At 42.8% G+C, this 121896-nt stretch overlaps 5 protein-coding genes across 5 annotated transcripts; 3 read left to right on the top strand and 2 right to left on the bottom strand.

Moving 5' to 3' along the window:
* Positions 1-2531: 2531 nt before the first annotated feature.
* Positions 2532-38531, top strand: LOC139471777 (putative oxidoreductase YteT). The gene is made up of 13 exons (XM_071254267.1): positions 2532-2637; positions 5404-5543; positions 22013-22097; positions 22883-22956; positions 23612-23671; positions 24412-24576; positions 26377-26562; positions 28644-28742; positions 30940-31068; positions 31603-31704; positions 32594-32654; positions 33298-33392; positions 36984-38531. The coding sequence occupies exons 2-13, from the start codon at positions 5406-5408 to the stop codon at positions 37110-37112; spliced, it is 1323 nt and encodes a 440-aa protein (XP_071110368.1). The 5' UTR covers positions 2532-2637; positions 5404-5405; the 3' UTR covers positions 37113-38531.
* Positions 38532-46156: 7625 nt separating this feature from the next.
* On the bottom strand, positions 46157-55911 carry LOC139471854 (glycoprotein 3-alpha-L-fucosyltransferase A-like). The gene is made up of 2 exons (XM_071254353.1): positions 55891-55911; positions 46157-47443 (listed from the first exon to the last, which is right to left on the bottom strand). The coding sequence occupies exons 1-2, from the start codon at positions 55909-55911 to the stop codon at positions 46157-46159; spliced, it is 1308 nt and encodes a 435-aa protein (XP_071110454.1).
* Positions 55912-79791: 23880 nt separating this feature from the next.
* Positions 79792-81756, bottom strand: LOC139471965 (myogenesis-regulating glycosidase-like). Its single transcript, XM_071254472.1, has one exon. It carries the CDS (start codon positions 81754-81756, stop codon positions 79792-79794), a length of 1965 nt encoding a protein of 654 aa, XP_071110573.1.
* Positions 81757-84112: 2356 nt separating this feature from the next.
* On the top strand, positions 84113-87904 carry LOC139471754 (myogenesis-regulating glycosidase-like). The gene is made up of 2 exons (XM_071254235.1): positions 84113-84154; positions 85890-87904. The coding sequence occupies exon 2, from the start codon at positions 85898-85900 to the stop codon at positions 87854-87856; it is 1959 nt and encodes a 652-aa protein (XP_071110336.1). The 5' UTR covers positions 84113-84154; positions 85890-85897; the 3' UTR covers positions 87857-87904.
* Positions 87905-89741: 1837 nt separating this feature from the next.
* LOC139471852 (uncharacterized) lies at positions 89742-120094 on the top strand. The gene is made up of 6 exons (XM_071254349.1): positions 89742-89910; positions 91066-92394; positions 97455-97592; positions 98494-98592; positions 115269-115360; positions 119942-120094. Exons 1-6 carry the CDS (start codon positions 89742-89744, stop codon positions 120092-120094), a joined length of 1980 nt encoding a protein of 659 aa, XP_071110450.1.
* Positions 120095-121896: the final 1802 nt, after the last annotated feature.

Raw genomic sequence — 121896 nt, 5'->3', positions numbered from 1 at the left:
TTCTCGACCCAGAACAGTAGCGTTCTGCATACATATTTAGAACGCTTCAACGTGTTCTGACGATGTAACACTTTTATAACGCATGTAAAGTGTTCTAGACCGAGATTGAGAACACTATACGTTCTCAGACACTTGCTTCTTCTACTGAAAATACAAATCATCGCACGTGTATGTTACATTTTACCTGGTGGTTTTTCAAGGCGTAAGAATTCAAAACATAGCTACACACCCATGCATATTCTCGGGTATAAATGACACAAACGAAATTCTGAACTGTTACAATTAATTATTTATTATCTATATTTTTCATGATTATGCGGATATTCAAGTCACATAAATATGTGAGTCAGACTAGATGTGAGTTAAGCAAACAAACAAACATGTCCAAAACATCACCAAAGTTCATCTTTTTGTTGAATTTTGACACTTTTCTGGCTCACCTGTGGATTGGGGGCAGACATCTCCACCAACCTATGCTTGTTCTAAGAGACGTCACTGTGTGTGGAATGGTTGATCTTATGATTCTTATGTCAGATTGTTTTGTACCAGAGTACGGATTTACGCCGCTTTTAGCAATAGTCCAGCAATATCACGGCGGAGTCTTCGAACCAAGGTCTTCGGCGTGACGAGCGAACACTTTAACCACTAGGCTACCCCACCTCCCCTTCAATTAATGGGAAATCGAACAGATTGGCAATTTGAATGACATAAGTATGACCGCTACGTCCTGTAGTGCCTTAACCTTTTATGGCTATATATATCTTCACTTATACTATCCGGGCGGTCGGGTAGCCAAGTGGTTAAAGCGTTCGCTCGTCACACCGAAGACCCGGGTTCGATTCCCGACATGGGTACAATGTGTGAAGCCCATTTCTGGTGTCCCCCGCCGTGATATTGCTGGAATATTGCTAAAAGCGGCGTAAAACCATATTCACTCACAAACTCACTCACTTATACTATCCAACATCTAATTGTCGCTTATACACAGGACTGCCTTTGTGGTCTAGTGGATGGAGCGTCTGCTCGGAGAGCGCAAGGACGGTGGTTCGATCCTCGGCTGCATCATAGAAAAAATGTTTAAAGATGGTACTTGTTGTTACCCTGCCTGGCACTCGGCATTAAGGGGTAAAACAAGAACGGCACTGTGTCTGAGTGGGGTATCTGTGATAAACAGACTCGTTGTATCTCACTCCCACACAGGTATTGATGTTTAGTGCAATAATATTAAACGAGCTTTAATGGTCTTATGATACGCCCGTGGTGAATCCGGATAAGAATAGAGATCTCCACCATCCAATGAACGTTGTAAGAGGCGACTAAGTGGATCGGACGGTCAGACTCGGTGACTTGGTTGATGGCATGTCTCCATATCCCATTTGCAGGGATCAATGTTCACAATATCAATAACTGGTTCGTCTGGTCCAGACACATTTATCTACAGTGAGTGGGTGAGTGAGTTGGGCTCAACCCCGTTGGGTTTAACAGTATTCCAGTTATATCACGGCGTGGCAGCTTAATGTGGGAGGAAAGCCCGAGTTGATGTAGGTCTCAGACGTTTACCACTTCGGTGAAACCCACGAGTACGGGTATGGTGCTGACAAACCTAGAAACATAATCGGGGCGAACCGGGATTCGAACCCACAATCATAGGTTTCTGGCATGCCCAAGGACGCAACTCTGTACAGCGATTCGCGGCGCCTTAGACGACTGGGCCACCTGAATGTTTGAACAGAACTGGTTATGATATGTCCATTACACATCCTATTATTTATTTTGAAAATCATATTTGACTTGATTATGATTTAAATGATCTATGCTCAAGGTGGTAATAAATATATTATGTTAGTATGTTTGTGTTTGTTGGTAGTTTAGAGTAACTTCGAGTGAGTGAGCTGCGTTCAATAACACTTTTAACAGTATTTCAGTTTATTTAAGAATTGACTTTCACTTTGTGTGAGTTCATTGGAGTATGAACCTTCATAGGATGAGGGCCAAGCTGTATAACGCCAGTGGCTTTTAGTCGTGTCTTTTCAGTATCAAGTTGGTCAGTCTTCAAACAGTCCATCACGACAAACCACATAACGTGGGGGTAAGGATAGGAGACTAGGATATGATTGATTAGCTTCTAAATATATGCGCTTCAAACCATGGACCGAGGGTTTAAATGAGTGTTGTGTAGTTAGTGCGAAATATCTGTGTGTGCAATTAATGTGATCTGATCTGAGAGGTATCTACAAGGTATATAATACAATTAGATGTGCAATTAGTGCTAAAGATGTGTGTGTATGCATACACAATATATATAACACAATTAAGGCATAATACAATTAATGTAACACAATACTTGAGTTTGTCTTCTTTATTTTTTGTTGTGGCCCTTATGACGTTTTTTTGTGGCCGTTTTGACTTTACATTTTGAAGCCGGTCTGACATGGGGCCGTTTTGACCCGCTCCACCACGTGAGTTGGCGTCGTTGACTGATTGGCTGCAGGAGAAACAGGAAGCGTGACACGTACAACAACAACAACAACAACAACACAGCACCGGCATGTGATGAGTGAGTGTATGGCTAAATATACGTCAGTTGTCAACAGGAATCGACAGGCGCTGGACGTATACAGTGTTGGCAGTGTAAAAGTAAGAGTAGGAACGATATTTGAGAATATTTTGCTCACTTACTGTAAGCAGAGACCATATAATAGATTCTATTATATGGTCTCTGCTGTAAGAAAGAGAATTTTTTTATGTCAACTTCTTTATTTTAGGATCACAACGTTTCGGAGTATTCACCTGATGAGGGAGTTAGCAATAGCATATACTCCGAAACGTTGTGTTCCTCATAACAATGAAGTTGCCATCCATGAACTCTCTTCCTCGTGTATCACTTCTAAATGCCATTCAAAGACTTCATTTGTTGTATTTTCGCGATTTTTTTTCTCTGGGCCAACAAAATATCGTAAGGGAATTTTTTGTTTTGTTTTTGTTTTAAATATCGCTTGGGGACCACGTCTAATGTAGCCTTGTATCCCCATGTTTAAATTTAAAACAACAGTGTCACGGAGAATTTCAGGCTTCCGTTACGTGTGTGCGATATCCGGGTTGAATATGTCTTCAGCAACCCATGCTTACCGTAAAAGGCGACTATGCTTGTCGTAAGAGGCGACTAACCGGATCGGGTTGTCAGGCTCGCTGACTGGGTTGGTGCATGTCATCGATCCCAATTGCGTGGATGCTCATGATATTAACCACTGGACTGTGTGGTCCAGGCTCGATTATTTACTGACCGCTGTCAAATAGCTGGAATATTGCTTAGTGCGGCGTTAAACAACAAACAAACAAACAAACGTGCAGGCGAGTGTGCTTAGATTTTAAGCTACAGAGCCTCCCATCAGTAAGCTTTAATCCACATCCTATAATCTGATTTGGCACACAATATCATAAATATTTAGAAAAAGGGGAGTAGTGCACTTTACCGGGCGCACTTTTTTAGATCCAATAAGCTCTGTGGGGGCTCGAACGCGCTTTGCTGGCTCACTGGCTCGTTAATTAGCCGACGCTCTACCACTGGACCACAGACGCTATTACATGTAATCAGTGCTCGTTTAATGGGTCATTAGAATCCCCATTAACATGCATGCGTAATTCAGTAAACAACGAATTGCGCATGCGTGTGACGTCACATCCGCTCTCCCATTCATCTTTTCTTGAAACCACACCCGCCATTGTTTATGTCAACATGACCGACCAATGGGATTAACTGGATTAACGCTTGAAAAGGTAAGAATTTATGGTTAAGCCTTGCCCAAAGCAAGCTTACCCTAAGGACCGAAAAGGGGTGTTGGATCGTAAAGACGTGTAAGTTTCCCTAAGATCGAAAAGTGGTGTTAGGCCGTAAAGACTTGTAAATTTCCCTAAGATCGAAAAAAAGGGTGTTGGATCGTAAAGACGTGTAAGTTTCCCTGAGATTGAAAACGGGTGTTTGATCGTAAAGACGTGTAAGTTTCCCTAAGACCGAGAACGGTTGTTAGATCGTAAAGACGTGTAAGTTTCCCTAAGATTGAAAACGGGTGTTGGATCATGAAGCGAGAGTCACCAGAGCGTGAGGCACGGTAACGGTATAACGAGACAGCGGTGGCACTATAGCGCAGTAATTGAGCGGATGGTAGAGCTCGGCTGCGCCCGGTAAACTGCATTGTTGCCAGAAAATGTACTCTTAATATGTCAAAAATACATTCCAGAAATGTATTTAGTATGTCAGTATTGGTGTCTTTGGATCAGAAAGGACACTTATTATTCCGTACTACACATGACTAATTAACATATAATAAAAAGCTTAAATAATATCAACCGTTCTGAAGCGTTGTTTGTAAACAATAGAAGATAACCCCAAACTTACGTGGCTCTGCTCGCCTTACTATGTTTCGGCTCCAGTCACTGCAACCCCGGGTAGGCTTATCACATGACCAGATTTTCCTCTTTTGTAAACAGACTCACTTATTCAGAAATGAGAACCGACAGACCCTATGCAAGCCTTTTGGTGTGCTTTACATATTTTTTGGCACAGACATTGACAAAGCATAGACATACTACTACTGTGACAGTGAGATGCATGACAATATAGCTTTACTTATCAAAGCGACTATATCGCCAGCTCTCTGTACGGTGCCATGCTTGTAAGAGGCGACTAATGGGATTCCGTGGTCAGGCTCACTGACTTGGTTGATGCATGTCATGGTATCCCAATTGCTTTGATCGATGCTGGTGATGTCAATACCTCGTTTGTCTGGTCCAGACTCGATTATTTACAGACCGCCGTCATATAGCTGGAATATTGCTGAGTGCGGCATTAAACAACAAACAAACAACATATGTATACATTTGAAACAACAAATGAACCAACCAACCAACTGTAGGGTGCCAGTGATCGGATGTAGAGGATAAATACACAGATGGGAATAGGAATGGGAACATGCCATGACATATATGTTTATCTAAATGTGTGGACTAGTAAAAAATGAAAGCATATGTATATTGTATTCTAGGATTTGATAAACACTGTCTTGTAATCTAATCAAGTTGGCGATTAGTATTTTGTAACTCAGCCATAAGAAAAAAATGTGAGTGTTTTCTTCAGTTTGCCCCTGTGAAAAAACTAGACTGAAGCCAGTTTACTCTGCACAGCGTTTACATTGTCGGCTTCACTGTGCGGAGCTCTGATGTTTTGGTTTGAGAACTGACTTGGGCATCTGACGTCACACTTTTTCACAAATTAATTCATGCATGATTTCACATAATCGTCAATGTACTGTCCCTTTAAGGATTGATATATAGAATAAGTAATATATCAATTCCAAAGTGTTTTTTGCTGATTTTTAAAAACCTTTTTTTTTTTAAAAATTGCAGCAATGTCTAAAATCATCAACATGCTGAAGAGAAAGGGCCCCAATCAACAGGCCGCCGCTGTCACCTGTGTGGTGGTTGGGGCGGGCATGCGTGGATGCACATATGCAGCTTATGCACAGTTCTGCCCAGACAAAATGAGGGTGAGGAGGAAGGTGGTGGCAGACACAGCCATTCATTGTCAGGAGTTTAACTAGTGATACCCATCTTCAGTGTCAGACATAGATACAAAACAACCCTTTAATGACTGGTGGTTAACCTGTGCTGCAGAGCTATGCATCTACTACCCTGGCAGACAGTGGGAGAGTATAGTGAGGGAGGGGTGCATCTACTACCCTGACAGACAGAGGGAGAGTATAGTGAGGGAGGGAGGGAGGGGTGCATCTACTACCCTGACAGACAGAGGGAGAGTATAGTGAGGGAGGGAGGGGTGCATCTACTACCCTGGCAGACAGAGGGAGAGTATAGTGAGGGAGGGAGGGAGGGGTGCATCTACTACCCTGGCAGACAGAGGGAGAGTATAGTGAGGGAGGGAGGGGTGCATCTACTACCCTGGCAGACAGAGGGAGAGTATAGTGAGGGAGGGAGGGGTGCATCTACTACCCTGACAGACAGAGGGAGAGTATAGTGAGGGAGGGAGGTAGGGGTGCATCTACTACCCTGACAGACAGAGGAAGAGTATAGAGAGGGAGGGAGGGAGGGGTGCATCTACTACCCTGACAGACAGAGGGAGAGTATAGTAAGGGAGGGAGGGAGGGGTGCATCTACTACCCTGGCAGACAGAGGGAGAGTATAGTGAGGCAGGGAGGGAGGGGGTGCATCTACTACCCTGACAGACAGAGGGAGAGTATAGTGAGGGAGGGGGGATGCATCTACTACCCTGGCAGACAGAGGGAGAGTATAGTGAGGGAGGGGGGATGCATCTACTACCCTGGCAGACAGAGGGAGAGTATAGTGAGGGAGGGAGGAGTGCATCTACTACCCTGACAGACAGAGGGAGAGTATAGTGAGGGAGGGAGGGGTGCATCTACTACCCTGACAGACAGAGGGAGAGTATAGTGAGGGAGGGAGGGGTGCATCTACTACCCTGGCAGACAGAGGGAGTGTGTAGTGAGGGAGGGAGGGAGGGATGCATTTACTACCCTGACAGACAGAGGGAGAGTATAGTGAGGGAGGGAGGGGTGCATCTACTACCCTGGCAGACAGAGGGAGTGTGTAGTGAGGGAGGGAGGGAGGGATGCATCTACTACCCTGGCAGACAGAGGGTGAGTATAGTGAGGGAGGGAGGAGTGCATCTACTACCCTGACAGACAGAGGGAGAGTATAGTGAGGGAGGGAGGGGTGCATCTACTACCCTGACAGACAGAGGGAGAGTATAGTGAGGGAGGGAGGGGCGCATCTACTACCCTGGCAGACAGAGGGAGTGTGTAGTGAGGGAGGGAGGGAGGGATGCATTTACTACCCTGACAGACAGAGGGAGAGTATAGTGAGGGAGGGAGGGATGCATCTACTACCCTGACAGACAGAGGGAGAGTATAGTGAGGGAGGGAGGGGTGCATCTACTACCCTGGCAGACAGAGGGAGAGTATAGTAAGGTAGGGGGGGGGGGGGGGGATGCATCTACTACCCTGGCAGACAGAGGGAGAGTATAGTGAGGGAGGGAGGGAGGGGTGCATCTACTACCCTGGCAGACAGAGGGAGAGTATAGTGAGGGAGGGAGGGGTGCATCTACTACCCTGACAGACAGAGGTAGAGTATAGTAAGGGAGGGAGGGAGGGGTGCATCTACTACCCTGACAGACAGAGGGTGAGTATAGTGAGGGAGGGAGGGGTGCATCTACTACCCTGACAGACAGAGGGAGAGTATAGTGAGGGAGGGAGGGGTGCATCTACTACCCTGGCAGACAGAGGGAGAGTATAGTGAGGGAGGGAGGGAGGGATGCATTTACTACCCTGACAGACAGAGGGAGAGTATAGTGAGGGAGGGAGGGATGCATCTACTACCCTGACAAACAGAGGGAGAGTATAGTGAGGGAGGGAGGGATGCATCTACTACCCTGGCAGACAGAGGGAGAGTATAGTGAGGGAGGGAGGGGTGCATCTACTACCCTGGCAGACAGAGGGTGAGTATAGTGAGGGAGGGAGGGGTGCATCTACTACCCTGACAGACAGAGGAAGAGTATAGAGAGGGACGGAGGTAGGGGTGCATCTACTACCCTGGCAGACAGAGGGAGAGTATCAGACAGAGGGAGAGTATAGTAAGGTAGGGGGGAGGGATGCATCTACTACCCTGACAGACAGAGGGAGAGTATAGTAAGGGAGGGAGGGGTGCATCTACTACCCTGACAGACAGAGGGAGAGTATAGTGAGGGAGGGAGGGGTGCATCTACTACCCTGGCAGACAGAGGGAGAGTATAGTAAGGGAGGGAGGGAGGGGTGCATCTACTACCCTGGCAGACAGAGGGAGAGTATAGTGAGGGAGGGAGGGGTGCATCTACTACCCTGACAGACAGAGGGAGAGTATAGTGAGGGAGGGAGGGGTGCATCTACTACCCTGGCAGACAGAGGGAGAGTATAGTGAGGGAGGGAGGGAGGGGTGCATCTACTACCCTGGCAGACAGAGGAAGAGTATAGTAAGGGAGGGAGGGAGGGGGTGCATCTACTACCCTGACAGACAGAGGGAGAGTATAGTAAGGGAGGGAGGGAGGGGTGCATCTACTACCCTGACAGACAGAGGGAGAGTATAGTGAGGGAGGGAGGGGTGCATCTACTACCCTGACGGACAGAGGGAGAGTATAGTAAGGGAGGGAGGGAGGGGTGCATCTACTACCCTGACAGACAGAGGGAGAGTATAGTAAGGGAGGGAGGGAGGGGTGCATCTACTACCCTGACAGACAGAGGGTGAGTATAGTGAGGGAGGGAGGGGTGCATCTACTACCCTGACAGACAGAGGGAGAGTATAGTGAGGGAGGGAGGGGTGCATCTACTGCCCTGACAGACAGAGGGTGAGTATAGTGAGGGAGGGAGGGGTGCATCTACTACCCTGACAGACAGAGGGAGAGTATAGTGAGGGAGGGAGGGGTGCATCTACTACCCTGACAGACAGAGGGAGAGTATAGTGAGGGAGGGAGGGGTGCATCTACTGCCCTGACAGACAGAGGGAGAGTATAGTGAGGGAGGGAGGGGTGCATCTACTACCCTGACAGACAGAGGGAGAGTATAGTAAGGGAGGGAGGGAGGGGTGCATCTACTACCCTGGCAGACAGAGGGAGAGTATAGTGAGGGAGGGAGGGAGGGGTGCATCTACTACCCTGGCAGACAGAGGGAGAGTATAGTGAGGGAGGGAGGGGTGCATCTACTACCCTGACAGACAGAGGAAGAGTATAGAGAGGGAGGGAGGGAGGGGTGCATCTACTACCCTGACAGACAGAGGGAGAGTATAGTAAGGGAGGGAGGGAGGGGTGCATCTACTACCCTGGCAGACAGAGGGAGAGTATAGTGAGGGAGGGAGGGAGGGGGTGCATCTACTACCCTGACAGACAGAGGGAGAGTATAGTGAGGGAGGGAGGGAGGGGTGCATCTACTACCCTGGCAGACAGAGGGAGAGTATAGTAAGGGAGGGAGGGAGGGGTGCATCTACTACCCTGGCAGACAGAGGGAGAGTATAGTGAGGGAGGGAGGGAGGGAGGGAGGGGTGCATCTACTACCCTGACAGACAGAGGGAGAGTATAGTAAGGGAGGGAGGGAGGGAGGGGTGCATCTACTACCCTGGCAGACAGAGGGAGAGTATAGTGAGGGAGGGAGGGGTGCATCTACTACCCTGGCAGACAGAGGGAGAGTATAGTGAGGGAGGGAGGGAGGGGTGCATCTACTACCCTGACAGACAGAGGGAGAGTATAGTGAGGGAGGGAGGGGTGCATCTACTACCCTGGCAGACAGAGGGAGAGTATAGTGAGGGAGGGAGGGAGGGGATGCATCTACTACCCTGACAGACAGAGGGAGAGTATAGTGAGGGAGGGAGGGAGGGGTGCATCTACTACCCTGACAGACAGAGGGAGAGTATAGTAAGGGAGGGAGGGAGGGGTGCATCTACTACCCTGGCAGACAGAGGGAGAGTATAGTGAGGGAGGGAGGGAGGGGTGCATCTACTACCCTGACAGACAGAGGGAGAGTATAGTAAGGGAGGGAGGGAGGGGTGCATCTACTACCCTGGCAGACAGAGGGAGAGTATAGTGAGGGAGGGAGGGGTGCATCTACTACCCTGGCAGACAGAGGGAGAGTATAGTGAGGGAGGGAGGGAGGGGGTGCATCTACTACCCTGGCAGACAGAGGGAGAGTATAGTAAGGGAGGGAGGGAGGGGTGCATCTACTACCCTGGCAGACAGAGGGTGAGTATAGTGAGGGAGGGAGGGGTGCATCTACTACCCTGACAGACAGAGGGAGAGTATAGTGAGGGAGGGAGGGGTGCATCTACTACCCTGGCAGACAGAGGGAGAGTATAGTGAGGGAGGGAGGGAGGGGTGCATCTACTACCCTGACAGACAGAGGGAGAGTATAGTGAGGGAGGGAGGGGTGCATCTACTACCCTGGCAGACAGAGGGAGAGTATAGTAAGGGAGGGAGGGAGGGGTGCATCTACTACCCTGGCAGACAGAGGGAGAGTATAGTGAGGGAGGGAGGGGTGCATCTACTACCCTGGCAGACAGAGGGAGAGTATAGTGAGGGAGGGAGGGGTGCATCTACTACCCTGGCAGACAGAGGGAGAGTATAGTGAGGGAGGGAGGGGTGCATCTACTACCCTGACAGACAGAGGGAGAGTATAGTAAGGGAGGGAGGGAGGGGTGCATCTACTACCCTGACAGACAGAGGGAGAGTATAGTGAGGGAGGGAGGGAGGGATGCATCTACTACCCTGGCAGACAGAGGGAGAGTATAGTAAGGGAGGGAGGGAGGGGTGCATCTACTACCCTGACAGACAGAGGGAGAGTATAGTGAGGGAGGGAGGGGTGCATCTACTACCCTGGCAGACAGAGGGAGAGTATAGTAAGGGAGGGAGGGAGGGGTGCATCTACTACCCTGACAGACAGAGGGAGAGTATAGTGAGGGAGGGAGGGGTGCATCTACTGCCCTGGCAGACAGAGGGAGAGTATAGTGAGGGAGGGAGGGGTGCATCTACTACCCTGGCAGACAGAGGGAGAGTATAGTAAGGGAGGGAGGGAGGGGTGCATCTACTACCCTGACAGACAGAGGGTGAGTATAGTGAGGGAGGGAGGGGTGCATCTACTACCCTGGCAGACAGAGGAAGAGTATAGTGAGGGAGGGAGGGAGGGAGGGGTGCATCTACTACCCTGGCAGACAGAGGGAGAGTATAGTAAGGGAGGGAGGGAGGGGTGCATCTACTACCCTGACAGACAGAGGGAGAGTATAGTGAGGGAGGGAGGGGTGCATCTACTACCCTGGCAGACAGAGGGAGAGTATAGTAAGGGAGGGAGGGAGGGGTGCATCTACTACCCTGACAGACAGAGGGAGAGTATAGTGAGGGAGGGAGGGGTGCATCTACTGCCCTGGCAGACAGAGGGAGAGTATAGTGAGGGAGGGAGGGGTGCATCTACTACCCTGGCAGACAGAGGGAGAGTATAGTGAGGGAGGGAGGGGTGCATCTACTACCCTGACAGACAGAGGGAGAGTATAGTAAGGGAGGGAGGGAGGGGTGCATCTACTACCCTGACAGACAGAGGGAGAGTATAGTGAGGGAGGGAGGGAGGGATGCATCTACTACCCTGGCAGACAGAGGGAGAGTATAGTAAGGGAGGGAGGGAGGGGTGCATCTACTACCCTGACAGACAGAGGGAGAGTATAGTGAGGGAGGGAGGGGTGCATCTACTACCCTGGCAGACAGAGGGAGAGTATAGTAAGGGAGGGAGGGAGGGGTGCATCTACTACCCTGACAGACAGAGGGAGAGTATAGTGAGGGAGGGAGGGGTGCATCTACTGCCCTGGCAGACAGAGGGAGAGTATAGTGAGGGAGGGAGGGGTGCATCTACTACCCTGGCAGACAGAGGGAGAGTATAGTAAGGGAGGGAGGGAGGGGTGCATCTACTACCCTGACAGACAGAGGGTGAGTATAGTGAGGGAGGGAGGGGTGCATCTACTACCCTGGCAGACAGAGGAAGAGTATAGTGAGGGAGGGAGGGAGGGAGGGGTGCATCTACTACCCTGGAAGACAGAGGGAGAGTATAGTGAGGGAGGGAGGGGTGCATCTACTACCCTGGCAGACAGAGGGAGAGTATAGTGAGGGAGGGGGGATGCATCTACTACCCTGGCAGACAGAGGGAGAGTATAGTGAGGGAGGGGGGATGCATCTACTACCCTGGCAGACAGAGGGAGAGTATAGTGAGGGAGGGAGGAGTGCATCTACTACCCTGACAGACAGAGGGAGAGTATAGTGAGGGAGGGAGGGGTGCATCTACTACCCTGACAGACAGAGGGAGAGTATAGTGAGGGAGGGAGGGGTGCATCTACTACCCTGGCAGACAGAGGGAGTGTGTAGTGAGGGAGGGAGGGAGGGATGCATTTACTACCCTGACAGACAGAGGGAGAGTATAGTGAGGGAGGGAGGGGTGCATCTACTACCCTGGCAGACAGAGGGAGTGTGTAGTGAGGGAGGGAGGGAGGGATGCATCTACTACCCTGGCAGACAGAGGGTGAGTATAGTGAGGGAGGGAGGAGTGCATCTACTACCCTGACACACAGAGGGAGAGTATAGTGAGGGAGGGAGGGGTGCATCTACTACCCTGACAGACAGAGGGAGAGTATAGTGAGGGAGGGAGGGGTGCATCTACTACCCTGGCAGACAGAGGGAGTGTGTAGTGAGGGTGGGAGGGAGGGATGCATTTACTACCCTGACAGACAGAGGGAGAGTATAGTGAGGGAGGGAGGGATGCATCTACTACCCTGACAGACAGAGGGAGAGTATAGTGAGGGAGGGAGGGGTGCATCTACTACCCTGGCAGACAGAGGGAGAGTATAGTAAGGTAGGGGGGGGGGGGGGGGATGAATCTACTACCCTGGCAGACAGAGGGAGAGTATAGTGAGGGAGGGAGGGAGGGGTGCATCTACTACCCTGGCAGACAGAGGGAGAGTATAGTGAGGGAGGGAGGGGTGCATCTACTACCCTGACAGACAGAGGGAGAGTATAGTAAGGGAGGGAGGGAGGGGTGCATCTACTACCCTGACAGACAGAGGGTGAGTATAGTGAGGGAGGGAGGGGTGCATCTACTACCCTGACAGACAGAGGGAGAGTATAGTGAGGGAGGGAGGGGTGCATCTACTACCCTGGCAGACAGAGGGAGAGTATAGTGAGGGAGGGAGGGATGCATTTACTACCCTGACAGACAGAGGGAGAGTATAGTGAGTGAGGGAGGGATGCATCTACTACCCTGGCAGACAGAGGGTGAGTATAGTGAGGGAGGGAGGGATGCATCTACTACCCTGACAGACAGAGGAAGAGTATAGAGAGGGACGGAGGTAGGGGTGCATCTACTACCCTGGCAGACAGAGGGAGAGTATCAGACAGAGGGAGAGTATAGTAAGGTAGGGGGGGAGGGATGCATCTACTACCCTGACAGACAGAGGGAGAGTATAGTAAGGGAGGGAGGGGTGCATCTACTACCCTGACAGACAGAGGGAGAGTATAGTGAGGGAGGGAGGGGTGCATCTACTACCCTGGCAGACAGAGGGAGAGTATAGTAAGGGAGGGAGGGACGGGTGCATCTACTACCCTGGCAGACAAAGGGAGAGTATAGTGAGGGAGGGAGGGGTGCATCTACTACCCTGACAGACAGAGGGAGAGTATAGTTAGGGAGGGAGGGGTGCATCTACTACCCTGGCAGACAGAGGGAGAGTATAGTGAGGGAGGGAGGGAGGGGTGCATCTACTACCCTGACAGACAGAGGGAGAGTATAGTAAGGGAGGGAGGGAGGGGTGCATCTACTACCCTGACAGACAGAGGGAGAGTATAGTGAGGGAGGGAGGGGGTGCATCTACTACCCTGGCAGACAGAGGGAGAGTATAGTAAGGGAGGGAGGGAGGGGTGCATCTACTACCCTGGCAGACAGAGGGTGAGTATAGTGAGGGAGGGAGGGGTGCATCTACTACCCTGACAGACAGAGGGAGAGTATAGTGAGGGAGGGAGGGGTGCATCTACTACCCTGGCATACAGAGGGAGAGTATAGTGAGGGAGGGAGGGAGGGGTGCATCTACTACCCTGACAGACAGAGGGAGAGTATAGTGAGGGAGGGAGGGGTGCATCTACTACCCTGGCAGACAGAGGGAGAGTATAGTAAGGGAGGGAGGGAGGGGTGCATCTACTACCCTGGCAGACAGAGGGAGAGTATAGTGAGGGAGGGAGGGGTGCATCTACTACCCTGGCAGACAGAGGGAAAGTATAGTGAGGGAGGGAGGGGTGCATCTACTACCCTGGTAGACAGAGGGAGAGTATAGTGAGGGAGGGAGGGGTGCATCTACTACCCTGACAGACAGAGGGAGAGTATAGTAAGGGAGGGAGGGAGGGGTGCATCTACTACTCTGACAGACAGAGGGAGAGTATAGTGAGGGAGGGAGGGAGGGATGCATCTACTACCCTGGCAGACAGAGGGAGAGTATAGTAAGGGAGGGAGGGAGGGGTGCATCTACTACCCTGACAGACAGAGGGAGAGTATAGTAAGGGAGGGAGGGAGGGGGTGCATCTACTACCCTGGCAGACAGAGGGAGAATATAGTGAGGGAGGGAGGGGTGCATCTACTACCCTGGCAGACAGAGGGAGAGTATAGTAAGGGAGGGAGGGAGGGGTGCATCTACTACCCTGACAGACAGAGGGAGAGTATAGTGAGGGAGGGAGGGGTGCATCTACTGCCCTGGCAGACAGAGGGAGAGTATAGTGAGGGAGGGAGGGGTGCATCTACTACCCTGGCAGACAGAGGGAGAGTATAGTAAGGGAGGGAGGGAGGGGTGCATCTACTACCCTGACAGACAGAGGGAGTGTATAGTGAGGGAGGGAGGGGTGCATCTACTACCCTGGCAGACAGAGGAAGAGTATAGTGAGGGAGGGAGGGAGGGAGGGGTGCATCTACTACCCTGGCAGACAGAGGGAGAGTATAGTGAGGGAGGGAGGGGTGCATCTACTACCCTGGCAGACAGAGGGAGTGTGTAGTGAGGGAGGGAGGGAGGGATGCATTTACTACCCTGACAGACAGAGGGAGAGTATAGTGAGGGAGGGAGGGGTGCATCTACTACCCTGGCAGACAGAGGGAGTGTGTAGTGAGGGAGGGAGGGAGGGATGCATCTACTACCCTGGCAGACAGAGGGTGAGTATAGTGAGGGAGGGAGGAGTGCATCTACTACCCTGACACACAGAGGGAGAGTATAGTGAGGGAGGGAGGGGTGCATCTACTACCCTGACAGACAGAGGGAGAGTATAGTGAGGGAGGGAGGGGTGCATCTACTACCCTGGCAGACAGAGGGAGTGTGTAGTGAGGGAGGGAGGGAGGGATGCATTTACTACCCTGACAGACAGAGGGAGAGTATAGTGAGGGAGGGAGGGAGGGATGCATCTACTACCCTGACAGACAGAGGGAGAGTATAGTGAGGGAGGGAGGGGTGCATCTACTACCCTGGCAGACAGAGGGAGAGTATAGTAAGGTAGGGGGGGGGGGGATGCATCTACTACCCTGGCAGACAGAGGGAGAGTATAGTGAGGGAGGGAGGGAGGGGTGCATCTACTACCCTGGCAGACAGAGGGAGAGTATAGTGAGGGAGGGAGGGGTGCATCTACTACCCTGACAGACAGAGGGAGAGTATAGTAAGGGAGGGAGGGAGGGGTGCATCTACTACCCTGACAGACAGAGGGTGAGTATAGTGAGGGAGGGAGGGGTGCATCTACTACCCTGACAGACAGAGGGAGAGTATAGTGAGGGAGGGAGGGGTGCATCTACTACCCTGGCAGACAGAGGGAGAGTATAGTGAGGGAGGGAGGGATGCATTTACTACCCTGACAGACAGAGGGAGAGTATAGTGAGGGAGGGAGGGATGCATCTACTACCCTGACAAACAGAGGGAGAGTATAGTGAGGGAGGGAGGGATGCATCTACTACCCTGGCAGACAGAGGGAGAGTATAGTGAGTGAGGGAGGGGTGCATCTACTACCCTGGCAGACAGAGGGTGAGTATAGTGAGGGAGGGAGGGATGCATCTACTACCCTGACAGACAGAGGAAGAGTATAGAGAGGGACGGAGGTAGGGGTGCATCTACTACCCTGGCAGACAGAGGGAGAGTATCAGACAGAGGGAGAGTATAGTAAGGTAGGGGGGGAGGGATGCATCTACTACCCTGACAGACAGAGGGAGAGTATAGTAAGGGAGGGAGGGGTGCATCTACTTCCCTGACAGACAGAGGGAGAGTATAGTGAGGGAGGGAGGGGTGCATCTACTACCCTGGCAGACAGAGGGAGAGTATAGTAAGGGAGGGAGGGACGGGTGCATCTACTACCCTGGCAGACAGAGGGAGAGTATAGTGAGGGAGGGAGGGGTGCATCTACTACCCTGACAGACAGAGGGAGAGTATAGTGAGGGAGGGAGGGGTGCATCTACTACCCTGGCAGACAGAGGGAGAGTATAGTGAGGGAGGGAGGGAGGGGTGTATCTACTACCCTGACAGACAGAGGGAGAGTATAGGGAGGGAGGGAGGGGTGCATCTACTACCCTGACAGACAGAGGGAGAGTATAGTGAGGGAGGGAGGGGTGCATCTACTACCCTGACAGACAGAGGGAGAGTATAGTGAGGGAGGGAGGGGTGCATCTACTACCCTGACAGACAGAGGGAGAGTATAGTAAGGGAGGGAGGGAGGGGTGCATCTACTACCCTGGCAGACAGAGGGAGAGTATAGTGAGGGAGGGAGGGAGGGAGGGGTGCATCTACTACCCTGACAGACAGAGGGAGAGTATAGTAAGGGAGGGAGGGAGGGGTGCATCTACTACCCTGGCAGACAGAGGGAGAGTATAGTGAGGGAGGGAGGGGTGCATCTACTACCCTGGCAGACAGAGGGAGAGTATAGTGAGGGAGGGAGGGAGGGGTGCATCTACTACCCTGACAGACAGAGGGAGAGTATAGTGAGGGAGGGAGGGGTGCATCTACTACCCTGGCAGACAGAGGGAGAGTATAGTGAGGGAGGGAGGGAGGGAGGGGGTGCATCTACTACCCTGACAGACAGAGGGAGAGTATAGTGAGGGAGGGAGGGAGGGGTGCATCTACTACCCTGGCAGACAGAGGGAGAGTATAGTGAGGGAGGGAGGGAGGGGTGCATCTACTACCCTGACAGACAGAGGGAGAGTATAGTGAGGGAGGGAGGGGTGCATCTACTACCCTGGCAGACAGAGGGAGAGTATAGTGAGGGAGGGAGGGAGGGGTGCATCTACTACCCTGACAGACAGAGGGAGAGTATAGTAAAGGAGGGAGGGAGGGGTGCATCTACTACCCTGGCAGACAGAGGGAGAGTATAGTGAGGGAGGGAGGGGTGCATCTACTACCCTGGCAGACAGAGGGAGAATATAGTGAGGGAGGGAGGGAGGGGGTGCATCTACTACCCTGGCAGACAGAGGGAGAGTATAGTAAGGGAGGGAGGGAGGGGTGCATCTACTACCCTGGCAGACAGAGGGTGAGTATAGTGAGGGAGGGAGGGGTGCATCTACTACCCTGACAGACAGAGGGAGAGTATAGTGAGGGAGGGAGGGGTGCATCTACTACCCTGGCATACAGAGGGAGAGTATAGTGAGGGAGGGAGGGAGGGGTGCATCTACTACCCTGACAGACAGAGGGAGAGTATAGTGAGGGAGGGAGGGGTGCATCTACTACCCTGGCAGACAGAGGGAGAGTATAGTAAGGGAGGGAGGGAGGGGTGCATCTACTACCCTGGCAGACAGAGGGAGAGTATAGTGAGGGAGGGAGGGGTGCATCTACTACCCTGGCAGACAGAGGGAAAGTATAGTGAGGGAGGGAGGGGTGCATCTACTACCCTGGTAGACAGAGGGAGAGTATAGTGAGGGAGGGAGGGGTGCATCTACTACCCTGACAGACAGAGGGAGAGTATAGTAAGGGAGGGAGGGAGGGGTGCATCTACTACTCTGACAGACAGAGGGAGAGTATAGTGAGGGAGGGAGGGAGGGATGCATCTACTACCCTGGCAGACAGAGGGAGAGTATAGTAAGGGAGGGAGGGAGGGGTGCATCTACTACCCTGACAGACAGAGGGAGAGTATAGTAAGGGAGGGAGGGAGGGGGTGCATCTACTACCCTGGCAGACAGAGGGAGAATATAGTGAGGGAGGGAGGGGTGCATCTACTACCCTGGCAGACAGAGGGAGAGTATAGTAAGGGAGGGAGGGAGGGGTGCATCTACTACCCTGACAGACAGAGGGAGAGTATAGTGAGGGAGGGAGGGGTGCATCTACTGCCCTGGCAGACAGAGGGAGAGTATAGTGAGGGAGGGAGGGGTGCATCTACTACCCTGGCAGACAGAGGGAGAGTATAGTAAGGGAGGGAGGGAGGGGTGCATCTACTACCCTGACAGACAGAGGGAGTGTATAGTGAGGGAGGGAGGGGTGCATCTACTACCCTGGCAGACAGAGGAAGAGTATAGTGAGGGAGGGAGGGAGGGAGGGAGGGAGGGGTGCATCTACTACCCTGGCAGACAGAGGGAGAGTATAGTGAGGGAGGGAGGGGTGCATCTACTACCCTGGCAGACAGAGGGAGTGTGTAGTGAGGGAGGGAGGGAGGGATGCATTTACTACCCTGACAGACAGAGGGAGAGTATAGTGAGGGAGGGAGGGGTGCATCTACTACCCTGGCAGACAGAGGGAGTGTGTAGTGAGGGAGGGAGGGAGGGATGCATCTACTACCCTGGCAGACAGAGGGTGAGTATAGTGAGGGAGGGAGGAGTGCATCTACTACCCTGACACACAGAGGGAGAGTATAGTGAGGGAGGGAGGGGTGCATCTACTACCCTGACAGACAGAGGGAGAGTATAGTGAGGGAGGGAGGGGTGCATCTACTACCCTGGCAGACAGAGGGAGTGTGTAGTGAGGGAGGGAGGGAGGGATGCATTTACTACCCTGACAGACAGAGGGAGAGTATAGTGAGGGAGGGAGGGATGCATCTACTACCCTGACAGACAGAGGGAGAGTATAGTGAGGGAGGGAGGGGTGCATCTACTACCCTGGCAGACAGAGGGAGAGTATAGTAAGGTAGGGGGGGGGGATGCATCTACTACCCTGGCAGACAGAGGGAGAGTATAGTGAGGGAGGGAGGGAGGGGTGCATCTACTACCCTGGCAGACAGAGGGAGAGTATAGTGAGGGAGGGAGGGGTGCATCTACTACCCTGACAGACAGAGGGAGAGTATAGTAAGGGAGGGAGGGAGGGGTGCATCTACTACCCTGACAGACAGAGGGTGAGTATAGTGAGGGAGGGAGGGGTGCATCTACTACCCTGACAGACAGAGGGAGAGTATAGTGAGGGAGGGAGGGGTGCATCTACTACCCTGGCAGACAGAGGGAGAGTATAGTGAGGGAGGGAGGGATGCATTTACTACCCTGACAGACAGAGGGAGAGTATAGTGAGGGAGGGAGGGATGCATCTACTACCCTGACAAACAGAGGGAGAGTATAGTGAGGGAGGGAGGGATGCATCTACTACCCTGGCAGACAGAGGGAGAGTATAGTGAGTGAGGGAGGGGTGCATCTACTACCCTGGCAGACAGAGGGTGAGTATAGTGAGGGAGGGAGGGATGCATCTACTACCCTGACAGACAGAGGAAGAGTATAGAGAGGGACGGAGGTAGGGGTGCATCTACTACCCTGGCAGACAGAGGGAGAGTATCAGACAGAGGGAGAGTATAGTAAGGTAGGGGGGGAGGGATGCATCTACTACCCTGACAGACAGAGGGAGAGTATAGTAAGGGAGGGAGGGGTGCATCTACTTCCCTGACAGACAGAGGGAGAGTATAGTGAGGGAGGGAGGGGTGCATCTACTACCCTGGCAGACAGAGGGAGAGTATAGTAAGGGAGGGAGGGACGGGTGCATCTACTACCCTGGCAGACAGAGGGAGAGTATAGTGAGGGAGGGAGGGGTGCATCTACTACCCTGACAGACAGAGGGAGAGTATAGTGAGGGAGGGAGGGGTGCATCTACTACCCTGGCAGACAGAGGGAGAGTATAGTGAGGGAGGGAGGGAGGGGTGTATCTACTACCCTGACAGACAGAGGGAGAGTATAGTAAGGGAGGGAGGGAGGGGTGCATCTACTACCCTGACAGACAGAGGGAGAGTATAGTGAGGGAGGGAGGGGTGCATCTACTACCCTGACAGACAGAGGGAGAGTATAGTGAGGGAGGGAGGGGTGCATCTACTACCCTGACAGACAGAGGGAGAGTATAGTATAGTGAGGGAGGGAGGGGTGCATCTACTACCCTGGCAGACAGAGGGAGAGTATAGTAAGGGAGGGAGGGAGGGGTGCATCTACTACCCTGGCAGACAGAGGGAGAGTATAGTAAGGGAGGGAGGGAGGGGGTGCATCTACTACCCTGGCAGACAGAGGGAGAGTATAGTAAGGGAGGGAGGGAGGGGTGCATCTACTACCCTGGCAGACAGAGGGAGAGTATAGTAAGGGAGGGAGGGAGGGGGTGCATCTACTACCCTGGCAGACAGAGGGAGAGTATAGTAAGGGAGGGAGGGAGGGGTGCATCTACTACCCTGACAGACAGAGGGAGAGTATAGTAAGGGAGGGAGGGAGGGGTGCATCTACTACCCTGACAGACAGAGGGAGAGTGTAGTGAGGGAGGGAGGGGTGCATCTACTACCCTGGCAGACAGAGGGAGAGTATAGTAAGGGAGGGAGGGACGGGTGCATCTACTACCCTGACAGACAGAGGGAGAGTATAGTAAGGGAGGGAGGGGTGCATCTACTACCCTGACAGACAGAGGGAGAGTATAGTAAGGGTGGGAGGGAGGGGTGCATCTACTACCCTGGCAGACAGAGGGAGAGTATAGTGAGGGAGGGAGGGGTGCATCTACTACCCTGGCAGACAGAGGGAGAGTATAGTGAGGGAGGGAGGGAGGGGGTGCACCTACTACCCTGGCAGACAGAGGGAGAGTATAGTGAGGGAGGGAGGGAGGGGTGCATCTACTACCCTGGCAGACATAGGAAGAGTATAGTGAGGGAGGGAGGGAGGGGTGCATCTACTACCCTGGCAGACAGAGGGAGAGTATAGTGAGGGAGGGAGGGGTGCATCTACTGCCCTGACAGACAGAGGGAGAGTATAGTGAGGGAGGGAGGGGTGCATCTACTACCCTGACAGACAGAGGGAGAGTATAGTAAGGGAGGGAGGGAGGGGTGCATCTACTACCCTGACAGACAGAGGGAGAGTGTAGTGAGGGAGGGAGGGGTGCATCTACTACCCTGGCAGACAGAGGGAGAGTATAGTAAGGGAGGGAGGGAGGGGTGCATCTACTACCCTGACAGACAGAGGGAGAGTATAGTAAGGGAGGGAGGGAGGGGTGCATCTACTACCCTGACAGACAGAGGGAGAGTATAGTGAGGGAGGGAGGGAGGGGTGCATCTACTACCCTGGCAGACAGAGGGAGAGTATAGTAAGGGAGGGAGGGAGGGGTGCATCTACTACCCTGACAGACAGAGGGAGAGTATAGTAAGGGAGGGAGGGAGGGGTGCATCTACTACCCTGGCAGACAGAGGGAGAGTATAGTGAGGGAGGGAGGGAGGGAGGGGTGCATCTACTACCCTGGCAGACATAGGAAGAGTATAGTGAGGGAGGGAGGGAGGGGTGCATCTACTACCCTGGCAGACAGAGGGAGAGTATAGTGAGGGAGGGAGGGGTGCATCTACTGCCCTGACAGACAGAGGGAGAGTATAGTGAGGGAGGGAGGGGTGCATCTACTACCCTGGCAGACAGAGGGAGTGTGTAGTGAGGGAGGGAGGGAGGGATGCATTTACTACCCTGACAGACAGAGGGAGAGTATAGTGAGGGAGGGAGGGGTGCATCTACTACCCTGGCAGACAGAGGGAGAGTATAGTGAGGGAGGGAAGGAGGGGTTGATCTACTACCCTGACAGACATACAGAGGGAGGGAGGGATGCATCTACTACCCTGACAGACAGAGGGAGAGTAAGGTAAGGTAAGGGAGGGAGGGAGGGAGGGATGCATCTATTACCCTGACAGAGGGAGAGAGTATGGTGAGAGAGGAAGTTCTTAAGTACATTGTTCATTGCTCTTTCTTCACATTAGACGTCTTTTGTTTGTGAGTTGTTCATTGGTATTGTTTTGTATTTTGAGTTCATTATTTGTGTGTAAATAATGACCTCTTCTTGTAACATTCATTCTTTAATCGTAACATTTGGTAATCATTTTGTAGTCAAAACATGGTTAAAGATGTAATACAGAAAACAAAATTGTTTATATTGTAAATTTAATCTGATGAACAAAGAGTTTGAAGCCATGTTTTCTCTTTGAATACTATACGAAGATTGAATGAAGGATGCCTTTGTGCTTGTCCAGGTGGTCGGTGTGGCTGAGCCCAGAGAGTATCAAAGAAATAAGGTCAAGGACAGAAACAAAGTCCCATCAAGCAATGTCTTCACAGGTAGGACAGTGATCACAACAGTGTAGCACTGATGAATACTGCATTTGGTTGAAGAATACTTTTTCTCACTTTTTCAGCACTTTTCTCAGCACAACAAATAATGGAACCTGTTTTATTCTGAGAAGCTGTTACAATATGACACGGGTTGTGAAGACTTTAGTCAGAGACAATATATCGGTATATGGTCTCTGCTTTAGTCAATGTCTTGTCTGGCCACCGTATGGCGTTACAAGCATGACACCTGGCGGCCATCTTGCTTACAAATGATGGATTGTCTCCCTTGGAAGGCGTTGCTGCTCTTCCTGCAGTTAGCCATAGAAGCAACAATGGATCTAAAAAACTTGGCCTCATGACATTGACCATGTTACCACGGCTGTGTACAATGTCCACCTCTCACATGAGATTCCTCTCCACACCCCAACGCTCCCACCCCCATACCAATCAATTTCTAGGCAGCTCCATGAAGATCCGGAGTAGAATAGGTCTTCAGCAACCCATGTTTGCCGTTAAAGGTGACTATGCTTGTCGTAAGAGGTGACTAATGGGATTGGGTGGTCAGACTCGCTGACTTAGTTGATGCATGTTTTGGTATACCAATTGCTTTGATCAATGCTTATGATGTCAATCACTGGATTATCTGGTCCAGACATGATTATTTACAGACCACCGTCATATAGCTGGAATATTGCTGAGTGCGGCGTTAAACAAGAAACAAACAAAACAAACAATCATAGTTATGAAAAGTCATGTTTCTGCTGTACCTCTACATGAATGTATCCCCACAGACTGGCGTGAAGCGGTCGAGAGAGACAAGTTTGCTGACTGCGTGATCATCACAACAGTGGACCAAGACCACAAGGTATGTTGTCTGCATGTCCAAAACATCATCAAAGTGGGATATGTGCATCTTTTTGTTGAATTTTTATTCCTTTCATGGGGATTGGGGGCAGAAATCTCCATCAACCTATGCTTGTTGTAAGAGTGAGTGAGTGAGTTAGGTTTAATTCTGCTTTGAACAGTATTCCAGTTCCACAGTATGTCTGTTCCATGTAGAAGGAAAGACCAAAGTGACGCAAGTCTTGGCCATTTACCACTTTGGTGAAACCCACTAGAAGGGTATAGTGCTGACAATCCTAGAAAAATAATCGGCGTGAACCAGGATTCGAACCTACGATCATAGCTTTCTGCTGTGTCCAAGGGACGTAACTCTGCCCAGCTAATTGCAGCACCTTACACAAACTGGGCCACCAATTCCCCCCACTTGTGTTTAGGGATATCACCTGTGTGTGGAATGGTTGTCCTCTACATCCTTCATGATTCTCATGTTAGCATGGTATGTAGAAATGTACTTGTCAACAGAGTTGTCTAACGACAATCACGTTGTTACAATGTTGTTTTTGTGACCTGGCTACATTTGTGTCCTGGCATTGATCATTGCTCATGCCATCGGCCACTGGTTTGCCTGCAATTGTGTGTGGAGTAAATGCCATTCACTCACTACGTGCCACTTTCAGGATCCTGCCATTGCATTTGCCAAGAAGGGTTATCACATTCTGCTGGAGAAGCCCATGGCTGTAAGTATTTTGTAGGCTAAACGTTTCACACGTGGACATGGAAATCCAAACTAAGTGCCCTTGGCAGATAAATGTCAAGTATTTTTATTTTGTTCAAACTTTTGTAAAGTTTTAATTTTCCAACATTCAAAGTTTTTTTTAACACTGAGTTTAAATATTTACATTTAATTAAGCATTGTAGCCTTTTCCTCATTTTGAAATAAGCATACTATAACTTTGAATCCGACAACAAAACAATGTATTCCATTTTTGAATTCTAAATATTTTAGGCCGGTGCACTATTAAACAAAAGAGAGACACTCCTGTTGAAGAAAAAAGACAAATGTGAATAATTTAAAAAGAAATAAATTCTTATGTAGCAGGGCACCCACAGATGACATCCTTACCTTGTCAGCTTGCTGACTGGGTTAACCTCTTTGGTCATGTGGACAAGGCCTCCGACCTCTGATCAGAATCCCATCACGGGACTTGGAAATTTTATTGCCGCTACATTGGCACCCAACGTGGGGCTGAGCGCGTTCATAATAAATTTGAGTAAAATAAGCCTCAGTACCCTACTGTACAGCCTGGGACATGCCTTCTGTTGACGGGGAAGTATGTAGAAGGGCGTGGAGTCATCCCACAGATGACACATTTTCCCTGTCCATGGTTCAAATCCCATCACAGGAGTCGGAAATTTTATGGCCACTACACTTACAAGGCTTAATGCAATTTTATGTGCTTGCAATCCCTGATGTCAGGTTACGGAGGCAGACTGTCGGGAGATCGTGACGACATGCAAGCACCACAACGTGTGTCTGGCCGTCTGTCATGTGCTACGCTATGTTCCCTGGGCCAAGAAAATCAAGGAGGTCATCGTCAGCGGCAGGATAGGGGAGGTTGTCAATATACAGCACACAGAGCCGGTAAATACTTACCCTTCATAATAAACTTCATTATTATGCAAACAATTATTTTCTTCTCATTATTTATTTTTTGCTTTTTTACCCCAAAAAAATTAACGTGTATTGTTTGTAGGGACAGGAAATCAACCGGTCTGAAGCTTTGTTTGTAAACAATAGCTGATAACCCTTGAACAGGTACTCTGCTCTGCTTGCCTTATTTCACGAGAGAATTTTTCTGCTCAGTGACCACACAGCAGGTGTAGGCTTGTCATGTGACAGGATTTTTACTCTTGTTTGTAAACAAATGTACTTATTCTGAAACTAGAACAGACCGGCCTAATGCAAGCCTTTCGTTCTTTACATATTGTTTTGCGGGATTATATAGATATACTACGACAACTCCGTCAGTGAGGTGCATGACAATATAGCTCTACCCATCAAGGTGACTGTATTGCTAGCTCTCCGTAGGGCCTGAATGATGGCAAGTGGAGGAAACATACGCAAATGACAATAGTTTTTCATGTTTGAGGATATTTTCTCAATGAAAGCAATGTTTATCTAAATGTGTAGACTCTTCAAATATGAAAGAAATGCAAAGCACATGCATGGAACGAATGTGTACATGATTTAAAAACACTCAGAACTGTTGACGTACTATCCCTTTAAATGATGTGAAATTTGAAGTGAGAAATCAATGAGTTACCTCCCTTTCCATGTGACCAACCAAGCTCCTTCCCAGCCTGTGACACCTTCGTTACACTCCCGGGAGAGTGGGAGTGGCCATGTCAAGAATCTCGAAATTGGCCCTCTAACAACAAATGTTTTGACATTCATAGTTTTGTGTATTTCTTTTGGAATGCCATTATAGTTAATTTTTAAAAGGTTTAAGACTGATTTCCCAGACGTTTTGTTTGTTAAATTGGATTGGTTTGAAGTTGCAGACTAACAGCAAAAGCACCCAACTTCCCCATTATGTTCTAACCACAACATGAAATAGAAATGAAATATAAATTCAAATTGACAGAGAAAATAATTAGATGGGGGAACAGTATTCGGCGCCCTGATTTCATCACTTCTTTGTAAATATGGTTGTCCAACTCTCAATATCCATGTTGACTTCATGTCATTCTTGTGTTTGAGAGAGACACAAATTGATACATATTGTGTCAAAATGTCTCCATAATTATATACTGTATATTTGTTATACTTTGGAACTTATTTTACTTTGAGTAATACCTTTTCTTACAGTTTTTACTGTTTAAATGGTAAGGTAGACACAATTTTATGGATCCTTATACCGTTGTCAAGCAAGACTGAATGAGGAACATAGTACAGAAAATATACAGTAGGTGGAGGATTAACAGTAGCAACAATTACATACATGAGTGGGATAACATTGGTAAGTGTAGACAACAAAGGGATAAAACTGTCACAACATGATGGACAGAGAACACATAGGTAGAAGCTCATCGGACATGGAGCCAATTGAACAGGATAAGTGATTATTGCTTGATAAGTTCATAGTAGGCAGATGGGATAAAATAGCCTTGATCTCTGTTGATTGATGGCTTGTGGCAGCGAATATGGACTGCTTCTGTTAGTTTTCTTTAAGTGAAATCATGCAGGTTGTTGAAGAGGATTTGGACATTGTCCCAGTTGATGTAGTGATTAGGACAGTTGCTGATATGGTCCGAGATGGCTGAGTTACTGTCAGATTTAATGGTAGAGGTTTTATGATAAATGGTGCTTAGTTGCCACACATGGTGTCTGAATATTGCTGTTTGTACATATTTAATGAGTATATTTATTAACATTTAACAGGTCGGTTTCCAGCATTTTGCTCATTCCTTTGTTCGCGGAAACTGGCGCAATGCCAGCGAGAGTTCTAATTCGCTGCTTGCGAAGTGTTGCCATGACGTCGACCTCATCAAATACTGGTTTGGGGATACAAGATGTCAGAAAGTGTCATCCTTCGGGAATCTGACACATTTCAGAAGAGCAGATAAGGTATTGTCCCTACTTACTGATAAGGTATTATCTTCAAGTGCAAACTTACCCATGCTCTGTGTGTTTAAACTATCAAAAACAGTTTGACTGTTCAGGTTTAGACAGGCTGCTTGGACTAGAACCCTTCCCTTCAATGCAGTGCTTGCTTGATGATTTGTTTGTTGTTTGTTTGTTGTGTTAGTGTCGTAAAAGGTTGGTTGGTTGGTTGTTTTGCGCCACACTCATCAATATTCCAGCTATATGATGGCGGTCTGTAAATAATCAAGTCTGGACCAGACAATCCAGTGATTGGTATCATGAGCATTGACCTACTTAATTGGGATACGATGACATGCATCAACCACTTACGACAAGCATAGTTGCCTTTTAGGGCAAGCATGGGTTGCTGAAGAGCTATTCTACCCCGGATCTTCACGTGTCGCTTGCTTGTTTGACACAAGTTTATTAAAAACCTATCTTTTACTTTTATTTGCCCGTGTCATGTTGGCTGATGAAGTAGCTGTGCTACACACTTTCAATGCCTTTTATTTTTACGAAATTCAATTAAACACTGCGGGGAGAATAAAACATGAGGTTTATTCTACCTGCAGTGTTTTTTTGTATGATAAACAACGACCACAAGTTGTTTATTTTTTATGAGATATCAACATGATGTTCAGCCCCTTTTAGGATGATAATAAAATATGCAAGCCCATAGTCCCTCAACTGAATCCAACCTTGACATTGCTGGACAAGTCCTTTTTATGCACAGGTGGGTATTTCTCGCATATTCTCACAATCCTCACGTCGATTATCTGTACCTTTTCTCCCAATACCGATTGTCATATCTCTCCCGCTTATGGAGCTACATCTATTGGAAATAACTCACCAGACACTCCCCGCTCAAAAATAACATCCCTTTTACAATGTCATTAAGTGGCGAGCTCATGTTTGAACCCGGTTCGCCCTGATGTTTCTAGGTTTGTCAGCACCATACCCGTGCTTGTGGATTTCACCGAACTGGTAAACGTCTGAGACCTGCATCACTTCGGGCTTTCCTCCCACATTAAGCTGACACACCGTGATATAACTGGAATACTGTTAAAAGCGGCGTAAAACCCAACTCACTCACTCATGTTTGAATCTCCAGGAATGACATTATAGAACAATAATTTATCATGAGATAAACCACTCTTCGTTCTTCATTGTTCTGATATATGTGAATAAGGTATTATTAATGTGATTTTAGTTGGTTTAATACAAAATGTGACGTGTACATATGTATATGGCCCGTGAAGATCCGGGATAGAATAGGTCTTCAGCAATCCATGCTGGCCGTAAAAGATGACTTTGGTTGTCGTAAGAGGCGACTAACGTGATCGGGTGGTCAGGCTCACTGACTTGGTTGATGCATGTCATCGTATCCCAATTGCGTGGATCGATGCTCATGATGTCAATCACTGGTATGTCTGGTCCAGACTAAATTATTTTGCAGACTGCCGTCATATAGCTGAAATATTGCTGAGTGCGGCACAAAACAAGAAACAAACAACATATGTATACATTTGAAGTGAGACATGGAGAGCTGTAGGGCTGGGACGAGTCCAAATTTACTACCCGGGTACCCACCCCACTATTACCCGACACAACCTGGGTACTCGAAGTTTGTCTCAGGAGGTAGGTACAAACTATCCGATTGGAAAAAGTTTGATCGTAGCTCTGGTAAAATGTGTTTCGATACATGAATGAAACGATCTGGTGTATACACTGAAGTTGACTGAATTTTTTTTTTTTGTTCAAACATATAAAAGTCAGAAGGAATGGGCGTAGTAGTCAGGAAGAACTGTGAAAATGACTGACTTGTAGTTTGAACAGAGTTTTAGATACTTTTTGTCATCAAACAGTATGTCATGTCACTAACCACGGATCCGGGTAGTCCTATGGGTACCCAGGGTCCTACTCAGGACCCACCCGACCCGAGTACCCGAGTTATCCGTCCCAGCCCTAGAAAACTGTATTTAGGATAGTCTTTCTTCCAATCATGCAGTGGTTCAACAATCAATCTTTAACGGATAACATCAATCAAAGATCCATGTTTTCAGCCTGTGGGGGCTGCGTCTCGTTGCACTGACTGTCCCCAGGAGATCGAGACCTCCTGTCCGTACTCGGCCAAAAGATACTACCTTGATCAGGTCAAATCTGTGAGTTTTCTGAGGCTATTTGTATGAACATTTGGATAATAACCAATGAGAAACGATTGTTTGTTTTGTTTGTTGTTTACGCTGCACACAGCAACATTCCAGCTATATGACGGCCAAATGAGATACCATGGAATTATGGATTATCTGCCATGAATGAATGCATGGTGTAAGCCTTTGCAGAAGGAGTGGCACTAATGATGGGCATGGGCGGATACAGCTTTTTTGAAAAGGGGGGGTGCACAATTAAGATCTATTTATTGTCTTTGGTGGTAATTTAAACAGAAATAAAGATTTTTTCGAAATAAAAAGGGGGGGTGAGCACCCCTGCAACCCCCCTCTGTATCCGCCCATGATGGGCTGGTAGTCCTAAGGGAGAGACCATTTGATCTTCAGGTTGAGGAGGGGGCAGTATTTTGGTTTAAGATCAGTTTCTTTTTAATGTGTATGAAGCATGGCGTGGAGTCATCTCACAGATGACATCCTTACCTTGTCAGCTTGCTGACTGGGTTAACCTCTTTGGTAATGTGGACAATACGTCCGACCTCTGATCAGAACGTCCGTGGTTTGAATCCCATCACGGGACTCGGAAATTTTATGGCTGCGACATGTAGGAGATCAATTACTTTTCCATCCAAAACGGTGCTCAATTATTTTTTTTCGGAAAATAAATAAATAGAACAAACTGTATTCGTTGGACATTTTAATATAACCTACAGGAAAATGACACATTATGTTTTTACCTCCAATGCGAATCCTATGTTATTTTTGTTTTTAGTAACATATGGGCTTGATTATATTTGTTTATCGTTGCTCCATTACTTTCAAGTTGTATATCTGTGTTTCTTTATATCAATCATCATATTAAATCAAGAAATCATATGAAATGTCAACTCTACAGAGAAAATTCCCTGGAGTCAGCCTATTGTTCATGATATGTGAAGAATACATGATGTCATACCATATTTTCCTCAACTATGAACAATGTGACGTATCACTTAATCTTTCCAATTGGCAACGAGAAACTTGAATATTGGTTGCTAGAAGTAGCAGGGGACATAACTGGAACACTACTTTTTCACTTCAACTAAAAAAATTAAGAAATTATGATTGAACAGTTTTGTCCTCCAGTATAATGGGGGTATATATACCGATCAGTATGTCCATCCGTCCGTCTGTTTCTGTTTCCAGAGCAGAGCTCCGAAACCGTAGTATAGTTTTTGTTGAAACTTGCTATACAGATCAGTCTAATGGTGAACTGGTGCCTTTTGATGATTTGGGATCAATATTTTTTTATGTTTTCATGACGACAAGTTGGACTTCACTGGAAATGAGGGTGGTGCTCATTTCGGGAGCAGAACTAATAAAACATTGAATATTTCTACATGAAACATGCTGTACGGATGAGTCTTGTGTTGAACTGGTGCCTTTTGATGATTTGGGATACTGAAATACAGTCAAGTCCCGTTAATCCGACATGGCTGGATGCATATAATTATGTCGGATTAACGAGTATGTCAGATAAATGAAATTAAGTAGTATCAAAGTTCGTTGGTCATGGTTCACGAAAGGTTCTTCTGACGTGACCTGTAATGGGATGTCCTCGGCGTTAGCGAAAACTTGTATCTGATTTTAATGAGATTGAGGTAACCTAAGCATGTGATTAATCCTGTCTTCTTTATTTAAAGCATTAATTGTTTATTGTTAAAGTTTCTCTCTGTAGCTTTGTAATATGCAGCTACCAGCCGACTTGTCTCGCATCAAAACACTGGCTCTGTACTCGCAGGCAGATGACCACAGAGTACGCTGATCACTGTGTCAGATTAACGAGACTGATTAATGAGTGATTTCTGTAATTCGTTGCAAATTGGGTGTGTCGGTGTCGGAGTGCAAGACTGTCGGATTAACGGGTCTAGATAGCGCTGACTTAATCGGTTCCCATCATTAGTGTTGGATAAAGCTGGATTAACAAGACTTGACTGTATACTGAACAGCATTATTTTTTCTTCACTGAACTGAGGGTATCATAAGGCAATGAACCAAAAGTGGGGAATACCAGAAGACAAGCTCCATTTCCGACTTGCACCAGACCAGGTTCATTTCCTTAGAAATATTAAGATTAGGATATTCATTTCTTGAGACAAATATAACATTCATGTTTTTGTAGCCTGGGTGATATTCTGTATTATTTGGTTGCCAGGGGAACAGAGGCTGGCCGGTGTCTGTCATCACGGATGTCCCTGACATTGAAAGTGTCACCAAGGCCCTCAAGACAGGACCGTATGGCAGATGTGTATATGAGTGTGATAATGATGTTATGTCACACCAGGTGGGTCAAGGTGAACTTAAAATGAGGTCGAGGTCTAGGTCAACCTAAAATGAGGTCAAGGTCACAATACAATCTGTGGAACTGTCATGCTACTTCATATGTAACAATAAGTTCATTGTATCAATGTAAAGGAACATATTTTATGGCCTTTGGGAACATGTGAAATGGTAAAGTTTCAGAAACATATGAAACATTTTTCCTAGACTGTTTTCACTGTACTTTCTTCATTTTCACCATAGTTTGGACCTGCTTGTCTTGCATTTATGGCATGAAAAAATATATAAGTATAATTAAAATGAGTGAACAAGCTGACCTTTTTTTTGAAATTCTAATGCTGACCAAGTCTGTGACCAAATATGCAAGTGTTGAAAAGAAAAATGTACATTTGTGTTTTAAAGGAACACATCTGATAGCTTTCATAATAATTTCGAGATGACGCACAATCTGTTTTCATTTCAAAAGTCATACAGATCAAGCTGACCAGACATGATCCTTATCATACTGGGAAAGACTGTATCAGGGATTTGTTTGCAGGTTGTAAATTTCCAGTTTGAAGGAGGCGCAACAGCAAGCCTGACAATGATGGCCTTTACGAAAAAAGTGTGTCAGCGTGAGGTCAAGGTCTATGGAACAAGGGTGAGTACATTTCACATCACTACTGAGTGTAACGTCAAATCGGACAACTTTGAAATATTGGTACGATAATTAACAGACATGTTCAAATGGCTGACAACTATCTTTTTGTACACTTTCTAATTTCGGACTTCTGACATGGTCAAAAACGACAAATATTTGTTTGTTGTTTAACGCCACACTCAGCAATATTCCAGGTATATGATACAATTGGGATACAGTGACATGCATCAACCAAGTCAGCGAGCCTGACCACCCGATCTCAGTACCGGTAGTCTCAATAGTCCACTCTCACCACAAGCATAGTACCCTCAATCACTGAGAAAATAAGTATTGAATTATTCAATTATATTATTTAAGTTTAACAAAAATCCCAATTTTAGAAAAAATGATGAGTTTGTCCCAGTTTGCCTGACGAAGGCACTTGGTTTAGAATCATCAATCACCCTCATCAATCACCACCAATCATCTCAAACAGGTATGTTATAATATCCCCAGGATTATATATATAATCCCCGGATTATATATATAATCCCTGGAATTATTATATGATAAGCCAGGGATCTTATCAATACAACTTCCGCTTACACCGTAAAATATGAATGTTTCTCGCCAGAAATTTATTTTGCATTTTAATGTGATGAAATGAAAAATCAATTGAAATGTTTTCATTAAATTCCTGTGGATCAAACACACATCCTTTGTATCTGTAGCCCAGTGAGTGTACCACTAGGCTACAGAGGCGCTGATAAATCACAATGCTTTTAAGAATGTAAGCCTACTTACTGAAAAGCTGAAAAGCAATGACCAATGTAAAATAAGAAAAAAAGCTTCTTAACCCCCAGTTCTATTGCAGACTGAAGTGTCAGATATGTTTGTCTTTGTTTGACAGGGAGAAATCTCCTGTGTTGATGATGGCATCAAAGTGTTTGACTTCATAACAGGACAGACAAGTGAGGCTTGTACATTTATTGTCAAATTGTTATGTTGAAGCGGCCTCATCCTACATGCTGTTCCCATATTGAAGTGGTTTCATCCCAGATGTTATTCCCATATTAAAGTGGTCTCATCCCAGATGTTATTCCCATATTGAAGTGGTCTCATCCCAGATGTTATTCCCATATTAAAGTGGCCTCATCCCAGATGTTATTCCCATATTAAAGTGGCCTCATCCTGGATGTTATTCCCATGTTGAAGTGGTCTCATCCCAGATGTTATTCCCATATTGAAGTGGCCTCATCCCAGATGTTATTCCCATATTAAAGTGGCCTCATCCTGGATGTTATTCCCATGTTGAAGTGATCTCATCTCAGATGTTATTCCCATATTGAAGTGGCCTCATCCCAGATGTTATTCCCATATTAAAGTGGCCTCATCCTGGATGTTATTCCCATGTTGAAGTGGTCTCATCCCAGATGTTATTCCCATATTAAAGTGGCCTCATCCAAGATGCTATTCCCAAATGAGCTTCCTTTGTCCTATGATATAATTGATTTAATTTTACAATATTAAAGTTCACCAGTCAATAATTGCAGAGAGCTCTAGCAAGGGGAGATTACTCTAAGGTTTAACTAATACTTTTGTTCAATTTTCTAGCCAGAGAGGATCTAGAGCAGGATGACTTTGCCCGTCAGTGGGGCCACGGGGGTGGTGACTATCACCTCATTCACGCCTTCATCACGGCCATCAAGGTAACTTCTCCATGAATTCTCATCATTCTCTTAGTGTCTCACCTGGGAGACGAGCAAGGTAAATTGGTCTAAAAGCTGCAATTTGAGGATAAGAGTTACTGCCCTTTGCTATCCAAGGATCTCTGGTCATTGGTTTGAGTGCAAGATTTACCCTGACTAAGATCTTTTATGTATAAGCACCCAAACCAGGGCTTACGAGTTTCAACAAATGGTAAACGTCTTTGACCTGGGTGGGTTTGGGCTTTTCTCCCACATCAAGCTGACACGCCGTGATTTAACTGCAATGCTGTTCAATAGGTGTTAAACCAAACCCACTCACTCTAATGTCAAAAGATCTTCATTAGGGCTGGGACAGGTATCTTGGGTACTCGGGTACTCGGGTACCGGGTAGGACACTGGTATCCCCAGGACACTGCTGACCACTGGTTAGTCACATGATTATATTGTTTAATGGCAAAAAGTATTTAGAACTCTATGGTTGCACTATAAGGCAGTGTTCGAAATGCTGCCTGCCCGACCGTCCGAGACGGGTTAATTTCATCTCGGGCTGCCAGATTTTCAAATCCCCCTGCCCGACGGTCGGGTTATATTTCATATGTGAAAATATTCTAAATATTTCCCGATGATAAGCATTAATTCACATGTAAAGATGAATGATAAAATGTAACCAAAAAGAAACCCCGTTAGCTTTTAGACAACCAAAAATTTAGCCATGCGCTTATGCTACAAGGGCTGTGTCTATTCGCACGATATTGTGTACATAAAGAGTACATATTCCACAATGTACACGATATGGTTTAAATAACAGACAATTAATGACAATATGCACTATATCGTGTAAATAACAGACAATTTATCACAATATGCACGACATCGTGTAAATAACAGAACTTTAACCATAATATGTAGATATATCGTGTAAAGAATGAAATATTGACCATAATATGCACGATATCGTGGGAATAACAGCACACGATACTCGCACGTTATGGTATCACGGGTTATATTATTGGATCTATCAGCAGTGATTACGAACATTATATCGCTACATATATATATGTTTGCGGTTTATAGGCCTAGTATCTACACATATCAACACATTGATCTCGGCATTTGCACAACTGTTAGAACCAACAACACTGGTTTTTAATGATACTCGTTGATAAAATCGAATATAATAAATATTAAAAGCAATCATCTACTAGTATATCTATATGCATACAAATTAATATTTAATCATTTAAACATCTTATATTATTTACTGGGTATATTTTACATTATATTAAATGATAATTTATATGCCTCGTTAAAATGTAGACATGAATTGCGCAAAAAGTCGTTTTTGCTTTTTCCATGGCGATAGATGTGTGACAACCCTGTCATATATTCCTCAGTACGCAATTTGTAGTGATCCCATAATGACAATAACCTACAATACGTTGTACATATGCTAAGAAATAAATACCTAAATAACATATCAGAGTTGCCCTATTCAATTCTAATAAGAACGGTTTATGTATTCATATATCTGATGACTGATTATTGGTTTAAAGTTCCAAATACAAATTTTAAAATGGTTCTTAATTGAAATTTGTACATATTGGTGTCCTATTAAATAAAAATGCGATATTTTCGCAGGCAAATTATGACCAGTCGTTAAACATTTTGTCCATCCTTGGTGTTAAAATGATTTATGTTATGAGGCCCTATTTAGGAATAAGGATATTTACATGATGTATTCTAGGATATTAAATACAAATCTGACCTAAAAAGTGTTTGCTATTTCTTTTCTTGCATTACTTCATGTTCAATGCATTCGATTTAAAGTTTTAATTAAATTATCCTGAGAAACATATGATTAAACATATGATTATAGTGGGCAGGCAGGTTTTGGTCAGGGCTGGCAAGTATTTCAGCCAGCCAGTCCTGTGGTCTGGCTGAAATTTTTGGGAGTTTCATACCCTGCTATAAGGTGAGGTGATAAAGAGTGAGTGATTTAGTGAGTGAGTGAGAGACTCACCCACTTGGTTGATACATGTAATTGATCCCAACTGCGTGGTTCCCTAATCCTGTGTAATTTATCAAGATTAATTTGTGTAAAATCAGTGATGGTATGGTTTTGTCTGGTGCAACTAGGCTTTAATATCAACATGCACCTGGTGCATGTTAAAATCACATTCCTTTAATCGAGCCCTGACTGTCAAAAACTAACATTGCCACTGGTCTGCCTGTATGTACACTAAACGTGTCAGAATGTGAAGACGAGTGCCATGATTATCCAGTTATCTCAATACAGATCCAGCTAGCAATATTATGTTCATAGTATGCAGAAGCCTCATAAACAATTACATGGGATTAATGAAGGTGTATGTCATTGAGTCAACTATCACTACGTTAAGGTCTCAACATTCACAATCATTTGGGGGGCACGGGTGGCCCAGTCATCTAAGGCGCTGCGATTCGCTGTGCAGAGTTGCGTCCCTTTGGCACGCCAGAAACCTATGATTGTCGCTTCGAATCCCGGTTCACCCCGATTATGTTTCTAGGTTTGTCAGCACCATACCCGTGCTCGTGGGTATCACTGAAGTGGTAAACGTCTGAGACCTGCATCACTTCGGGCTTTCCTTCCACATTAAGCTGACACGCTGTGATATAACTGGAATACTGTTAACAGCGGTGTTAAACCTAACTCACTCACTCACTCACAATCATTGGATGAATGACATGGCACTATTCATGACTGCTCTCTGGGGAACAAAGTATTCCATTTTTACAGCAACTGAATTCCCTTCATTATCATGTTACTTATCAATTGTTGTTACCAATGCAAATTTGCTGTCACCGTTGTCACCATCTTCCCGAGGCAAGTGAGTTAACTGACTATGAAAGTCCAGTTTCCACCCTTGCCGAACTAGGTATTATGGAGTTAGATTTTTGCTGGACTAACGAGTCTATGCATAGTCCAATCAAAATCATGCACCGAAATCGAAATCCGGTTCGTAGAGTGTCATGCAGATTTCGGTCGACTGCAGGATTTGCAAAGCATGTGCACCGCTAACTCGTTGTCAACAGATATTTTCTAAATCGTTTCATGTTTTTAATCAAGGTGCTCACGTGATTTGATGCACTTCGCGATGTAAGACTCGTTTTATCACAATATAGATCTTGATTATCGATCAGATCGTCTTGATTGGGCGCCACCGTTTTGTTTGAAACAAATGCAAGTGATACGAGAGGTTGAATCTGATTGGTCAATAGGAGAGGCATAGCAAGGACATAACTCGTAATAGCCACTTGTGGCACTACGATCGAGCCCAGGAAATCCAGCCTAGTTCGGCAAGGGTGGAAACTGGACTTTCAAAGTCAGTTAACTCTCTTGCCTCGGGAAGATGCCATCTGTCATACTCTCTCCATCTGTCATCCATCAATCTGTCATACTCTCTCCATCAACTGTGCATCTGTCCATCCACTATCTCAATTCTTTTGTCCATCACGTCATGGTATGTCACTTTTTAATTGACCTTGACTTAAGACACTTAAGCATCAGAATTCATTGTGGGCAACCATCTTACAACATGTTCTCGGTTACAGGAGAATCGCCTTGACTTGATAGAGACGGGAGCGGACGATACACTTAACAGTCATCTTCTTGTCTTCGCTGCAGAGAAAGCTCGTAAAGAAAACTGTATTGTGACCATAAATCCAGATGGAACATTTTAGGAATTGGGTAAAAATCAAACTGCTGTGAAGGATATGTTTTTATCCTCAGGCTGAAGGTCCTTTCTATTGTTGTATTAATCAGGGACTATACACACAGATTCCTCTGAGTGTGTAAAAATCACAGCTTGTACAAGATTTGGTGTACCTGTTGTTCACCCAGCAGTGATTGGGCACTCAGGAACCATTGGCACAAAATAATTCATATCCTTTGGGGGAAGGTTGAGTGTTTTTTTGTTTTTTTTTACCATCTCAACCATCTATTAGACATTTCAGAATTTTCTTAGATATTCAGTATTCAAAATTGAATCTAGGACTCTATGAAAATATATCAGTATGAAATGGAAGTTGCCATTTTGAAACTAGTGCCTTAACGTTAAACAAGGTTCTTTCTGATTGGCTACTGTCGACTTCATCTTAGCATGTTTAGTCATTTCATTGGTCGTCACGGCTGTTCTGGCGAGACCTGTAATGGGATGTCCCCAGATCTTTGTGTGGGGTTAGCAAACTCTAATAAAAATCTGATTTCAATGGGATTGAAAAGTTATTAATTAAAATGTGTTGTCGGTTCCTTTAAACTTATTTGGTCCCTTGTCTCAGAGAGTGTACGTCTAGAAGGAGCGTCTGCCTGGAGAGCGGAAGTATGCTGGTTTGGGCGTCATACCAAAACGTTAAGGATGGTACCGACCTGGTGCCTACCTGGCACACAGCATTAAGGGGATAAAACAAGGAGTTGGTATACTGTGTCTGAGTGGGGTATCCATGGTGAAGTGCAGCATTTTATCTCAGTAGGGTAACACTATAAAACTGGCTTAAGTCTGGACTTGTACAAACAGTACATAGCTATGAATAAAAAGCTGATATAAGCTACAATTTACGTCTTCATAACATGCTACTAAAGTCTGATGCTGATTTTGACCAGCCTTCACAAGCTCCCATCAGAGTGCAAAGTTATGGAATGAGGAAATTTGGATGTTCCCCCTGGTACTGCATTTCATAAAGACAAAATATGATTTAGATAAACTGTGGTTGTTTGGTCATTTGGACCTTCTGATCATCTTCGATTTTTACAATTCATCTAAATACATTTGTCCTCCAGTTCATAATGGAACAACATAATGTTTACTCATTCAATAAATAATCAAGGATGGACGCTCCGGGACAGTGATGACTTTGTGTACACCTCTACCACAGAGGAACTCCAGAACCCGAACTTACATTTTGGAATGATGTGAACATTTCAAGTACATGTATTTGGCAAGTGTTTAACATGAAACAGATTATAAAAATGGCTATTTGAAATCACCTAATATACCAAACATTAAAATTTGATATTGTGATAAGTATCATGGAAAGAAAAAAACTCATTTTACCGATATACCGGTAATACTGCACACCCTCAGTTGTATATGATATATTCTCATTGTGGTAATAAATATTATACATATTGATATATTGTAGTAACATGTTTGTGTGAGTTGGTTCAAGGCTGTGTCTCATGTCAGCTGAATATAGCAGGAACCCTGAGGTGATGCAGGTCTCGGATGTTTACCACTTTGGTGAAACTCACAAGCATGTGTATGGTGCTGACAAACCTAGAAATGTAATTGGGGCGAACTGTGATTCGAACCCACAATCACAGGTTGCTGGTGTGCCCAAGGGACACAACTCTGAACATATTTCGTATTCACACTAACCCTACTCATTTCTCACCCATGAAGATCCCAGTTAGATTAGGCCTTCAGAGACCTCTATGTTCTGTAGAAGACGACTGGTAAGTGGCAACCAACAAGCTCGCTAACATGGTTGATGCTTTCATCTGAAGCCAAATATGTGGATCGATGCTCATGATGCCAATCACTAGATTGACCGGTCCAGACTCGATTATTTACAGAACACCTTCATACAGCTGGAATATTTCTGAGTGTGGCGTTTGACAACAATCAACATCAACATAATCTAATACAGGACAGTCAAACAGTAACCAGTGATGAATCATGAACAATCTTCAACAACCCATGCTTGCCGTAAGGGGCAACTATGTTTGTCGTGAGAGGCGACTAATGGGATCGGGTGGTCAGAATCGCTGACTTGGTCAAGCCCAATTGCATGGATCGTTGCTCATGATATCAATCACTGGATTGTCTGGTCCAGACTCGATTATTTACAGACCGCCGCCATACAGCTGGAATATTGCCGAGTGCGGCGTTAAACCACAAACCACCCACCCAACCAACCAACCAACCAGGACTCCTTTGTTTTCTGGTGTTTTCGACTCCAAAAATAGGTAATTTTTTTGTCAGATCACAGAATAAAAGAAACAATTGTTGTCACAGCACAGAATAATGCTGGTCTACCTTACAGTAATCCATATCTACCACACAAAATGAAATCAATGTCTTTCTGACATGTTAATTCATTAGCCAAGCAAAGAAAAAATGCGCTGGTATTCATATTTTGTGAATAGGTTTAAACTATCAATTAACAATCAATTTTTGAGTTTTAATGTCGACCAACGAGAATTATGTTGAAAACAGTGCGCCAAAACATGTCTCTTCTTTCAAGAAAACCCCGCTAAAGTACGAAACCAAGCGACAATATGTGACGTCACTCGAGTGCAGTGGAGGTTCAGACGAGGTAATGGCGGTCACGCCTTTATCACATTCGTGACCAACTCGTGTTATTCCGGGACAATCCGAGCAGGTTACGGAAAGGGACGAGTGTTGACGAATGCTTTTATCATGGAGTTTTTTCTTTCGGAATGTAGCTGAATTCTATTGTTGAAGACATGACCTACTGGTATGAAGCAGAATTTGAGTTTTGATTCACTCATCTCTCGAAATATCAGCAATACCATCTTAAGTGTTCGAAAATAGGGAACGTCATGATACAAAGAATAAATCCAATGTATTGTTTTACAACAAACGTATGAAACTGATTCTTAATCGTATTTAAAATGTAAAATGACCACTCACCACGTTTTGTTAATCCAGTTCCACCTAAGTGTTCGAGTAAAGTGTTGATTCCACACACGATTGTACATGTCCATTCAAGCTGTATAGACAACATCCACATGTGTGATAGTGACGTCAGCTCATGTGAAAACCCAGCCAAGAAAGAACATGCATGCACGCGCAGCATACCTGGTTATATAATATATCACCATCTCGATTGAGTGAGTGAGTGAGTCGGGTTTAACGCCGCTTTTAACAGTATTCCAGTTATATCACAGCGTGTCAGCTTAATGTGGAAGGAAAGCTCGAAGTGATGCAGGTCTCAGACGTTTACCACTGCATGAAACCTACGAGCACGGGTATGGTGCTGGCAAACCTAGAAACATAATCGGGGCGAAGCGGGATTCGAACCCACAATCATAGGTTTCTGGCGTGCCCAAGGGACGCAACTCTGCACAGCGAATCGCGGCGCCTTAGATCACAGGTGTTATAGCTATGTTGTGTCGTGTTATAGCCATGTTTTGTCATTTGATCGTCATGTCGTGTCGTGTTATAGCCATGTTTTGTCATTTGATCGTCATGTCGTGTCGTGTTATAGCCATTTTGTGTCGTGTTATAGCCATGTTGTGTCGGGTTATCATCATGTTGTGTCGTGTTATAGCCATGTCATGTCGGGTTATCGTCATGTTGTGTCGTGTTATAGCCATGCTGTGTCGGGTTATAGCCATGTCATGTCGTGTTATAGCCATGTTGTGTCGTGTTATAGCCATGTTGTGTCGTGTTATAGCCATGTTGTGTCGGGTTACAGCCATGTTGTGTCGGGTTATCATCATGTTGTGTCATGTTATAGCCACATTGTGTTGTGTTATAACCATGTTGTATCGGGTTACAGCCATGCTGTGTCGTGTTATCGTCATGTTGTGTCGTGTTATAGCCGTGTTGTGTCGTGTTATAGCCATGTCGTGTCGTGTTTTTGCCATGTTGTGTCGTGTGATCGTCATTGTATGTCGTATTATAGCCATGTTGTGTCGAGCTATCGTCATGTTGTGTCGGGTTACAGCCATGTTGTGTTGTGTTATAGCCATGTTGTGTCGGGTTATCGTCATGTTGTGTTGTGTTATAGCCATGTTGTGTCGAGCTATCGTCATGTTGTGTCGGGTTACAGCCATGTTGTGTCGTGTTATAGCCATGTCATGTCGTGTTATAGCCATGTTGTGTCGTGTTATAGCCATGTTGTGTCGGGCTATCGTCATGTTGTGTCGGGTTACAGCCATGTTGTGTCGTGTTATAGCCATGTTGTGTCGGGTTATCGTCATGTTGTGTCGGGTTACAGCCATGTTTTGTCGGGTTATCGTCATGTTGTGTCGTGTTATAGCCATGTTGTGTCGAGCTATCGTCATGTTGTGTCGGGTTACAGCCATGTTGTGTCGTGTTATAGCCATGTCATGTCGTGTTATAGCCATGTTGTGTCGTGTTATAGCCATGTTGTGTCGGGCTATCGTCATGTTGTGTCGGGTTACAGCCATGTTTTGTCGGGTTATCGTCATGTTGTGTCGTGTTATAGCCATGTTGTGTCGAGCTATCGTCATGTTGTGTCGGGTTACAGCCATGTTGTGTCGTGTTATAGCCATGTCATGTCGTGTTATAGCCATGTTGTGTCGTGTTATAGCCATGTTGTGTCGGGCTATCGTCATGTTGTGTCGGGTTACAGCCATGTTGTGTCGTGTTATAGCCATGTTGTGTCGGGCTATCGTCATGTTGGGTCGGGTTACAGCCATGTTTTGTCGGGTTATAGCCATGTTGTGTCGTGTTATAGCCGTGTTGTGTCGTGTTATAGCCATGTCGTGTCGTGTTATAGCCATGTTGTGTCGTGTTATCATCATGGTATGTCGAGTTATAGCCATGTTGTGTCGGGTTATCGTCATGTTGTGTCGTGTTATAGCCATGTTGTGTCGGGCTATCGTCATGTTGTGTCGTGTTATAGCCATGTTGTGTCGGGTTATCGTCATGTTGTGTCGTGTTATAGCCATGTTGTGTCGTGTTATCGTCATGTTGTGTCGTGTTATAGCCATGCTGTGTCGGGTTATAACCATGTTTTGTCATTTGATCGTCATGTCGTGTCGTGTTATAGCCATGTTGTGTCGTGTTATAGCCATGTTGTGTCGGGTTACAGCCATGTTGTGTCGGGTTATCATCATGTTGTGTCGTGTTATAGCCATGTCATGTCGGGTTATCGTCTTGTTGTGTCGTGTTATATCCATGTTGTGTCGGGTTATCATCATGTTGTGTCGTGTTATAGCCATGTTGTGTCGGGTTATCATCATGTTGTGTCGTGTTATAGCCACATTGTGTCGTGTTATAGCCATGTTGTGTCGGGTTACAGCCATGTTGTGTCGGGTTATCGTCATGTTGTGTCGTGTTATAGCCATGTTGTGTCGTGTTATAGCCATGTTGTGTCGTGTGATCGTCATGTCATGTCGTGTTATAGCCATGTTGTGTCGTGTTATAGCCATGTTGTGTTGGGTTATAGCCATGTTGTGTCGTGTTATAGCCATGTTGTGTTGGGTTATCGTCATTTCGTGTCGTTCTGCAGCTCTGTCGTTTTTGGCTGTATCGCAGTATCGCCATGTCGTGTCGCGATGTCTTGTTTGTTTGTTGTTAAACGCCGCAGTCAACGTTATTCCAGCCATAGGTCGGCGGTCTGTAAATAATCGAGTCTGGACTAGACAATCCAGTGATTGACATCGTGAGCAATGATAAACACAATTGGGATACGATAACATGCATCAACCAAGTCAGCGAGCCTGACCACCCGATCCCGTTACTCGCCTCTCACGACAAGCATAGTCACCTTTTACAGCAAGCATGGGTTGCTGAAGACCTATTCTATACCGGATACCCACGGGTCTCACTTAAAAGGCAATAATTAAAATATAGACTGAGTATTATAGATCCACAATTGACAGGTGTTTGCAATGACTACCTGAAATTGATATCCGCAGGAAATTATCAATAAGTCAGGGGCAGGTATCGACAGCAATGGCTTCTGTGGATGAAACTAATGTTGCAAGTGATCTCTGTTATTGTCTTTTGGATTACACCGGCTACATCAGGGAGATTTGTTCACAGATGTGTTACATACTTCTGGGGCGGTCGGGTAACCTAGTGGTTAAAGCGTTAGCTCGTCACGCCCAAGACCCGGGTTCGATTCCCGACATGGGTACAATGTGTGAAGTCCATTTCTGGGGTCCCCCGCCGTGATATTGCTGGAATATTGCTAAAAGCGGCGTAAAACCGAACTCACCCACTCTTAAAGCTGTTAATGTGGAAAATGCCATCTTTGAGATAAAGGTACACAATTCTATAGTAAAGAGAGTGAACTCCAATGTTCGAGATAACCCGATGTATTTGTATCTCGAATTCGAAATAAGCGGTATGATTTATGTGTATTTATATAGTGAGGCGTCAGATAGGGAGGATAGGTTCGCGATACAGGTACATTCGAGATAACGGATCTCGAGATAACGGGGTTGGACTGTGTAACTAAAACGGGGCTGGACTGTGTAACTAAAACAACATGTACTTGGGCGACTTCAAGAGAAGCCATGTTTGCCTTATTTATCGAACCAGCAGATTCATGGAACAAACGCTTATAATACAAATGGCATTTCATCTTTAGCCGATAATAAAAGTGACAAACAGGACAAACATGGCTGTGAGACGTTAAATAATCTGTTCTTACTCTCCACTACAGGGCCATGTCAACTGTCACCACATTACACGATGACTGTTTGTTGTTTAACGCCGCACTCAGCAATATTCCAGCTGTATGGCGGCGGCCTGTAAATAATCGAGTCTGGACCAGACATTCCTGTGATTGATATCATGAGAATTGATCTACGCAGTTAGGATACACTGACATGCATTAACCAAGTCAGCGAGCCTGACCACCCGATCCCGTTACTCGCCTCTTACAAGCATAGTCGCCTTTTACGGCAAGCATAGTCGCCTCTTACGACAAGCATGGGCAGCTGAAGGCCTTTTCAAATACAGATCTTCTTGATAACTATTTCGTTGTGGAATGAAATCAAATGCTAAAGTTTTCTGTTCATCTTCAAATATCCCACAATTACATATTGACATACAAAACAATTAAAGCAGAACGCTACACGAAAATAGTAGTATGTCCGTTACGAAATCAGTCCGAATATGAATGAAGGTTAAACTACGATGAGCACGGTCAGTCTAACGATACATACTTATGTCTAATCATCACCATGATTGAAGCTTGACTCCTTTGAAGGTCAAGAAAAGATTCTTGTATAACACAAACATTCAGGCAAAGCACGTGCATATTAATGTTCTTTCCGTGAAGCTGAATGCGGTTTCCGGCACAGTTCATTTCCTGAACGGGGGCACGGGTGGCCCAGTCGTCTAAGGCGCTGCGATTCGCTATGCAGAGTTGCGTCCCTTGGGAAACCTATGATTGTGGTTTCGAATCCCGGTTCGCCCCGATTATGTTTCTAGGTTTGTCAGCACCATACCCGTGCTACTTGGTTTCACCGAAGTGGTAAACGTCTGAGACCTGCATCACTTCGGGCTTTCCTCCCACATTAAGCTGACACGCCGTGATATAACAGGAAAACTGTTAAAAGCGGCTTTAAACCCAACTCACTCACTCACTCACTCATTTCCTGAAAACAAATGTATAAACAAACAGTTATCCTTAACGTTCCTCCGATACACACGGAATTCACGTGAACCATGAAGTTCAATCCGCCAAGTAGATCACAATCCTTGAACAGTTTTTCAGTCCAAAATAAGAGTGAAGAAAATGTTTTTATTCGGACATGAAATATTTCAAAACTGGTATTTCTAGTTAGGTCAATGATTATTATTATGATAACCACCTTTCGTCGCTTGAGTTTGTGTTTAATGTAAAATAGTTGTGAACAACCGCCTGCAAAATGATGGTTGACGGACTATAACATATGGCAGCTAAAAACCGAAAGATTCTAAAAGTCAATTACACGACGTAAGTAAGATATGAGATTCATATTTTGTTTCTTTTTATACATTATGATAATAGATCAGCTAGGTGTTTTTAATACAGCTGGTTCTCCTGGTTTCATAAAGTGTTAATTGTAAATAATCATTCCTAACATCTGAGTGAGTGAGTGATTTGGGTTCAACGCCGCTTTTAACAGTATTCCAGTTATATCACGGCGTGTCAGCTTAATGTGGGAGGAAAGCCCGAAGTGATGCAGGTCTCAGACGTTTTCACTTCGGTGAAACCCACGAGCACGGGTATGGTGCTGACAAACCTAGAAACATAATCGGGGCGAACCTGGATTCGAACCCCAAATCATAGGTTTCTGGCATGCCCAAGGGACGCAACTCTGCACACCCCCCCCCCCCCCCCCCACACCCACCCCACCCCACCCTCCCTCGCTCACTAACATCTGAGGCCCATATCCAAAGGCAACATCTTAAATCCGACTATAGTCACAATAGCAAATGTTAGTCATCTTCGATTATATTTGGATTACGATATTTACAAATACGCTGATGTAAGGGATTAATTGGTATAGAGTATCCGCCAATTTCAGTTTCTGGAGGGAGTGTTCCTGGCCGTAACACAACTAGAATACTTCTTTGATTTCTTCGTAAAATGGTTCGACCTTGAGAGCAATTTAAATTGTCTATACGTTATCAGTTTGTTACCAATCACTTACCTTCTATCATTCCAGAGTCATCTCAACCATGAATCATTACCTGATATAACTAATTTACCCCTCAGCTTTAAAATCTACCGATGAAATGTCAAAGACATCTAGTTTAGGAAGCTGTAAACCTTCACATAATTTGATGAAACGACTGTCCCATGATTTACGACATCCACGAGACCAACATTTTATTACGATAAGAGAGAGCAGAATTAAGCCGTTTCCAGAAGCGGATAGTTTCGAATTTGTGCTCAGTTTCACAAGAGAGCCAGCGGAGGGGAGTGACCTCAGCCTTAGCTGAATGCACTCAAGAGTGAATGTTTAAAGGATTGTTGTCAGCCTGCTCCACCGGCCCTAAAGTATATCGCTAGTAACAAATATCTTCCTGTAGCCATTTCACATGATCATGGTAATAATTTGAATATTTATCCAAATTATGAAGTTTTGTACACATATCGCAAAATGAAGAGTGAGCATTTTGTCCGTTCGGTGAATATCTGGCCTTTTCCCTCAATATCTCGGTATAAGCCGTGATATTCTGTTCCAGATATTTCAGATAGTTTCCAAGTTTTTTTGGACTTGAAAAGTCTGCAGCATTGATGTATGTTCCGTTCGGTACAAGAGAACCATAGTCAGCCCCCCCTCGAACAACAGGAACGATATTGTAGTTATATGTTTTGAAAAGTTTTTCTGTAATATAGTCGATACAAAGAGAATTTTCAAAGGACAAATAAAACCTATATTGATTGTCATATAAATGGCCACATTTTCTAGAACATTTGAAGGGCCCACATTGTCCATAAATGTCAACCGTGATGTACTTGGCAAGTTCCCGTACGTAAGATTCACGTTTGGAATGGGTTTTGCAGTGGCTCACAAACCAAAGAACCGACTTAGTTTTATTCAACGCAACCTTTGTGAAATTAGTTTGTGATGCCTTCTTCCTCCGCTGTAGCATGTCATACGGCAGCACGATGTCAGAGTCCAGACGGTACGTCATGGTCCAGTTAAATGCCTGACGCCATTGGGGTCGCAGGTAGTAGTTATTGTGATAGTGAACAGGAGACTCTAGGCCAAACATAATCCACATTTGATCAGCTCGCCGTATACTTGTTGGTGGTGTAGCATCCTTGAGGCCAACAGCGTCGATGATGACAGCATCTGCTTTAGCAATGTCTTCAGGATCATTCGAACATGTGCAGGCTTTCTGTGGACAGTCTTGGATACCCTGTATACACTGATTCACACCGAACCAAACTGGACGATTGTAAAACAAAATTAGTTTTGATTCGTTACCGCTCGTGTCGATATCATCGAGGGAATAATTGTCATACGTGAAGCGTTTTCTGAATCTACCGTTCGGTGTGGACGAAACTGGTCTAAGGAAGTATGGAATGGTCTTTGAGGCGGGAAAAACAAGTTTGAAAGGCGTTTGCACATCTGCTTCAGGATTTCGTGTTGATACATTACGAGGGTAAAACATTTGTGGATGCTTAGGAATAATTCCTGTGAAGTTGAAGACATCCGCCCTTTGCAGGGCAGACCACAAAGACGTTTGTTGATCCACAGAGATGTAGAACACACCAATACCAAAGATCACTGCAACGATGAGAAAGGCTACGCAATACATCAAGTATCGCGGCTGTGCATGAAGCTGTAACATGAAAGGTTATTGAAAAGTAAGATGAGTTCAATGCTTTGAAAAAGTGTATGTGGGTGTGTGTATGTTTGAGTGCATGTTTGAATGTGTGTGTGTGTGTGTGTGTATGTATGTGAGTGTCAGTGTATGTTTGAGTGTGTATGTGAGTGTGGGAATTTGTGTGTGAGTGTGTGTAAGTTTGTGAGTGTATGTTTGAGTGATTGTGTATGTGTCTGTGAGTGTGAGAATGTGTATGTATGTGTGTGTCAGTGTATATTTGAGTGCGTGAGTGTGAGAATATGTGTGTAAGTGTGTGAGTGTATTTTTGAGTGTGTGAGTGTATGTGAGTGTGAGAATGTGTGTTTGTGTGTGAGTGTGTGAGTGTGTGAGAAATTGGCAATATGAGTGTATGTTTGAGTGTTTGTGTATGTGAGTGTGAGAATGTGTATGAGTGTATGAGTCTGCTAGTCCTGAAAAACCCTCAGTGGGCCTGTTGGTCCGAAACCCATTAGTCTGGACCTGTTAGTCCTGAAACCCCCTCAGTTTTGGACCTTTTAGTCCGGAACTACCTTTGGGGTTAGAATTGGACCCAGCATACCTATCCTAATCGTAAGTGGCGACTACGTTGATTGTAACTTCGTTCAGTGGCATTTAGAAGTTGGTGTGATTAAGTAAGACAAGTTCTATGGATGAACAACTTCTTTATTACAATTAGTGCGACGTTTCGGTGTAGATCCGAACACCTTTATCAAGCAAGTGATGGATAGTGCTAAACAACATAGGTATATATACTTATGTACATCAATGTTTAAACAATAAATTGATTGATGGACACAGAGAGCTGATAAGATAATTGGAAGGCAGTAGCTGACTAATGGACACAGAGTCAGCAAGCAGACTGGTAGAGATGATTGGAAGCCAGTGGATTAATTGGATGGACATAGGGATTTAGCAATTAGGTGATGATAAGCAGGCGGGACCTTGATCCCTGTTCATTGCTGGCTGGATCCTTTGGAAAAGGATCAATCGTCTTGACCCAAATGGAACGCCCAGAGTTGTCCTAGCTGGGTCTCTTGGATACAGGAAAGGATGGGCAAACACAGTGATTACTCTGAATATTCAGGATATACACAACATGAACGAATTTGAATTCAACTGTGTCAAATCAAAGCTGTTGGAACTTGACAAAGAAAAGTGGCTTACAAGTCTCCATGATGACAGTGGACAGAGTAATGGAAACAAGTTACGGACGTATAGGATTTTCAACACATACCTGACAACAGAAACCTATGTAAACAAGATAATGCCAAGATCACAGAGAAGTATCCTTCCTAGCTAAGTTTCGCTGTGGAACTCTCCCTCTAGAAATAGACACCGGTAGAATATGGAGGCCATCTGTACCGCTGCAAAATAGAGTCTGTAAATTCTGTCACCATTCATGTGTCGAGGACGAAATGCACTTCCTTTTAAAATGCCCCTTTTATTCTGATTTTAGAATCTTACTGCTCGAAAAAGCAAATCTGGCCAACGCGACCGTACATGATGTAGATAAACTTAAGCTCTTGATGAATAACCCACATATACAAAGTGTTTTAGCTACAACAATTCTAAAAATGTTGCGCAGGAGGACGCAGACTAAAGACGTGCTAGTCTGAGATGTAAAGTCACTTTCCCTGAAAAGTAATGGTCCTCATATTATTAGATCAATAATTTCATTGAAAAGAGTTTAAAGATGTAAAGGTTGGAGTTATCACTCGTTATATTTGCTCACATTATTTCCTAAATTGAGAATTTAAAGACTAATAAGGTTACACAATGGCAACAGTCTAAACTATGTCTGCTGAAAGTATGATTTGTTATGCTCAACAGAAGATACTCTCTAATATTAACAGCTTGCAAGTATGTGCTAATCAAAGGGTTAAACAATGTCGGTGTTAACTTGCAGGTAAAGAAGTGTTTGTGGGTTACACTACTTGTTATATTGTATCACAAAATCTAGTCAACTGTGATCCCACAGGAAATAGTTTGAAGAGGTATTTGGCGGAGTTATCACTTGTTATTCTTGCTTACAGTATTTTCTCAGATGAGAAATTAAAGACTAATGAGGCTACACATCGACAACAGTCTAAAACTTTGTCTTTTGAATTTATCATTTGGTATTCTTACTAGAAGATATTTCCTAACATTTAAAACTTGCACGTATGAACTAATCAAGTGGTCTAATCATACTGGTGTTAACATACACATAAATAGGTGTTTTGATGGTGATTTTTCTTATTATTTTGTACTAAAAATAGTCAGCCATTTGGTAAACTGCGATCTTAATATGCACATATAATGTTAAAATATGGCGTCCAACAAAATTGACAGTTATGTATATGTTATTTGCACGTTACATCTTAATAAAATACTCTCTCTCTCTCTCTCTCTCTCTCTCTCTCTCTCTCTCATTGGCAGCAATTCTAAAACTAAAACTCTAAATAACCTCACACTACTCCTAGTCTACATGCATAAGCAAAGCTCACCGAATGCTAGCACTACAGCTTTAGCAAAAACAAAAACTCACAACTCTCTCCTTCGAGTTATTTCTCTTCCAACTAAGGGAAGCTACCAATTAAACACAACCTAAAACTCAATAGAAACTAACAACCTCTCAGCCCCCAAAATGGAAGGACTAAATATACTGAACCAAATTAAAAACTTCACAATCCTAAAATTTTAACATTTTGACCAGTTATCATTGTGGGCTCTTATTGTGTGTTTAAAAAGTAATGACCACGTATAGCCGTATAACAGCCGTTTTTTGTGCAGGTGAATCGATCAAAATCACGTGCACAGCACTATAGTGGCAAAAGTGTTTTTTCACGTGCAACTGGTGACGTGGCCATAATACCGCACGTGTTTTAAGCCATACTTGTTAGCAGTCATTAAAAAAAGAAGAAAAACACAAGAAAACAAAAGTCTTAACGGCCATATGTCATGCCACGCCTTTCAAATGTGCAACATGAACGTGCCATCGGCATGTTGCAGACGGGAACGTCCGTAGCTAAAGTCGCAAGGACGATGGGTTGTAGTCGACGGACTGTTTATGATTTACAGACGCGTCTACAGCAAACGGATACCACCGCTGATCGCCCTCGGCCAGGTCTACCACGTGTGACGTCACATGCAGAGGATCGTCAGATTGTCTTACGTCACCTCCGTTGCCGATTTTTGACGGCTACATCAACCAGAAATGAACTGTTTAGGGGTAGACTGAGTGCGCAAACTGTTCGAAACCGTCTGAGAACTGCTCAATTTCAAGCACGACGGCCATACTGCGGGCCGATTCTGACTCAATTACACAGACGTCAACGTCAATTGTGGGCACAGCGACACTTACGATGGACTCAGAGGAATTGGAATCAAGTCGTCTTCAGTGATGAATCCCGATTTAATCTTCGAATTGCTGATGGTAGTGCGAGTGTGTGGAGGCGCCGTCATGAACGTTACTCCCAGTGTTGTGTAGAGGAAGTTGACAGATTTCGAGGCGGAAGTGTCATGGTGTGGGGTGCTTTCTGTGGCAATGCACGTTCCAGGCTTATTGTCATCCGTGGCAACCTCAACGCTGCTGCTTACCGCGACCAGGTACTGGCACCAGAACTTCTGCCTTTTATGGCAGCACATGGACCCGGTTTGATCTTCCAACACGACAATGCCAGACCCCACACAGCAATTTTGACAAGGAATTTCCTTCAGAATGCGGGAGTCAACGTCATGGACTGGCCGTCAAGGTCTCCCGACCTCAATCCCATCGAACACGTCTGGGATGCTCTTTGCAGAAGTCTGCGCACTCTCCAGAACCAACCACAGAATTTGCAAGATCTTGGCACCATTTTGCAGCAACAATGGCGTCGTCTTCCCAATCATGTGTTCACAAGCATCACAAGGTCCATGCAGAGGCGTTGTGTGGCAGTTGCCAACGCACATGGTGGCCATACACGCTACTGAACTTGTGTGCCATCAGATTCTCGTGCTTGGGACTTATGATTTAAACTGTTGATGTTATTACAGAATACCGTAGGTTCTTGGAACAAATTATGGTTACCACCGTTAATTAAAATCCTTCTTTGGACATTAATGCTTAAAAATTACCTTCTCTGATACATTTGTCCGTTGTATATCATATATGGGATTACTTTTAAAAATGTGAAGTTTTTAATTTGACTGTGGAACGCCAACGGATTAGCCTCCCACGGCCAGGAATTAAAAGCTAAATTCAAACGAGATAAAGGTCCACACATAGTCTGTATACAGGAAACTAAATTCTCTACTAGATCTAAATTCACCCTACCAAACTATAACTCAATAAGAACTGACCGAGCCAAAACAAACCCAGGTAGAGCCGGAGGCGGCCTAATCATATACGCCAGGGAAGACTTAAACTACAAAGAACTAAAAATAAAGACACCAAACCTAGAAGCAAACGGTATTCAAATAACAAATAACAACCCAAAAATTAATATCATAAATATATACCACTGGGTAGAAAAACAGGTCAAACCTGAGGATTTAAACACCCTCCTCCAAATAAGCAATAAATATACAATCTTCCCAGGAGACTTTAATACCCACCACCCTACCTGGGGTATAGAAGATAAAATAGATAAACACGGAAAACTCATCTCAGAATGGATAGAACAAAATGACCTAATACTTCTAAATAACAGCCAACCTAATAGATACGACAAAATACACCACAAAATGTCGGCTATCGACTTAACGATATGCACCCCAGATTTAGCCTAAAGTATTCAATGGGAAGTACACGGAGTATCACTAGGTAGTGACCACTTCCCCATAAATATAACTATAGGAGACGTAAACATCCCAACGCCAGCCCAAAACAAATTTCAGGAAATTTGCAACCAGGCTAACCTAGCTGACATAGAAAGTAACGACCCCGAACTCTACTGTAAAAACCTAACTGACTATATAACATACGCAGCTAAAAACCTTTCAAAACAACCAACATAGTTCCTTGGTGGAACGAGGAGATAGAACAAACTAGACGTAAACGCAAATCCGCATTCAATAAAGCCAAACGTGACTTCAAACACCTAAAAATAGCACACGAACTAAATCACAAAGTACAAAGCTTAGTTAAAACAGCTAAAACTGGAGACTGGAAATGTTTTGGCGAAGAAATTAACCATCGTACAGACGCCAGAATAGTTTGGAGCAAAACCTACTAACATAAACAATTCAACACACCCCACTCAAAAAGCTAATAACCTAGCAAATCACTTCTCGGCCGTCAGTAGCAACAGCAACTTCAACCAAAAATTCCAGGAACAACTAAAATCAGAAACCAAATTTACCAAAGAGCCAAAAGATAATAATCTAGAAATTAATCTCCATTTCACAATGGAAGAACTACTCCACGTCCTACAAAATAGGCAAAAGGGCACAGCCCCAGGCTTAGACCTTACTTCATACCAGATAATTAAACAACTACCACCCAAACTACTCCAAACTGTTCTAAAACTCTATAACCTCATATATCTAAACGGACAGGTCCCATCACCTTGTAAACAAGCCCTGGTCATACCAATCCCCAAACCCAATAAACCAGCTGACCAGGCTAATTCATACAGACCAATCTCCCTAACTTCTAACTTATGCAAAGTAATGGAATCAATGGCAAAAAACAGGCTACAACACTACTTAGAACAAAACAACATAATAAATCCAGACCAAAGCGGTGGTTTCACTCCTGGACGCTCAGCCTTAGATAACCTCGCCCGACTAGAGCAGGACATTAAAACAGGCCAACTTAACAAACAGTTTACTACAGGCCTCTTTCTAGACTTCTCCAAAGCATTCGACATGGTTTGGCATAACGGGCTAAAATAGGTCTTAAAGGTCAAATAATTAACTATATCCAAAGTTTCCTAACAAACCGCAAAATCACCGTGGGCATAGACCATATCGAACCAATGTCCCCTAGAAAATGGCACTCCCTAGAGCAGCTTCCAAATCCCCACACTCTTCAATATTATGATTAACGATCTTTTCGAGGAACTATCCCCCAAAGTAAACACATCAAAATTCGCGGATGATGGAGCCCTCTGGATCCACACTAAAAGCATTAAAATGGCCCAAAACTTACTACAAAAATCTCTAAATAAAATACTAAAATTGTCTGACAAATGGGGCTTCTCCCTAAACTCAGAAAAAAACCTTAGGAATAGTATTTAAAAACAAAAATATGCAAACTAGAATCCAGTATCAGGCCCTAAAACTAATCACACGAACTCAACATGGCACCTCCTCCACCTCACTCCAGGCCTTAACAGGAGAAATGCCACTTAAACTACGTAGGGAACAACTTACCCTAAACTTCTGGGCCGCGTCCCAATCAAACTCTCTAATCGAAGACTTAATAAAAAACAATGTTAGCCCTAGAAACCAAGCCCTAGCCCGAAAAAATCCACTACTTACTCCAATTTCCAAAAGAATAACCAATTACCTAAATGAACACAAAATAAATAATCTTAAACAAAACAAAATATCACTCCAAAACTTAAAATACCAAAAACAGACACAACACTAGCCGATACACTAAATAAACAGACCAACCCTAAACCAACCGCTAAAACCACCACACTAGCATGCATACACGAAAATTGGCCAAATTGGTGTCACATATACAAAGACGGATCCTCAGATCCGATCTCAAAACAGACGGATCCTCAGATCCGATCTCAAAACACACAGGTTTCGGAGTCCACATCGCACAACCAACCAAAAACACACAAACTTACCGACTCCCAAACAACCAATCCATATTCACGGCCGAACTCATGGGCATGGCCTCAGCACTACACAATCAGCAATCTAACAAACACCAAAAAATCCTCATCCTAACCGACTCTCTCAGTGGACTACAAACCCTCAAAAATATAAACACTAAAAACCGCCCAAAACTAATAAATCAAATACTCAAAAGCTCAAACAACTTAACTAAGGCAGGTAAACAAATAGAGTTCATTTGGATCCCCGCCCACGTAGGAATCTTTGGAAATGAAAACGCAGATAAAGCAGCAAAATTATCCCTTAAACTCCCAGAAATAAGGACACAACAGGAAACTGCCCACTTTGCAAACAACAAGAAACACCAGAACAAGTACTCATTCACTGCACACACTACCAAACACACCGAACAACACTAGAGACCACCCTAAATCTTAAAACCGAACTTACACTAGAATCAATCCTAAATCCACAAAATAAATTAGAAATATTCAAAGCCTTAGGCATATACCTAATTAAAACAGGACTAATTAGTCGCATTTAAACCCCAATAAAATATTAAAACCAAAACTACCTAATCTAACAACCACCCAACACACACAGCTCCCTTAGTTCGTCCTCCACCCACTCTGGGCATTCATTCCAAATCTCAAAATGACTATATAAGCAACCCCTAAAACCCCCCTCCTGGGTTGCACAAACTCACTTTTCCCCTTTTCGGAAACACATTAAATGGCCTGGCCGGGCCCGTGTGCGACATACGCTTGCAGTCGGAAAGCGCACGTTAAATCCCCAATAAAAGTAATTAAGTAAGTAAGCACTATCCATCACTTGCTTGATAAAGGTGTTCGGATCTACACCGAAACGTCGCACTAATTGTAATAAAGAAGTTGTTCATCCATAGAACTTGTCTTACTTCATCACAACTTCTAAATGCCACTGAACGAAGTTACGATTAGGATAGGTATGCTGGGTCCAATTCTAACCCCAAAGGGAGTTCCGGACTAAAGGTCCAAAACTGAGGGGATTTCAGGACTAGCAGGTCCAAACTAGAGGGATTTCCAGTCTAACAGGTATAGACTAAGAGTTTTTCAGGAACAACAGTTCCGAACTAAAGGGGGTACCGGACAAACAGGTCCAGAGAAAGGGGGATGTCGGAATAACACGTCCAGGCAAAGTGGGTTCCGGATAAATACGTCCAGACTAAGGGGTTTAACGGACGGGCGGGTCCAGACTAAAGGCGTTTTCTGACTAACGGGGGCGGCGGGGTAGCATGGTGGTTAAGGCGTTCGCCGCGGGTTCGATTCCCCACGTGGGTACAATGTGTGAAGCCCATTTCTTGTGCCCCCCCCCCCCCCCCCCCCCCCACACACACACACCCCACACCCCCACCCGGCCGTGATATTGCCCGAATAATGCTAATAACGGTGTAAAACCATACTCACTCACTACTGTCAGTACATTTGAAATAACGCGCATGCAAATTCAACATGTCAGAATTAAATGTTGAGAAGTGTTTGTGTGCATTGTTTCCATTTGGATGGGAAGCCATGATCGCATCTCATTTAACTGAGTCTGAAACTGAGTATTCCCCTTTTTCATTTCCAGTATAAATAGAGGGGTTGACATGTACACGCACTTGCATCTACGTCCACACCAACACTCACCTTGTAATGTTGAAATGCCATTTTGTAGATCCTTTAACAAAGTTAAATACACGACTATATATACCTCCCTATATACTGACGACAGGTGAGTTGTCCTTTACGATCCCGTGCAAAGCTGATGTGATCGACATATGTTTTTACACATCTATGTCAAGCTAAACCAACACATCTGCGTCTGCTTCGTCCCACATGGTTTATCCTTCCAGCTGTGTTTGATTGAACGATTAACAATGTCAATAATATGTTAAAAGCTTTAAAATAATTTATTGCAGAGAGTCGTGACGTCACCCGTTCCAAACATTCCATTTGCAGTGACAAACGGCAGAAAATGGCGGCTACGGCAATGTCATTCACTTGAAATATAAGTTACACCCAGTAAAGTTAGCGTTGGGAAGAAATCCACATCCGGCTGATGCTGGAAATGGATTGATATTAACCTTCTGTGAACTTTGGATGTGTGTTTGAGTCATAATACTGCTGCTGATGGCGGTGATTACCGTTTGAGGCGGCGCGGTTGGACTTACCGAAGCAATACACGACAGTGTGGAGCTCAGTGATTTCGAGCTTCTCTGTTTAAGCTCCGAATGGTGACCAGACATACATATGATCTGTCTGGCTTCAAAGCATGAATCGATGTCGCTCTCAGTTTTCCCAAATGATATGTAATGTTATATTTAGACATTGAAAAATCCCCCTAAAGTAGTTATGTATGTCTCCGCTCGATTGACAACGTAATCACAGAAGCAGCTGACCTCGGCCAGGTGAACTCTACCAAGCTGTCTGTCGTTAAGGATTGACTGACAGTTGTATTTCTTTCGGTTTATTGAGGTATGAATCGAAAAACCGATGTGCAAACAGAACCCGCTACTACGCGGATTCACAGTCAATGCTTATAAATAAATTCGACAACGTAGAACATGTTTTACCTACAATAGTCTAACAAAAAACAGTTTTTTATATCAAAGCAGACAAAGATGACGAGATTGATAAACATTCCAGGTGTAGGAATACATACTGTGGCATGACATGAATCAGGTGATCGTTTAATTTACGCACAATACACGACAGTGTGGAGCTCAGTGATTTCTTTTGGTAAGTCGAACATTCTCTGTTATAGCTTCGAATGGACGCTTCATTCGGTGACCCGACACATACATGAGCTGTCATCCTTCTTAGCCTGAATCGATGTCGCTCAATGTTTTCCCAAATGATTTTTAATGTTATTTTTAGACATTGAGGAATCCGCCTAAATTAGTTCTGCATGTCTCCGCTCGATTGACAACGTAATAACGTGACATACTGACGTTCATCGGGAAATAAATAAATTTTCGTTGTGCGCGTTGAAATTCCTGCATTCTGATTAGCTGAATTGGTCATGTGTTATTGGATTCATTTAGGAGATAAACCTACTGTGTTTTGATGTAGACCCACTGTAGAGTAGATACCTCTCTATTTTGATTTTGAGCCGAGCGCTTTCTTTCCATTCTACCATGACGGCAACATCCCTTTTGAAAACGGCGCACCTTGGCAACGCGTGACAACACAGGCACACAGGTCCGCAATCTTAGAACATTCCGAAAAGTGGTCACAGGTAATTATATATCATAAGAAGGACATTAAAACAAACTTTTCTAACTTTATATTTATTTTAGTCATTAAAAATGCATTAAAGGGATACCATACTGATTTACAAATGCAATGTGAATAAAGTTTACGTCTTTTCTCTTCAGATGTTACTTGGTATTTGATACTTAAATGGTTGTTTGTTGGTTGTTTTGTAGTTTAACGTCGCACTCAGCAATATTCCAGCTATATGACGGCGGTCTGTAAATAGTCGAGTCTGGACCAGAAAATTCAGTGATTAATATCATGAGCATCGATCCACGCAATTGGGATCAATGACAAGCATCAACCAAGTCAGCGAGCCTGACCACCCGATCCCGTTAGTCGCCTTTTACAAGCATAATCGTGGGGGGAAAACCTGCTCACATCCCTGATATTTTGTATGTGCATAGTCATCGTGGTGGAATTATTAACGATTTTAAAAGCAAGTTGAGCTCAGCCTTATATCGTTTGCAAAGTCAAGAAACTGCGACTATAAATGTATTGTACAACAGACGCAAGAAAATTAAAATATGTTACAAATACAAATCAGTAGCAAGGGGAAGATGAATACTACCTGTACTTTTTAGAACAAGAAATTGACGTATTAAGATTTAATGAATATTCTTTTACTTATGTAAATGCAAATTGTTGTTTTGTGTTTTCTTATCTACAATTCAACAAGGAACAAACCTTGCTTAAACTTAAAACAAATATTCAATCAGTGTGAGACTCTGGTTATTGCGCAAAGAAGAATCCAGTACCAATGAAAGTGAGCAGCATGCAATCAAAAATATTAAAACTGACCCGAAAGCAATTATATATTACAATAATAACAATCAGGCCGTCAACATAATGACGGTTTCAGTGGGCACATCGCAGTATTTGAAGAGAAACAATGATAACTTCATACTTATACTCATACAAAATGAACTCTTATATTTGCACAGTAATTGAGTTCATGCTTTCAATGGCAGCTTCAAGATATTGAATGAAATATATTGTGTATGATTAAAATAGATGAGAAAACATCAGCATAGCTCATTTCGTATACAGAATACTAAATGATCCCCCGTGTCGTACCATTTCTAGGAAACGAGTGAACAGGTTGGTATCAAGTGTTTAGTTTCGCGAGGTTTATAAAACATGGTATTACACATACAGGCTCGTTTCGTATTTTATTAATCGCCTCCTTTATGCAAACTCAGTTATCGAAAACGAACAGATAATTCCATGCTTTGGTTTCCTGCGTGAAGGAAGATACATTTATTTAATGTTTACTAAATTAAATTATTAACTTATCGTCCCACCAGAATTTACATGCTGCATTTGTTAGCAGTTTAGGAAGTTTTACACAGCATCTTGAAAATGAACTCAGAGCTCCAGATAAGCTGCGTATCTGCGTGAAATACGCATCAGAAATGCAGAAATACGCAGTAAAATATAATCCAAGCGTATCAAATACGCAACGAACATTACAGATACGCTACAAAAATAAAACTTGTGCGTATCATCAAAATATTGTGAAGTAACCCTGCGTATTCGATTAGCAAATCAGCAACTTATTTTGAATTATAAACGGGCATTCCGTCAACCTTGCCAAACTCCACGATGACAGTTACATCATGATCATTTGCCATCACACTTTCTTGTGGAAGTATCGTGGTATTTTTGAGTCCTATAAAGCTCTCGAATCCACACGACACCAGTTTGCAGGGACTAGATGAATAGTGTTTTTAAATATTTAACTTAAATACCCACATCTGTAAAAACTAGTGGGTAACAGAAATTTGAATACGCAGATTGAATTACTGATACCCAATGATTTTAAAATGCATGGGTAAAATACCCACAACACCAAAAGCTTATCTGGAGCTCTGTGAACCAAAAGAAGAAGAAGGATAATTTATTTATGTGTCACTATTTAAGCACCCAACCACTTTGGCTTACGAGACACGGTAAAACATGTGGAGGATCATTTTTTTTATAAATAGCACAGGTGATAGCATAAGTAGACATCACAAATTTACAAACCAGTATCTACCACAAAATGAACAAAATACATGTGCACACCCCGTCACATAAACATGTGTATGTACACCCATAGACGTACCACTAACACACACTTACGCAAATATACACATTCACAGTCACTAACCCACCCACATATATTACATTACGTTTCAGAAACTAGTAATTTAGATCTTGAAATCAGAACATTCATACATACATAATAATCTGACACATTCTTTCAAATACGCTACATAAAGCCCCACACCCACACCCAATCCTCTTGGGACTCATGTGTGTGAGTAGGTATTACCCTTAAGCAACGTGTCAGTATTATAGCAGGATTAGTGTATTAGAACAACACTGCTACCGGTAGTGTTGGACATGCTTACCCTTTTTGAAGATGTACTCTTTCTAATTCGACATGAAACGGATTATATCACAATCTTTGTAAACAATGTCATTTAACTCGAAATTAGTTAATTAGTCCAGCTAACCTGCAGTATACTTGCTTATTACTTATTAAAAGGGTTTATGTCCGCTTCACAGTTAATGTATTTCGCGGACGGGGGAGGTGGGAAAAAATAAATATAAATCATATGTGAATATAAGTAAATCACCATACCCAAAAAAACTGTACATGGAGGGTCGGAAACCTAGTACTATGATATTTATGCTGTAATGTATACATCTTTTGTATTTAAAATTTAAAAATATGTTTTTAAATTTGAAATGAGTAAGAATAATGAGGGGAGGAGCCCTTCCGCTCGTGGGGGCACAGGTCATGGGAGGAAGAAGAGGAAGAAGAGGAAGAAGAGAGATATCTTCTCTTCCAACACTTCCCCCCGCCCTTCACCAACGCCGACCAAGTCATAGGAGAGCCAGACCGCCACACCACAAGGCCCCTCCCTCAACCACAGCCACACCCAGACCTCCCCGGAGGTGCCAGGCCCATCCCTCAGCGACATCCATGCACAGACTGACCCCCTCGAGACCACGATAAAAGATATACCGCAACCCTGATGATCTTGGACTCCACAAACGTCAGTTGTATGATCATGGAATATGTGGATGCGGTCTCGCACCTGACTGGGTATTTAACATTGTAAAATGTGTAAAAATAAAATGTGTCATAAAGTGAAATAAAATGTGAAAAATATTTTAAGTTTTGTTTTCAATTTTAGTGAATTACTAGTAGAGCTTTAGCGCTTCCGTTTGGTAGCAGACGACACAAGTCTGCAGGGTAGGGGACCAGACTAATCCTATTGTTAAAGGATTATAAACTTGCCAATAATTGGTTATGTAATTACCTAACAATAGGTGCCTGGTAAGTGAGGTACCCCGCCGACGCCGTGCCTTCAACCGCTTGACCCCACCCCCTCCAACCAAGGCCTAAACTTTCCATATTATTACAATTTCTTATTATTTCCCACCCAGCCAAACCCAACTCCATAGCTTTTTTAGATTAGGTCTGTAAACTTTTATGTTTGTTTTGGTTGCAGGTCTTACTTATTTTTTACGCCTTTTCACCTCAAAACATAAATGCAACCCCGTGTGCGACATATGCTCAAGTGTAATTTATTACACGCGGAAAGTGCACGTAAAATCTCCAGTGTGATGCTGCTGCTGCTGCTGCTGATGATGATGATGATTATATTTGGGAGGTTCTGAAATTGTTTTATGCCGTGGATAGGTAAACTGCGTGATAAAGACGGGATGTGGTAGGGCATGGGGTTGAGATTTTTAAATACAGTTTAGAAGTGAGCCTGATAGCAGAGTTTGTGCTTGTAGAAAGTACGGTTTGGTGAGAGGGTGATAGTTTTCTTTAATAAAGTGTGCTGAGCTGTTTTGAATAAATTGGGGAGTTAGTTGGAGGCCCTGGTCCTGAGTTTCTATAAGTAATGAATTTAAATCCTGGAGAGAAAACATTTGGTGATCAAAACGTTCCCTTCCCAGGTACTGGACCATGGTGAAGGTTGCGCGGTCATGGGAGCTTCGGTAGATTTCAGATGCCAGGGGCTTGGAGAGATCTGGGTGGGGTGGTCGGTTTGGGTGGGCTGGTATATGATACCGGTTCCTTTTTAGGAGTGGTTTGGTTGTCTTTAGTTGAGGGGTGTGGGTGTGTGGGTGTGTGGGTGTGTGGTGAGTATCCTGGGTTTGGGTGGAGCTGTCTATCAGGGTAGGATTGGTGGTAGGGGTGCTGATTCTTTTCCTCCTTTTTGATCCTGAGTAATAATAATTACCGTGACCGTGTCTATGGCTTAGCTGTCACTGGATTGGGTATTTTGATGGCCAGTGGAGAGATGGTCGGTGAAGAGGTGGTCGGTGGCTTGCTCTTGGTGTTGGGGTTGATGTTGGGGTTGATGTTGGGGTTGATTTTTCCGGGTCCTTGATGTTTTAGGCTGGTTAGTATCAAAGCCGATCGTGATGGCCTTTGTGCCTGCCTATAGGTCCGCATTTAGGGTGTAGTTGGAAACTCTGAACGCCAGTAGTGGAAGGAGTACTCCTACCAGATCCCTGGGTAGTGGGTTGTTGATGTTTCTAGTTTGACGATGACAGTATGTGTGAACACGAGACGACCACGAACATCGAACGAACGGATACTGACGACGAACCGTGCAGTGTACTGCTTACTTACTTAAATTGGGAATTTAACGTGCGCTTTGCGACATATGTGTATTTCGGGCACGGGCCCGCCGGGCCATTTAGTGTTTGGTCGAAAAGGGCATTTCCGAAAAGTTGAGGCAACCTAATTCATTTATCTATACCATTTATTTATACCAAGTACGAATGCATCAATCCGCCCGCGTTGTATCTACTTTATTTATTTTTATTATCATTATTTTTTTAAATATTTCTTTTTATAGTAATATCAATATTATTATTTCACAATGGATACACTTGTATTTTAATGTGTCTCATAAGCCTAATAAGGCTGGATCGATGTACATTGACACATATTATGTCAAATGTTTTTACCATGACTCCTTGTCTCTCAAAAGTGGTAAAATAACAGCGTAATAACTAAACTACAAACAGGCCACACTAAATTAAGCTCCCACCTACACCAAATTAAAAAAACACCAAACCGGTAAATGCCCCAACTGCAACTTAAAAGAAACGCCTGAACACGTAATACTATATTGCACACATTACCAGCAACATAGAACAACACTCCAATCCACACTAAACTGCAACAATCAAATGACACTAGCAACGAAGCTGAACCCCCTAAATGACTTACAAACCTTTAAAGAACTAGGCATATATCTAATCAAAACAGGCCTACTTGGCCGCATTTAAAAAGAGTACAACAAACAAGCTGCCAATAAACCCAAAAACTCTAAACCTACAAAAACATAATTTAGTCTCTCTCTCTCTCTCTCTCTCTCTCTCTCTCTCTCTCTCTCTCTCTCTCTCTCTCTCTCTCTCTCTCTCTCTCTCTCTCTCTCTCTCTGTTTTTGTATTGATATGATTTCTATTTTCTTATATTGATATGATTTCATTTTTATCCTTGGCTGCTCTGTTTATATACGTTCGAGTAGCTGTCCATCACTCAGAGTTAGTTTGGCCTTCGCTATTGCATCTCTTGGCTTTAGGAGATCTGTGACAGATAGCGGATCTAACTGCAATTCTTGTTTTAACCTAGCCCGGGCTGGGGCATGGTCTTGGCATTCTAGTAACACGTGATCAATGGTTTCAGCCTGATTGCAAGATGAACAAACCTTGTCATAGTGCTTTTTGTGACCAAGTCTGAGGCGTGAGATAGCAATTTCAATTTTCCTTTCATTTGAGTATAAGTTTGGCTTTTGCTGGATCTTGGGTTGAATTTTGTATAGCCATCTGTCGATCTTACTTGCGTCCCATTGGGCTTGTCATCTTTCTGCTTTGGAGGCTTTTATTTTGCTTTTTATCTCTAGTTTACTAAAGGGAATAGGCTGTATATCCGCTTTGTCTAGAGCTAGATTCGCCAGTGAGTCTGTTTTTTCATTTCCATGAATATCTATGTGAGAGGGGATCCAACACAGCTCCACCTGTTGCCCTTGGTCCGATAGTTTTGTATATTCGTATAGAATATTATTGAGTTTGTTTGATCTGGAGTTTGAGTTTCTGCCACTGATGGCCTGAAGTACACTTAGCGAGTCTGATAGGACGACTGCCTTTGCTTCCGGAAGTTCCGGTATGAGTTTGAGTGCATGATGAATTGCCTCCAATTCAGCCATGAATACTGACTGACCATCAGGCAAGCGAACTGAATGTGCTTGGGGTTTGGAGCTGTGGATATGGATCCCGTAGCCAGCACTGTTGTTGATAGGATTCTTGGATCCATCAGTGTATATATGGGCCCAGCTGTCCCAGGTAGTTTGAATTTTAGTGATAGTTACTGATCGTAGTAGGGTTGGGTTTTCTCATTTAGTGACTTTTGATGTTAAAGCAGTGTCAACTTTGGGAGTTTTTAAAGTCCAGGGAAGTGTAGTGACTTTCTGAAGGCTGAATGTCATCGCAATTGTGACTTCGAATGAGTTCGCGTACTAATATCCCAGAGGGCTTTAGTGAGGGATTTTTTGAGAATTATCATAAGAGGAATGTTTTTTCTGAACTGTTCCCATTTTCATACCAAAAGATAATAGGTGAACAGTTTTCTCATGTACATGATTAAATGCATAGGGATGATTAAAATTATATATGAGTGATTGATGTCAATCTTGGAAGTGTACAAAGATGTGATCGTTCAAGTGATCAAAGTGACCCAGATCAAAGCGGTTTCACTCCCGGCCGCTCATGCCTAGATAACCTCGCCCGACTAGAGCAAGATATTAGGACAGGACAACTAAATAAACAATATACCACAGGCATCTTCTTAGACTTCTCTAAAGCTTTCGACATGGTATGGCACGACGGGCTAATACAAAAACTTAAAAGGTCAGATAATAAACTACATCCAGGACTTCCTAAACAATCATAAAGTATCCTCAGCCCCACCCTCTTCAATATAATGATAAACAATCTATTCGGGGGCCTATCCCCAAAAGTAAACACATCAAACTTCGCGGATGGTGGAGCCATCTGGATCCGCACTAAAAGCATTAACATGGCCCAAAATATACTCCAAAAATCTCTTAATAAAATACAACAATGGGCTGACAAATGGGGCTTCTCCCTTAACTCAGAAAAAACAACAGGCATAGTATTCAAACACAAAAACATGAAACCCGCCTCCCCAATCCTCCAGCTAAAAAAACCAAACAATCAAATTTCAAAAACAAACCAAATTCTTAGGACTTATTTTCGATGAACATCACACCTGGGATGCTCACATCCAAAACCTAACAACTAAATGCAGTAAAGACATAAACACCATAAGATACCTAACTGGCTCTAACTGGGGAGCCTCCAAACATACCCTCCTCTCTCTACATCACTAATTAGATCAAAACTAGACTACGTCTGCGCCATATACAACACACTAAACAACTCTCTATCTAAAAAACTTGACTCATTACAATATCAGGCTCTCAAACTAATTACACGCACCCAACATGGTACTTCCTACACCTCACTTCAGGCCTTAACAGGAGAAATGCCACTAAGTCTACGCAGGGAACAGCTAGGCTTAAATTTCTGGGCCGCGTCCCAATCAAACCCTCTCATCCAAAACTTAATAAACCAAAACATCAGCCCCAAAAACCAAGCTCTAGCTCGTAAACACCCCTTACTTACCCCAATATCCCAAAGAATAACAAACTACCTAAATGAACACCAAATTAAAAATCTTAAACAAAACTGCAAACAATCAAATATCTTCACCCCTAAACTTAAAATGCCCAAAATAGACACAACACTAGCTAGCCAAATAAATAAACGAACCGACCCAAACATAGCTAAAACCACCACACTAGCATACATACACGAAAATTGGCCAAATTGGTGTCACATTTATACGACGAGTCTTCCGATCCGAACTCAAAACACACAGGTTTCGGAGTCCATACCACACAACCAACTAAAACCACACAATCCTTCCGACTCCCAAACAACCAATCAATATTCACGGCAGAACTAATGGGCATGGCCTCAGCCCTCCATAATCAAGAATCCAAAAACCACTAAAAAATCATAATACTTACCGACTCCCTAAGTGGACTACAAGCCCTCCAAAACAAAAATACCAAAAAACGACCTAAATTAATAAATCAAATACTTAAAAGCTCCAACGACCTAACTAAGGCAGGCAAACAAATAACTGTCTTGTGGATACCCGCCCACGTAGGAATATACGGTAATGAAAACGCCGATAAGGCAGCTAAACTATCCCTCAAAATCCCAGAAATAACTTACCATAACCTATATCTAAACTCAAATAGCCAAATAAAAAAAGTACTCAGCAAACCACTAACCAAACCAAAAATTCTCCATCCATCAAAAAAAATAATCGACAGAGTAATAGACTAAACTCCAAACAGGACACACCAACCTAAATAACCACCTAATTTAAAAAAAACCCACCACACTGCAAACAACCAGAAACCCCAGAACACGCACTCATCCACTGCACACACTACCTAACACATCGAACCGCATTACAAACCACCCTCAATCTAAACAAGGCTCTCACTCTAGAAGCAATACTAAACCCACAAAATAAACTAGAAAACTTCAAGGCCTTAGGTGTATTCTTAATCAAAAGGGAGCTAATAAAACGCATCTAAAAACACAATAATCTACCAAATCAAAATCACATAAACAAACAAACATCCACCATACCCAGCGCCCTTAGTTCTCCTCCCCAACCCCATCGGCATCTAATCCAAATCTCAAAATTACCAAGTTCTATATTAGCAACCCCTAAAGCCACCCTCTTGGGTTGCACACACCACTTTCGCCCCTTTCGGAAACACATTAAATTGGCCTGGCTGGGCCCGTGAAATATGAAATATACGAAATATATGCTTGCAGACATGCAACAGACTATAGGTAATCATAGGGGGCAAACTGGTCTTGTTATTGTGTGGTATGAGCTGTGACGTAGATCCAAGAGAATAAAGTAAAAAATGAGACCAACGCAAGGCTACAATGACTGGGAAAGTCTAGATTTCCACAGCTCTAGCCTGAAATTAAGAATGGTTCTGTCCTCCTTTTTAATTTTTTAATTATATTTTGTAGACATGGATAGACCAACCAGGAAAGAAATTGATGGAATATTAATATCACATGTCACCAATAATCCAGTTAAATTAATCACACAATAACATATTAGTATTTGACATTATGAAGGGCATGATCAGGTACATTTTCACTGTAGTAATGAACATACTGGTCAACTTGATTATAATGTTTATTATAGTGTAGCACGGCATCAACGATTACTATATGATATCCTCACTTGTCATCTATGTTTTGACATCGAACAATGGACGATAATTCGAAATTCTTATTCGAGCTATAAATAGCTTCAACAGGGACAGTACCGGTGTCAGTAAAATTTTCGTAGTTAAAAATATAATCTAAAGGAGCCAAGAACAATATTGTTTTATTAATGCTTACTTCCATGTCTAGATTTGAGGCAATCTTGGCTTGCCAAATCATTCTAGACTTGAGCTGGATTTCTTTTAAATTTATTCTCTATGGTCTGGGAGATGTACAAGGATGTAAGTATCGCATGGAGAACTGACGTTTGGGTCAGTGTAATCGGATATATTGTGGAGTTTCGGGTTTGGGCTGTTTGCTGAATAGAACAAGGGCTCACGGACAAGGGCACAATGTAGAGATTAAAGCATCACCACCTCTGTTTATATCAGATATGTTATTGTGATTTGAAATCTCTTTTTGAACAATTCCGAGTTATTGTATACTCTGTATTCTTTCGTCATGGTAGAATATATATTTTCTATGTTGCTTTTTGAATTATCAACAAATAATGAGAACTACAATGTAAACATCTATCTGGAGATATACAATAATACAACTGAAGGGCATATTTGAAAAATGGGACTAATCGACTAATATTTCTTTCTTAAAAACACTGTTCGTTACAGGCATTCCAATCATTATATTATACTTTGTATAGTTTAAAAGTTGAGAAATATTGCATTTTTAATTAATGGCAAATTGTGTATCTTTCTACATTTTGAATTCATTGTAATTTCGGCAATAAAACCCTAACATCAGATTGTGATATATACGAATATGATCTATACTGTGATAAATGAATTATTAATTTCGTATTATGAATTAAATAAATTGAAATATGATAGTACAAACAAATTATTTTAATCTGTTTAAGTGAGTAGGTTGCAAAAGATCGAGGCAAATCACTAACATAACCATTTGTGAAAAATGAAATATTAAAAGTTTAGGGGTTTGAACATGTGCATTGAATGACAGACAAGAAAGAAACGCAATGATTAAATTATAAATCAAATTATTTTATAAATAAAGCTGAATATATAGAAAATAAAAGTTTAATTTCTCATTGTTGGAAGGTGTTTAATAATAGTTTTTGTTTGATTGTTTGTTGTTAAACGCAGCACTTAACAATATACCTGCTATCTGACAGCGGTTTGTAAATAATCCAGTCTGGGCCAGACAATCCAGTTATTGACATCAAGAGCACCGGTCTACGCAATTGGGATATGATGACATGCAGCCTGACCACCCGATCCCGTTAGTCGGCTTTTACGACAAGCACTGTCGCCTTCTACGGCAAGCATGGGTTCCTGAAGACCTGTTATGCAATGCCATATTTCTTATCGCCAGGGATCACAGGTTTGATACCAGTCTCCCTCAAGGCGACGTCCTATTAAAGTCATTGCTTCGTCAATGCTTCGTCTCGCCCAAACTGGTAACTGGTACCACTAGCAACGATACAATGGCGTACAAAGACTTACAATGAGTCAAGCATCCGCCACTTGATTCCATTTTCTTGCATTTAGGAAGCACGATTGATTGTTTGATTGATAAATTGTTTGAGTTAATTGATTGGTTGATTGATTGAGTTAGCTGATTGAGTTGTTTTATTGAGTTGTTTTATTAAATTGTTTGATTGAGTTGTTTTATTGATTGATTTACTTGTTATATTGATTGTATTGTTTTATGAAGTTGATTGATTGTTTGTGGGATAGTCGTATTGCAGACACGAGGTGGATGTCGTCCAAATAGTGTTACGAACTACCAGAAACCGTTTCATAGATCATGCTTTCTGTCAAGGAAACTATTCATTACTGCTGTACAGTATCAAACAGTAAAAGAAAATAACGACACCAATTCTCAAACTGTTTAAAATAATATTCCCAGTATATATATATGTACAACCGGGCAAATGAAAATGCCTGCCATTCTAATATCACTCTTGTGTACAGTGAAATTGCGACCCCCGTGTTCCTTAAGACGTCATGCGCACGTCACCTGTTGTGAGACACTCATTGATATGATGAATTTAACAACAAGTAAGGTCATCTTGAGCGGGACGGTTTTCGTAGATGGGTTAGCATGTAAACTATGATTCTCTTTAAGTAGAAAATAAAGATCCACGATGTCCGACCTGCTAGAAGTGTGTAATCAAACCGAACAGCATTGGTCTTTGATTGACTGTGGCTTCAAAACAAACTCATTCATGTACTTGACCTGAATGTTCATCTTAATTGTTATGGATAGTCACGGAGCCGTGATCCAGAGAACAGGGTGTCATTAGATAAAAATGAAGTAATAATAGGATTACCAGAAAAACGGGGTATTACACCCAAGCCAATAAACTTCGCTCAGGAACACCAGAGTAAGACAGTACAAGATTGAAAACTGGATTATAAGTATGTATGACAGACTAGTTGGGTATTGCTACTTGTATATGTGAAAACAAAGTTATTAAAATGAATAGCAAAACTGATGAAAGTCACCAATAAACATGTATAAATGTTATATCGTCACTGCAAAAATAATGAGTGTTTGTCTTAAGTATTAACATTCAAATACGTGATATCTCTATTAGCGATATTGTCTACGTTCTAACGGTGAGTAAGCGTTAGGCTTACTATCTCGTTGTATAAATGTCCAGTTTGGAATTTGAAACTAATCTGTTAACAGTAACAGGACACTGCTTAAGTGTCATGTACAAATGAGAAAGTGGAATCCCATCAATTAGGCGGACGAACCTTAAAACTATTAATAAACATTAAAATAAGCAATATCGGAAAAATGTATATGCATATAATATCTGGCAATATACACCAAGATCACCTTCTACAAAAATAAGTTTTAAAAGCCGGCTGATATTCGTTTGCGTATTTGACGATTATATAACTTTCAAAAGTATAAATCCTTTTCCTATACTCAGACGTGCCTTGCGCCTTCCTAATTATTTTGACTAAAATTATTACTGTTATCATTGTATTAGTTAATGGGAAATGCGTGCCGATCAAGTACGTGCCATAAATTAAGCGACATTGTACGATTCCGAACTTATCACGAGATTGATGTTTATGAATCATTGTCAAATAGTGGTGACATAGTGGAAAAATTACGCGAAATCGCGCATGCACGGAACAGAAAATTTGGACAAGGCATTAAGCAATCTGCATGCGCAGAACGATGGATTTCAGTACTTCCGCTAAGCGCTTCGAGTACAGTGTCAAATTCGGGCCCGTAATCTAACACGGGAGAACTGACCAATGAAATCTGAGAAGTAGGAAAAACGGTAGACGCTGTTGCTTGATTGACAATGTCAATCAAGAAAGGGTGGAGCTTGATCTCCCAGTAAATTCCGATGTCAAAAACGACGTTATATGGACAGAAAAACGATGGTTTGAAAGCGTCCAAATAACGTTGTTTTTCCATCCAATGACCATATTCGAAAAAAACACAATGTTTTCGTGTTTGCAGTGAAACATGGATGCCTTCTGCCCACGTGTAAACATGTGCTTCTGACCATGTGATCAGATGCCAGGATGTGGCTCTGACAATTAATATACAAAATAGTATGCATAATATTATATAACATTATACTAAACAGTGACATTTTAAGTGATTTGAACATACAGTATGATAAAAACATATGAACACTGAAATACAATTGGTTTTTGCGATGAAATGTTGAACTAAGCGTTCTGCACTGACATACATAACTGTTTTTTTTGGCATTTGTGGAATACGTACGCTATTGATGAGATGTGGCTTTTTGCACGCAAAATAAATTGTATGTTGAAATAGGAACTAGAGTACAAGGATCTAGAAAACATTGCGACTATTATGTCATGCAAACTATTTTCACGTTAGGAATACATAACACAAATAGAAGCGACACTTTTCAAAACAGAATTATTGGTGTACATATATCGACCTATAGAATACCAAGGAATGTATATGGCTTAACTTTTCCAGTAGATCTCCGTTCCTTTGCTACTAGCTGCAAAGAGGTCGTGTTGAAAGACATCATTGCATGTCAACGTAAAGCAAAATGTTTGCAGTAGTTTGTTTGTTGTTTAACGCCGCACTCAGCAATATTCCAGCTATATGACGGCGGTCTGTAAATAATCGAGCCTGGACTAGACAATCCAGTGAGTGTAATCACGAACATCGATCCACCCAATTGGGATACGATGACATGCATCAACCAAGTCGGTGAGCCTGACCACCCGATCCCGCTAGTCGCCTCTTACGACAAGCATTATACAGAAGAACTATTCTAACTGGATCTTCACGGGTCCACCACTAGTGGGCAGTTATTCGTCCTCCTACTTGTGACGTTTAATATTAAAAAATGCGCGACCTTACCATTTCGTGGTATGAATGGTGTTTTGTAATGCCGCAGAAACTGTTGTTAACAGACGCGAATGGTGTGAAAAAGGCAATGTACAAACTGCACAGAGAGGCGAATGAATTCGTGTTAAAAACACTCTACTTTTGCATTATTTATGATATTACATGTTGTTAGTGACTTGGCGACATTGATATCAATATCGTGTTTATATTGATCATATTGCGTGGATAATTAACATTATTTATCGACATTTTCTAATGTGAGAGCACTTGGAAAGTGTTTCATGAAGGGCGTACATTTTATTCACTCTAATTAGTAATTTTCATCACTTCTTACAAACAACGTGAACAGATTTTAACAAGAACACTTTCTGATAAGAACGCATTGTATGTTACCTGGCAGGTGCTGTTTCTTACAGTATTATCTATGTCTGTCAAGAAAGCTGTAGGTGAAAATCTGTAATAGCTAAAAGAAGCACACAATTTTTCTCAGTACGAATGCCCTGACGTGCATATTAAGGGTTGCAGATGGCTGCGACTGAAGCGCCAAACGTTTAGCCAAAGGTCAGTCCATTTCCAGCAAGTTACAATACCAACAGTTCACATCAATGCCGCACTACAATATCGATTGTGTTGTCAGGAGAAACGACAAACTGATAATCATAAAATGGTCTGTTAATATGGATCTTTTAGTGCGAACTAAAATCAGTGGTCCCAAGCTTATAACGAACTGACGGATATAAAGAACTTATTTTTAATCCAGACCATTGTTGTATATATAATGTATGTATGCTTATAATGAACTATGGTTATGATGAACTAAAATTAGTGGTCCCCTCGAGTTCGTTATAACCGTAGTTTACTGTACTTCAATTTTCGACAGGCATGTGGACATTCATTCCGGATACTAATTACAATATCCTAATTTGACTACCCCATGGTATGGCAGGTATATGAGGATTTGTCAAAATGTAAGGGAGGGGCCGCACTCAGCAATATAAATTGGGAGCACGGGTGGCCCAGTCGTCTAAAGCGCCACGATTCGCTGTGCAGAGTTGCGTACCTTGGGCACGCCAGAAACCTATGATTGTGGGTTCGAATCCCGCTTCGCCCCGATTATGTTTCCAGATTTGTCAGCACCATACCCGTGCTCGTGGGTTTCACCGAAGTGGTAAACATCTGAGACCTGCATCACTTCGGGCTTTCCTCCCACATTAAGCTGACACGCCGCGATATAACTGTAATACTGTTAAAAGCGGCGTTAAAAACCCAACTAACTCACTCAAAATGTAAGGTACCCACCATTCGTTATCCTGGGAGATTCAGACTTCCAGAATGCTCAGAGAACTATTTCGTTCTTTTGGGAAAACATTGAGACAAACTGTTTTCCAGTTTGACTTCATGAAAGTACGTTTTACACACACAACTCTCAAGAATAGCAAATGGTTGGTTCCTAAGGACATCTTCATTATGAGAAGATGAGTGTTCTCATCATACTATCGCTTTATCATTACACTGGGAACAAATGTCCCCGATAGTTGGAAATAAATATTTCCAATTTATTATTTATTATGTTTGTCCAGGTGCTGTTGGTATTTAAGTACGGCTTTATTGTACATCCCAGCATCTTTTGTTCCCTCGTGTCCTCACTAGTGGCAGGTGTATGGGAGGGTGCCAGGAGACCTCATCTGGAACCAAGGTACACAGCTGTCAAAGGCGAAACGGAAACATACAGCATCGAGGAACTGTTGAAATAGAACTACTTGTAAACGAATAGGAGAGAAAAAGAAACGATTCAAAAAGGATTTAAATATAAAATAATACCGTGCGTTTTAGAGTATTATGAAAACTTAAATGCATAAATATGAATATTTGGAGGCAGGAGGTCAAGGACACATCAGGTGAGGTCCTGCAAGACGCTAACGACAGTTTGTAAACGTGATTTTCTTCAAAATCTGCCTGTATTCTCCCATCGGTAAAGGGGTTCACAGTAGGGTGATATACTGATGTTAATTCAAATCCCTCTTGTGCGTAACATTATGTACCCACATTTACCCGGTTGCAGTCAGTAATATGTTATGCTTCACGGGCAATTTCAAGTTCAGTCTCCAGCAAGAAATGACGAGTGGAGTGTGTGTTACGGTTCCAACTCCCCATTGATATTTTTGTCAACATAATATCTTTGTAAAAACAACATCACATTGCATTCAATTGTAATGCTTTGTTATTTCAGGGGCGCACGATTAAAATCAACTTGTAGCGATGCTCTGAATAAACAGTTTCATATTGGGAACATGAAAGTAGACGTCGGAAAAGAGTCGAATATATATATATATATATTCTGAAGATTAAAGACAAAGATGGACGCCATTTACTGAAGGGGTATCTTGGAATACGTGCTTTTAAACAAAATGGTCCAACAGAGTAATGACAGCACATATCTGCTTCTCCAAGAACCCCTGGTGTCTGATCTGAATATGAAGCATTACCAATATCATGGCAACGACTGCATCCTGTGTTACTGAGACCACCACTGACTGTTTCACCTTTGAGAACGCGCACTGGTATGGCGGACCGGAACTCAAGCTCCAGCAGTGGCCACTGGACAAGGTCCAGCATGGCATGGCTCCATACCTCGGTCAAGACACTATCGCAACTGCTGACTACAGACCTGTCCAAGAGAGAATCTTCTTCTCGTCAAAAGGAATGGGAATACATATTGATGAAGATGTACTTTTGTTTGTCAGTATGAATGCAACAAGTGACGAAATGTTCTGCTTTCAGTCTAAGTTTGATAACTACTTTTATTCAAACAGAGATGGTTCCCTACCATGGCTTAATTATACGATATGCACTGCATCTGATGTAAAGAGTATATATATCAAGTCATGGCAGACAGGTACATTCAGAAACCCTCTGCAATAGTTAATGCTGATCTGTTCAGAAAGCCGATATGGTCCACATGGGCTGAGTATGAAACTCGCATCAACCAATCAGAGGTTTTAGCATTTGTGAATGATATTAAGAAAAATAATCTGTCAATCTGACTGGACAGTGAGGTATGGAGATTTAGAGTTTAATGAAACATCGTTCCCTGATGCAAAGAATCGTGTTGACACAATGCACAGTCAAAACAGTTGTGTGACATTGTGGACTCATCCCTTCATTAATATCAATGCCAAAGCATTTCCCTTGTCTGGAGCAAGACCTGCTCTGACGTCTTGGTGGAATGGCCCAATGGCTGGACACCTCGACTTCAGCAACCCTGGTGCAGCACAATGGTTTCTGGAAGAACTAAACACAATAAAGACTACATACGGGATTGACTCTTTCAAATTCGATGCAGGCGATATTAATTAGCTGCCTCCAGTTTTCAAATCCCACCAGAATCTTGTTAATCGTAACCACCTCACCTGCTACGGTTGCTCAGCAAAGCGATACAACTCAGAACAGAATAGAGGTTCGAACCTGTGCAAGAACTCAGAACCTTCCGTCATGGTAAGAATGCTGGACAAACTTTCAACGTGGTCTCTAGATGAAGGGTTGAGGTCAATAATCACGACAGGTTTGGTGTTTGGCATAATCGGATATCCGTACGTGCTGCCTGATTTGATTGGTGGAAATATCTATCACAATACCCCTGACGCTGAACTGTTTATTCGCATGATCCAAGCGAATGCTCTCATGCCTATTACGCAGTTCTCACTCGCACCACGGAGGGCTGATAACGCAACTGTATTAAAAGTAGCTCAAGATATGGTTCAACTCCACGAGAAGTACGCTGACAAAATCGAAGGTCTGGCGAACGATTCCGTCACCAAAGGGTACCCCATTATGCGTCCGCTGTGGTGGATAGCGCCGGTGGATGAGGCAGCCCTGACAGTGGATGATCAGTTCCTTCTTGGGGACGACCTCCTCGTTGCACCCGTCTTGGAGCAAGGGGCGACAACCAGGAGACTTTATCTACCAGCCGGGAGATGGCGTGACGAACTCAAAGGACAGACATTAGATGTTAACACATGGACCTGCCGTACTTCACAAAGTCGGAGTAGAACCGTTTTATGATTCTTGTCCATCTCACCTTGTCATGGACTCGAACCGAATAAAATGTTTTTAATAATTCGTAATAACTTTTCATTTTTTTCAGTAAGGACGAGATCCGTATGGACCCAGGTAGAGTAGGTATCCAGCAGCTTATTGCCAGCTGCAAGAGGCGACTAAACTGCGTTTGAAGTCCTTATAACTTGGCTCGTTGCGTGTCATCAATACTCATTTTTTCATAAACAGGGTTTCCTGTCTTCAACTCATATTACTGAAACATTTTGACTGTGCATTTAACAAACATGCATGCAATAATAGGTGAAGCATTCATTCGCTCCATGTAGACCTAACCAACATGTTGTAGCATCTTAACCAACAAAACAAGTTCGTTTTCATCTCCCACATGTGTGATGAAAATGTCGTTACATATAAAATCTGGACCTCGTGGACATCCATGTTCGTATCTCTGTCACAATAAAAGAAAACATACAATCAAAATGTGAAGACAATCGCTGTATGAATTGTCTGTTGTTTTACGCAACAATAAACATTACTTGAAAATAATCGGGAAGGGACCAGATAATTGGTCGGTATGATTAATATCATCTCACTCAGTCAGGTCATGACAAGCAATCAGCTATTTACCGAGCCTGACCAAGCGACCTACTTAATCGACTCTTATGACAAGAATGGGGATTAATTCTAACCCTTGTCCCCAAGGGTTACTGTTTTTTTGTGAAAGAAAATCCTGATAATTGTTGTGAATTGCATCAGAATGTTGAGCTTTTACAAAAGTAGTTTTATCAATAACATTAAATACAGGTCCTGACGTCATAATGATTTAACTCTTTCTGTGCTTCAAATAATAATTTCGAGCATTTCGGTAATTTACCCACCACGGAGTGCAGTCGAGATACTCCAGTTGATACGACAATAATAACTGCCTCCCGTCGCAGTATTTCCGTGGAAGAACGAATACAGGCAACATTTGCATATTGCGTGTGTCATTTAAAACTTACAAAGAAATAGTCACAATGGATAATAAAATGAGCAAATTAATTATGTGGGTTAAACGCAACTTAATAATATTATAGTTGATAATGGGTGTGTTCCCAGTAAACAAAAGGACGTTGCTACAACGATGCCAGAATGTTTCGTTTTGTTCTTGGAGTTGTTGCAACGTTAAATTTTATGGTTTTCCTTAATGTTGGTACAACGCTGTGGTCTGAGGTTATAAAAACACATTCCTACAACATTACATTATTATACACTTTTATTAAAGATTGGCATGTCTGTCATATATTCTCATTACTTCTTGATAGGTTTGTTGCTAACTTGCCAATGTCTATTTAAATACAATTGATTTTATTTAAATGGTTTTCCGAGCCGTCTCTATTTTGAAAATGGCGGTCGAGCTGCTGTTAACCTGTTTTGAATATCCAAAATGTGTTCACTTTCCTTTAAAGGCCGTTTTTATTTTATATTCATAGGTTTACAGATCAATGGTTTACGTTTTTTCAACATCATTGTGTCGGTGATCGAAACAAAAATAAATAAATTGCCCTTTAAAACTTTCATCCAGCAGAATTATTCGGTGGGACGGATTACAATTCTATAAAACTTATACCATTTTGAACAATAGTGGACTGCACTCTAAAAAAATAACAAACAAATGGATGTTTATAGAAATACAGATTCTTGACAAGTCTACTTTGTCCTCTTCTGGCCGACTTTCAGTGCGTTTCTCACAGCGGTTGCTTGCCAGTAGAGGGACATTTTTCACATATAGGCCTGACTGTTGAGTATTGCTTCTGTAGCTGTTGAACAGCGTCAAAGGTTGATGTTTGCTTCATCTCCACAATAGAAACATATCTATTCTCATTACTTCTTGATACGTTTGTTGCTAACTTGCCAATGTCTATTTAAATACAATTCATTTTATTTAAATGGTTTTCCGAGCCGTCTCTATTTTGAAAATGGCGGTCGAGCTGCTGTTAACCTGTTTTGAATATCCAAAATGTGTTCACTTTCCTTTAAAGGCCGTTTTTATTTTATATTCATAGGTTTACAGATCAATGGTTTACGTTTTTTCAACATCATTGTGTCGGTGATCGAAACAAAAATAAATAAATTGCCCTTTAAAACTTTCATCCAGCAGAATTATTCGGTGGGACGGATTACAATTCTATAAAACTTATACCATTTTGAACAATAGTGGACTGCACTCTAAAAAAATAACAAACAAATGGATGTTTATAGAAATACAGATTCTTGACAAGTCTACTTTGTCCTCTTCTGGCCGACTTTCAGTGCGTTTCTCACAGCGGTTGCTTGGCAGTAGAGGGACATTTTTCACATATAGGCCTGACTGTTGAGTATTGCTTCTGTAGCTGTTGATCAGCGTCAAAGGTTGATGTTTGCTTCATCTCCACAATAGAAACATATCTACCTGTATGTATCACCTGAAAAGAATAAAAAAGAACTCAATAGGCTGTAAAGGTCCTACTTTGTCTTTCATGAATTCTTTTAATATTTTACTTGTCATCGAATTAACATGGACGATAGTTTGCAATGACACTTGGTCACTCATGGAAATTATAATCTTTTCTACCTAATTCGATGAGATAAGCTGGGTTTTCAACAATAAAAGGATAACAACCATCATTAAACAATTCACTTTTTTGTGGGTGGGATAACCACAGATTTGAAAAAAAACAATCGTCACACATATGTCTCTCACAATTAATTATATCTCTGTAAATACTACTTGCACACAGTACAAACCATGCATATACAAGTGCTTCAAGGAATGTTTTTAACAATATTATTTATTATTTACCTAAACCGCCTTTGGTTAGTTAGAGAAGTGAAGTGGAGAATGTTTAATGTCTTCTGTACAAGGTGTTCCCGAATATGGTACCAAAACAGATATTTTTTTATTTAACAGCATGATCATGCATATGTGAAAAAAACAACACCTTGCAACAATGCAATTTATGTGGCAGGCAATTTCTTCGTTTTTCAAGTCTAAAACAAAATTAGTTTTTTTTCAAGAATTATCGGGGACTTGTTTCGATAAAACCCCTGACACCCACCCAGAATATGAAATGGTCGGTCTCCAAAGTGTCTGATTACCTGCAACAAGAAGACGTCTGTGTTGCCCATCGATCTCTAAAGAAGCAGCGTTCTTCTGTGCGAAGGACATACATTCATCATTATTTATAATATTAATCAAGCTGTTAGAAATGTAACCATACTTTTATCCCAAAGAAACTTTGTGAATATATTTGCACATAAAACTATAACAGGAAAATAAATTACTTGCAATATTCCCATGTTAAAACTAAAACAAATTAAACTCCTAAAAATATCTACATATTTCACTTTAGGTATCATTTTTCCTTTCCACGTACCTGGCTTTCGGTAAGCATGTCAATCTATCCGTCAGAAAATCAACAGCAGACTTCTGTTGATTCCCCTGTATAGCTTTTTCTGCGAGATTGTGTCAGTTTCTACTAGTATGGCTTTGAATCCAAAGTCTTGTTTAGCATCAGCGGGAGAACAAACAGCTGTATCAGTCCCATGATATCGTCAGTCTTCATGGCTGCTACTCCTAACCTTCGCAATAATCGTCAACTGCGTCGCTTTTAGGTTGTGATTTTTCCCCCTTCACAAATGATTTCTTTTGAGTGTTTGATAACGCATCACTGGACACTGATACATGAAATAATACGACATTCTCGGTAGACGACATGTCTGCGTTCAATCCAATATGCCGCCATTTGCTAGGACAGGAAGGGAATCTCCAATTCACAGTGTGATTTCAGCTGATCGTATAATAGCTGAATGGATAATCGAGTGCGTTTTGCGCATTCTCCAGACTTAAAAAAGCGTCGCTTCAGAGTTCGTGCAACATTCCCTTTCGTTGTGATGACAGATTTGAGAGATCGTTTTATTATTATTGATTATTCTGCACTGTGGACTTGGCGGGAATAAAAAAAGGGTCATATGGCAAATTTAATGTTATTTAATTATTCAAGAAAATGGTTTGAAAAAGTAGAATTTCACACACAGGACTTGTTTTCAAATGTTAATAAGGTTCTGATAATAGTCTCTTGTTTTAGAAAATACATGTAACCATATATGATACTGGTGGTTTAACATGCTTGTACTGCAAGGTTGTCACAACGGAACTCAACATATGTCACAATCTATCATTCCATAACTTATCTTCAACGTTATAACGTTGTGTGTTTCCTGGTAAAGGACAGACAGGTGCTTACTTATGAAAACGATTCTGATGATGACAAACTAATGAGGATTTGAACAACATGTTCAGAACGAAAATGAAGTAAACTGTTGTCATTTTTTATTATTTATGAGTCATTTATTCTTGATTAAATATTGACTTTGTGTTTGTCTAAAAATGTCATTGATCAATCTCCTCCAATAAACCAAAATGTCATGTAACACTGGTTTCCCCAAATAGTGATCGTATCAGGCGAGTTTAGTGAAGTGAGGGAGATCCTGCAGTGTGACAGGGTAGTCAACCCACTTGCCCCCAGCGAGTGTCCCTCCCGTGATCTCATCCCTCCAGGTCCCCTCTGGCAGGTAGATGTTTCTCTGGGAGACGCCAGGATCCATGACTGGAGCCACCAACAGGTCGTCCCCCACAAGGAACTCGTCATCCACGGTCAGAGCGGACTCATCCGTCGGGGCAATCCACCACAGGGGCCGCATGATTGGGAAGCCAGTAATTACGCATTGCTTTGCAAGGTTAACGATCTTGTCAGCATAACTAGCTCTCAGTTTCAGCATGTTTTGTGTTATTTGGACAACTGTGGAATTGTATCTCCAAGGCTTGATTCCGAACTGCATTGATGGCAAAAGAGTTGTTGCCTGGACCCAGCGTACAAAGAGCTCAGCTTCAGGGAGAACACCGTCTCGGAGATTGCCACCAATCATATCGGGAAGAACAAAAGGATATCCGAGGATCCCAAACACGAGGGATGCAGTTAGGATGCTTTTAAAGCCTTGGTTATCTGACCAGTTGGAATACCTGTCCACCATTCGGACAAATCCTGGGATGTGTTGAGTCTTGCTACCAGGTCGCACTTCATGGCGCCTGCTGATGTCGTCAAATACCCCAGCACCCTCGACATAAGCTCTGGAAAACACGTCTGGGTTTCTGAACTCTGTGTAAGGCTTATACACTGCCGGCATGTAGTTTGCATCGCCTCCATCAAACTTAAACGAATCCACACCATATTTAGTCCTGAGGGCAGCAAGGCTTTCAAAGTACCACTTTGAAGCATTGGGGTTGGTAAAGTCTATAACTCCTGTGTAGTTTGCCTCCCACCACTTTGCTAGGGCAGGCCTCTGTCCCGACATGTCCCTCAGCAAGTGTCCCCTTGCCGCCAGTAATTCAAAGTTAGCAGAGTCAAGATTTACAAATGGGGGAATCCAAAATGTCGCAGACCAGCCCTTTCTGTGAAATTCCGCTATCATGCCTTTAGGGTCTGGAAACTTTTCTAAATCAAACTCTATATCTCCGAAGTTCGGCATCCATTTCTCATCAATTTCGAAATTGGAGACATCCATGTTATATTTCTGAAGTTCCGAAGCAAACTGAAGCGCTAAGGACTGGTTGATACTCTTCTTATACTCTGGCCATGTTGACCAAATTGGCTTTCTGAAAATATTTTCGTTCGGAATTCCACCTGGCCTTTTGAAGTACCAGCCGGACATGGCTTGATGAATAGACAGAGCATTTCTGGCTTGACAAACAGTATAGTTGAGCAGGGGCAGAGACATATCGTAGTTCCTGTACGTCAAACCAAAATATTTAGCCTGGAAGCAGAGCTGATGGTTTCCTGACGAGTTGATAGCAACAAACAACGGAACATCATCCTCAATGTAATATGCCATTCCCGATGACGAGAAGAAGTAACGTTCCTGTACACTACCGTATGGAAATATATGGTTGTCATTGGTAACGTAGGGTCCAAAGTCCATGCTAACCCTCTCGAGTGGCCATAGCTGATACCTCATCTCAGCACCACCATACCAGTGGACCCCTTCCATGTTGTAGCAGTCCTGCAGTGTTTGACTAACACAGGACCTTGCTTCCATTGTGATCTGGGTGCACTCTATCCCGTCTCTTGTAAAGCTATTGGCGTCAAGGTCAGCAACACCAGGCCAAGTTACGTGGAGTTTGGATTTACCTTCTAACGTTATTACAGGTGTGGGAGTGTCTGGAGAAAAGGTCATGCCCAGCTTTCCATGTATTTTGGTACGGCCATTGTCGTCTAGAAAGGCGACCCGTCTGTTTTGGACATCAATGACTGCACGACCAAGAGCAACGTCCCCTTGATGCGGGTTGATGTATTGTGGGGACGCAGGTTCCAGTAGGATGCTCCCAATAATGGACAGGCAGAAAACCAACAGAATCAGGGTAAGCATTATGATCACCATCTTTCTGCTGACAGCTCGTACCTTCAAAATACAAAATACCGGAAAATGTTATTGTCATTGATGAAATTGGTCAAGGATTTTTAAGGTTTACTTATCGAGGTTGAATGAGTGAAAAGGATTGCGTCCGCTAGAAATCGTCGAGCCCTATCACGACGAGGTTACACTATAAATGGACTTCAGACACTGTACTCATGAGAGGAACAGAACCCGGACTTCTTCAGTGTGGACGAGCAAATGCTTCAATAACTAGGCTACCCTAGGTCCCTTTGCGACAGGCCCATTAAAATATAGAAGAAGAACAATATATACTACTCAAAATTTGATAAGGATCGTAGATATTTTTCTTAATAAAAAAACAAAATAACTGCATAACTGGCAATATTGTGTTCAAGTGAAATCAAAAACGTATCGAACACACGTGCACGTGCATTTCATGCCATGGGAAATGCGTTTCACATCACAGTTCATGCTAAAGCTACCATTGCACGATTTCCAATCAGGCAACGGTGTCTGATTCATTCTGAACTGTAAACTCAATTGAGTGTTTACACTACGTTTATCTACGCAATGCCCCCTCAACGTGTAAGGCGTCGCCTGATGACAGAAAAACTGGGCAGATGTATTGGAATGCTGGATGCTGGCTATTCACAACGTGACGTTGCCAATGCACTAAACGTCAGCCAGAGCGTTGTAAGCAGGGCCTGGTCCCGACAGCAAAATTTTGGTACAGCAGCACACCGACATGGGGGTGGTCGTCAGAGGTCGACAACCCAACGCCAAGATCATTTTGTGGCTCTTCAGGCACGACGTCATCCCTTCTGGACGGAACGACCTCCTGAACGCCTCGGGGGTGAATGTGTCCACTCAGACGATACGGAATCGTCTTCACAATGCAGGTCTCTACTCGAGAAGGGCATGTGTCCGAATCCCCTGACTGTTCGACACCGGCGGGAGCGATTGGAATGGGCTGAAGATCATGTCACTTGGACACGGAACGATTGGGTTCCAAATCTATTCACCGATGAGTCCAGGTATTGTTTGGACTTTACAGACAGGAGGCAGCGGGTGTGGCGACGACAACGTGAACGTTTCCATGATGCCAACATCAGTGAACATGACCGTTATGGTGGTGGTTCCATCATGGTCTGGGGTGGAATCAACAGAGATGGAAGGACAGATCTTCATGTCCTGGAGAGAGGAACAATGACGGGGGTGAGGTACCGGGATGAGATCCTCGATGTGTACGTCGGACCCTACGCTGGTGCTGTTGGCCCTGAGTTCATCCTGATGGATGATAACGCCCGTCCTCATCGCTCCAGGGTGGTTGAGCAGTACCTTGAGCAGGAGACAATTGTCCGCATGGATTGGCCAGCGCGCTCGCCGGACTTGAACCCGATTGAGCATGTCTGGAACATGCTGCAGGTTGCCCTTTCACGCCGTACAGCACAACCCACGACTTTGGCAGAGCTCGGACATGCCCTCGTGGAAGAGTGGAACAACCTTCCCATTGGGAACATCCGGGTGCTTATTGACAGCATATCTCGACGTTGTCAGGCCGTCATTGATGCAAGGGGAGGTCATACTCGATATTGACACTTCATCGACTAAGTGTAATGATGGACTATCCCTCATAACTCTGTAATTCTTTCTCTTGTTTGCTGTTAACATTTTTTAATGAAATGCCTTTTGGTGTTTGCAGATTTCAAACTTTCCATATTGATACAAGTTCATGCCGTTCATGGATTTTCATTCATAACATGATTAAACACGTTTCTGAGTCAGAGTCATGTCTTTTGTTATGTTTGTGGTAACTTACACAAATATCACCTAGTGATCCTTATCAAATTTTGAGTAGTATATAAATAGGTATTGTTTTAGATTATACAAATCTAATACAACAATACAACTCTCTATTGTCGAGCACGACAATAATACAATAAATTATAGTACGTTGTCATATGATAGGTTGTGTCAACATCAGCACGGTAAAGTAATGATTGAATCGGCCACATTTGATAAAGATAGTATCAGTTTATCCTACAAACGCATATCGATAAGCAACACAAATTAGAGTGAGTGAGTAAGGTATTACGCCGCCTTTAGTAATATTCCAGCAACATCACGGCTGGGGACACCAGAAATGAGCTTCACACATTGTACCCATGTTGGGAATCGAACCCGGGTCTTCGGCGTGACGAGCGAACGCTTTAACCACTGGGCTACCCGACCGCCCCCACACAAAGTAGAAGTGAGGCTTACCGATACTTACCGAATAACAAGTACCTGCATAAACAAGATCTCGGAAATACGTACACGTCACGTGGAAACGAGATTACGATAAGGACGACGAGAGGCATAAGTCAGTACGTCTGATGCTGATAATAAGGTAGGTCACAGTCATATGCCTAATACAGTTCTAAAAATAACCATTGTTAAAACTGGGTACGAAGTAACGGATTTTCGTAAAAAATAAGTCTTGATACAATCCATTGAAACAATTAAACAAGTGCACAGATCACCTCATAATCCATTGCTTGTCGTCTCATACGAACTTACATTATACGTTTTATAGTGTATCATAATAGCCGATACCATCAATTGCAAACATTTCTCGTCTCAATCAGGCTGTCGTCACCAAGATAGGAAATTTCGAGAAATGCAATTCACTCACTGAATCTTCTTCACCGAATTCACTACGCATTGAATTGAATCAGCATCCCAATATGTCTTAGACTATGGTGTTAACTTGTTACTTTTTGTTTGCTGAATCTAAGTGTGTCAGAGGTCTCCTGTTCAGGTCAAGACAATGTCTATGTTATCTGGACATTATAAAACAGTCCCACAAATTCCTTTCAATGGTGTGAACACGTGGGTCAAAGAAATCTCGACGCACGCTGTTCTCTGCCTTCTTACAAAACCGGATCATTGATTAATAAGCACTGATCATCAAACAAAGCCTAAATTGTGTGATTAAGTTTGGGTTATTTAACTGTAAATATAATAATAAAACATTTTCTTTCTGACACACATTTTGTATGAACTTCGATGCATTGAAAATCATTCTGATGTGAATAATGGCGCTTTCCTGAAACTAATATCGAGATAAGACGAACATCATAGAAATTTGTCAATTAACTAATGATTCAGAAGCTGGATACTCGGTAGTCCCGGGTAAGAATTTATCCCATCATTCAGCTCGATGACTAAGTGAATTACATGGCTTCGTACCACTATGACGTTGAAACCTGCTCATAATATCGACCACTTGTTTGTCTGGCCAAAATCCGGTTACTTACAGGTCATCGAGATATGGCTTGAACATAGCTAACTGCGGCGTAAAACATAAAAAATGAATTCGGCTAAAATTGAACATCTATTTCTGTAAAATAATGCAACGAGTCACAAGTGGTTTTGTAACATTAATAAGAATCAATTACTTTTTATATAACGTTGGTCAATGTGCAAAGACTGCAATCGAGAAACAAATTGAGGACCGTGCAGCAATAATAAACAGTATATCATAAAATGATTTTGTTTTGAATATTGAAAAGAACATATTTCATCCCTTGGTGGCCCAGTTGTCTAAAAAACGAAATATGCTGTTCAGAGTTTCGTCCCTTGGCGTGACAGGATCCTATGACCGTGGGATTTAAATCCCAGATTGACCCTAATTATGATCCTTGATTTGCCAGCATCATATCCTCACATACTAAGTTAATCCAACTATGTTAAAACAACCACAATGGTGTTGCGCATGCGCGTTCGGTAGTTTCCCTAAGACCGAAAAGAGGTGTTTGATCGTAAAGACGAGTAAGTTTCCATGCCCTGATATAACTGAACCAACGTTTAAAGTGTTCACACATCCACCTGTAACACAAGTTTCGGAATTTATTCGGACATCTCTATTTGCCTTTTGTAACCTGCCATTTGTGTGTGTTTTTTGTACAATTAATGGCTTGCAAAAAATAGATATTTGTTTTGACCGACTTGTCTTCGAGAATGTTGTTTATGAAAAGTGACGATAGTCACCATAGTCACGATATCCGTTTATTATTTTTCATTCCACTCATGTCACTGAAGGGTTGCGATATCTCCCCTTTTACCGTATGTTATTTTTTCAGAAGACAACATGACACGCCTCATCCTGTGTGTCCTGGTGTCTGCCCTCAGCATGAGTCAGGCTCACCCAAACAAGGATGAATATATCCAGATTGGCTCCCATGTCCTCCAGCTCGGCTCACCAACCACACTTCATCTGACTTCCGGACGTGGATCTACTATGGCCCTCCTTGACAGATCAACAGATGCTGCAACAGCCAAGCTTACTCACAAAACACGCACTGGCCCAAGGAGGAACCAGGAGACTGAGGTGGAATTAACCAACCCGAACATTGCTACACGACACTTTAGAAGCTACCTTTTTGATGATGTGGAATGTTTAGATATCTCAATCGAAGCCTTGGAATGTGTGACCCAGGTCATCACCGATTGCATATTCATGAACGGAACACACTGGTATGGTGGGGCGGAAATGCATCAACAGCTTTGGCCTTTGGAGAAACTGAGCATGGCTATGGGGCCTTATGTTGCCAGTGACAATTCTGCCTTTCCTTACGGAGCTGTTCAGGAGAGATACTTCTATACATCTTCAGGTATTGGTATCTGGATTGAGGAGGATATTCCTTTGTATGTTAGTATAAATGCAACTGGAGACCACATGCTCTGTCTGCAATCTAAGTATGACAACAGTATTTACAGAAACTTTGACAACTCTCTACCAGTTCTGAACTACACCATGTGTGTTGAGAAGGATGTCATGAGCATCCATACGTTCATGTCAGAGCGGTACATCAGCAAGCCAACTGGGACACCAAACGAGGACGTCCTGAGAAAACCTATTTGGTCAACATGGGCACAGTATAAGAAGAACATCAACCAATCGTTAGTCCTGGAATTTGTTGACAATATCCTTAAGAATAATCTCACAATATCTAACCTAGAAATTGATGAAAAGTGGATGCCCAATTTTGGAGATCTTGTATTTGATACCATGAAATTTCCTGACGCTAAAGGTATGGTTGATGAAATTCACAGAAAGGGAATGGCAGTTACAACATGGGTTCCTCCTTTTGTTAATTTTGAATCCAGTAACTTCAACTATGCTGCCTCAAAAGGGTACCTGATGAATGACATGTCAGGAGGTCGTCCGGCCCTGGTGTCTTGGTGGGAGGCCAAATGGGCTGGTATTATCGACTTCACAAACTCCGAAGCCACGGAATGGTTTCTAGGCAATTTAGCGAACCTTAGGACAACTTATGGTATTGATTCTTACAAGTTTGATGCTGGAGATGCAAATTATCTACCTTCTGATTACAAACCGGCTAAAGAGTTCCGTAACCCTGATGTCTTTGCCCGATCCTATGCCGAAGCTGTTGCAAGGGTAGATAACTCTAGTCGTCGGCATGAAGTTCGAACCGGAAGGAAGACACAGTCGCTACCTGCGATGACAAGAATGATTGATAAAAATTCTGACTGGACTTATGAACAGGGTTTGAAGACAATCGTTACGTCAGGCCTTGTTTTCAGTTCCATTGGCTATTTCTTTATCCTCCCTGATATGGTTGGCGGTAATGGTTACGGTGGTATTTGGCCGGATGCAGAACTCTTCATCAGATGGACACAGGCCAACGCACTGATGCCAACTATCCAATTTGCCATCACTCCCTGGACGTATAACAATTCAACACTTATGTCTATCATCCAACAGATGCTGACTTTGAGGGGAAAGTATGCCGACACCATTGTCAGCCTTGCCAGAGAATCAGTCACAACTGGTGCTCCAATCATGCGGCCCCTATGGTGGATTGCACCTACAGATGAGTCGGCCCTCACTGTGGATGATGAGTTCCTGCTTGGTAATGACCTTTTAGTGGCCCCAGTACTAAATCCAGGGGTCAAATCTAGGAACATATATTTGCCTGGCGGACAATGGAGAGACGAGATCCACGGCACAACTATGTCAGGGGGACAGTGGATAGACTATCCAGTACGACTTGAAGACCTCCCCCATTTCACGAAGCTCTCGTAATATGTGAATTGTTATAATACATAATGAATTCGTGTTAATTAAAGAGCTGGCAGCTAATTTGTGTGGTTGATACGATAATTGGCGTTGATAGGGGGCGCTGATCTGGACATGTGGCGCCTTAAACTACGCGACCACCAGAAGGATTACAGAGGAGAACATCACTATACCCTTTTGTGAACATTCTGGGGTATATGACCGAACGAAAATGGTATCAAATGAGGTATTACCCACGTTAACATGTATGTTGGCATTAAATGTGCATTATCATATCCATGCAAACATGACACAAGCAACATTCAACATCTTTATTTGATAATTACTTTCGCAAACACCGTGTATCATCACTGTTTAATAGTGATTCATAAGAAAACGGAGGGTTTGGGTATTCAAGCGCGTTGGTCGTCAGTACTCAACTGTAAAAACACCTACAAAGACAAACCGTTCGCTCTTTGAATCTCGTATCTACAGTGGGTCTCTCATAATTGTCGCAGGCACTGTTGGCCCAGTCGATGCAATTCGATGTGCAGAGCTGCGTCCCTTGGCCACGCCAGAACCCAAGGATTGTGGTCTTGAATCCCGGTTCGCCCCGATGATGAACTAGCTTTGTGAACACCATACCCGTGCTCGTACGCTTCAAAATAGCAGTAAACGTCTGAGACCTGCATCACTTAGGGCTTCCCTCCCACATGAAGCTGACACGTACATGTACATAACTAGTGAGTGATAATTGATTATATAACCCGAACAACACATTAGTTCTGTTATTTTATCAAGGCTTCTACCATTGGCATCAGCATGAAGTATAACAATGATATTTCCCGATGTTTTTATCATTTCTCCCTTTTCAATGAGCATCCTGCACGTAAAGTAAACAATAAAATATCTATGTAAACATATCCAGTCTAAGCCAATTACACGCTGTCATCAATAATATTTTGATAAATTGTGTTTCATAAATTCAATAATTCTGCCCCAACCTCTACATACACAACTTTCAGTCTAATTGATTGGTCGTGGTCTGCGTGTTTAATCAGGGGCTTGTTGTTCCGCTAGATTGTTCATTTAGCTGAATGTCCTCAGGGTGAAACAGTCGCCTGTTGGAACATTCGTACAAGCTTCAGCACCTGGTTGACACTGGTCTATAACATTCCCGGGCACTGATAGCTGTGAGTTGTGAGTATAAATCTATTTCTATTTTTAAGGACGTTTCTAATTGATTTTGAATGATATTTTACCATAAAATAAGCGATATATTTGAAACTGTAATTATGTAATTATACAAAGTGGATAAACGTTTTGCTCTGCTTTCGATAAGGATTTATGATGGTCATCGCTAGTTCTGCTAAAATAGAAACAAAGGAAACCCAACACCATTATACACAGACATCAATGAAGTAACATATATGAGCATTGCTTACTATGTATGTCTAGATAAAGTAGTATTAGGTACCCAGTATTAGGTTTTTGATGAAGCGCATTTGCTTTTGTTGAAAATGTGCCAGATTCATAATAAAATTCAGAGACCATAATCAGCAGGCAATACTATCAGCTATAGCAGTATCGAGGGGTATATGCGGGTTTATGCGTCCAACGTTAGGTTTTATACCACGAGCCGGTTGAAATTATATCACTGAAATGGATCACTGAAAATCAGTGAGGACACCAGATAACCAGGGTAAGCATGTCCTGTAGCACACGTTAAGCAGTTCAGGATATATGAAAATAAGGAACGAGTTATGCCTGGCGTTTTCTAGGAGTGTAGTTATACTGAATATAATATTGTTGAAGACGTTTTAACGAAAGGAATTATTTGGTTATTCTCTTTCTGGTGTTTACAGTTCGTCTCAGTCATAACACAACGTGTTATCTGTGTCAGGTGTTCACAATGCGTCCGACGCGGGTCCACGCGGAGTCCAGCCAGGTGAACATGTCAAGCTTCTCCCAGGCGTCTGTGCGGTCAAGGGCCGAGCTGGACGATGCTGTCAGGAAGGTGTTGGGTGGCCACAGGAGTCGAGTGGTGGAAATATGTAAAGGAAACCCAGTGACGAATTCAGGTGAGGCTGCTGCCGTGACGTCTACAACAGCAACTTCTACGACTACTACTGCTGCTACTACTACTACTACTACTACTACTACTACTACTACTACTACTACTACTACTACTTCTTCTTCTACTACTACGCTAAAATGTGGATCAGGTGGTCAGGCTATGACTTCTTGCACCGTAACCTGATCATTGCTCATTCACTCACTGGCTATCCTGGAGACCACTATTCATAAGCCGCTGTATGCTGGAATATTGCAGACTATGGTTCTACGTCGCGTTTTGCAACTGTCCAACCGAATCATGAGGGGGACACACACTGGGTTTCCCACAGGGTACACATTCACTCATTCACACACATTGAGCTGTCCACGCCACGTATCACGCAACAACGGCACTACCCTACTACACTTTTGTTTACAATGCAACTGTACGTCTTCCACGTGACTGTATTTCATCATAAGTGTTTCACTTGAAGGCAGTAGCAGATACGCTTGATACACTTTGTAGGTTGTTTCGGGACTGCCTGTTGTCGGCTGTTTCGGTTCTGACAATCCTGCCGTCATCCTTATACTTTCTCAAATGCCCCACAATTCGCCGTGAACAGTTGGTACCCTAGAAGTGCCAAAAACCGAAGATGGTGGTTCGAACCAAAGATTCTCCATGGCTATGTTTCAACGTTTGCCAGCACAACAGCCGTACTTGTCGTAAAGTAGTAAAGTTGTAAACGTCTAATACTGCTTCAGTCCAGTTTTTCCTTTATCATTAAGCTGACACGCTGTGATACAACTGAGTGAGTGAGTGAGTTGGGTTTAACGCCGATTTTAACAGTATTCCAGTTATATCATGGCGTGTCACCTTAATGTGGGAGGAAAGCCCGAAGTGGTGCAGGTCTCAGACGTTTGCCACTTCGGTGAAACCCACGAGCACGAGTATGGTGCTGACAAACCTAAAAAAATTATCGGAACGAAACGGGATTCGAACCCACAATCATAGGTTCCTCTGCACAACCTATCGCGGCGCCTTAGAATGACTGGGCCAACCGTGTCCCCGTGATACAACTGAAATAGTGTTCAAAGCTTAACTTTAAAGGGTTAAACAAAACTCACTCACTCACTCACAAAGCCATTTAACACATGTACCAACAAATCAATGTGTTTTACAGGTAAACGTATCCAGATGGCGAAGATGTTAACGCTGACTATCATACCCACCGTCATGCTCATCGTTCTCTCCATCCTCGACGTCGTGAAGGTGTCAGCGCGCAATCAGGTCGGTCATAACGTGCAGGACATGATCCGACTCAGCACCGAGGTCGGCAAGTTTATCCATTACATTCAGCGGGAAAGAGGGTACACCTCACTGCACATCTCCGCAACCGCCAGCACAGGGTCAGAGGTCCTCTTGAGAAACAGCTATCGGGAAACCAACGAGGCCCTGGAAACGCTCGGTCGATGGCCTGGCGCGACTCAGACACCGATGGAGCGATTTCCAACCAAAGAAAACTTTTTGCTGTATCTTGAAGATCACAGAGATTCGTTGCTTACCTCTCCTGGATCGACCACGCTTTACAAAGAGGTAAAGTTCTACAATAACGTCATTAGAACGTTTATAACCTGGTTGTACAAGGCTATACAATTCTCACAAGAAGGAGATAACTGGAGAATGATGGTTGCTTATCAACTACTTTTAACAAGTAAAAATGACATGGGCGTGGAGAGAACGCTCGGGAGTGTTTATTACCTGACGGGTGAGTTCAATCAAAGAGACTACCTGTGGTATCTACGTAAGAAGAATGTCGGGAATGGAAACTTTGAAGCGTCAAAGCTCTTTTCACCTCTTGTTGAGAGCTATTTTAAACAAGATCTAGACAAACAAAAGGAACCCAATATCACCCAAAACATTGAAAATATGCGTGTGGAAATAAGCTCGAGCAATGGGACTATATTACCATCGGCCGAAAAAAGTAAATGGTGGTTCGACAACATGACAGTGTATCTCGACGTCCTGTTCGACACACAGCTGATGCTTGCTGACGTCATCCTGGAATCATTGAACCACGAATTTACAGAAGATATCCGAAACATTTCGTTGAGCATAGCTCTGCTCTGCGCCATTTTGATTATCTGCCCTTTGATAGTCATATCTGTGCGTGCGTTAGTGTCGGACATTCAACGTTACGCTTTCACGCTCGCAGACCAAACTAAAGAATTGACTCGTGAAAGACAAAGGACGGAATCGTTGCTGTACCAAATGATTCCAAAGGCTGTCGCTGACCAGTTGAAGACAAACACAGAGGTGGAGGCCGAGAGTTATGAAGCAGTTACTATTTTCTTCTCGGATATTGTCGGATTTACGAGCATTTCGTCGATGTGCACACCGATGGAGGTGGTGGCGCTGTTGAACACTTTGTACACGTGTTTTGACGCCCGTCTCGAGATCTACGATGTCTATAAGGTCGAAACAATTGGGGATGCCTACATGGTCGCTTCCGGTAAGTCGTTTGGACGCTTTCAGTATATTTGTGGTGTCGCTCCCTATAAGACGTGTGGCTGCTTCTGGTGAGTCTTGTTACCGCTTCCAGTACAGTGGCGTGGCCAATTCCGGTAAGACGTGTGGCCGCGTCTGTTATCACACAGGTGTTCCCTCAGTCACAAAGTATATACTAGCTATCACACAGTTGTTCCCTCAGTCACAAAGTATAGACCAGTGTTCATACTGATGTACGCTCAGTGACGAGTATATCATAGTTACCATACAGGTGTTCCCTCAGTCACAAAGTATATACTAGCTATCACACAGTTGTTCCCTCAGTCACAAAGTATAGACCAGTGTTCATACTGATGTACCCTCAGTGACGAGTATATACTAGTTATCACACAGGTGTTCCCTCAGTCACAAAGTATAGACCAGTGTTCATACTGATGTATCCTCAGTGACGAGTATATACTAGTTATCACACAGGTGTTCCCTCAGTCACAAAGTATATACTAGCTATCACACAGTTGTTCCCTCAGTCACAAAGTATAGACCAGTGTTCATACTGATGTACCCTCAGTGACCGAATATATACTAATTATCACACAGGTGTTCCCTCAGTCACAAAGTATAGACCAGTGTTCATACTGATGTACCCTCAGTGACGAGTATATACTAGTTACCATACAGGTGTTCCCTCAGTCACAAAGTATAGACCAGTGTTCATACTGATGTATCCTCAGTGACGAGTATATACTAGTTATCATACAGGTGTTCCCTCAGTCACAAAGTATAGACCAGTGTTCATACTGATGTATCCTCAGTGACGAGTATATACTAGTTACCATACAGGTGTTCCCTCAGTCACAAAGAATAGACCAGTGTTCATACTGATGTATCCTCAGTGACCGAATATATACTAATTATCACACAGGTGTTCCCTCAGTCACAAAGTATATACTAGTTATCACACAGTTGTTCCCTCAGTCACAAAGTATATACAAGTGTTCATACTGATGTATCCTCAGTGACGAGTATATACTAGTTATCACACAGGTGTTCCCTCAGTCACAAAGTATATACTAGCTATCACACAGTTGTTCCCTCAGTCACAAAGTATAGACCAGTGTTCATACTGATGTACGCTCAGTGACGAGTATATCATAGTTACCATACAGGTGTTCCCTCAGTCACAAAGTATATACTAGCTATCACACAGTTGTTCCCTCAGTCACAAAGTATAGACCAGTGTTCATACTGATGTATCCTCAGTGACGAGTATATACTAGTTATCATACAGGTGTTCCCTCAGTCACAAAGTATAGACCAGTGTTCATACTGATGTACCCTCAGTGACGAGTATATACTAGTTACCATACAGGTGTTCTCTCAGTCACAAAGTATAGACCAGTGTTCATACTGATGTATCCTCAGTGACGAGTATATACTAGTTATCATACAGGTGTTCCCTCAGTCACAAAGTATAGACCAGTGTTCATACTGATGTATCCTCAGTGACGAGTATATACTAGTTATCATACAGGTGTTCCCTCAGTCACAAAGTATAGACCAGTGTTCATACTGATGTATCCTCAGTGACGAGTATATACTAGTTATCATACAGGTGTTCCCTCAGTCACAAAGTATAGACCAGTGTTCATACTGATGTACCCTCAGTGACGAGTATATACTAGTTACCATACAGGTGTTCCCTCAGTCACAAAGTATAGACCAGTGTTCATAACGATGTATCCTCAGTGACGAGTATATACTAGTTATCATACAGGTGTTCCCTCAGTCACAAAGTATAGACCAGTGTTCATACTGATGTTCCTTCAGTCACCGAGTATAGACCAGTGTTCACTGCAGGTGTTCCCTTAGTCACAAAGTATATACTAGTTATCACACAGGTGTTCCCTCAGTCACAAAGTCTAGACCAGTATTCATACTGATGTTCCTTCAGTCACCGAGTATAGACCAGTGTTCACTGCAGGTGTTCCCTTAGTCACAAAGTATATACTAGTTATCACACAGGTGTTCCCTCAGTCACAAAGTATAGACCAGTGTTCATACTGATGTATCCTCAGTGACGAGTATATACTAGTTATCATACAGGTGTTCCCTCAGTCACAGAGTATAGACCAGTGTTCATACTGATGTTCCTTCAGTCACCGAGTATAGACCAGTGTTCACTGCAGGTGTTCCCTTAGTCACAAAGTATATACTAGTTATCACACAGGTGTTCCCTCAGTCACAAAGTCTAGACCAGTATTCATACTGATGTTCCTTCAGTTACCGAGTATAGACCAGTGTTCACTGCAGGTGTTCCCTGGAGTATATACTAGTGTTTGTCATATAATGGATGGTGCTATCGATGTCATAAACCAGTGCGAAGACCCATCCGACCGAACGGCGCGCATGATGTAATATGTATTCCAGACATAGGATATTTGCGATACAGACACACATTCCGCCAATAATCTCTATTTATTACCCACGGGTTGAATACACCGGGAGTCAGATACTAAATCCATACGTCACACTTGTGTCGTACAAGGTTGACCTTGTTTTATTCGTTTTGATTGGATAAACGTGACCTCGCAAAATGAAAGGTCGTGCTGGAACGGATTTCTTCATAAACAATGACGTTTCAACATTAACACTTTATGAAACCAAAGAAGATCGGCACGCGCATCAAATTCGCTTGGAATCTATATAAGTTATGCATAAATATACTGCAGACGTTATGTAATCGAACTACGTGTATATCCAGTGTTCATGTACGACTAAGGCGAGATCGTAGTCCCCATGAGTGAGATGCACCAGACCACTTTCGCGACTTTCAATTTGATTTCATGTAAAAAGACGTGGCGAAATGAATGTAGTTTACACTATTTGAACCAATATCTAGACTTACGTTGGATGATCCTGTGCCATCAGTGTTCTATTCAACCGTAGTTTGTGGCACTGTTTCCGAACGCGTTTGTTTGCGGATGAACGTACACACGACTGCACGACCAGATCACTCAAAGTGAACAGTCCCGACACAAATCATTCGAAAACCAATGGAAGTCTACCTGACATCTGATTATGTGGCCCAAATATAAAAGAATGTGAACAATAAATTCCTTATTGATCTCTAGCGTAATACTGTGTGCAGAACGTTGTCTTTTCCTTTTCTGGTAACCTTGCCCTTCGTTTGAGGCCCTGAGGTGAAATTGGGTTCAACGTCGCGTCCAAGATTATTGCACTTATATAGCGACGTGCATGCACGTGTGTGTGTGTGTGTGTGTGGCGGCTTGTACTAGTCCGGACTGATGCCGATTTATAGTGCTATCTCACTGAGATACCATGCCGCAGTTTAACATGAATACCCCACTCAGACACAGTATACTGACTCCGAGCCGACCAGTCCTTGTTTTATCCCCTTAATGCCGAGCGCCAGACAGGGTAGCAACAAGTACCATCTTTTAACGTCTTTTCGTATGACGCGGTCGGGGATCGAACCCCGGACCTTCCGCTCTCCGGGCGGACGCTCTACCACTAGACCACGGAGGCGGTCCCTTCGTTTGAAGCTGCCACTGACACAGTATGCAATCGGACTCGAGTTTGTTGATTATCACTTCTTCAGTATAGGATCCTACAGTTGGGCCTAACCTGAACGATCGTTAGTGAACACGAGTATATACTCGACGACTGCAGGGAAAGCCTGTTATAAACAGAGCATATTACAACGATTCCCGTTATCTGCGGAAGAAAGTTAACGGATTTCAGTATGAAACAGTATGACCAAACTAAAACCAGGTGTCTATATTAGTGTTCATTACAGGTGTTCCAGGTGTCTATATTAGTGTTCATTACAGGTGTCTATATTAGTGTTCATTAAAGGCGTTCCAGGTGTCTATACTAGTGTTCATTACAGGTGTTCCAGGTATCTATACTTGTGTTCATTACAGGTGGTCCAGATGTCTATACTAGTGTTCATTACAGGCGTTCCAGATGTCTATACTAGTGTTCATTACAGGTGTTCCAGATGTCTATACTAGTGTCCATTACAGGTGTTCCAGATGTCTATACTAGTGTTCATTACAGGTGTTCACGTTGTCTAGGCTTGTGTTCATTACAGGTGTTCCAGGTGTCTATACTAGTGTTCATTACAGGTGTTCCCGTTGTCTTTACTATTGTTCATTACAGGTGTTCCAGGTGTCTATACTAGTGTCCATTACAGGTGTTCCAGATGTCTATACTAGTGTTCATTACAGGTGTTCCAGGTGTCTATACTATTGTCCATTACAGGTGTTCCTGGTGTCTATACTTGTGTTCATTACAGGTGTTCCAGCTGTCTTTACTAGTGTCCATTACAGGTGCTCCAGTTGTCTACACTAGTGTTCATAACAGGTGTTCCGGGTATCTATGTTAGTGTTCATTACAGGTGTTCACGTTGTCTAGGCTTGTGTTCATTACAGGTGTTCCAGGTGTCTATACTAGTGTCCTTTACAGGTGTTCCAGATGTCTATACTAGTGTTCATTACAGGTGTTCCAGGTGTATATACTAGTGTCATTACAGGTGCCCCAGGTGTCTATACTAGTGTCCATTACAGGTGTTCCAGATGTCTATACTAGTGTCCTTTACAGGTGTTCCAGATGTCTATACTAGTGTTCATTACAGGTGTTCCAGGTGTATATACTAGTGTCATTACAGGTGTCCCAGGTGTCTATACTAGTGTCCATTACAGGTGTTCCAGTTGTCTATACTAGTGTTCATAACAGGTGTTCCCGTTGTCTAGGCTTGTGTTCATTACAGGTGTTCCAGGTATCTATGTTAGTGTTCACTACAGGTGTTCCCGTTGTCTATGCTTGTGTTCATTACAGGTGTTCCAGGTATCTATGTTAGTGTTCATTACAGGTGTTCCAGGTATCTATGTTAGTGTTCATTACAGGTGTTCCAGGTATATATGCTAGTGTTCATTACAGGTGTTCCAGGTGTCTATACTTGTGTTCATTACAGGTGTTCCAGGTGTCTATACTTGTGTTCATTACAGGTGTTCCAGGTGTCTATACTTGTGTTCATTACAGGTGTTCCGAGGAAAAATGGCAACAAGCACGCTGTGGAGGTGGCGACTATGGCGCTTGACCTCGCACATCACGTGACCCACCTAGAGATCCCCCACTCCCCCAACACCCCATTCCGTCTCAGAGCTGGGGTCCACACAGGTGAGGAGTAAGTTTAATGTCAGTACATACATATGTGTTGCATCCTTTCGTGCAGGTTCAATGTGTAGGATAAATACGTCCGAGGGATTTTATGTTTAAAAAACCCCATCCGAAGGTTTGAAATGCGAAACATTAAACCCGTGGGGAAGTGTTTTGCCTCACTTATAAACCGAAAGGAAAATCTAAAAGAACATTTATCAACAACAATTTTAAGTTTCAGAAGCACTTTCCATGAACCTTATGAAACGGACGTAAAATATATCTTGACGGCGCACGTGTAAAGATATTCTTTAAAACATTGTTATTTATCAGCGCCTGTACGAAGGTTGCAAGGTCGGTCGACTAAAATATAAACTTATCTTGAGTGTGAAATCGGTGGTATTTTGCATGTAAAATCGTTTTCTAACAATTTGAGGATTTTATGAGACGTGAAGACATTGCCAGAGCAATTGGTGACGTCACTGGAGGTTCGTAAGTTCGGTTTATTACATAAGGCAGTCGTATAAGGAAGCTAATGTCACTGCTTCCTTCAACAACAAACAACTTGTTAAAACCTATTCTGTTGGATCAAATGTGACATCCGTCTTGGTTATATCTCCGGTGGTAATTAGGGGTATCACAACAAAGGGCAAAGGACCAAGGATGGAATACCTCGACCGTATCTCGACAGTAAGACAACAGCACTCCACACACACACGCACGCACGCACGCACGCACGCACGCACGCACACACACACACACACACACACTAACACTCAATAACAATAACGGGCTGTCGGACAACTTCGTATTTGGGATGCAAGCGTGACATTTCGAAGGCAAGGTCCCGGAATCTTTGTTTATTATTATTATGATGATGATGATGATTATGATTATGATTATTATTATTATTACCTCCCAGGACCAGTTGTGGCAGGGGTAGTCGGGTCCAAGATGCCACGATACTGTCTGTTCGGGGATACCGTCAACACTGCATCCAGGATGGAGTCCACGGGCATGGGTAAGTAATTAACTGCTGGACTGTGGGTAAAAGCGGCGTAAAACCACACTCACTCACTTATTAACTGAGTGAGTGGGTTATTTTGGTGAACTACACCGTAGCCAGTATTATTTGAGCTAATCACGGCTAAAGTGATATCAAGCGCAAGCGAACCAGGGGAGGATGAGAGTTGATACACGTTACCCAGGGTCGATCTCACAACAAATCAACTGGGTCACAGTTTGGTGTACCAAGTGTAGAAAGCGCTATGGAAACGGAACTTTCCTACTATGTCTATGTTTAACAACAAACACGGGTATTTACCACCAAGAACGACCCCGCAGAATTTGTTCCCAATGCGTCTATCGACAAAGCGCTACGTATGTCGTAACGTGTAACGTAGACTTACGACTGTCGTAACATGAAACGTACACTTACCTCTTTCGAAAAGGGTAACGTAGACTGACGCCTGTCGTCACGTGTCACGGATACTTACGACTGTCGTAATATGAAACAGATACTTACGCCTTTTGAAAGGGGTAACGTAGACTTACGACTGTCCTAACGTGTAACGGCGACTTACGACTGTCCTAACATGTAACGGCGACTTACGACTGTCGTAACGGGTAACGGCGACTTACGACTGTCCTAACATGTAACGGCGACTTACGACTGTCGTAACGGGTAACGTAGACTTACAACTGTCGAAACACAGAGTCATAGAACACTTTGTGGCTCGGGCCAATGGACTCTTTTGCATGTCGCGGCTAAACTGGATCGGGTGCCGACGTTATATAGATAGATATTACTGACTTCGGCGTTGAGACTGTTGCAACAATGAGGCCCTACTGATTGTAATCGTGAGTGAGTGAGTGAGTTAATATGTAAAGTCACATCGGCATTGTTTCAGCCATATCGTGATTTGAGCAAGTTTGCATTTATATACTATCTTAAGACCCGTCGTCGAAGGACAGTATAACAACTAGCAAAATATCACAGATTGTAATTGTAAAACTAGTTTTTGAACAATAAAATAATCAGATTATAACAGACGGCACAATATAAAAACGGGCTATAGATCGTCAGCAACTGAAGGCAGACCACCATACTGGGGACCATGGGGACTTACAGTACCTTTGCTACCTGCATGGACCCCAGCAGGATTTACATCATACCCTCAGCAACTGGCGATTGTATGCAAAGTTAGCCACAAGTCAAAATACAAATATTCTACGTTTAAAACACTAGTAGCCAGAAATATTCTTTTAATGACATGGACTTACAATATCCTCTCAGGGGGACAATGATTTTACACTACGTCAATTCCCTTTGAGGATACGGCCAGTAACAAACTCAGATAAAATTTGGTTTTACCAATTTTTAAAAGGTTATTCAGTTTATACAATACATATCAACATTTGTTTGATTGTAATCGAACCAGATTATCGTGATCCGACTTGGACCTTGTCGCGTTAACTGTTCAATAACGACTGCTATTTCAGTCTCCAGATGGGATTAAGTTTGAAGTATTAATGGCCTAACAGTACTTAGTCCTGAGCAGCACAGGGTCTGGTTCCACAAAGTAATCTTTATGCGACGATGATCGTAAGCCTAAGTATGTTGATGTATGGGGCTTCTGATTACCTCAGCGCTAAGATGCCTACGTGGAACGGACCCCTGGAGATCGTTTACAAAGATTATAATTTAGGGTCTATCAACCATAATAACGTATACATTCAATTTGATTTTTTTTTACAGCACACAAATAAAAGGCCATCTAACTATTGACCATACGTGTGACATTTTGTTCCCTTTTGGAATATTACTGATGCCATTTAATCCGCTGGTATACAGAGTTTGTGAACGATGTTTTGCAGTAAGCTTGCTGGTTCCTGCAGTTTGTTTTAAGAATTATCAAACCTTCGTCATCTGTCACGGCATATGCTTGTCCACCACACAGCTGGGGTGCACCTGCATGGAGGCCCGGTGGTCAAGGCGTCGTAATTAGGTATGCAGAGTTGCGTCCCTTATCTGTACCAGAAACCTATGATCGTGGGTTGGAATCCCGGTTAGCTCTGATTATGTTTTTTATGCTTGTCGGCGCCCTACCCGTGCTTCTTGGTTTAGTGGTATACGGTGGACGACGACGACGATGACAATGATGATGACGAGGCCGAGGAGACCGATTAACATTTGTAAAATTTGTGATTCAATGAACAAGGGAAATATACGTTGACACTCATCGTAATGAAGGAACTCCAAATGACACATTAATGGAAATTTACCATATTTCGTTTATGATTAATATTTTTTCATTTCGCCCGAATGGTTTGTTGATTTCATTTTATAACCCAGTGATTGTTTCACAAGTGATATCGCACGCCATCGCTTGTCATTAAGAGCTGATTGATTGATCGTAATGTACATGAGTTTTTAGTAGTGCTACCATTTCTCATCTCCGTAATAGCGGTGCCGGAGGAGATACGGCACTGTGATTTGTCACATGAGCTGCTTCCTGACAGCTGACGCGAAAGCAATACACCAAAATGATACACCAGATAGTGCAGATAAAAAACAGCACGTATGTGATGAGTGGAAAATATTTGCAAACATCAATGCAATCACTCATGGAGATTTATCGAAAACAGATTACTTTTCATGAAAAAATACTCACATAATTTGGGGCAGATATTGCTATTAGTTGAAACGAGAATGGTTCATTACTGGCCATTTGTGAGTGATCAGTTGATGCCCTCATTGAAACTTGTCAACATGCTATTTCATAGTCCTTAAGTATTTGCCCCAGGCAGGGTAACAACAAGTTCCATCATTCAACGCCTTTTGGTATGACGCGACCGGGCATCGAACCGGCGACCTTCCGCTCTCCGGCCGAACGCACGCTCCACTAGAACACACAGAGTACCTACCTTACTTACTTTGGAGATTTAACGTGCGCTTTCCGTGTACCTACCAACGTGGAGTTCATGTTCAATAGTCACATTGTTACATCGCAGCCTACATTCTAAAAAGGATATTCTGGTAAAACGGCAACCTGTCACAGTTTTAAGGTAACCAGTCCCATCCGCCTACTATGAACTCATTACGCAATAATCACCACACCTATACAAACGTATTCTGTTTAATCGGCTTCAAGTCTCATTGGCTTCCACCTGTGTGTTCTCTGTCCATCGTGTTGTGAAAGTATTTTTATCCTTCTGCTGTCATTACCTACTCATGTTATCCCTCTCATGTATGCTATTGTTGTTACTGTTAATCCTCTACTGTTAATCCTCCACCTACTATATATACTCTATACTATGTACCTCATTCCTCACTACGGCTGCGCCATATACAACACCCTTAACAACTCCCTATCTAAAAAACTTGACTCAATACAATATCAGGCTCTCAAACTAATTACACGCACCCAACATGGCACCTCTTACACCTCACTTCAGGCCTTAACAGGAGAGATGCCACTAAGTCTACGCAGGGAACAACTAAGCTTAAATTTCTGGGCCGCGTCCTAATCAAACCCTCTCATCCAAAACTTAATAAACCAAAACATCAGCCCTAAAAACCAAGCTCTAGCTCGTAAACACCCCTTACTTACCCCAATATCCCAAAGAATAACAAACTACCTAAATGAACACCAAATTAAAAATCTTAAACAAAACTGCAAACAATCAAATATCTTCACCCCTAAACTTAAAATACCCAAAATAGACACAACACTAGCTAGTCAAATAAATAAACAAACCGACCCAAACATAGCTAAAACTACCACACTAGCATACATACACGAAAATTGGCCAAATTGGTGTCACATCCGACCTCAGATCCGACCTCCAAACACACAGGTTTCGGAGTCCATACCACACAACCAACTAAAACCACACAATCCTTCCGACTCCCAAATAACCAATCAATATTCACGGCAGAACTAATGGGCATGGCCTCAGCCCTCCATAATCAAGAATCCAAAAACCACAAAAAAATCCTAATACTTACCGACTCCCTAAGTGGACTGCAAGCCCTCCAAAACAAAAATACCAAAAACCGACCTAAATTAATAAATCAAATACTTAAAAGCTCCAACGACCTAACTAAGGCAGACAAAGAAATAACTGTCTTGTGGATACCCGCCCACGTAGGAACTTACCCATCTCAAAATCAGAAATTAAAAGTGTAAACAAGCAAAAAATCACCAAAAAATGGCATTACCTTTATCTAGACTCAAATAGCCAAATAAAAAAAGTGCTCAGCAAACCACTAACCAAACCAAAAATTCTCCATCCATCAAAAAAAATCGACAGAGTAATCACTAAACTCCAAACAGGACACACCAACCTAAATAACCACCTAAAAAAAATTAAACAAACACACTACAGGTAACTGCCCACATTGCAAACAACCAGAAACCCCAGAACACGCACTCATCCACTGCACACACTACCTAACACATCGAACCGCATTACAAACCACCCTCAATCTAAACAAGGCTCTCACTCTAGAAGCAATACTAAACCCACAAAATAAACTAGAAAACTTCAAGGCCTTAGGCGTATTCTTAATCAAAACGGAACTAATAAAACGCATCTAAAAACATAATAACCTACCAAATCAAAATCACATAAATAAACAAACATCCACCATACCCAGCTCCCTTAGTTCTCCTCCCCAACCCCATCGGCATCTATTCCAAATCTCAAAATTCCCAAATTATATATAAGCAACCCCTAAAGCCCCCTCTTAGGGTTGCACAGACCACCTTCGCCCCTTTCGGAAACACATTAAATGGCCTGGCCGGGCCCGAGTGCGAAATACGCATCAGTCGGAAAGCGCACGTTAAATCTCCAAAGTAAGTAAGTAAGTAAGTACCCTCATTCAGTCTTGCTTGACAACGGTATAAAGATCTATACTGAAACAGTATTAAACAGTATTAAAGAAGTTGTTATCCATAGATTGTGTCTACTTTGCAGCCAGTATCGTTTAAGTGTAACTGAATTTGTACTGCAGCAAACTAATACGAGAACATTTTGTGTGTCGCCATAGTTCGCTTCAGCTGGGTAATGGTAAACCATCGATCTCTGCATCTGATTTGTCATTGCATAAATTAACGAGGCACAGGTGCCCAATCGTCTCAGGCGCCGGAATTCGTTATGCAGAGTTGCGTCCCTTAGGCGTACCAGAAACCGTGATAGTAGGTTTGAATCCCGGTTCGCGCTGATCATGTTTGCAGGTCTGTCGGCTATATACCTGTGCTCGTGGGTTTCACCACCCTCAAGCTGCCATACCGAAATATAACAGAAATACTGTTGAAAATGGCGTTAAACCATACTCACTCACTCATATATTAACATTAATATAAAACATAAGGATTATGTACATATTGTGTTAACGGACCGGGTGTGTGGGGGTAGGGTAGGGTAGGGTAGGGTAGGGTAGGGTAGGGTAGTGAAGGGTAGGGTAGGGTAGGGTAGGGTAGGGTAGGGTAGGGTAGGGTAGTGAAGGGTAGGGTAGGGTAGTGAAGGGTAGGGTAGGGTAGGGTAGGGTAGGGTAGTGAAGGGTAGGGTAGGGTAGGGTAGGTAGGGTAGGGTAGTGAAGGGTAGGGTAGGGAAGGGTAGGGTAGGGTAGGGTAGGGTAGTGAAGGGTAGGGTAGGGTAGGTAGGGTAGGGTAGTGAAGGGTAGGGTAGGGTAGGGTAGGGTAGGGTAGGGTAGTGAAGGGTAGGGTAGGGTAGGGTAGGGTAGGGTAGGGTAGTGAAGGGTGGGGTAGGGTAGGGTAGGGTAGGGTAGTGAAGGGTAGGGTAGGGTAGGGTAGGGTAGGGTAGTGAAGGGTAGGGTAGGGTAGGGTAGGGTAGGGTAGGGTAGTGAAGGGTGGGGTAGGGTAGGGTAGGGTAGGGTAGGGTAGGGTAGGGTAGGGTAGGGTAGTGAAGGGTAGGGTAGGGTAGGGTAGGGTAGGGTAGGGTGGGGGCTCTTGTTCCGCAAGTGTGCAATGTACAACATCGTTGAAATGTGGAAATTATATATCAAAAACTGGTGGTAAGTATGTTGTGCAGCCACGAAAACAGGTTAGTTGAAACTGGCCATGAAAAAGGATCTCCAGTAACGTACAGATTGTAAGTAAGCGATCTTTGAAGGACTTAGTGTGCGTGTGTGTTTGTCTGTGTGCGAGTGTGTATGTGTGCGTGAGAGAGTGTGTGAGTATGTGAGAGAGTGTGTGTATGTGTGAGTGTGTTTATCTGCATGTGTGTGTGTGAGGGTGTGTGAGTGGGAGAGTATGTTTGTCTGTGTGTGTGTGTGTGTAAGAGATTTAGTGTGTGTATGTGAGAGAGAGAGAGTGTGAGTGAGTGAGTTTAGTTTTACGCCGCTTTTAGCAATATTCCAGCAATATCACGGCGGGGGACACCAGAAATGGGCTTCACACATTGTACCCATGTCGGGATTCGAACCCGGGTCTTCGGTGTGACGAGCGAACGCTTTAACCACTAGCCTACCCGACCGCCCGAGAGAGAGAGAGAGAGAGAGAGAGAGAGAGAGAGAGAGAGAGAGAGAGCGAGAGAGAGAGAGAGAGTGAGTGTGTGTGAGAGAGTGTGTGTATGTGAGAGAGAGTGTGTGAGAGTGTGTTTGTATGTGTGAGTGAGTGAGTGAGTGAGTGAGTGAGTATGTGTATGTGTGTGTGTGTGTGTGTGTGTGTGTGTGTCTCTACTTTACCAAAGCACAACCCAGTGACAAGTGTCACAACCAGAGACCGCCCCTTAATGGACTTACTCAGCAAACTTGTGTGGACATAAACGCCGTCTGGAATATCCAGACTTTATTAATTTATTTAAGTGAATGTGTTTGGGTTTACGCCGCGTTTAGAAATATTCCAGCATTGTCATGGCGGGGGACAAAGAATATGGTCTTCATACATTGTATCGATTTGGGGAATCGAACCCAGTACTTTCGGGTACGGTTAAACCGTTAAGATATCCCACCGCCCACAAAGCATAAAACATCCCTGCTCTCACATAAGTTCTACATTGTTGGATAAAATATTAAAAACCCAGTGCTGTGGATGCATGTATATTAAAAAAACCGCTCCCAAATCTTCATCTTGGCCGTTGGCTGTGACGAGTGACGCAAGGTCAGGCGATGAATGTGGAGTAATATTTCGGGGGAAATATCTCATTAAAGAATTGCATGGCAGCTGAGGATTTCCATTGAGGGAAGATTATTCTTCATTAAAGATTTGCGCGTCAAATATGTAAAACCAGTCTAGCGGCTGTCCCTGTATGGAGCCCTTGTCAACACCCTGATGTAGAGAACCCTCCCAAGGCATGTAATAACACCACCTTCGCATTAAAGGTTACATTAATACTGTACGTCATTGGTCTTATTTCAGTTGTCGTAATTTATAACATCATGTTGTGAGTGAGTGAGTGAGTATGGATTTACGCCGCTGTTGGCAATATTCCAGCAATATCACGGCGGGGACACCAGAAATGGGCTTCACACATTGTACCCATATCGGGAATAGAACCTGGGTCTTCGGCGTGACGAGCGAACGCTTTAACCATTAGGCTACCCGATCGCCCCTTCATCATATTGTGCATATTGGTGAATATAGAAGGTTCATACAGTGCTTCAAGACTTAAATAAGTAAGATGATATTGATGAAAACATATGGAAATGCTGCATAGCGTGAAATGAGTTGTAAACAATTTCTTCTAACACCAGACAGTCAGATATTGGCTGTGAGTTAGGATTTCAAAGAAATGAAATATCGCGTGCGGGTAATGAATTGGATCTAAGATCTAAATCTAAGAAAAATAATGATCGCGCAAAGAAATGTGATATTGTACAAAAATTTCAATCGTAATGTTTTCAAGTATTGTACCATATACAAACTGATAGGTGTTTACAGAGAGACGTTAATAAGTCTGCTATGGTGTTTGCTATTTCGGACAATCTATCAACGACAGGTTTATGTCAATAAATGACATTTTAATCACCGAACGAGTGTACTCACCTGTTTGTATGCCCCGTGGAGATTCCGGGGTAGAATGGGTCTTTATCATGTTTGTCGTAAGAGTCGACTGCAAACGCCTTTTTTGAAACACAACTATCTCTGTGGTATGAGAATGGCACTGAGTCCGATCTAAATCAGCTTGTGTTTAAAGGGTTAGATTATTTTGAGTTTGAGTTTAACTGTTGGCTAGCAGTTAGATATACACTACCCTTGGTGGCCGAAGTGATGGTGTAGATCCTGCTCGGTGACTTGGTTGATGCATGTCATCGTATCCCAATTGCGTGGATCGATGTTGACGATGTCAATCACCGGATTGTCTGGTCCTTGATCTATCAGCTGAATTTATATCATGTCCGTACCATTTTGGAAAAGGGAAATCAGAGTGTTCGCCAAAGACATTCATGTTTACTGTACCAGCCTTTACCGAAGACGTGAAAATCAACACGCTCAAGTCTGCTTGCATGTCAGTGACAGCTTCGAACGAAGGGCAAGGTCACCACCGGAATAAGAAAAGACAACCGTGATCTACCCAGCGTTTTACGCTAGAGATAGGGAATGTTATTGTTCACCTTTGAGATATTTGGGGCCACATAATCAGAAATCAGGCACACTTTTACGGAGTATTCGAATGATTTGTATCGGAAATGTTCACTTTGAGTGATCTGGTCGTGCTGTCGTGAACAAACAACTCCCGAAACTGCCACAAAATAGGCACCGATTGCTTCAGTTCTGCTTTGTAGTTGCAAAATGAATGACGTCTCGCGATTTTTTTATGAATGAAAAAAGTAGTTCCGGTGTGACAGAGGTCACGGTTATCCAATCAAAACGAATTAAACAAGGTCAACCTTGTACGATACACGTGTGACGTACGGATTTAGTATCTGTATCTTCACCACGTGGGTAATAAATGTGCTTCAGTATGGGGCAGCATCGAAACCCTAGAAACCCCAATAAGGTGATCGAGTTTTAGTTGATCTAATTCTTCACCTGGGAGAAGCAAGGTCCAAATAAGGCTTTGTGGTCGATCACCCAATTGTGACTGTACATTGCTTAATAAAGTCGTTCCTTGTTTGGACCGCCCGGATTCACATTTGCATCGTACAATATCGCTCTGTGGATTGTAATACGCTCATGTCGTAAGAGGCGACTGACGGGATCGGTTGGTCAGGCTCGCTGACTTGGTGGATGTTTGTCATCGTATCCCAACTGCGTGGATCAATGCTCATGATGTCAATCCCTTGATTGTCTGGTTCAGACTCGATTATTTACAGAAAGCCGTCATATAGCTGGAATATAACGATGACATTCATCAACCAAGTCAGCGAGCCCGACTACTCGTTCCCGTTAGTCGCCTCTTACGACAAGCATCGTCGCCTTTTATGGCAAGCGGATCTTTATGGGTCGACGAACAGAAGTAATGAGGAACACGTCAATGACAGTGGAGTATGAACTGACTGACTGAGTATGGTTTTACGCCGTTTTTTAGCAATATTCCAGCAATATCACGGCGGGTGACACCAGAAATGGGCTTTACACATTATACCCATGTCGGGAATCGATCCCGGGTCTTCTGCTGGACGAGCAAACGCTTTAACCACTAGGCTACCCGACCGCCCACTGGAGTATGAAAGATGAGCAATCTGTATTTTGTGCGTTTGGCAATACCGGAAATTCTAGGATGGAAGTGATGTACTGTGTTTCAGCTGATCTGAATGCTATCAGATTTTAGAGTCTTTTTTCTGTACAGTCATGTACAGAAACAAAATATGAATATATAGAGCTGTACACTTTTTCATATACATAACAAGAAGCAAGGCTATGCAACTAAGGCGATGCTGGTGAGCTTCAGAAAAACATATTGTTCGGGAACATTTCTTCAAGAGGGTACAGATTTTTGGGGTCTTTATGAACAGATGTCCATCAAAACACTTCAACATCAGGGATACCCTTATTCAGCATACTCTAAGCTTTCCGGTGGTATACATTAAAACATATATCTCTTCTGTATACCAATTACTTCCAAAAACTTCAACCAATTTCCTCGCCTACTATGTTTACTGTCGTCTGTAAATTTCACATTCAACTCGTCATTTAAACAAAGTATATAATAAATAGGACATTCCACGTGTCTCGTGAAATATCATGGTTCTCTCATATCTTGACGGGGGAAAGGTGATATTGACTGTACAGGTCCACGAGTACACACGCAGGAAGCTTTCCTGTAGTGGAACACTGTGCTTGCATTAATATTGAGGTATAAAGGAACATTGTTTGTACATTTATACTGAGTTTTTAAGAACACTGTTCGTGCATTTATACTGAGGTTTTAAGAACACTGTTCGTGCATTTATACTGAGGTTTTAAGGAACAATGTTCGTACATTTATACTGAGGTGTTAAGGAACACTGTTTGTGCATTTATACTGAGGTTTTAAGGAACACTGTTCGCACATTTATACTGAGATATTTGTTTCGTTTGGGTCATTTGCATTCAACAGTTAGATTCTAGATCTATACCACACAATAATAAGACTATATTTATAAAACCTAAATTAGTACACATATTTTTCGGCTACTGTTTAGGACGGAGCCTAATGTGAAGCATCAGGAGTTTTCAATATTTCTTAGCTTGACTACAAAATACGAATATGTCACGTGTGTCAACATAACATTGCACAAAAGCAACTAAAAAATATGTAACGAAACATACTACATGTTTTGATCTACATTAGGCGTATCTAAACAAAATTGTACTTACGATAAGCGAAAACTCCAATACAAACATATTCCAAGACAACTTTAATTATGGATTTCCTTTTCTTTCACAAAATTTTCACATACAAAGCTGAGTTTGATCCTTAGATCGGGGGATTTGGATACACATCGCGCACAAGTTTTAAAATACAATCAGGGATCCCTTTCCCGTTTTGTCCACGCAATGTTTATTATCTGTTTCTTCAAGTCCGAGTATCTACGATCTCTCCAAGCACATCGTTTATTTAGCTCAGTCCAGAAGTTTTGGCAACACTGTTCTCGAATCGACGAATCCCTGATCATCTCGAACAACTCTCCGTCAAATCAAGCGTCACATGAAAATGTTTTGTTGCTCATATTGAACACAAGCGAACTTGCAACTTGGATGTGCTCACTGGGGAAAACAAAAATATTTTGAAAGTAATAAAAGTACAATCTCAAAGTGCCATGTACAGGATGTTTTTTAATAATAGTATTCTAAAAATGCAAATTAATTTATAAATTCACCCAAAGGCCGTAACCCTGACCACGTGGGTATTTTGAAGGAGGAAGATTGTCGAGGCATCGGCATTATGACAGATGCTCGTCATGGATGGAGAAAAAATGCATCTGAGAGAAACATTGTTGCTTTGAGCTTCGAGACCAAACATGTGATCATGCCGAAGTTGTTTACAAGGGAGGATGATCTGTGTAGCCAGCGACCAGAATAAGCTTGATGAAAATAATGTTGAAATCAATGTTAAGGCACATGACAAAATTAATGTGAACGAATATTCATCTGAACATCGTTTCGAAGTATGTGAGTCTGTCCGTATCTTATCTCCATACCAACGTTAAATAATATCAAATCTAAATTCGTGTGTAAATATTTCCTGCCGCTGTGGAAAATTGCGCACCGATCTAATAAAAGAAATACTACAAGATACACCATTGCATCGTCATAAAAGAACTAGGTCAACTTTATCTTTCTTCAGTTTATTAAAAATTCGTTTCCGAAGCAAAGCGACTCGATCTACATCATAAATAAATTTATAGACTAGATTCCAGTGCCAAATGTTTAATTTTCTTTTAGAATTTCATAAAATAACATACACAATTATTGAAAGACATTTTTAATAAGTAATATATTTTATTTCGTCCGCCTGCTCTCTTGTTAGTTGAGGCTTGAGGGGAGAAACACATACAAAAAATATGGATGGCCTTATGCAAATGACACTTGGCATGCCAATCAACAGGGAATCTGGGTCATCTGGGAACCGCCAAGTTTCACGGATAGAGTGACTTCGGCATGAGGAGCTTTCGGGCAAGTGTGACTTTTCCAAAACACATTGCAACTGAGCAAAGAAAACATGTGACGGAAACGACAAAAACTACTTTCATCACTTGAAAATATTTGTGACCATAACCAGGGTTTTTTACCCGATCATTGTCATCCAGATTCCAGATGAAAGCAAGGCGAACACAACGAAAGAAAGCAATGTTGAAATCACCGATTGCCGTATATATTGTGAGAAATGCTATTAATAAGCTGTAGATATACCGTACAACACAGGATTACGATTGGTGCCGGTTTTTTTTGTTCAATTACACTGATCTCATTCATCTCGAGACACGTTTTTCGTTCTCGTCCAGGGAAGAACAAAAATTTGTGTGTTGAATAAATCGTGGACATTCCACAGAATCATTTTAGGAAGATGTGAAGACGACATGGCAGGTAGGTTTTGTAACCCAAGACCTACGCGTTTGTTGAAAAGTCTTGGAATCGTTTGATGCATATTTACTACCATTGAAACTTACGTACTTGTTGTCAAACGACCCACATGGGTGGTTGTTCACATGACGTCACCCGTTTACGCATTAACCAATGAAATTGGTGTGTTATTATGACGTCATATTGACCTGTCAGATCACTCGTCACTCTCCTACCCAGAGTTCCATGCGGCCGGCAGCCAGCCAGCATAGTACCTCTGCCACAGGCCAGCGCCATGTGACGATTCGTCACATCTTTCACAGTCTATTCAAGATATTGCAATTATTGCTTTTCATCCGTTTCATGTTTGACAAGTCTACACATTTTCATAAAACAATGTCAAAGAATGGTTACGGTTCATTAAGAAAGTATCCTAAAACGTGAAAATCTACTTGTTTTTGCGTAGTTATCCTTTGTTTACATTGGTTGTACGGCTCCACGTGCTATCATCGAAGCCCAACGGAGCTCTAGCGATACGGTCACTTTGATGTATAAATATATATTGGCATGCAACTCACTGTCGCAGTTGTAGTAGCATATCTATATGATTATGCAAAACAATATGTAAAGCGACCCAACTACTTGCATTAGTCCGATTTATACTGATTTCTGAAAAAGCGCGTTTGTTTACAAACAAGAGAAAAGTCCGGTCACGTGATATGCAAATTAGCCTGTGGCAGTCGTGTTATGCTGAGTCACCACTGCGCCGGAGCGTGATCACTCGTATAACCTCTGCCCACTAGAGTGCGGTAGTCACCGCCGATACCCCTTTGAGTGTAAAAAGTACTGCTAAAAGCTTCAGTAGCAGAGCCATTAGTGATGTCATTTGATTGTGACGTCCGCAAAGCATTGTGATGCAGTTTCATTGCAGCGATATTTACACTGAAGATATCGCTTGATCTCACCCAAGCATATCTCCTGTGGGTGCCAGTTTTGGATGATAAATAAAGTAACACACTGTTCACACATTTATACTTAGGTATAAAGGAACACTGTTCGTGCACCTACACCGCTGCATTTTTAAGGAACAGCGTACCGGCATATATATGCATATATATGTAAGTTTCACTGCACGTACTTAAGCTTAGTATACATGGTCTTTTTTTTAAAAAAAACCTCCGATCGGTTTTCTCCAAACATCTTATATCCATGACAACAAACGTCGAATAACGTCAGTGTGTAGTAGACATCAGCGTTTGCAATGCGAGCAATTAAGACAGAGTATCCAATCGCAAAGATTTGAAACTATATAGATACTTGTGTCGGCTTCAAGGTAAAATATAGGTCACATATATATATATTACTCGTGTCACGTAGTGTGAAAAACAGTTGATAACGTCTGTTTACTCGCTGCCACAACCGTCAGATATCGTCAGCTATCGCTAAATGGCCTCTTGTACGACGTTGATGAAGGACCCTCGTCAATGACCCACTGATTGACATCCATATCATGCTTCTACTGCTACACATGAGGTACGGGGGAACATAGGGTTACGTTTGATGTTGTCTCGTAATGCCAGTAGGATACGCGCTGATCTGACAGTAATATGCCTCTTATCGACTGATATAGCCTTCTCACACTTTCCCTCACCCCCGCCTTCACAGTCAACAGTCTCGCGGCTCCTCGCGTTTCCGTCACCTGGAGCCTTGTAAATGTCAGTGATTGTGATGGGGGTGATGATTTTGTAGGTAATGCTGCAGATAGAGACAGATTGTCACGGATATATCACAACTCAGATGTGACAGACAAGTACATATAATTAGTGTTAACTTGTGGGGGCAGGGGAAAACGTGTCACAAGCATCTATTGGGTGAGTGAGTGTTGCTGCATCAGCAATTATGGAGCTGTTCACAGCCGAGCACTCAGAAATGGTCCAATCTCATTCAGATCAGATTTTAGAGCTGGCTACCACTTCAGATAGCAACAACAAGCGCTATGATCGGATTTTACTGAGACTGGAAATGGTTGTTTTGTCAACTGTATCGCGGCCGGGTCGAGTCTGGGGCATGTACCCAGCAGTTGATATTATCAGCAAAATCACACGCCTCTCCAACTGACCCGATTTTGTCAACTCGATAAGCATTTGTTACAAGAGACTATCTCTACCCCGGAATCCTCACGGCTTGTAACAATTGGTGTACACGAAGTATGGATCCAATACATTGTGGAATTATGATCTATATATTTGGAGTTTGGACTGTCTAAAACTGGGAATGTGTTTGAAAGGAGTCGACGTACCCTGATGGTCACTCACTGACATTGTTTTGGCACTGGAATCATTACCGAGAACCAACAGTAAACATTCTCACAATTTCGCTATGATACCATTAGAATATAGACATGCACATAAATTGTAGTCACAAACTTTAGAAACATTAGGTACGTTATCGCACTCACTAATCCCTGCACACACTCATGCACTAGCACAGACACTCTCACTAGCGTAAACCCACACTCAGGCACTCAATGAAACCCACACACACCGCCTGCTCTCACAAATCTACACATACACATTCACTCACCCATTCACTGCCACGAGTATCTCTTGCAGACCCCATAACAATATTTAACCTCCCCTTCTCACTTCAAGCAGCCTATACTCGACCCTTTCTAATCTCCTGCAGCCCGTATCTGTCCCCCTTTTAAATTAAAGTTACTCATGGCCCCTTGCAGAAATACGAATGCCTTTAGGTCACCCAATCTTCGGATTCCCTTAATCAGAAATGCATCCCCTTCTGTGTGACGTTTAGTGACTGCGGAACGATTGTGCACTCCTGGCGAGTTAGAACAGTAGTGGTTTTGAAAGATAAAATGAATTCAATGCCAGACAGAACTGAATCATCGACTGCATCACGCAACTGGGTGCAGAACAAAGGATCCAAATGACATACGTGACAAGATCTATGTGTGTTCACTTTCCTGTCTCTTTATCACTGACAAACATGCACCCACACAAGACATGGCTTACGTCCGCACTGACATACCACCCATTTGTTAAAAAGGTAAAAACACATCCAAGAGAAGATATTTGAATACTCATTACGATATCGAGATGAATCAATGACATGTTTTGATATACACTGGACGAAAAATAGTTAGGGATCATGAATAGTTCAGCGATATGTTTAAGACATTGTCTGCTCCGTCTTCATGACCAAATATATTCCCAAGACTATTGATGATAGTATGACTATTGACAGAGTACCCCTGCATGTCTGGGGAAGTATGCATTTCGAACTTCAACGTGAGACAGCCTTAACATGGCATCAAAAACATTCAATTCAGGAAACTGAAAATAAAAAGGGACAAAAAACATTTCCGTTGGACATTTTCATTGTACGATTCCGACTAAGTCATGAACATGTGCCTTTGAATTTTGAATCACTATCAAAAAGCGTGAGTTTATCCTGCCCCACGTTTAGGGCGTCCAAGGGCTAGATGTTTCATGATCTCAAATCGTTGTGATGCCGTTGTTTAGAGTCGAAGTCGTTGGCAGGTATGAAATATAAGCTGTCGGCATGACCCGGGATTGACTCCCTTTTGTAGCTAATGACATCCGTGCATCGATGTCCATGGCAGTGGTCCTATTCTAGCGCTGTGGAACTTGCTAAGTTTTGAGAAATCCATGCATAGGTTGATTTATCACCCACAAATATATAAACATTTACAGAATAATCAAAAGATGTGCTGTATGTAAAACTCATTGTTTATAATCCAAACACTAACCAATACTTCGGGGAACACTGTCCAGTCATACTAGATCATAATGTAACAGAGCGAAAACGTGCCAGCTGGCAAGAGAAGTATTTTTGGCAGCGTTTCTACATCCAATAATCATGGCTACGAAGCACGAATCTGTTGCAGTTTGTGGCTGATTTGTGTGTCCACAGTGACCATGAAGACACCCTAAAACTGTTACCGGGCTCAAATGTCCGACATTTGTTATCCTCGAAATGGGATTTGCTCCCACATTAAAAAGATGTCACGCCCTGAACAGCTCGTATCATCACTGTTATTCAGTGATCCATTCATGTCATTTTCACCACTATTTTGCTTTTCACGCCAATGGGAGCTGTTTCGTCAGATAATCGAGACTGGTTATTTCTGGCGTTTTCGTTTTATATCAATATAACTGATGTACTGTTCACACTGACGTTAAAAACAACTCACTCATTCCAGCTGACCGAGTTCAACTGAGCAACAACACTTACTACTGCCTGAAGGGAATCGGGGGCTACTCGTTTGAGAGGAGAGGCGAGATCGAGGTCAAGGTAGGTATAAAACATCATAAAACTAATGAGGTGAGGTGAAATGGGGTTTAACGTCGCGTCCAAGATTATTGCACTTATATAGCGACGGGCATGTACGTGTGTGTGTTTGTGTGGCTGCTTGTACTACTCCGGACTGATGCTGATTTATAGTGCTTGCTCACTGAGATGCCATGTCGCAGTTTAACATGAATATCCCACTCAGACACAGTATACTCACTCCGAGCCGACCACTCCTTGTTTTAGCCCCTTAATGCCAAGCGCCATGCAGGGTAACAACATCTCTTAACGTCCTTCTGGTATCACACGGCCAGGGATCTTACCCCGGACATTCCTCTCTCCGGGCGAACGCTCTACCACTAGACCACGGAGGCGGTCATAAAACTAATGGCTGTCATGGATAGAGCGTCTTCCCGGAAAGCGCAAGTGTTGTTCGATCCCTTGGCTGCGTCAAACCAAATATACGTTGAGAGATGATACTTGTTGATACCCTGCACGCTCGCGGCATTAAAAGGATAACACAAGGACTGCTCAGCTGACAGTCAGCAAATAATGTGTCTGAGTAGGGTATACGTGTTCAACTGCGGCATGGTATCCCAGATTTAAAACCGGCATTAGTCTGGAATAGTTCATTATATCAAACAGCCACACAAACACATGGGGCTTCATTATACAATGAAACAAACTTGAACGTCGCGTTAAATCCCTTTTCACCTCACCCCACTTTATCACGATTTAGGAGGAAGAACTCGAACCTTGCGGGCAGAAGGTTCCGTATGCATAGAAGTATAGTCATCTGTGTCTCCTTTTCATGGTCCCGTAGGGGACTCCAGGTTAGAATTAGTCCCCAGCAACCTATGCTGGTCATCAGAGGCGATCGAGTGGTCAGTCTCGTTGACTTCGTTGATTGGTTATCGACGCTGCCGGTGTTGCACGGTATTAATGTATTTCGAACACATTTGAACTACGTACCGAGAAGGCGTCGGTTAGTAATATATAATGGAATATGGCTTGTCATGCCTCTGGGTAAAGTTCGTACTTTTGACAAATAGCAATTGAGTATATGTGTAAGTGTTTCATAATTCAGGATTTTAAAAAAACCCAAAACATTTGACAATAATGCGTGCCTACCTCCAATCATTTGATATTGTGTGTCTCTTGGAGACATTTATATCAGATTTCCCAGACTGGTTACCTGGTTACCAAATGTACTTTTCCCCAGGCGTTAAAACATCATTGTCAGGTAGATGTTCTGGTGGTGTGTGTCTCTGCGTTAGGTAAGATGTTGTGAACATGTGCACTCACCTTAGCACCGACATAGAAAATTTCATATGTTTAAAATTTCCAAAATCTGTGTTTAATTTGAAATGTGATTTAATGTTGTTGTGTACATATGTCCCTCCGGCAGGTTCAACATTTTACAAAGGGAGAACTGATTCAGGTTGCCTTATTGATAAAGTGGAAGCTTTTATATTGGAGCATTGGTCTGATTTCACTTCTTCACATGTGCTACTCTGTGGTGATTTTAATGCCCGCACAGGCAACGAAAATAATCCCATTTCTGAGGAAAGTGATGACTTTGGACATGATGATGTATACATTGATGTCGACAATGCCCCTGTTGAACAACGTGTATCGCACGATGGTACTATCGATAGATTCGGACGCATTTTATTGAATCTATGCTTTGTACTTCGTATGTTTATACTAAATGGGAGAGTTTATGGTGATAGTGCAGGCGAGTTTACTTTTGTAGGAGATACTGGTTCTAGTGTTGTTGATTATTTTATTGCATCTGCTGATTTTTTCCAGTATGTAGATATGTTAAATGTTGGTGATCGGTCAGATTCAGACCATTTCCCTCTTTAGTTATCCTGCAGGTTTCCTTGTAGCGGGGGGCACGGGTGGCCCAGTTGTCTAAGGCGCCGCGATTCGCTGTGCAGAGTTGCGTCCCTTGGGCACGCCAGAAACCTATGATTGTGGGTTCGAATCCCGGTTCGCCCCGATTATGTTTCTAGGTTTGTCAGCACCATACCCGTGCTCGTGGGTTTCACCGGAGTGGTAAACGTCCGAGACCTGCATCACTTCGGGCTTTCCTCCCACATTAAGCTGACACGCCGCGATATAACTGGAATACTGTTAAAAGCGGCGTTAAACCCAACTCACTCACTCACTCCTTGTAGCAATCGTGCAATACATAGTTTAGACTGTGAGGATGATGTCTCTATGAACAGTACATTTTCATGGAAGGAATCGAAGAAAAGCATTTTTATCACAGCACTTAGATGGTCCTTGCATATTCATGAAAATTCCTTGATGGATAAAATTGAAGCTAATGTAGAGGAGGGGATTACATATTTGGGACAGTATGTTCTAGGCTCGGCGTCCTGTATGAGGAAACAGATCAAATATGGTGAAAATAAACACGATAAACCAAAGTTGAATATAGCATGTAGGGCAGCAAGATCTGAATCCAGGAAGGCTCTCAGAAGGTATAGGTGTTGTCGCAGTGAATACAACCGACAACGCTACTGTAAACTGAGAAATGTGTATAAAATCTTTTGTAGAAAGTTCAAATATGATCTTAAATTGTCACGGCTAGTCCGACTAAACAGCACTTTACACAGTCCGAAATTATTTTGGAATACTATACGTTCTCTTCAGAGACATCCTATCCCCAAAGGATCTATATCCCAAACAGAATGGTTACATCATTTCAAGAAGTTATTCTCAAAAGATGATTCGATATATTTGGTAGACAATGAGTGCTTTGAACGTGATGATGATGGCGTCAGTGAAATTCTTAGTGATGTTGACATGCTTCTGTTGGAATCGCCTATCACGGAAACGGAACTATTTAATGCTATATCTCACCTTAAAACAGGTAAATCTGCTGGAACTGATTGTGTTATAGCTGAAATGCTCAAGTACTCACTACCTGATATTATCCCTTTTCTGGTTAAATGTTTCAATCGGATTTTTGATACAGGTATTTTTCCTTCTATCTGGTCAAAATCTATTATTATTCCGTTATTCAAGAATGGAAACGTAAACAATCCTGACAATTATCGGGGTATATCTCTCACGAGTATCCTTAGTAAAGCATTTACATCTATCATCAATAATAGATTAACACAGTGGTCAAATATGAGAGATTTGATCCCTGAAACACAAGCGGGATTTAGAAAGGACTATTCTACTTTTGACCACATATTTTCTTTGTATGCAGTCATTGAGAAATATTTATCGTACAGGAAACGTAAGTTGTATGTGGCCTTTGTTGATTTTAAAAAGGCATTTGATTCTGTAAATCGAGCTTATTTGTGGAGGTGTTTGAAAAATAAGGGTTTAGGAGGCAAAATGCTTGTCATTATTAAATCAATGTATGCAAATGTAAAATCATGTGTTCGCTGTGGTGATATTAAGAGTGACTTTTTTGATTGTCCGATAGGTTTACGTCAAGGATGTGTTTTAAGTCCTATACTTTTCTCATTTTTTATAAATGAGTTATATGTTGATATCATACAGTCTGGTAGACATGGCGTCCAGCTCTTCCCTGATATAATAGAACTTTTCATGCTACTTTTTGCAGATGATGTGATTTTGATGTCTAGTACTATTATTGGTCTACAGAAGCAGCTTAACATACTTTCGGAATATTCAGATAAATGGAAACTTAGTGAGATATGGGGTTGTAAAGAGTTCTATACAATTGAAAAGGTTCATCTCCTCGCTTGTAAAAAGTTTTTGAATGTTGGTATGTCAACACCAAGTAATATGGTTTATGGAGAATGCGGGAGATTCCCATTGTACATTGGATCTTACACTCGTTGTTTGAAGTATTGGTGTAAAATAATAATAATGCCTGAACACCGTTTACCCAAGAAAGCCTACAACATGCTCGTACACCTCGACAATCTTGGAAAGAACACATGGGCTTCTTGTATTCGTACATTGCTTTTTACATATGGCTTTGGTTTCATTTGGCTGTCCCAGACAATTGGTAATGCAAATGCTTTCATTAAGTTTTTCGCATGCGTGCCATTGACATGTTTCATCAGAAATGGCATTCAGATATTTATGAAAGTTCAAGATATGATACTTATCGCCAATTCAAGTCATTGCTTGAACCAGAATCCTATTTATCAAATTTACGGTACAGGAATTCTCGTAACACCCTAATTCGTTTCAGACTTGGCCTGAATGATCTAAAAATTAACACAGGGAGATTTTCATCTATTGAAAAACCGATACGATTATGCCCATTTTGTGACATTGTTGTCGAAGATGAATACCATTTCATGTTTATTTACCCTATATACGAAAATCTAAGAGACAAGTACTTACCGCAGTGGTCCTTATCTCATTTTAATGCTAAAAGATTGTCTTCATTACTGTCTTGCAAGGATCTTATAACACAACATCAACTGGCTTTGTACATACATAATTCTTTTTTGTTACGAAGTGAATTGTTACCTTGACTTTGTATTTTATAAAATATGTTATGTAACTCCGTTGTATATGGGCCTGTGGCCTTTCATACAATAAAGAATTGAATTGAAATGATGTGGTTTTATTCCATAGGGTAAAGGTCTCATCACCACATACTGGCTTCTCAACAAGGACGGGTTTGACAATCAGCTGCCATGCATGCCCGGGTGTAAGAAGTATACTGAAGCCCATAAGAGACGCATCAGCGAGTATGTGCAACCCCCGTGCAGCTACGTCGGTGACTGACCCAGCGAACATTGTCAGGGTCACAGCAGTGTTCCGCGATGACACAACCCAGGGACATCGACAAGATGCAATGTATACACGATCCAGAACCGGTCATTTCATATGTCCTTGTATCCTGCGGGGGCAGACTAGAGATGGGTTATTTGTTCGGTCTCTGTTTCAAAACAATGCTTTCTCTGAAACCGGGAGCCGAACACGTTTTGTCATTACACAACACATTTAGTTCATTACAATCAGCAGGTCCAGCGATTAATTATATTTTAGTCTCCTTCTCCTTCTGTCAGTATTCTCAAGAACAAACATTAAAAATCAAAATCCGAGGCCTGGAATATCGGATGGTCGTTGCCTCATATGACCACCATTCCCGTCCCCGTTCAACCTAAATCGTCTTCAACATCGATTATTTTCCGAATGACGTTTTTGATAAGCTATTACTCTCGTGTGGTTCCGTGTCGTAAATGTATAATATCAGGAATAAACAAAATCTGCATTACGACAAAGGCTCGCATGATACAATTTGTATAACTACTATATGATAGTTACGATACGGAAACACACTTACCTAATAATTTCTTTAAATATGTTTTCAAGTCTACAGGTTTAACTGTATATCGGATGCCAATGATGACGTCTATATCTGTCTTGACAACGTCACCCTTAGGGTTGTAGAATACAAAGAAACTTCACTTTAAAGTTTCTGTCAAAGTTTAATCAAAGACAACGTTGATTTATGTTGACATGTGTGACTATTTCATCTTATATTTCCTACTGGGAAGTTTCCTGAACAATGGTTCAACGGAATTATTCGTCCAATATACAAAGTTGAAGGAAGTACAGATGACCCTAGAAACTTTCGGCCGATATGTCGTAATAAGTTGCCTCGGAAATTTGTTACCTCAGTTCTTAATACAAGATTAAACGATTGTATTGAAAGTAATAACATTCTGTCAGAATCACAAGCGGGTGTTAGACATGATTCCTCCATAAATGATGATATTTGTTACCATGTATGCAATTATTGAATTATTAAACATAAAAAAATGGATTGTGGTTATATTTATTTCAAAAAAGCTTTTGACAATGTTTGGCATATGGAAAAAATGATCACCACAAGGTACCAAAGGTGAAAATTCAGAATTGGTGTCCGTCTCCAATGTTGTGTTCATTGTTTCTAAATGATCTGAAACCATTTTTATATTCCCAAAACTGCCCTAGTGTATTTATTGAATCTCAGTGGCTTAATGGTCTCTTTGATCTCTCCGTTGTTTTGTTTGCATTACCACATGCAATTGATACTGTTTTATTAGATTTCAAAATAAACAAATATGTTAGATATTCTTTCACTTTACTGCAAAAAATGGAGATTGCATATCAATACTAGTCTATAGTTTTTGGTGGTACAAAAAGAGACAGGAGTAAACATATTATTTAATGGCTCACCAATCGAACAAGTTAACGATAATAAATATCTTGGCATTCACTTTACAAATAAAAACTCTTTCAAAACCTCTAAAAAATCAATTGTGAATCTGACTCCAAGGCCGTGTACTTTGTATTATGTAAAAGTAGAACATTAAATCGATCCACGAAATGTCAATTATATCACTTCGATGCTAATTTTATTATGTGGTTGTGAAATCTGGGTTTTAAAAATTGAAAACAAACGGAATCTGTGTACGTACATTACTTCTCATTAAGAATAGTACACCTTTATATAAGTAGTATGGAGAACTTGGAAGAGTACCTTTAATTAACTCAAATGTCGAATGGTATGTTTTTGGGCTGAGGTCTTTTCTGGCTAA

Source organism: Haliotis cracherodii, unplaced genomic scaffold, assembly GCF_022045235.1.
Source record: "Haliotis cracherodii isolate W230 unplaced genomic scaffold, xgHalCrac1.p SCAF_23, whole genome shotgun sequence".
In the NCBI taxonomy this organism is placed as follows: domain Eukaryota; kingdom Metazoa; phylum Mollusca; class Gastropoda; order Lepetellida; family Haliotidae; genus Haliotis; species Haliotis cracherodii.
Note: the sequence above shows the minus strand (reverse complement) of the source record. Positions and strands in the feature narration are given on the sequence as shown.

Excerpts from the sequence above, each read along its gene's own strand:
- LOC139471777 (XM_071254267.1), top strand. The coding sequence starts at position 5,406 with ATGTCTAAAATCATCAACATGCTGAAGAGAAAGGGCCCCAATCAACAG. Across the intron at positions 32,655-33,297 it reads CTTCATAACAGGACAGACAA|CCAGAGAGGATCTAGAGCAG; the intron begins GTGAGGCTTGTA and ends TCAATTTTCTAG. Across the intron at positions 33,393-36,983 it reads CCTTCATCACGGCCATCAAG|GAGAATCGCCTTGACTTGAT; the intron begins GTAACTTCTCCA and ends TCTCGGTTACAG.
- LOC139471854 (XM_071254353.1), bottom strand. The coding sequence starts at position 55,911 with ATGGCATTTCAACATTACAAG. Across the intron at positions 47,444-55,890 it reads TGGCATTTCAACATTACAAG|CTTCATGCACAGCCGCGATA; the intron begins GTGAGTGTTGGT and ends TTCATGTTACAG.
- LOC139471965 (XM_071254472.1), bottom strand. The coding sequence starts at position 81,756 with ATGCTTACCCTGATTCTGTTGGTTTTCTGCCTGTCCATTATTGGGAGC.
- LOC139471754 (XM_071254235.1), top strand. The coding sequence starts at position 85,898 with ATGACACGCCTCATCCTGTGTGTCCTGGTGTCTGCCCTCAGCATGAGT.
- LOC139471852 (XM_071254349.1), top strand. The coding sequence starts at position 89,742 with ATGCGTCCGACGCGGGTCCACGCGGAGTCCAGCCAGGTGAACATGTCA. Across the intron at positions 89,911-91,065 it reads AAACCCAGTGACGAATTCAG|GTAAACGTATCCAGATGGCG; the intron begins GTGAGGCTGCTG and ends TGTGTTTTACAG. Across the intron at positions 92,395-97,454 it reads TGCCTACATGGTCGCTTCCG|GTGTTCCGAGGAAAAATGGC; the intron begins GTAAGTCGTTTG and ends TGTTCATTACAG.